The sequence below is a fragment of the Ascaphus truei genome, chromosome 17 (assembly GCF_040206685.1).
Source record: "Ascaphus truei isolate aAscTru1 chromosome 17, aAscTru1.hap1, whole genome shotgun sequence".
Classification (NCBI taxonomy): Eukaryota; Metazoa; Chordata; class Amphibia; order Anura; family Ascaphidae; genus Ascaphus; species Ascaphus truei.
The window spans coordinates 17107793-17251971 of NC_134499.1; the positions used below are offsets into that span (position 1 = coordinate 17107793).

General features: G+C 47.9%; 5 protein-coding genes across 13 annotated transcripts; 1 reads left to right on the forward strand and 4 right to left on the reverse strand.

Moving 5' to 3' along the window:
• Positions 1-4061: 4061 nt before the first annotated feature.
• On the forward strand, positions 4062-9535 carry C17H3orf62 (chromosome 17 C3orf62 homolog). 2 transcript variants are annotated; one of them, XM_075574067.1, is made up of 4 exons: positions 4062-4093; positions 5806-6167; positions 7780-7871; positions 8750-9535. In XM_075574067.1, exons 1-4 carry the CDS (start codon positions 4085-4087, stop codon positions 9049-9051), a joined length of 765 nt encoding a protein of 254 aa, XP_075430182.1. In that variant the 5' UTR covers positions 4062-4084; the 3' UTR covers positions 9052-9535. The 2 variants fall into 2 exon arrangements, with proteins under 2 accessions (XP_075430182.1, XP_075430183.1); XM_075574068.1 differs by lacking the exon at positions 4062-4093 and adding an exon at positions 4100-4252.
• Positions 9536-15829: 6294 nt separating this feature from the next.
• On the reverse strand, positions 15830-18213 carry GPX1 (glutathione peroxidase 1). Its single transcript, XM_075574069.1, has 2 exons — positions 17857-18213; positions 15830-17304 (listed from the first exon to the last, which is right to left on the reverse strand). The coding sequence occupies exons 1-2, from the start codon at positions 18076-18078 to the stop codon at positions 16954-16956; spliced, it is 573 nt and encodes a 190-aa protein (XP_075430184.1). The 5' UTR covers positions 18079-18213; the 3' UTR covers positions 15830-16953.
• Positions 18214-26588: 8375 nt separating this feature from the next.
• On the reverse strand, positions 26589-58288 carry LOC142467779 (transforming protein RhoA-like). The gene is made up of 6 exons (XM_075573641.1): positions 58276-58288; positions 57300-57398; positions 55617-55774; positions 55041-55161; positions 39394-39494; positions 26589-29524 (listed from the first exon to the last, which is right to left on the reverse strand). Exons 1-6 carry the CDS (start codon positions 58286-58288, stop codon positions 29360-29362), a joined length of 657 nt encoding a protein of 218 aa, XP_075429756.1. The 3' UTR covers positions 26589-29359.
• Positions 58289-61096: 2808 nt separating this feature from the next.
• LOC142468017 (rho-related GTP-binding protein RhoA-A-like) lies at positions 61097-101046 on the reverse strand. 5 transcript variants are annotated; one of them, XR_012788567.1, is made up of 5 exons: positions 100815-100977; positions 99203-99360; positions 95486-95606; positions 94005-94525; positions 63246-63365 (listed from the first exon to the last, which is right to left on the reverse strand). XR_012788567.1 is itself a non-coding variant. In XM_075574071.1 (4 exons), exons 1-4 carry the CDS (start codon positions 101025-101027, stop codon positions 94305-94307), a joined length of 537 nt encoding a protein of 178 aa, XP_075430186.1. In that variant the 5' UTR covers positions 101028-101046; the 3' UTR covers positions 93902-94304. The 5 variants fall into 5 exon arrangements, 3 of the variants coding, with proteins under 3 accessions (XP_075430187.1, XP_075430186.1, XP_075430185.1); XM_075574071.1 differs by lacking the exons at positions 63246-63365; positions 100815-100977 and adding an exon at positions 100991-101046 and having other exon boundaries at positions 93902-94525; XM_075574070.1 differs by lacking the exon at positions 63246-63365 and having other exon boundaries at positions 93902-94525.
• Positions 101047-134068: 33022 nt separating this feature from the next.
• LOC142468020 (transforming protein RhoA-like) lies at positions 134069-141400 on the reverse strand. 4 transcript variants are annotated; one of them, XM_075574075.1, is made up of 5 exons: positions 141261-141399; positions 140554-140711; positions 139643-139763; positions 135703-135803; positions 134069-134390 (listed from the first exon to the last, which is right to left on the reverse strand). In XM_075574075.1, the coding sequence occupies exons 1-5, from the start codon at positions 141295-141297 to the stop codon at positions 134217-134219; spliced, it is 591 nt and encodes a 196-aa protein (XP_075430190.1). In that variant the 5' UTR covers positions 141298-141399; the 3' UTR covers positions 134069-134216. The 4 variants fall into 4 exon arrangements, with proteins under 4 accessions (XP_075430190.1, XP_075430193.1, XP_075430192.1 ...); XM_075574078.1 differs by lacking the exon at positions 141261-141399 and adding an exon at positions 141094-141214; XM_075574076.1 differs by lacking the exon at positions 134069-134390 and adding an exon at positions 134480-135010.
• Positions 141401-144179: the final 2779 nt, after the last annotated feature.

A 144179-nucleotide genomic window follows, 5' to 3' on the forward strand; every position in this document is an offset into this window, starting at 1 on the left:
GCGTGTGCGTGTTCTGGTTCTAAATTGGAGATTTTTTTTAAGTGCCCGTCCCTAAAGGATTGCAACACCTTCATTTGCAATTTCAGCACAGGATAAGTTGGGAAGTGCCTATGTATCCCTGATCCTGAATCTAACAAGCTGAACATTAAATACAACCGTATATACCTGGGGTTCTCAACTCCAGTCCTCCTCTGCCAGGTCAGGTTTTAAGGATAACCCTGCTTCAGCACATGTGGATCAGTCAAAGAGCCTGTTTCAGCACAAGTGGCGCAATTGAGCCACTGAGTCGCCTGTGCTGAAGCAGGGATATCCTGAAAACCTGACCTGTGGGGGCGATCTTAAGGCTGGAGTTGGGAACCCCTGGTATATACTACTGAGAGCTTGTATCTAACCGACTCCTATTACATTTTGCTCCCCATATATCTGGGTATATTGTGTGTGTGTGTCCCAATATATTTGCAAATTAAATAGAAAAAAAAATTACTGCTTGATTTCCCAGTGTTTTTTTGTAGAAGAAAAAATGCTGTTTTGGCGCTTGGCGAATGCGGAGTAATAATACTTTGGTCACTAACCCAGCACCACCACTCCATATTTTTTATTATTATTATTGACCGAGGATATTGCCTGTCAAGTAGACAGACTGAGGAAAAACGCTGCTGTGATTTAAACAAAAGTACTGAAGTGATGCCTTTTAATGGCTAACTGATGATTAAAAAGAGTGCAAGCTCTTGAGACCATTCAGATTCCTTCCTCGGGTATGTCCCAACTGAAGCTGGTAACCGTGATATCGCACCAATGTCACCCCTTGTGGGTGTGTGATACGAGGGGAGACTGAGCACCAGGTGAAAATAAAGAGTAGAAGTGATTCTAAGAAAATAAATAGAGATGAAGGGGAAAGTGAAACTGTCCCCTTCTGTCAAACACATAGTTACATAGTAGATGAGGTTGAAAAAAAACGACATATATCCATCAAGTTCAACCTATGCTAAAAAAATTTTAAAGATATAATAGATATCTGCCATCACAGTCTCCATGGGTAGCAAATTGCACATTTTAACTGTAAAGACCCCTTTCCTTTTGTTGCTGGTGAAATTTCTTTTCCTCCAACCTTATGGAATGACCCTGTGTCTTTTGTACTGCCCTTGGGATGAATAATTATTTTGAAAGCTCCTTGTACTGTCCCCGAATATATTTGTATATAGTTATCATACCTCTTAGCCGCCTCTTTTCTAATGTAAACAAATCTAATTTAGCTACCCTCTCCTCATGTTAGAGTGTCCATTCCCTTTATTTATTTGGTGGCTCTTCTCTGCACTTTCTCTAGTTCCATAATGTCTTTTCTAAGGCATGGTGCCCAAAACTGTACTCCGTATTCAAGGTCTGGTCTTACTAATGCTTTGTAAAGGGGCATAATTATGTTCACTTCCTTTCCAGCCATTGCCCGTTTAATGCAAGATAAGATCTTGTTTGCCTTTGCAGCTACTGCATGACATTGGGCACTATAGCTAAGCCTGCTGTCTGCAAGCACTCCTAAATCCTTCTCCATCAAGGAACAGCCCAGTACTGGGATGTTCACACATCGCCCGGGAGGCGGACGCACACATTCTACGTCTCAACGCCGGCACCCTGGCTATGTAACATCCTGGCAATAGGGTGGGGCAGGCTTGCAAAGCCGCAGTACCGTGTGTGATCACATGTCGTAAATAGAGAATATAAAACTTCTCTAACCATGGCCAAGGGACATCGTACTCGCCAATTCCTGGGGCGTTTTGGAGTAACCGGGTCATTGCTTTATAACCACTTGTTTACCATATCACCAACTTAGATTGTAAGCTCTGCGGGGCAGGGACACCTTTTCCTAGTGTTACCTTTTATGTCTGAAGCGCGTATTCCCATTACGTGTTATATTATTATGTCACGTGTGATACTGCTGTGGCGCGCTATGTACATGAATGGCGCTATACATACATACATGGTGAAGAACTGAATACAGCAGGGCTCCGCTTTTCGGCGATCGGCTGATACGGCGGCACCGAGGAGGCCGCCATGTTAAATCCAAAGTCGCGCATGCGCAGAACGGGCGGGTGCGCCCGGTGCACATGCGCATACCACAGTTTGCGCGCGCAGAGCATAGGTTGCACATGCGCAGAACGGCGAAAATGCCGGTTTGCCCAAGCGCAGAACTGAAAATAGGCGGATCCGCTTTCTGGCGATTTTCACTATACGGCGGGCCTCTGCAATGGAACCCGCCGTATACCCGGGGCCCTCCTGTACCTGTGTGTGGCGAATACACTCATTTAAAACTTAGAGGAGCTCAATGAGTAACTCATAACAGCCTCACAAATTGTTCTTTTGACCATGTCATGCTTTGAGGTTACTGATTCCTGTTCTATAAATGATATTTTTATACATTCTGATGTCACATTCTCTGTGTCCGACTCCCACATCTCTCCGCGTGGGATCCACCAGGGCTCGGCCTCTCACTGGTGGTTGCAGACAGCCGGAGGAGACGGCCATCTTCAACCCACCCGCTTTCTTATCCTCCAACCAAGACAGTAAGACATATTTATACAGAGCACAATACATCAACGAACTGAAAACGCAGATGTGAAACCATGTGCAAGGGAGGAATACAGTTCAGTGGAGGTGTGAGGTGTCTGAGCATTCACTGCAGAAAAGCCTCATAGATTGAAAATAAAAAAAAGTATTACGTTACACAGCTCTAAAAAAAAATAAAAACAATAAAGTGGGAGAACACATTGGGATCTATATTTACTAATGTCTCCCGGCTGCAAGACAAGTGGGAAATTACTGCACTAGAACTAAGAAAACTAAAGTAAGTTTCATTGGGAACGATTTTCCTTAATACATTTTTTGCCTCCTTTTGTAGCTGGGAAAAATGAATCAATCATGCCATTTCTCTTTCCTGGAGAATAATGGGACATTAACCCTGGGGTGCTCAACTCCAGTCCTCAAGACACCCCCAACAGGTCAGGTTTTCAGGAAATCCCTGCTTCAGCACAGGGGCCTCAGTCTTCGACTGTGAAATTTTACGCCACCTCTGACCTGGTGCATTTTTTGGGGACGCAAATGCAAGATAATAAAGTGAGTCTCGGAGACACAGACGGCTACATCTCATTATAATCTGAGCGTCGTGCAACTCCTCCCACTGACACTCCCCAAGCCATAAACTGACACACACATGGCGCAAAACTTCATGCAAAGACCTTGATACACTGACGCAAGATGAAAATTATATAATTTGTGTGCATTTTGCTCCTGATTTGAAGAATCCCCTGAAGTTTCTGTTTAATACTCTCCTCAAGCAGTGAGGGCTGCAGCATCTTTCTCCCATTGCGTTTTATTCTTGGGGATGTTGGGGGCGACGCATTTTCACCCTTTGTCTCAGAAACAGACGGACACAGCAGTGCAAGCACACATTTTACTCCTGGCTTTTTTTCCACTCTGCTAATTATTATTATTATTATTATTATTATTATTATTATTATTATTATACACTTTGTTCCACTTTCTTGTCAAATACATGGAGGTTTATTATAAAAACTCTGCATTTAGTTTTTACAGAATCAATCTTGTATAATGTGTTTCTAATAAGTGCTTTGCTCACAATATTTCACATATTTCTTCTTCTTTTTTTGTAATCGGACACAGTACCGCTGTTTATTTAAAAAAAAAAAAAACTAATTAAAAGCCACATTCACTGCTGGAGACAAGAATCGGATGCAGAGCCGGCGGCCATGCAGCACTCTGATTGGCTCAGGCAGTTGTCATGGCTACACCGTCACCCACATTCACCTGTTCAAACAGCCCTTTGGAATGTTCCATTCCTTCTCAATTCATGGGGGGAGTGCTTACATTGCATTTTAATCTCAACCGCACATGTGGTGTCTCAGATTATTGTCTGGCAATCTCTTGATTTGACATGAATTAATTGGGTCGGTGGTACCCACCCAGTTTGTCATATGTCGCCTCACGCATGTGAGTCCCGGAAGTGACACGTTCTCCCCCCCCCCCCTCCCCTCACTGTAGGGACCCCCCCACACCTGATTTGTCTTTGTATCAGATGAGTGGGGTAGGTGAGCACACCTGACACACACACATTATCCAGCACAGGTGTAGACGCTGTTACAATGTAACCATCTTACACATCATCGCCATTAAACGTCCGCTACCGAACGCCTCTTCAATCGGATCAGAAAGGAGTTTGGAGCGGAGGGGTCGCACACTGATTGTAATTCAATTTGATACATGAAATAGGATTCTAGTTTAATGCCCCGTCTGTACCGTACACATTAACATGAACCTGAATTACGATTTCAGTGCAAAAAAAACCACACATATTTTTAAGCAACAAGTATAAAATTAACAAGGACAGGAAGTCAAAGACCCACATCGAGATCCTTCGTGCCCAAGGGCCACATCGAGATCCTTCGTGCCCAAGGGCCACATCGAGGTCCTTCGTGCCCAAGGGCCACATCGAGATCCTTCGTGCCCAAGGGCCGCATCGAGGTCCGGCGTGGGCCGTATTTGGCCCTTTAGGCTGCTGGGAGATCACTGCTGTACATTCGGACGTACAGCTCTTCACGGGGATTTTCAGGCCCCTCTGGCCGTGAAAGGGTTAAGTAGATTATGCCCTCCCCATCGCTTGTTCACTTTATTGATGTGTGATGTTTCTCCCCATCGCGTGTTCACTTTATTGATGTGTGATGTTTCTCCCCATCGCGTGTTCACTTTATTGATGTGTGATGTTTTATAGCGCTAGGAATATGGAATGTGATGAAAAATGGCCAATATTAATCACCCTGCAGCCATTCCCAAGATGCAAATCTAATAATTATATGGATGTGTCAAATCCAATTATTAATTACTCACTCCTTCATTTACGCTTCTAATAACCGTATTCTTGTTAATGTTTGGGGGGGGGGGGGGCGGTATTTCACTAAAGCCTCACCCTCTGGCCCCGATTTACTAAACAATGCTAAGCCGTAGCGCACTTCATGGGCCATTCAAAAATGACGTCCTGTGCTTCATTGCCAGTTACTGGCTGTAATAATTAGGACTGTGCCTTTTTTTAAGTGTCTTCGAGGTAATTAATGATGTGAGCTTGCAGGTGTTGTGTGTGTTAATTCATTCATCAGTGGCCTGCAGGTAAAGATCCCTCCTTAGCCCCATTATAATTGTCCTACATGTGATTATACTGTGCCACATTTAATCCAGGTGTAAATCTATGTCGCCAACCCATAGCCATGTAGTTCCCAATGTTTTCGAACGGAGCCCCTCCCCCCCTAAATTATTTAATTTCAGTTAAGGGTCCCCATTCTGAACTGGGCACACTTTTCGTCTCAATGCGAATTACTGATTACATTTGTGGGAATATTCACAAAGCAGCGCTGCAAATCCCTAATATTGTCATGCATTCAAGTTTAACCCCAACACTACAAAAACATATATAAGATAACAATATGTATCTATAACACAACATTAATGTAAGTCAACCATAAGACCTAAACAATAATAATATTAGATATCAATAAATATGTATAAGATAATTATATAACAACAACTATTTATAAAATAACAGACTATACAGTGATAGGTATCAATAACGTAATAATAATAGAAGATAAGAGATACTTATTTTTAACAATAATTATAATATTTCCCTGAGATATTACACACTCTTCTTCTGACTACTGTTACTGTTTAATTTTTCTTCCCCAGTCGTTTGAATTATTTTTGGGGTAGATTCCAATCCTATATTCACCCCTTTGAGGTTTTTTCTAGTTGAGGGCCATGTCTGAGAAACTGAGAAGATGCAGGAAGGAGCTCTCAGCTGCCATCGATCGGGCCCTGGAATGTACTGTGCTCCCAACTCTCGTCCAAGTGCAGAATGCCTCCGGCTCTTTACGGCACACGTGGCAAAGGTCCCCGACAAACCTGAGGCACGTAGGGTACAGGAGGATCCCGTTTGGAGACTCGTCCTCTCTGAACCAGCCTATGGAAAACATTCAACCGGCTCCCGTAACGGGGCATGGTCCGGAAAATAACCGGAGCAGGACCTCGTTTAAGAGGAGACCCTTCTCCAGCAGGGAGAACCTTCTGAAACGGCCTTACAACTCAAACCACACAGGAAAAAGTGCCCGCAGGTAAATCACAGTACGAGTCGCATGGCGTGTCACCACCTTCACTACCAGGGGGGCCCAATGACGAAATATGCAGTGAAGGGGTTACATTTGGGTAGCTGAGACCTTTAACATTTTGAGAGCCAGAAGATAGTCGACACCCGAGTTCGACCGGTCTTCTGGGACTCAGCCAACGTGATCGTTTGGTGTAGGGTCTGTCCCGCCTAAGTGTACTAATGGCAGGGACCAGGGCCGCAGGCAGCTGTCCCAGGCTCTGGTGAGGTTAGAGCCTGGCTCTCTTCCGACGAGGTGGATGAAGGGAGAGAGATAGAGGGATGGATGGAAAGGTTGAGGCATGGAGAGGTGGTTTGTTGGACTGGAGTATCAATGGCCCACAGGGATAAACAGATTCTAGGGGCCCATTACAGGGTAGTAATGGGAAAAAAAATCTAATATAACTTCCATTCATGCATATAGATACACATATGCATAAATAAAAACAAAAATGTAGAGTTAGACCAGCACTCATGAGTAGATAAAAAGGAAAACAAACTCACTTTATCATTTAGATCCACTTGAAAGGGTTCTGTTTAATTCAAATGTTACATAGAAAAAAAGAGGCTTAAGCATATTCTCACAAAAAGCAGTATTTAGACACAAAATTGCTAAAAGAGCAATGTTTCAGGGCCCCTTCCAGCCATGAAGTGGATCTAAAGGATAAAGTGAGTTTGTTTTCATCTACTTTTGAGTGCCGGTCTAACTCTCTAGATTTTTCTTGAATTAAAGTGCCCTGCGTTGAGGGCACAGAACCAGAGCACCAATAAACCGCATCTGTGGAAAAAGGCTTGGTGAGTTCTGTTTTCCTTTTTAACATGCATGCAAACATGCATACATATATACATATATACAAACATGCATATATACACATAGAGCAAGGCTAGCTCTACAGACTGCAGACACAGACTGCCATGGCAGATTCCTCCAAATATACCCAAGACATTCGGCAGTTTGGACATTACTCAACGGTCCACCCGAGTCTAGAGGTGGATAGGTGAAGGGATGGAGAAATGATGGAAGGGTGGGAGAGATGATAGAGGGATGGAAAGATGGAGAGATGATAGAAGGGTGGAGAGATGATTGATAGAGAGGTGGGAGAGATGATAGAGGGATGGAAAGATGGAGAGATGACAGAAGGGTGGGAGAGATGATAGAGGAGTGGGAGAGATGATAGAGGGTTGGAAAGATGGAGAGATGATAGAAGGGTGGGAGAGATGATAGAGGAGTGGGAGAGATGATAGAGGAGTGGGAGAGATGATAGAGGGTTGGAAAGATGGAGAGATGATAGAAGGGTGGAGAGATGATAGAGGAACGGAGAGAAATGATAGAGGAGTGGAGAGATGATAGAAGGGTGGGTGAGATGATAGAGGGGTGGGAGAGATGATAAAGGGGTGGAAGAGATGGGAGAGATGATAGAGGGGTGGAAGAGATGGGAGAGATGATAGAGGGGTGGGAGAGGAGGAGAGATGATAGATGGGTGGAGAGATGATCGAGGAACGGAAAGAGATGATAGAGGAGTGAAGAGATAGAGGATGGAGCGATAAGCTGCTTATTTAACACATTGCTTACTTGCACACAGCTTGGATACTGAGGCCATCGCTAAATCTGACGACAATTTGTACACAGACCCCTGCGGACAGGAAATTACCAGGGACCTTCTAGATATAATTGGTGAGTAACATGGTGGAATTATGGAACACATACTAACACACATTGTGTTTCCCCCTAAATACAACCCACGACTAACACTTTCTATTAAACGCCCCATCTATTAACGGGAACTAGAAGCCTCCGTAACGATTCTACAGCACTGAGGTGATATATTCACTACGCAGAGCAAAACTTTCCTCACATTGCCTCCCATTCACTACGACGAGTGAATGATCGATAACCAATATATTCATTATTTGCCTGCTTCAGATCTCCATCAAATGGATCAATACCTTTTAATTCTCTGTGGGAAACCGGTTGATATAAATCCCTAATATTTCTCCAAAATACCACCAATATTATATTCAAAAATATAACTAGGGTGAAGCAGCTGAGGGCATTGGAGGCACCCTGGTAGTTACGTTGGCATTTAAGTAATATGTGAATATCTCTTGTGATAAAGACAGTGGTCAAAGTGGCATATGTCCATCATGGAGTGGTACTGTGTATGACGAAAAAAATGGCATCGGTAAAAAAGCTATTGGGACCATGTTTTCGAACGATTAATACATTATCTATGTGTAGAAAGAAGAACGGGAGAGAGACTTCCCAAAATAAACCAGTTTTTTCTTTAAACAAAGCGAAACTAGAAGTTTGACAATAAAATAAGTAGTGTTGTCGTGGTTGCTCCGTAGTATGTAGGTCCGGGGCGGGCGGCTCCAGTCCTCAAAGGCCACCAACAGGTCAGAGACTGAGCCACTGATTGAGCCACCTGTGCTGAAGCAGGGATATCCTGAAAAGCTGACCAGTTGGTGGCCCTTAAGTAGTGGAGTTGAGTTGCCCAGCCCTGACGCAGATGACACCCATAAATAAGTAAACCTGCTCTGTCCAACACGTAGAAAGCACGAGTCTCCACACGCTAGAGGAGCTGACGCGGACGCTGGATTGCGAAGCGGAGCTGAGCGGCGGAAGCTCCCCGTCCCCGAAAACTCCCCACCCGGGGGACGTCATGTCTCTACTCCTGGGCGACGGAGACCCAGCCAACGAGGCGGTGCCGGGGCACCCGTCACCCAGCGAGGACGACACGATCATCGAGACGGTTTTGGATCTAGAGCAGGATTACGATCTGCCGAGCTGCGTGGACCTCAGCCCCACGGCTCCGTGGATGTTATGGGACCACGAAAAGCAACTCTGGTTTTGAGCGAGGCCGGGTTCCATTAACGACTCCTTATTGATGCGTTAACCGTCGGCAATACCAACTTTGCAACTCGAATATGCGCAAGATTTTGTTTTTAACCGTTTACCTGCTAGCGACATTTTTAGACCACCCGGTATTATTTATATAGTGCATGCTTTAATAAGATATATATTTATATAAGATTGATACATATTTTAACTGTTTTTATAGAGTTTTCATGGGTTATCAGAAATTATTTGGAATAGTCATATTCTTAGCACAAGAAATATATTTTTCTGGATTGCTTTTAAACTACATTATCTAACAAAATATAATATGTTGCTCTGTATTTTTATAATATATTGTTATATAAATCCTGCACATAGCGTTCACTTAAGTTTAATTCTAGGAACGGCTTATTCCCACGAACCCTTTCTCTGGCCGCGAGTGGTTACAAACGATGCAGATATGTGAAAGAGCAATAAAACGCGGCTTATTTTCGCTTTTATGGCGTTGTTGGGAAGGTTTTCTGAAATCCAAGGAGAGAAGCAACGTGTATTATTTACCGCGTTTAATCAAACCACAAGGGAACGTGAACACGAACAAACAGGAAGCAGAGAGTTTAGGGCAGGGGTGGGCAACTCCGGTCTTCAAGGGCCTCCAGCAGGTCATGTTTTCAGGATACCCCTGCTTCAGCACAGGTGGCTCAATCAGTTGACTGCACCACCTGTGCTGAAGCAGGGATATCCTTAAAACCTGTTGGTGGCCTATGAGGACAGGAGTTGGCCACCCGTGGGGTAGGTTGGCACAGGTCTGAATCCGGGAACGTACGAGATTAAGGCAAGTTTTGATAGGCACAAGATAAACACGACACGAGTCGGTAATCTTAGGACACAATCCGTGGGCGGGTGCCACGTCCACTTAACCTCTTTCCTGCCATAGCGCCCAGCAATGCACTGCGCAGCTAGAAAGGGGATCCGTGTAAAAGATGGGGGAATTGGCTGATATGATGTGACTGGCCTGGTACCCCAGGATGTGGTAAGGGAATGAAACGCATCGCAGAGGGGAAGAGAAAGCAGATGTTCCGTACGCGAGGGAACCATGTGACACTGAATCAGACCACTTATTATTTTTCCACTTCTGGAAAATGTTACTTATTGTTCTGCGTGTAACATCTGTGCCCGGAAAGGTCCCGGTAAAATGCAGCTTTAAATAATTAATTCAGTCACCTTACAAACAAGACTCGAATGCAGAGAGAACTCGAGCTGTATTCTGATGCTGGTTGAATAATAATATATATATTATGTGTGTGGGGGGGGGGGGGTTTATGTATATATTTGTATAGCCAAGCCAGGCACGCAGTTCTTTACAATTTTGACAAACATTACAGTACAGGGAATATAATAATAATACATCAACATAAATGTAACAATAAAGGAAGGTGCCCCTGTTCCAAAGAGCTAGCAATCTAATCTGCATGTTGGGAGACTAATAGAAACAGTAGGATATAAATGTATGTGTGTATATATATATATACACACACTGGGATCATAATATATATTTTTATAGCATTTTCCGGACTTCCCATTCATGTCCCGTAGCCACCTCAGGGGTGCAATCCTGCTATGTATTGACGCGTACTCAGTTACCCCCAGAGAGAGCTGCTGTCTCGTTCTCGGCCTGGTCACCTCCCGGCTTATAAAAAGCGAACGCAACGAGTAACCTCCATGTCATTGTGAAAAACGGTAACAAACTATATCACGTGATACCAACAGAATCGAAAACGCTTGCGTCAGATTTGCATACAAGCATGTCCTTGTGCAGCGCCTTCCGTGCGTAACACTGCGCCACGTCCAAGCGTTTGTTGGTGTCTCAAGTCACGGCCCCGCGGTCCACTGGAGTAGATGACTATCTCGCTTATCCCATCCCAACGCATTTCAAGAAACAAAGTTTCTCTCCATCAGGGGTACAGACACCAGCACACGCTCGGACGTGGAGTTACCACCGGAAGACATAAGCACAGGGACAAGCTTGTTGTATGGACATCAGATGCAAGCGTTTGTGAATAGTTTAGCATCGCTTTATAGATTTGATCGATTTTACACAATAACTGCAGTATGGAGGTTTGTTTGTGCTGTTTCATTTCTATAGCGGCAATGCTATATAGTCTGAAGCAGCCTTGGGTTCGCTGTTTTTGCCCTAAAAGCCCCATTGACTCCAATAGGGATTTTTGTCCAAACAGGTTGGCTTCAGAATTACCCACGATGTCCTTGGAACGAGAGTGGTCTCCTCATTACTCAGAGCTGTACAGGACCTCCTGACCCATTGTACTCATTACTCAGAGCTGTACAGGACCTCCTGACCCATTGTATCACTGATTGGGACTATTTTTTCTGGGGTATCCTGGACTCTGAGAATCCCAATATATACACAGGGGGCACACCCATGCTGAACTGATTCCCAGGAACACCAGTGTATACATTTTAACATTTTAGAATGTAGAATGTAACATTTTAAGCACACATTTTCCCGCAGTTACCTCACTTCTCCCGACACAGAGCTCTGCCAGGACTTGTCTGTCTACAGCTCAGGAGTCTGGAGACAACTACAGTAACTGAAGGAGCAGTGCTGCCCATGCCAGGCCTCGGTAACCTTGCACAGTCACTTTCCAAGGTCAATATGAAGCGCTATGTACATTAATGGCGCTATATAAATAAAGACATACAATACAATACAATATGCAAAACAAACCAAATCTTCGCTGTGGACGGTTCCGTGTGAGGGGCGAGTAAATGGCAGGGCTGTTAGAGCGCCAGTGTTGGGAGGTTCTTTATAACTTTATGTATTTGAAGATATAACTGTAAAAAAAAAAAGTGTAAAAAAACCCCCAAAAACTAAAACCGCAATAAATGACTGCATTAACCAGTTCACTGCCTGTAACATGTCAGCATGAGTCTGCTTTCTGACAGTGACACAGACTTCCCGCCCACTGCAGCTGGAATTTCCCGAGCGCTGGCTGCTTCCTGGAGGTTTTGTCTCACAGGAGGCCCAACCCTGGCATGGACCGGGGTGGGAGGGGGAGGGGGGTGGAGGGGGTGACGGTGACACGGAACAGGCAATCTCAGCAACCTGTGGACTTTGACAGCTGCACCACAGGGACTGCCGGCTCCTTTACCTAAAAGCACTCGGCCACACAACACCTCCTCTCCCCTGTGTAACACGTGTTTTATTCGCTCAGTTGCAACACGTTGCAGGTTGCACAGCTATTAGAGAGGGGGGGAAGATGCAGGGCAGAAAGTATCCGAGGCCGCCCGGGGAGGTCCCGATAGCATGCACTCAATGCTCGCTAGTGATACATAGGTGGGAAGATTACCGGTTAAAAAAAGGTGGCCGAACCATGAGGTGTGGGAATTGGATTTATTAAAAACAGTTTAATGATCATATATAAAATAAAAATGAGGGACAAATGTTTTATAGCGGACCTTGTTAAATCCTTGCATGTCAACCCTGGTAACTGCAGGCAGTGCAGGGGTTAATTCCTCACCAGGTCTCGGGTGACGTGAATTAGTCACAAGGTTGTATTCTTTCCTAAATCTGTCTCAGCGTCTCCCCTGCTGAAATCCCTCTCCTGGCTTCCTATCAAATCCCGCATCTCGCACTCAATTCTCTTTCTCACTTTTAAAGCTTTACATTCTTCTGCTCCTCCTTACATCTCAGCCCTAATTTCTCGCTATGCACCATCCCGACTCTTGTGTTCTTCTCAATGATGTCTTCTCTCTACCCCCTTTGTATCCAAAGCCCTCTCCCGCCTTAAACCCTTCTCACTGACTGCCCCACACCTCTGGAATGCCCTTCCCCCTCAATACCTGCCTAGCACTCTCTCTATCCACCTTAAAACACACCTGCTTAACGAAGCATACTGTATGAGTAGCTCCGTGGCTAACACTATACACGATACATAAAGCTTGGCCCCCTGCAGACGCACTTACCTAAATTCCCTCCTACTGTATCTTCCTCCTACCAATTAGATTGTAAGCTCTTCAGATCAGGGACTCCTTTTCCTAAATGTTACTTTTATGTCTGAAGTACTTATTCCCTTTATGTGTTATTATGTAATTTGGTATTTGTATCATTGTCACGTGTATTACTACTGTGAAGCGCTGTGTACATTAATGGCGCTATATAAATAAAGACATACATACTGTGCATACATGATGCATTTTCATTAAAAATGCAGAAAAGGGAAGGTACCATAATTTCTATGCCTCCTCTGGCCCTTGGTCCGATAAAAAACCTCAGGGGCAAATAAGGTCTTCCAACAGGATAAAGTAGCCACACACGGTACTGCAGTCCAGTCTAAAGAGGTCACAATCCACCCGTGTGTTGGCGCTGTGAATGTTAACTGTCTGTCCAAGTATATAAATGAAACAGCAAAGAAGTGGGTGACCACTAGTCAGATGCATGACAGTAACACAAGGCTGCCTCCTGAGTACAATAGCCATACAGGGTACTACAGTCCAGTCTGAAGAGGTCCAAATCGCCCCACAAGGCTGTCTGAGCAGCAACAGGGAGCACGAGATGCCTGGAAATTACCAAAGTAGCTGATGAAATAGCCTATGGAATATGATGTACAGCAGCAGTAAGCCACACTGACAATGATAGAAATAACCCCCAATAGCGGAAGCATAAAACCTCACCATACATACATAACCCTGCACAGGGGGGGGGGAAGCCAAGAGGGGAACCCCTAATCGTTACGGCTAGGGCTGGGATTATAGTAAACGCCATCTCACTTGCATGCGCACCAATAAATTGCCTGTCTTCCTATGACAGTGCATCTAGTGTAGGCGCACGCGCACACGGCAGAGCGCGATGGCGCGGCCACAAATTGAAAAGACAAAAATTTTGTCTTTTCAAGCGTCCGCGTCATGTGAGCGGTTCAGCCAATGAGGGCGAGCTTCGTGACGCCTGCCACAATCTCCTGCAGCTATAATCACTTATCGCTGGGGCTACAGGAGTGCGCCAACGCCGGCACTAGAGTCCCAGCCTGCGCGGTGCCTGCGGTCAATGAAAAAACCTAAAGGGGCCGAGACACTCTCGAGTCGCTGTAGTTTTAACAATCTGTGGAGAAATGACCTCAGAAGCGAAACGCGCGTCAGAAGTCAAGCGTCATCTATGACGTACCACGCGACCATCTATTAAATGTACCGGCGGCACCAGGAACGATGTTTCAGGGACTGAGCTCCAACTGATTACTACTGCCCAATCGGGGCACCTCCCGCCGGGATCCCCTTGGCAGATTCTCAAGCTTACAGCAACTCCAGTGTCTCGTCACCTACAGGTTTATTCAGACCTTATTTGCCCCTGAGGTTGTGAATCAGACAAAGGGCCAGAGGAGGTATAGAAATGAGGGTACCTTCCCTTTTCTGCATTTCTTATACCCTCCCCCCGTTCCTCTGTGTGCAGGGGTGTGTTTTCAGGGTCAGTTATTTCACTGTCCGATTCCCATCCTATATTCCATTGGATACACATGCACGTTGGTCGGTGAGCTACCATTACTGTACAGTCATTTATGCTGCTTCCACTGAGCTGGACATAAATGGCTCTTTAGCTTTAACATTTGTCCCTCATTTTTTTATTTTATATATGATCATTACACTGTTTTTTATATATCCAATTCACATGCCTGTTTTTGGGACTTGTTTTTTGGTTGTATTACCTGTGGATCTTCACGGTTCAGCCACCCTTTTCAGCAGGTAATCTTCCCACCTACATACCAGTAGCGCGCATTGAGTGCATGCTATCGGGACCTCCCGGGCATCCTCGGATACTTTCTGCCTTGTATCCCACCCCACCTCTCTCATAGCATTGCCTTTCCCTAGTGCACCCGCTTGCTCCGCAATATTTACCCTAGGTTGAGCAGGTATCTTCCCTGTTCCTTTCAGGTTACACCGCTTTTCAAATTCCCAGGAGCTCCTGCTACAATACTGGCAAGATAATGTATCTACTTTGCAGTGTTAGTATTTGTTTTTAAACATGTTGTGGTTATGTGTGTGTTATATATAAGTATTACTGCAGCAGATTGGCTCTGTGTGATGTCTTATAGGTGAAGATATAGGAGAGGGTTAATTAGAGGTTGTGTTACCTTAGACCCTTATGATCTCATTATCTATCTGGTGTGTTGAACATCTGATTCAACCATTTACACCCAATAGAGATCCTTGTCCCCCTATATGAACGTCACTGGAGGCAATGCCAGTTATTCTTTTGACAAAGTCTCCAACGAGACGAAACGCGTCAAGAAGTTCTTTGTAGCAGATTGTCTCGTGTTGTCATGCACTCATTAAACATAGACTTTTAGATTCATAGCGTGTGGACTCCCTGATTCATATCCTGACGGCAGCTGTGCACCGCCTGATCACCCGCTTTTTACTGAGCAGGTATCTTCCCTGTTCCTTTCAGGTTACACCGCTTTTCAAATTCCCAGGAGGAAAGCAAACCCACTGTTCTTTCACCAACGCTCACATTAACACTGCAGCAGGGCCGGCAGTCACATCTAAGCTGGCTGCTATCTCCCCCCCATAAACTCACCACATTCATCACTGCATCAACAATAAACCGTTCCCAACCTGCATGAACTTTGAAGTGGGAGATGGATTGGAATCTTCGTCTCTGATCCTTCTGACGGTGATAGTAATAATTTATGTCGCTCATTACTTTAGGACATATTTATACCATTCATTTGTGGGAATGGACCCTGGACATCCAAGGAACAGTTTCTAAACAAAATTAGCAACGCAGATTTTCTTAATTATTTTTTTTATTAAGACACTAAGTGCTTATCAGTCCCTCGGCCTCTCCACTGACTTACTAAACATCCACAGACTCGTTACAAGATACATCAGCTCTCCCTCTGCACATGGTTTAAAAGGAGAACATCATAAGTAAGGTCTGCAGGGTTTTAGCAGCCCGCTCAGGAAACACAAGGGGTTAAACACCATCACAGTGCCCAGGCAAAGAAGGCTCTTCCAGAAATTAGAAACGCAGACATGATTACACACAGCCCCCTGTGTACTGGCACTGTACCTCTTAAAGTACCAGCCCAGCCTGGGAGCAAAGTGAGCTAATCTCAATGATTTGTAGAACAGGTTAAATCAATATGATTTACTCAAACTTTAATACAGCTAGTGTTTGTTTGGTAACCAGACTATGGGGAGGAGGAATGAGATTTTTATCTTTTCGGTCAGGCGTGGCAAATAACAATCTAAAGGGTCCCCAACAAGTCAGGTTTTCAGGATATCACTGCTTCAGCACAGGTAGTGCAGTCAAAGACTGAGCTGCTGCACCAAGGATGTCCTTAAAACCTGACCTGTTCATGGCCCTTGAGGACTGGAGTTGGCCACTCCTGGCTTAGGTGATGAATTACTGCAGTTGTGTTTTGGTTGCTCGTAAAGTAACCCTGCAGCCGTCATAAGACCGCGCTTATAGCGCCGGCGCCACGCTGAAAAAAAAAATCAAATTGAATTTAATTGACTTTTAGCGATCAAGCCGCCGTGCCGCTCCTACTATAAGCTCACGTGACAGATTCAATGCATTTGTTTACACACGACGTTGCTGGCACGAAGTGCGGCCTAAGGCTACGCTTATAGTGCTGGTGACGTCAGACTGCGGTCGCTTGGAGAAAAAAAATATAAAAAAAAATTGAGATGATTTCCAGCGATCGCGACCAAGCCGCCGCTCCGTCCTTACTATAAGCGCACGTGACGGGCACTATAAGCGCAGCCTTAGATGGCTAAAGTTTGAGGCCAATAAAATAAAGTTGACTGTTCCAAAATCTACTGTTCCGTGGAAGTTACATTTGCGTGGTACCGCAGGGGCCGTGTGTATACCAGAACTTTGCTGCGCTCCTGCAGCTAGTCAGCCCAATTAGCAGGCGGTTTTCAGCAGCTTCTCTATGTCCTCCTTGATCTTGATGGTCTCGTAGCACTTCCCGTAGCGCTTGTACGGGACGCCGTCTGGGCCGATCAGGAACTTCTCGAAGTTCCAGGAGATGTCACTCCTCCGCACGGGGGCCCAGATGATGCCCTTGGGGTCTGTCATGAGCGACACGGGATCGTCGCTGGGATACGGCAGCTGCTCCTTCAGGAAGGTGAACAGGGGGTGCTCCTTCTCACCGTTAACATCGCACTTCTCCAATAGGGTGAAGTTCGGCTGGAAGCCTCCCCCGGGGCGGATGTGCTTCAGGGAGCTGAGGATCTCCTGATTGCCACCGTTTTCCTGAGGGAAGGAGTTATAGGGGAGAGGTTATATGGGGTAATAGGAGTTCTAGAAAACAGGGCACCACAAGTCCCGCTGCCAGACTCCTGCAGGCAATCAGCGCTCTGGTTCATGCAGAGCATCGCACGCAGAGCTGCCCCCCCACCCCACAGAGCATCGCAATCCGAGCTGCCCCCCCACCAGCAGCCCCCTGCAGAACATCGCACCCCGAGCTGCCCCCCCCCTAGCAGCCCACTGCAAAGCATCACACCCCCACAGCATTGCACCCCGAGCTACCCACCAGACCCCTGCAGAACATCGCACCCCGAGCTGCCCCCCCCCTAGCAGCCCACTGCAAAGCATCACACCCCCACAGCATTGCACCCCGAGCTACCCACCAGACCCCTGCAGAACATCACACCCCGAGCTGCCCCCCCCCCCTAGCAGCACACTGCAGAGCATCACACCCCCACAGCATTGCACCCCGAGCTACCCACCAGACCCCTGTAGAACATCGCACCCCGTGCTGCCCCCCCAGCCCCACCCACATCGCACCGGGAGGAGTAAAATTACCTGGTGCCCGAACTGGTTGCAGGGAAAGCCGAGTACGTGCAGCCCCCGGGGCCCGTGGGTGCTCTGGAGCTGGTTCATCTGGGTGTAATCCCGCACCGTGGTCCCTCAGAGCGAAGCCACGTTCTCAATCAGCACCACCCGGCCACGGAACCGGGCGAAGCTGAGCGGCTCGCCCGAGCCCAACAGGCGGGCAGAGAACTCGAAGAAGCGCGAGGAAGACATGGCACGAGCGGCAGGGGGACACTGCGCGAGGAGGCGCGAGCGGCGCCTTTTATGTAACACCTGGGCGGGGGCGGAGACAAGGCCCACAGAGGACGGGGCGAGCTCACCAACAGGAAGGCTGGTCCAGGGAGGGCGTGCCGAGAAAGAGACACGCCCTCCTATAGAACGCTCACATTTCGCGGGAGACACGCCCACTTGTAGAACGTACAAAGGCCCAAGGGCAGGGCGGAGCGAAAGTGTGGGATTGTCCAATCGGAGAGCAGGGCGAGGCTGTGACTGATACAATGTGCAAAGGGGCTTTGCTGCATGAATGAGTTTGCAATGATGAACCACAAGTTCAAGTCCCACAACGAGCAGCTACTTCAAGCTGCAGCCCGAGCAATATCCTACAGGTGTGATCTTTAAATGAATCACTTCTGACCTATGAGAAAATACTTGTAACATTTTTTTTTTTAGAAACAACTCTGAATGACATTTTTAATGCATTATAATGTAACAAGCCTTTTTTTTTTCTATAGCAACCATTTACATAGTCACAGATACTGAGTCAATACTACTCTGCAGCAATTTAGTGAACCCGATAGCCGAATCTTCGCCAATCGATCACAGGAGAAAAGATCGATTGGCAACTTAGCTAATTACTTATTGTGTGGCTTGTATTTATCCACATATTAAAGGGGAAATAAATAAATAACTTTAAAAAAAACGACCGCTGCTTTAACTTTTGTCAAAGAAATAGTGATATGCTGCACACCATTAAATAAATATACAAACAGTATTACCGGTGCTGCTGGTTCAAAAGGGATACCTGTAGTGATTATCCAAGCATGAACAATGATAAGGAAAGATCCAGATGGGGGGGAGGGGGGAGAAGAGCAGGCAGGGGGGCACAGGGGGAAAAGTTTGCGCATCCCTGATTTACACAATAAAAACACATCTACGCTACATCACCATCAGTGTCTCCCTTTGTCTGCCGATCAGCTGTCCTGTTAGAGGCCGGTAATACACTGTGCTTTCAGTGGAACGCGCCCTGCGAGGAGGTCGGGACGTTTCCAGCCAGACACTGTGCGTTTTGTGATGTTTTCAGCCGATGTATCTTTCACTTGATGGGAGTTTTTAATATATTGCTATACTGCTATTTACGATTATAGTACATAGTACATAGAAAAGAAACTCAGTTTCTGCAAGACTCTGTTTACAATGGTATAGCGCCACCTAGTGATCCAACTAGTTTCGCTTTCCATTTTTATGGTAGGCAGCTCCCCCTATATATTTCAACCTTTAGCGATTCAGGGGCTGTCTTATCCTTGATTGTAATCAGCAGAGTTTAATTAAAAGGAAGAGAGCTGTAGGGTATTTAAACGCGTCGCCTCCAGAGTGCTAGCATAACCCCAGAAGCCGACAGACTGGCAAAACGCGTTGGGCTTTTTGGATCTTGTAGGCCACCGTACTACCCGACCGGAACTCCAACTTGCTGACATCAGAGGTCCTGATCGATCTGCCGGTGAGAGCAGCAAACGGAGGCTACTACACACGCAGGACGAGACAGGCAAGCAGCTGTTTATACCGGGGAAGGGTTGGAGTGCGCCCCAAGTCACTCCATGCTTTCTACCATCGGGGTGATTGTGAGTTGGCAGTTTCCCCCTTTGTGTTGTTTGTTTATGGAGTAAATACGTTAATGCACCATCCATTCTGTATTTGTGTTTCTTCCCTACATGTATTTGTGTTTCTTCCCTACCGTGGAGAGTTAAATCCAGATGCCTGGTTCAACGGAGTACTGTGTGACTTTTGAATTAAGTGTTGTTATCAAACCTCATTTTGAACTCACTTTATGGTTATTCACGGTATATATTAATTATCAGTTTGCACCACGACACCATATTTTCAGTACTTTCCATTATAAATTACTTTTTTATTTATTGGTTCCTTCGTTGCGCTCCTTGTTTCTCCATCAATAGGGTCAGAGGTCTACCCCTTGTATATTTGATGAAAAAGCAGTTGCTTCCGTCAACTATCAAGTCAAGCGACAAAGTATTTTCTCTGTAACTCCTTACGGTACCTTAAATCACGTGATTGGCTTCTCTCAAATGCCACGGACAGTACCCAAGAGGCATCATTGTTGAGAGCGACTGAATTCAGCCAGCTTAAGTCACATGACTAGGAGGAATCTGTGCCATGTATTGTATTGTATGTCTTTATTTATATAGCGTCAAAAATGTACTCAGCGCTTCACAAAGAATACAGTACAGGGAATTATAATAATACAATAAGAGGAGCAAAATCAGACAATAGGAAAGGAAATCCCTGCCCCGAAGATCTTACAATCTAAGTGGTATGATGGAAACTTACAGAGACAGCAGGTGAGGGAATAAGTGCATGGACAGTACATGTTAATATTGGAGTGAAACGACAGTCTGCATCCTCAAGAAGCACAATCTGATAATGCATCACAAACATAACGTCTCACTGGTATATATCAGATGCACCAGCTGGTTATAGCGTATAAAAACATCTAACCCTTGCTCAGTGCCTGGTAAGAGTTAAAATGTGCACTCTTTCACTCAAGACAACAAACGGTAAGCTATTCAGATCACACTATGATCCCATGCTTGCTAACCTGCCTATTTCAACCCCCCCACCCCTTTACAACTTACTCACTGCAGTCTCTCCCAAAACTGACTGCACAATACACTGAAACCCTGAACTGACTCTAGCATTGCAATACAGCTAAACATCTGAAAAGGAACAGGCACACCTGCTGCTTAGTCTGCACACACTCACTCTGCTCACAACAGCTCCTTGCAGCACTGCCTACCTCTGGCATCATGAACCTGCTATGTATTTTAACTTTTTTCTTTCTCCTGGCCTCATGGAAATGTTACTCCCTCTACCCACTACAAACTCTTCCATCCTGGCCCACACCCAACATCTCCATACACCCTGGACTACTCAAAAGCCTTGCACTATCTACTGAATGTTGGTGGAGAACTCTAAAAACCAGCACACCAACCACTGCTCTAATGGCAAACACCACGAAATTACAACTTGCAAACAACTACCCAAATTTCTACTCATACTATTACTCTCTTTAGCAGGTGATATTGAACCTAACCCAGGTCCTCCCATTTCAGCTCTGTTCCATACCCCTGAGAATTCCACCTTTAAATTCCAAAAAGGGCTATCTGTCGCCCATATAAACATCCGGAGCCTGCTGCCCAAACTGGACGAACTAAGGGCATGGTGCCTTATGCATAAACCCAAAGCCATTGTTCTTACAGAAACATGGCTATCCCCTAAAACCCCTGATGCAAATATCGCCATACAGGGATACTCCGTTTCTAGGAAAGATAGGTCAAAGAGAGGAGGTGGGGTGTTATTTTATATTGCAGACACATTACAATTTACACTGTTAAATTGCCCCCCAAGCCCACCCTCTTTTGAAATTCAAGTTGGCAAAATCTGCCTCCCCTTTTCTAAGCCCATCTTGCTTGCTGGCATCTACCGCCCCCCTAAAGCCCCTCTACAATCCCTGACTGATATCACCCAATTTCTTGGCTCCATTTCCTCTCTGAATGAGAAGAGTGAGCTGCTAGATCTTGGGGATTTCAACTTCAATTGGCTTGACCCTAAAAACCACAAAATCCAGATACAACTCAAGTCACTTAGCCTATCGCAACTCATTTCCCAACCCACACGGATAAACCTGAAATCGCATTACCATTCCTTGCTAGACTGGATTCTCTCCTCAAACCCCAGCAGAATCCAATCCTCTGGCATCCTTCCTGATATTTTCAGTGACCATGCAATAGTGTACTGTGTAAGGAAAATTAAACCGCCCCATTCAAGCCCTAAAGTTCTCCTCACTAGAACATTTAAAAACTTTAACCCACAACAGTTTCTGGATGACCTTACCAACTGCCCATGGCACAGAATCGATTTAATTCCCGACCCTGATTCTGCGCTCGACTATTTCCAATCTGAGTTCTTAAAACTCTGCGATACCCATGCTCCATTACGCAAAATAAGGGTACTGGGGGCCCACCTTCCATGGGTTACACCTGACCTTATAGCACTCTACCAGTTCAGGGATGCCTTGTGGAAAAGCTACAAAGTAACTGCCACTACCAAGGCTCTCAATCACTACAGATGCATGAGGAACATGTGCACAAGGCAAACAAGGCATGCAAAAGCCCAATATTACTCTGACAATCTCCACCAGAATACATCAAACCCAGCTAACTTCTGGAAGGTTATCAACAATATATTCCAGCCTCCTAACCATCAACAACCAAGTAATATCACTAAGGGGGATATTACTCTGACAAACCCCACTGACATTGCAAATGCATTCAATGATTACTTTGTGGGGTGTGCCACTAACTGATTAGCGAAACGCAGCCCAAACCACAAACCTGAATCTCATCCTGGGAGAACCCCTATAGTCCCACCCCCTCCCAACACTGCCCACAATTTTCAATTTGGCCCAGTATCTGAAGAGGAGATTATACAAGCGCTCCTCAAACTAAAACTAAGCAGCCAATGTGGACCCGACTTACTACAATCTAGGTTCCTACGACTTGGTGCCCCAGCCATTGCCAAACCAATTGCGTCCATAGTCAACTCTATCCTGTCTGCAGGCCATATCCCTAAGACCTGGAAAACTGCCAGAGTTGTCCCAATCTTCAAACGTGGGGACAAAAACACTGTCTCAAACTACAGGCCAATCTCACTTCTCCCAATTCTATCCAAAGTCATGGAAAAATGTGTCCACTCCCAATTAAGCGATTTCTATACCAAGACAAATTTCCCTAGCCAATTCCAATCTGGCTTTCATCCCAAACACTCCACCGTAACTACCCTGCTAAAAGTTTGCAATGGAATCCAGTGTGGAATGGAACGGGGACAACTCACTGGTGCAATATTCCTAGATTTTGCAAGGCTTTTGACACAGTTGATCATGCTATCCTGCTTAACAAACTCCAGAGCTCTGGAATAGGGAAGCATGCTTTAAACTGGTTTCAGTCCTACCTATCAGGAAGATCCCAACATGTGTCCATCTCAGGCTCTAACTCCAACCCCCTGGATATCACCTGTGGTGTCCCGCAAGGCTCTGTTCTGGGGCCCCTACTCTTCTCAGTGTTCATTAATGATCTTCCCCCAGCTTGTAAGGAAGCCTCAATACACATGTATGCAGATGACACAATCCTATATGCACACAGCCATAGCCTCTCTGACCTTCAACACACACTTCAGTCTGACTTTTTGAGACTCGAAAACTAGATTTCCCAAAACAAACTGTTTTTAAACACTGACAAGACTGTAACAATGGTATTTGGGACCAAGTCTAAATTTGTAAAGCTTCCAGTGACTGAGCTCCTGATTAGAACCAATGCCAACACCACCCTAACACCTGTCACTAGTTTTAAATACCTGGGCTTATGGCTCGACTCCCACTTAACATTCGGGATGCACATTGATACCCTGACAACCAAGACCTATGCCAAACTAGGGGTACTTTACAGGAACAAATCCTCCCTAAGTCTCCTGGTCAGAAAGCATATTGCACAGCAGATGCTAATGCCAATTATTGACTATGGAGACATAGTATATGGCTCGGCACCTCAAACCCACCTTAGCAAACTTGACACCCTCTACAATTCAATTTGTCGTTTTTTTCTCCAATGCAACTACAACACACATCACTGCGAAATGCTCAAAGAACTAGATTGGTCAACACTAGAGTCTAGGCGCAAAGTTCACCTTTCCTGTCTTGCCTTTAAATTCTTCATGGGCAAGCTACCCAGCTATCTGAACAAGCTCCTCACCCCTACCACTTGCAGCACCTATCACCTGAGATCAGACTCCAAAAGACAGTTCATGGTCCCAAGGCTCAACAAAGTATCCGGACGTTCCTCCTTCTCTTACCGTGCACCCCAAAACTGGAACAACCTACCAGAGACTCTCATATCCACCACCAGCTTAAGTTCTTTCAAATCTAAGGCTGTCTCACACTTTAATCTGGTCTGTAACTGTTTCATACGCTCATAATATATATTTTCTTTAACTGTGCATGCAATGTCTTGTATATAATGTATACCCTGTTCATTTATGTAACTGTATTTGTAACCATGTGTTATTTGTTTTACTCTGTGCCCAGGACATACTTGAAAATGAGAGGTAACTCTAAATGTATTACTTCCTGGTAAAATATTTTATTAATAAATAAAATAAATAAATATAACATCCAATATCATGTGCAGAACTTACAAGATGTTAATGAGGATTCATTACAGGACAAAAATAAGCAAATAAAATCGTGGAAACATGAATAACTTTACAGCAAGAATATTCTTCAAATTGCGACCGAGAGGCAACAAATATCCTTCATCAATTGCTACATGTATGGTCCTTCACTTTGAGAGGGAGTAATTGTTTTGAGCGCATTGAAGTTGGATACAAGTATTCAGAGAGTCTTTTCGGGTTCCACGAGTCCCCACAATGCAGCGCGTGCTCCACGGGAAACCAAAATGGTGAAGGGCTGCAACCGAACCGGGTAGTTTGCGCGTTCCATGCAAGGTTTTGGAGCCACCTCTCGCCCTCTCACCGGCTGCGAGAAGCGACAGCAAGAGGAGTTCCCGGCGCTGTCTCCTGCGCGGCGGTTAATTTGTTTTATGAGGCGCTTCGCACCACTGCCGTGACCGAATGAGGTGAGCGCGGTGCTGCCAGTGCCAAGCCACCAACTGCGCACTTCAACTGTAAGGTATGTATATACAACTTTGTTTTCACTTTGGGGGCTGTGGAAAAATTCTGATCGCCTTTGGGAGCCTTGAACCGAAAAAGTTTGGGAACCACTGACTTACAGAGTGTCTATTCTTAATATTCATTCGCTTGTTTGTGGACTAGGTGTACTTTCACTATTGACCACTGGGGAGAACTGTGTAAATCAGGCCTGCACAACTTGTAAAGCGAGAGGGGCCGAGCTGCTCCAAGGAAAACAGATTTGGGCCGCACGGGTAAAATCATCATATCTCCCCCAGCACCTCTCATCATCCTCATATCTCCTCCAGCACCCCTCATCAATCTCTCCCAGCACCCCTCATCATCCTCATATCTGCCACAGCACCCCTCATCATCCTCATATCTGCCCCAGCACCCCTCATCATCCTCATATCTCCCCAAGCACCCCTCATCATCCTCATATCTCCCCCAGCACTCCTCATCTTCATATCTCCCCCAGCACCCCTCATCCTCATATCCCCCCTTCACCCCTCATCATCAACCTTTGCGAGACTCACCCACTATCTCACACCCCCATCTCTCCCCCTCATCTATACCCAAAATTCACCCTCCACATAACACACAGTACCCCCCTACAGCCCACACACATCCCACCCCCTGCACCTCACCCCCTCACACCACCCCCCTGCACCTAACCTCACCTCCCATCACCCCCTGCACCTCTCACCCCCCTGCACCTCTCCTCACATCACCCCCCCTACACATCTCCTCACATCACCCCCCTGCACCTCTCCTCACTCTCCCCCCCTGCACCTCACGGCGGAAGAGCAGGCATGACTAACGCACTCGCAAACAGGAAGTGCCACACGCATACAGCGCGCAGTCCTGAGAGCAGGCTCGAGGAGGAGGGGGAGAGCGGACTCACGCGCAGGGTGAAAGCGGACTCGCGGGGGAGAGCGGTCTCGCTCGCGGGGGGGAAAGCGGGCTCGCAGGGGGGAAAGCGGGCTCGAGAGGGAGGACAGGGGAAGCCGCCTCGGGCCGCTCAATGAGTGTAGGCAGGCCGCATGCGGCCCGCGTGTTGTGCAGGCCTGGTGTAAATCATTTCTAATAGGTCTATTCTACAATAAACATGTCTGAATAGATCTTGATATATCTACTGCTAATAAAGAAGCAGATGTTTAAATTCCTAGCTGTAAAACATCATCTACACTGTCTAGCCCCAGATATAAATCTGAAATATAGTTTATAAATCAGAAAAATGTTCTTCAGGTCACCGACATGACCGAAGACACACCAATTGAGGTAAGGCCTAGATGAACACAATAAGAGACCTTGATAAGGGACCATCCTATAGCTGTCCAAAACACATAATGGAGTCCAATAGAGAGCCAGTGGGAAAAAAAATATTGAGTTTGTATATGAAATTTGGATGTATATAGATCAAGCAGTATGTATCCCATACCCAAACTCCTGTCTATAGAAAGTGTTTCAATTCCCAGTCTAGGTTGATCCCAGCTAGATGTAATGCATCCATAGTAAATATCCAGAACATCTCGCGTTTATTGGGCACGTTCAATCTATCACCCCCACGAAAAAGGGCATGAACGTGTTCAATACTCGAGAAGGAGAAGTTCCCAATACCCTCCCTGACACAGTTTGTAAAGTGTCTAGGCACTGGGTGTAAAGATCCCCCTTCTTGATGGAACGGATGTGTTCCATGAACCTTATTTTTAAGGATCAAATGGTACGTCCAATATAATATTTACCAAAGCCACACTTTAAAATATATATTACATGGCTGGTGTAACAGTTTATAAATGTTTGGATCTTTTTTTTTTTTTTTGTAGGTTTTAGACAATTGTCTTCATGGGTTTAGTATACTGACACATACAGTGTCCACATGTGAAAAGTCCATTTGGAATATTTCTAATTCCACCTGTTTGGATTGGAAATAAAAAGACTTGGGGATGGGAAGGTCGACAAAGATTTGGCCTTCCTAAACACAAATTGGGGTCCTTCTTTTATGGTTCAACTAAGTGCATTGTCTAGTTTTAAAGTATCCCAATGTTTGGAGACAACATTACGTAGGGAATCCGCCTGTCTACTCTGTTGTGTAATAAATAAAGGAGTATAAGAATGTCTATGAAACTGTTGTTTTTGTTTGTCTCTATTTATTGACAAGATATCAACCATAAGCAATATAAAGATAATGGTGACTATAATCCACCCATAATGCCCAATCACGTGTGTGTGTGTGTGTGTATGTATAATACCCAGCTCACCTGATGTACCAACGGAACCAAGCCGACATATAGGAGACCGAAGCAGAGCAACCTAAGGATAAGTCCCTAACCACAGAAGTTACCCTGCAAAGCTGCCCAGATCTCTTCCCGTCGGTCCCTGTAGCGGTGAGCGTGGGCGTTTGAACACACTGGCTGTCGGAGGAAAGTCCCGTTGCAGTCGGGGGAAGTAGAAAAACTCACAATTGTATGGTCTGTCTGGGTCCCGGCCATGGCGTGCTTCAGTCCAAGAGGGCAAACAGCAAAAATTCGGATAGAGGCTGAGCACAGCAATAGAAATAGGGCTGGAGGCAGGTACAAGTAAAAAGTATTATTTATTGTGCATAATAGCAGTAATAGACCAAAAGGGCCTCTGACGCGTTTCTCGCCTAGTGGCGCTTTCTCAGAGAGTGACCAGTGTTCTAACCCACCCCCCCAAATAGCCGCTTCCGCGTCAGAGTAGACTCGCGCCAAAACACACCTTTGGGTCTAATGATGAGACCAGGTAGAGAAATGACCAAGTATGAGGATATACAATACACAAAATAGAAAAGTGAAAAATAAAAGAACCATATTGATTGCTAGTTAGATGCCAAACCAGAATCAAATGAAATCAGGGTGGCCACAAAGTATCTAAATAAAGAAACAAAAAACACAAAAAATAAATATAATAACAAATATTGCACTTAGAACACATCAAAGCAATCAATTAGAAACTGAAACAAATGAAAAAATGCATACGTTACTTTTAAACATCAGCAAAATGTAAATAAATATATGAAAAAATATAAAAAATAAATATAAAACCCAACCGGACCAATCAGATTCACCACATCTAGCACCAACCATACAAATTTCAATTTTATTATATATAGATACAGGACTTCAACACGGAAAAGAACAGGTACAGGAACTGAAGCATAGGCATAAGGAGTCAGACACAAAACAAAAAGGCAAGGGAGGAACAGGAAACAGGAAACTATAAGGACAGAGGACAACCCCAGAGCAGACAGAAAACAGCAGCACACCCGGTGGACAGAGAAAGGAACTATGGCTGGGAGCCGGATGTCTAGGAGACCCTGACACTAACACAGTGAAGAGATGAGATAGAGATGAGATATACTGTAGATATAAACCGAAAGTTTATTCTGCCACGCTAGCAAACATACAAATCACACAATCACAGTGTACATTCACGGACTGGGGCCTGAGGGGGAAGAAACCAGCCTCAACTGGGTGAAGGGGCCTGCTTCCGTAGGCTTGCCCTGAACGCTTCTTCTCCGTCTCTTCTAAGTACTATTCTACCAATTGCACTTTCGAATCACCCGCCAGTCGTAACGTCACACTCTCCGTTCCAACTCTAAAACTCATCTGGTACTCTGATCGGCTGCTCCCCTTATATAGCCCTCGGTTGGAGCAGAGGCCACCGACCAATCAGAGCACAGATCGTGATGGTGCACTAATCAGAGGACAAGGGCTCGTCCGGCTGCAGCAATCAGAGAAGGGGGCTGGCCCAAGGACTCTGGACTGCCCACCGGGCATGAACTACGGGCTAGTGAGAAATTCAAACTGGCCAATGGAAATCATGCCTACAGGGCTGAGACCCAGCAACGGTTCCCCTGGCCAGCCCCATACCCCCTGCAGGGTAGGCGCCTCACTGTCTAGGGGGAACAAAGACTCTGCACTGCCGAGAACCAGTTCCCAGATCCGAGTCACAGCCCTTCCCCCACTCACCATTGTCCAGGTATTTAACCCGCTCCCAAGCTCTGTCACGGACCAGTATTTCTCTGTCTGTAGTCCAGCTAAGTGAATTACTGGCTCCTAAGAGAAATACTAAAAACACAAAATACAGTGCTGACTTGCTAACTGTGCGGGGAACACACTAACACAAGTAATAAAGTGCTTTTACAAACCCAGCCCCCAAGACACACAATTTCCCCCCTTCCAGCTTTCACACAGTGATAAAGCTCTTTGCTGGAAGAGGTTACACCAAACACTTAACATTCAGGCCAGAATAAGCCTCACAGAGGTGGCCATTTACACACGGTTTAGGGACAACCAGCCGGACTTCACCTTTATTATGTGAGGCTGGCTGTCCTTACCGTCACAGTATCAAAGGAAAAACGTTAGAATTTAAATACTGGTAGCAAGATGATTTTTTTCTTTTCTTTTTTTCTATTAACTCATTACAGAATAAATAAAAGCCAAAAAAAAGCCAAAAAATATAAATAAAGGGCGTTAAAAAAACTAATGATTAATAACCATCACTTCAAAGATTTCTTCTTCCCGCGCTTAGATTGCAGGGCTGCCCGCATGGCCATCTCGAACACTTCCCTCACTCCGTCTTTCGTCTTCGCAGAGCACTCCATGTACCCGAAGGCTCCGATCTGGTTAGCCACGTCCCGGCCTTCTTCCGGCTTCACCAGCTCCTGCGGGACGGAATGAACAGCGGAACGATTAACATGGCGAGCTGCTCTCCAGAGAACGGTGTAATAATACATGTCCTGGAACAGGTTTATTATTTCTGTCCCCTCTCCCCCTCCACTTTCTCTTGCAGCTTCTGCCCGTCAGCTTTATTCAGTTGTATGCCTATCTGCTCTGAAGACTGGCAGTGTCTGTGTTATAGACACAGTGTATCTATTCCTGCAATATTCACACAGTCTGTGGGTTGTTATAGCAACCTCTCAGCCCTCTTATGTTAGAATGGGCTATTCTGTCTGTCACGTTAGCTAGTGATAGGTTTTAATAATACACACCAAAATATCTGGGTTGAATTGAACACGACTTAGATATAATAAATATAGTTTATTCCTTAAAGAAGGTGAACACACAAGAGATACAAATCACAGACAAGAATTAGCACTTACTTAAGGTTGGACAAGAAATACAATTCATTCTTTAATACCTTCACATATTAAAATAATCCGTTCTGTTGGCCCAAGCGGGCTGAAACTTGCCAGTCCCTCATGCCGGAGGTGACTCTCCATGGTGGCCAAGTTTCAGCTCTCTGCGACCCCCAGAACCAGAGATACAAAAAACAAGTTAAAATCCCCCATAAACTTTAATGCAGGATTCTCCAACATAGCTCAAATAAATCTCTACTTTTCACTCTTTCCCATTGAAATCAACAGGCTCCGCCGCTATAGGCTTTCAATGGAGCAACTCCGCCATTGAAGTCTATGGGCTCTGCCGCTATAGTCTTTCAGTGGAGCAACTCCGCCATTGAAGTCTATAGGAAAACCACAATTTTTTTCACCGTTGCCCATACTCCGTTTGGTTGTTCGGAAAGGGCTGGAAATGGCCATGCAGTCATGCCGGAACAGTGACTATATGCGACCCAAATCCTAGCACTCTGGTCCTCACAGAACCGGAGCTATGGGCTTACACATTTTACACTTTTGGACTTAGCCGTTTTAACGCCAAGCAGCTTTTCCCCCATTGGAATCAATGGCCGGCGCCGCCATAAAAAACGCATGGGCGAGCGCAGCCATGGGATTCAATGGAACCTCCGCTCCGCCATTAGAGTCAATGGCACGACCCTCGTGGCGGCCGCGACCCTTTACGGGGGTCCCTCATTCTCGAACCTGATGGTGGTCTTGTGTGGGGGTTCCTAGGGTCTAGAGGCAAAAAGAACTTTATTCCTGGGTGCCCTAGAACCTAAGGTTCCCACGCCAATTGTGATTGAACTTGACCGGGTAGTGATCAAAGCTCTTTTTCAGATAATGTTTCCGCTCTTGCGGTCTGGATGGCTGCCAACCCGTTCCTGGAGGTCGGCGTCGAGGAATCCCCATTGAAATGGATGACTCCATTGACTTTCAATGGGGAACCGCCGCTCCTCCTCTCGGGCGCCACCTGCAGGTCTTCTACCGAAACGGGCCCGGAATCTCCATAAGGTTGCATTGGGTTGAAATGGCAACCTATGGAGAGCTGCAAAATGGAGCCTGAAAAGGCGGGAAAATGGAACAAAGGCCTATAAACACTAAATTAACATTAACCCTTTCCCTCCCACACCAATCCCAGTGTATGTGTTGGTGCAAATACTGGAATGGGAACAATACACATTTACAGGGGAATATACATTTGGTTGCTGAAGCAGGGTAAAAACACATTACTGGACCGCAGTCCAGTTAACCCCTTGCTTCCCAAGTGAGAGAAGGGGGTGGCCAAATGGGGTGTAACCCCTTTAATGCCGGGCCAAACCCCCTCTCCCATGACACTGTCCTCCCCTCCTGTCTTGCTGACAGTTAGTTTAGTCCCATCACCTTTCTTGTGTGACACTTGCTCCTCGCTTCCTTTTCCACCCAGGACACTGAGTGAGTACCTGCCATGCTAATACCCCTGCCAAGGCCTTTCCGTTTTTACCACAAGTCATTCCCTTGATACAAGCACTCCTCATAGAGAAGCACTCTCTACTACACCACTACACCTACAAGAACCCGTTGTTTCTCTACTTCTGCAATAAAGATAGAAAAGACAAAAGGACTTGTGCTTTGGAAGAGGGAAGGCATGAGTTAAGCTATCTGGGTCCATTCACATCCCACGTGACCCTGGTTCCAGAATACTACACTATGAGCCAATACATCACAGACCGACAGGTACAATGAATTGCAATGCAAGGGTTAGTGCCTTTGAAGTAGGTGAGGTCAGTTTGAATCCCAGTATGAGCCTCTTTTCTCAGGAACTGAAGTTTGGGTGCAGGGGACGTCATTCAGGCAGCGCTGTATGTCCAATTTTATTTCCCAACTACCAGCACTTACATAGGAAACACATTACAGGTCTAAATCAGTCCCCTTCCCTAACAGAGGCGCCAGTAACTGTGCAGAGCAATGTGTTGCAGACCCTCTGGCAGCCGAATGGTTAAACAAACCTGAAGCCACATGTAATAAACAATAACTAGATAAATAACTAGAGAAGTGTACGTAAGGCAAGGTACACAAAGGATCCCAAATAATGGCGCACTGCAGACCTATTTATGTAATAATGTGGTCAGAAGCAGCTGAAATTCCTAAATTTAAAATCATTTTATTATAGTACATTAGTGGTTAAAATAGATATACATCCAAGAGAAGGGCATATACCTAGAAACAAAGTCCCTCTGGGTAGTATTCCATATAGGTAAGTCCTGCTTAGTGTGGTGAAGGCACAAGAAAAATATCAATATCAGAATGGTAGCCTATTGAGATACTGTAAAGGCTCTCATATCTACAGGTAGGATATCCCTAGTCATACCAGGTAATCTAATAAGTGTTAGAGGTACTAAATTATACCTCTATCTACTATATATTTGTGAAAGTGACCTATGTGTCCGTGTCTGTATGTGTCTCCCTGTGCCCCTCCCCGTGTCCCTAGCGGCAATCCCATTGGACCTTGGTCCGCCCGCCCCCGCACACCTTTCATTGGCCTCACACACTCACACCACCCCCTTGGCCCGCCCCCCACACCTCTCATTGGCCTGAGGCGGAGTGACAAGCCAAAGGTCCAAAAAAAAAAAAAAACCACACACACACACCTCTATGTCCTCTCCCCCCCCCCCATCACACTCACCTCCCCCCCTCCCCGGTGCTCCACTCACCTCCCTCCCGCTCCACTCCCTCCCGCTCCACTCACCTCCCTCCCGCTCCACTCCCTCCCGCTCCACTCCACTCCCTCCCGCTCCACTCACCTCCCGCTCCACTCACCTCCCTCCCGCTCCACTCCCTCCCTGGTGGGGGCACACGCGGCCACCTAATAGGCGCCCGGAAGCCGCTCCACTCCCTCCCGCTCCACTCCCTCCCGCTCTCACCTCCCTCCCACTCCACTCCCTCCCGCTCTCACCTCCCTCTCTCACCTCCCTCCCGCACTCACCTCCCTCCCACTCCACTCCCTCCCGATCCACTCCCTCCCGATCCACTCCCTCCCCGGCGGGGGGACACGCGGCCACCTAAGAGGCGCCCGGAAGCCGCTCCACTCCCTCCCGCTCCACTCCCTCCCGCTCCACTCACTCCCGATCCACTCCCTCCCTGGCGGGGGGACACGCGGCCACCTAAGAGGCGCCCGGAAGCCGCTCCACTCCCTCCCGCTCTCACCTCCCTCCCGCTCTCACCTCCCTCCCGCTCCACTCCCTCCCGCACTCACCTCCCTCCCGCACTCACCTCCCTCCCCGGCGGGGGGACACGCGGCACGCCTAAGATGGCGGCACCCCCTTCCTCCCTCGCGGACTAACTAAGATGGCGGCGTACGGAAGGAGTGTGTGTGTCTCACTGTGTGTGTGTGTGTGTGTCTCACTGTGTGTGTGTGTGTCTCTGTGTGTGTCTCACTGTGTGTGTCTCTCACTGTGTGTGTCTCACTGTGTGTGTGTCTCACTGTGTGTGTGTGTGTGTGTGTCTCTCACTGTGTTTGTGTGTGTGTCACTGTGTGTGTGTCTCTCACTGTGTGTGTCACTGTGTGTCTGTGTCACATGGGGGGGGCAGGAGGGGAGAGAGAGGGGGGAGCGGAGAAACATAGAGGGGGAGCGGAGAAACATACAGGGGGAGTGGAGAGGAGAGACCCGGAAATTTTAACCAACCCACCCCACTCCTGTCCACTCTCCCCCCTCCTCCTCCCGTCCGCTCTCCCCCCCCCCTCCTCTCGTCCGCTCTCCCCCCCCTCCTCCTCCCGTCCGCTCCCCCCCCCTCCTCTCGTCCGCTCCCCCCCCTCCTCCTCCCGTCCGCTCCCCCCCCTCCTCCTCCCGTCCGCTCCCCCCCCTCCTCCTCCCGTCCGCTCCCCCCCCTCCTCCTCCCGTCCGCTCCTCCTCCCGTCCGCTCCCCCCTCCTCCTCCTCCCGTCCGCTCCCCCCCTCCTCCTCCCGTTCGCTCTCCCCCCCCTCCTCCTCCCGTCCGCTCTCCCCCCCCTCCTCCTCCCGTCCGCTCTCCCCCCCTCCTCCTCCCGTCCGCTCTCCCCCCCTCCTCCTCCCGTCCGCTCTCCCCCCCTCCTCCTCCCGTCCGCTCTCCCCCCTCCTCCTCCCGTCCGCTCTCCCCCCCTCCTCCTCCCGTCCGCTCTCCCCCCCCTCCTCCTCCCGTCCGCTCTCCCCCCCCCTCCTCCTCCCGTCCGCTCTCCCCCCCTCCTCCTCCCGTCCGCTCTACCCCCCGCCCTCCTCCCGTCCGCTCTCCCCCCCCTCCTCCTCTCGTCCGCTCTCCCCCCCCTCCCGTCCGCTCTCCCCCCCCTCCCGTCCGCTCTCCCCCCCCTCCCGTCCGCTCTCCCCCCCCTCCTCCTCCCTTCCGCTCTCCCCCCCTCCTCCTCCCGTCCGCTCTCCCCCCCTCCTCCTCCCGTCCGCTCTCCCTCCCTCCTCCTCCCGTCCGCTCTCCCCCCCTCCTCCTCCCGTCCGCTCTCCCCCCCTCCTCCTCCCGTCCGCTCTCCCCCCCTCCTCCTCCCGTCCGCTCTCCCCCCCTCCTCCTCCCGTCCGCTCTCCCCCTCCTCCTCCCGTCCGCTCTCCCCCCTCCTCCTCCCGTCCGCTCTCCCCCCTCCTCCTCCCGTCCGCTCTCCCCCCATCCTCCTCCCGTCCGCTCTCCCCCCTTCCTCCTCCCGTCCGCTCTCCCCCCCTCCTCCTCCCGTCCGCTCTCCCCCCCTCCTCCTCCCGTCCGCTCTCCCCCCCTCCTCCTCCCGTCCGCTCTCCCCCCCTCCTCCTCCCGTCCGCTCTCCCCCCCTCCTCCTCCCGTCCGCTCTCCCCCCTCCTCCTCCCGTCCGCTCTCCCCCCCCTCCTCCACCCCTCCGCTCTCCCCCCCCTCCTCCTCCCCTCCGCTCTCCCCCCCCTCGTCCCCCCGCCCTCCCCTCCGCTCTCCCCCCGCCCTCCCCTCTGCTCTCCCCCCGCCCTCCCTTCCGCCCTCCCCTCCGCCCTCCCGTCCGCTCTCCCCCTCCTCCTAGCGGGAAATTTAACTCACGGGCAACGCCGGGTCTCTCAGCTAGTATGTAAATATAGAGTAATGTGATGGTGCCTATCAACTTAATACAAAGGTGCTTTCAGTGTATTAAACGTATGTTATACAGACATACAAGGTGCAGTGTGCCGGACTGCGCATGCGCCACAGTCCGTGTAAAATATAGTACAGTAGCGGTCTCTAATTAAAGGGTAAGTGTGGAGGGGATTAGGGACTTCTCTAAGATATTAATAGCTGGTTGTAAAATAGCCGTGGTAGTGGCTACTGAATTGTAGAAGCCTTCATTTCAAAATCTGTTGGGATCAATTTGCGCATGCGTGCGACAATCAGTATGCAGTGCCTGATGTCGAGTCCTGTAGTAATTATCAAGGTAAGTATACATACACCAAGTGCGTCAGGACTTAAACTAAATGGATGTCGCATATATTGTAGTTTCTTAAACCCTATATTAGGGGATTATTGAAAGCTGAACACTTCATTTCCATATAGTGTCCCATATGCGGAACAAACCAGCCTATAAAGATGTATATTGCGTGTTCGTAGTTGTATTCATAGACTGATGGATATATTTATGGCGTGGTGAACGCTTTCAAAGTGCCGTAATCGTGTCTATTTAGACCCGATTTCATATATATGCGCATTCAAAGTTACACTAGTAGAATAATGGAGTTATATATATTTAATTGACGAGGTGAACTTTAGCAAAGTGACACAGTTCTGTCGGCAAAGATCCGACGTACGTTTCGTCGCTCTAGGCGACTTCTCCCGGGCTTTACAACCAGCTATTAATATCTTAGAGAAGTCCCTAATCCCCTCCACGCTTACCCTTCAATTGGAGACCGCTACTGTACTATATTTTACACGGACTGTGGCGCATGCGCAGTCCGGCACACTGCACCTTGTATGTCTGTATAACATACATTTAATACACTGAAAGCACCTTTGTATTAAGTTGATAGGCACCATCACATTACTCTATATTTACATATAGAGGTATAATTTAGTACCTCTAACACTTATTAGATTACCTGGTATGACTAGGGATATCCTACCTGTAGATATGAGAGCCTTTACAGTATCTCAATGGGCTACCATTCTGATATTGATATTTTTCTTGTGCCTTCACCACACTAAGCAGGACTTACCTATATGGAATACTACCCAGAGGGACTTTGTTTCTAGGTATATGCCCTTCTCTTGGATGTATATCTATTTTAACCACTAATGTACTATAATAAAATGATTTTAAATTTAGGAATTTCAGCTGCTTCTGACCACATTATTACATAAATAGGTCTGCAGTGCGCCATTATTTGGGATCCTTTATGTACCTTGCCTTAGGTACACTTCTCTAGTTATTATTGCATTCTCTCCAAGGCGGCACGCAATTACCTTGCAAGGGGTTTTGAGCGAGGTTTCTCCATATTTTCCACATGTAATAAACACGCTGAAAACACATAACAAAAGCAACTAAACACAAACCCTTCTAAATCTAACTTCTGTGGTTACATACGGGCTCAGCCTTAACGCGGGACCTTCACGTAACTACGTCATGTTTGCAGTTCGGCTGCTGTGGTTTTATCTCTTGCAGCCATTTTTTTTGTAACAATTTTTTTATTGGTCACAGTCACAGATAAATTTACATACAGTAGTGTCGTGGGCCCACAACATTTGTGCTCATTATTTCTAGAGAAGGACCAATAACAGTTTTCCTTTTTCAGTAGGAAAGAGAGTACGGGGAAGAGGAGGGGGGGGGGGGAGGAGACAAACATGGGAGGGGGGGGGAAGAGGGGGGGGGGGAAGAGGGGGAGGGGGGTATGTGGGCTTGCCTAGAGGTGTCCCGGTGTAGCTCTCCAATTGTTTGGGGGGTGGCTGCTAGACCTAGGTGCTTTGACTTTTTGGGGGTTTATCTCTCGATCCAGGGGTCCCATGTGTTCCAGAACTGGGGCATTTTCTTTTGGAGCATGGACGTAAGCTTCTCCATAGTCATGACCTCATTAACCCTTCTCACTACTGTGGTTCTCGAGGGGGCCTTAATCTGTTTCCAGGCTGCCGCTATAGAGCATCTGGCCGCTGTCAGCATGGCCCTGATCAGCCGGGACATTGGTGAGGGGAGGTCGTCTATGGGTTTGCTCAGCACCATGGTCAGGGGGTCCAGGGGGAGAGGGATTCCCGTGATCTCGTAGATAAGTGTCTGGATCTTGGTCCTGAACTTCTGGATCTCTGGACATGACCACCAAATGTGGGCCATGTCTCCCTGTTGACCACAGGGGATCGGAGAGGGGGTGGGAGACAGTGGTGGTGGCGGAGGGGCGGGGGGGGTAGGAGTAGACTGGCGGCATATCGGGGTCAGGGGGAAAAAAGTGGATCCAACCTGATTGTTGCTGAACCCTCTTGGGTTAGGGATGTAGTCTGCATAGTCCTCTTCAGTAGCCAGGGTTTTCTCTCTCTGGGGGGCTGCACCACGATCGCCGGGGTCGGAGGCCCCAGGTTGGGGTCGCCACCCTCCGACTCCATCTCCCCCGGCTCTGGTAGGTGGCGGTAGGAAAGACAGGGGGGGCAGGTAGGGAGGAGGGGGGGGGATTAAGGGGGGGTGGGTGTAGGGGGGGAGGGGTTGGGGGGAAAGGGTTGGGGGGGGTAGGGGAAGGGGCGGGGGGGGAATGAGGGGAGGAAAGGGTTATGGTGGGGGGGGAATGAGGGTTAGTGGAGGGGGGTCTTGGCTGAGTTCTAGGCGGCAGTGTGCTGGGGGGTCTGTCGCTGATTGTCTCGGCGTTTCTCCACTGGGAATGCTGTGCTACGGCGCCAGTTGCCGAGATTGGAGGTAGCAGGAACATCAGGTAGATGGATGGGCTTAGCCTCTCTTCGGGGGGGGGGTTCCCTCTGGTTGTCTTCCTCAAGTCCTCGGCGGGTCTGTCGCGGCAGTATGGGCTTTAGGCAGGTTTCGGTGGGGAGCTGGCGCTCCCGGCCCATAGCGGGAGATGAGGTTAGTTGGCTCTAGTGTTGCTTCTGGCTCGCCAGCCGTTCCGAAGCACGGGGGGTCTCAGAGGAGGCGGGTTTGTTGGCCGCTCTTGGGGGAGGCTGTTGGGGTTGTGGAGAGGGTATTCCGAGTGCCTTAAGGAAGACCTGGATATCCTCTGGGTCCACAATGGTTAGAAAGCGTCCATTTCTGGGGACCACCAGTTTGAAGGGGAATCCCATCTATAGCGGATACCTTGAGCCCTCAGTATAGTAGTTAAGGGTTTCATGTCTTTGCGCTTGTTGATTGTGAAAGCGGACAGGTCAGCAAAGATCTGCAGGGTGTCTTCTCCAATTTGGATGTCACCCACCCCTCTGCTAGCCGCCATGATTCGCTCCTTTGCGGTGTAGGTATGCATTTTGACTATGATGTCTCTGCGGCGGTTGGGGTCTGGGGATTTGGGACCCAGGGCACGATGGGCGCGGTCCATCAGTAGCTCATGCTCCTGCAGATCCGGGACAAGCTTCAGGAAAATCTTGTTCAGGTAAGCTTGTATGGCGTCCGGCAGGATTGTTTCTGGCACATTTCTGATGCAGATGTTTTGTCTCCTCTGTCTATTTTCCTGGTCATCGAGGGCGTCCCTTAGCTCGTTCACGAGGTTACCAAGCCTGTTCACCTCGTCCTCTGTTGTCGATTGAGTGTGGCAGACCTCCTCTACCTTTGCTTCTAGTGTGTCAGACCGTGCGGTCAGGCTATCTACGTCGGATCTGAGGCCTTCTATGGCTGAAGCCAAATCTTCCTGGAACCCCCGTCTGATTTTATTAAATAGGGCCTCAAAGAAGTCTTTGTGCAGTCCATGTTCGGGCAGTTCAAATTGGATCTGCTCCGCACTTGTCCCGGCGTGGTCGGGGTCCGCGACGCCCTCTTGGGACTCGCGGCCGGCTCCATCTGGCGTTGCGCGGGTGCAAAGAACTTAGTGACCGTATTTTGGGTCCGCTTGTTCTTTGGCAGCATTGCGCCTTCTTTGGGGGGCGTCTCCGAAAGTCTGATAGTCCCCTCTTTTTATATATTATTGCAACTTTCTATTGGCTGCCAGAGACTCCGACACTGTGGCCATTTTGTGTAACTTGTCACCGGGAGGACCATGGATCGGCTCCCTTTAAGGCGTCATGTTTCGGCAGACTTTGCAGTTGTCCCAGTTAAGTAGCTGGGGGTCTCCAGAAAGACGTTCATTTCAGCTCTGGAAAGCTCTTGTTTCCCCTGATCCTTACCTCTGAAGTGACTGCCGATAATCGCTCTGGCTGGGCACTAAATATGGCCGTTTAAAAGTCTCACAGGCCAATAGGAAGCTGCGATGTCATGCCTTGCGGGATTGAGATTGCGGCAGCAGCACCTTTAGAAGTACGTACCCTGGGAACCAGGGAGAAGAGAAACGCAGGAGGGGTACAGACCTGCTCATCGTTACGCAGGTCTTTCTTGTTCCCCACCAGGATGATCGGTATATCGGGGCATAAATCTTTCAACTCCGGGGTCCACTTCTCAGTGATGTTTCCTGTCGTAAAAAATAAATCAAACCTCACTGTCTGTGCACAGGAGAGAGGGGCGGAGGAGATCTCACACACTAACATCAGTGTCTGTGCACAGAAGAGAGGGACGGAGGAGATCTCACACACTAACATCAGTGTCTGTGCACAGGAGAGAGGGACGGAGGAGATCTCACACACTAACATCAGTGTCTGTGCACAGGAGAGGGACGGAGGAGATCTCACACACACTAACATCAGTGTCTGTGCACAGGAGAGAGGGACAGAGGAGATCTCACACACTAACATCAGTGTCTGTGCACAGGAGAGAGGGACGGAGGAGATCTCACACACACTAACATTAGTGTCTGTGCACAGGAGAGAGGGACGGAGGAGATCTCTCACACTAACATCAGTGTCTGTGCACAGGAGAGAGGGACGGAGGAGATCTCACACACACTAACATCAGTGTCTGTGCACAGGAGAGAGAGACGGAGGAGATCTCACACACTAACATCAGTGTCTGTGCACAGGAGAGAGGGACGGAGGAGATCTCAAACACTAACAGCAGTGTCTGTGCACAGGAGAGAGGGACGGAGGAGATCTCACACACTAACATCAATGTCTGTGCACAGGAGAGAGGGACAGAAGAAATCTCACACACTAACATCAGTGTCTGTGCACAGGAGAGAGGGACGGAGGAGATCTCACACACTAACATCAGTGTCTGTGCACAGGAGAGAGGGACGGAGGAGAACTCACACACTAACATCAGTGTCTGTGCACAGGAGAGAGGGACGGAGGAGATCTCACACACTAACATCAGTGTCTGTGCACAGGAGAGAGAGACGGAGGAGATCTCACACACTAACATCAGTGTCTGAGCGCAGGAGAGAGGGACGGAGGAGATCACACACAAACTAACATCAGTGTCTGTGCACAGGAGAGAGGGACGGAGGAGATCTCACACACTAACATCAATGTCTGTGCACAGGAGAGAGGGACAGAGGAGATCTCACACACACTAACATCAGTGTCTGTGCACAGGAGAGAGGGACGGAGGAGATCTCACACACTAACATCAGTGTCTGTGCACAAGAGAGAGGGACGGAGGAGATGTCACACACTAACATCAGTGTCTGTGCACAGGAGAGAGGGACGGAGGAGAACTCACACACTAACATCAGTGTCTGTGCACAGGAGAGAGGGACGGAGGAGATCTCACACACACTAACATCAGTGTCTGTGCACAGGAGAGAGGGACGGAGGAGATCTCACACACTAACATCAGTGTCTGTGCACAGGAGAGAGGGACAGATGAGATCTCTCACACTAACATCAGTGTCTGTGCACAGGAGAGAGGGACAGAGGAGATCTCTCACACTAACATCAGTGTCTGTGCACAGGAGAGAGGGACGGAGGAGATCTCACACACACTAACATCAGTGTCTGTGCACAGGAGAGAGGGACGGAGGAGATCTCGCACACACTAACATCAGTGTCTGTGCACAGGAGAGAGGGACGGAGGAGATCTCACACACACTAACATCAGTGCCTGTGCACAGGAGAGAGGGACGGAGGAGATCTCACACGCACTAACATCAGTGTCTGTGCACAGGAGAGAGGGGCGGATGAGATCTCACACACTAACATCAGTGTCTGTGCACAGGAGAGAGGGGCGGATGAGATCTCACACACTAACATCAGTGTCTGAGCACAGGAGAGAGGGACGGAGGAGATCTCACACACTAACATCAGTGTCTGTGCACAGGAGAGAGGGACGGAGGAGATCTCACACACTAACATCAGTGTCTGAGCACAGGAGAGAGGGACGGAGGAGATCTCACACACTAACATCAGTGTCTGAGCACAGGAGAGAGGGGCGGAGGAGATCTCACACACTAACAGCAGTGTCTGTGCACAGGAGAGAGGGACGGAGGAGATCTCACACACTAACATCAGTGTCTGTGCACAGGAGAGAGGGACGGAGGAGATCTCACACACTAACATCAATGTCTGTGCACAGGAGAGAGGGACGGAGGAGATCTCACACACACTAACATCAGCGTCTGTGCACAGGAGAGAGGGACGGAGGAGATCTCACACACACTAACATCAGTGTCTGTGCACAGGAGAGAGGGACGGAGGAGATCTCACACACACACTAACATCAGTGTCTGTGCACAGGAGAGAGAGACGGAGGAGATCTCACACACTAACAGCAGTGTCTGTGCACAGGAGAGAGGGACGGAGGAGATCTCACACACACTAACAGCAGTGTCTGTGCACAGGAGAGAGGGACGGAGGAGATCTCACACACTAACATCAGTGTCTGTGCACAGGAGAGAGGGACGGAGGAGATGTCACACACTAACATCAGTGTCTGTGCACAGGAGAGAGGGACGGAGGAGAACTCACACACTAACATCAGTGTCTGTGCACAGGAGAGAGGGACGGAGGAGATCTCACACACTAACATCAGTGTCTGTGCACAGGAGAGAGGGACGGAGGAGATCTCACACACTAACATCAGTGTCTGTGCACAGGAGAGAGGGACGGAGGAGATCTCACACACTAACATCAGTGTCTGTGCACAGGAGAGAGGGACGGAGGAGATCTCACACACTAACATCAGTGTCTGTGCACAGGAGAGAGGGACGGAGGAGATCTCTCACACTAACATCAGTGTCTGTGCACAGGAGAGAGGGACGGAGGAGATCACACACACTAACATCAGTGTCTGTACACAGGAGAGAGGGACGGAGGAGATCTCACACACTAACATCAGTGTCTGTGCACAGGAGAGAGGAACGGAGGAGATCTCACACACTAACATCAGTGTCTGTGCACAGGAGAGAGGGAAGGAGGAGATCTCTCACACACTAACATCAGTGTCTGTGCACAGGAGAGAGGGACAGAGGAGATCTCTCACACTAACATCAGTGTCTGTGCACAGGAGAGAGGGACGGAGGAGATCTCACACACTAACATCAGTGTCTGTGCACAGGAGAGAGGGGCGGATGAGATCTCACACACTAACATCAGTGTCTGAGCACAGGAGAGAGGGACGGAGGAGATCTCACACACTAACATCCGTGTCTGTGCACAGGAGAGAGGGGCGGAGGAGATCTCACACACTAACATCAGTGTCTGTGCACAGGAGAGAGGAACGGAGGAGATCTCACACACTAACATCAGTGTCTGTGCACAGGAGAGAGGGACGGAGGAGATCTCACACACTAACATCAATGTCTGTGCACAGGAGAGAGGGACAGAGGAGATCTCACACACACTAACATCAGCGTCTGTGCACAGGAGAGAGGGACGGAGGAGATCTCACACACTAACAGCAGTGTCTGTGCACAGGAGAGAGGGACGGAGGAGATCTCACACACACTAACAGCAGTGTCTGTGCACAGGAGAGAGGGACGGAGGAGATCTCACACACTAACATCAATGTCTGTGCACAGGAGAGAGGGACAGAGGAGATCTCACACACACTAACATCAGTGTCTGTGCACAGGAGAGAGGGACGGAGGAGATCTCACACACTAACATCAGTGTCTGTGCACAGGAGAGAGGGACGGAGGAGATCTCACACACTAACATCAGTGTCTGTGCACATGAGAGAGGGACGGAGGAGATCTCACACACACTAACATCAGTGTCTGTGCACAGGAGAGAGGGACGGAGGAGATCTCACACACTAACATCAGTGTCTGTGCACAGGAGAGAGGGACGGAGGAGATCTCGCACACACTAACATCAGTGTCTGTGCACAGGAGAGAGGGACGGAGGAGATCTCACACACTAACATCAATGTCTGTGCACAGGAGAGAGGGACAGAGGAGATCTCACACACACTAACATCAGTGTCTGTGCACAGGAGAGAGGGACGGAGGAGATCTCACACACTAACATCAGTGTCTGTGCACAGGAGAGAGGGACGGAGGAGATCTCACACACTAACATCAGTGTCTGTGCACATGAGAGAGGGACGGAGGAGATCTCACACACACTAACATCAGTGTCTGTGCACAGGAGAGAGGGACGGAGGAGATCTCACACACTAACATCAGTGTCTGTGCACAGGAGAGAGGGACGGAGGAGATCTCACACACACACTAACATCAGTGTCTGTGCACAGGAGAGAGAGACGGAGGAGATCTCACACACTAACAGCAGTGTCTGTGCACAGGAGAGAGGGACGGAGGAGATCTCACACACACTAACAGCAGTGTCTGTGCACAGGAGAGAGGGACGGAGGAGATCTCACACACTAACATCAGTGTCTGTGCACAGGAGAGAGGGACGGAGGAGATGTCACACACTAACATCAGTGTCTGTGCACAGGAGAGAGGGACGGAGGAGAACTCACACACTAACATCAGTGTCTGTGCACAGGAGAGAGGGACGGAGGAGATCTCACACACTAACATCAGTGTCTGTGCACAGGAGAGAGGGACGGAGGAGATCTCACACACTAACATCAGTGTCTGTGCACAGGAGAGAGGGACGGAGGAGATCTCACACACTAACATCAGTGTCTGTGCACAGGAGAGAGGGACGGAGGAGATCTCTCACACTAACATCAGTGTCTGTGCACAGGAGAGAGGGACGGAGGAGTTCACACACACTAACATCAGTGTCTGTACACAGGAGAGAGGGACGGAGGAGATCTCACACACTAACATCAGTGTCTGTGCACAGGAGAGAGGAACGGAGGAGATCTCACACACTAACATCAGTGTCTGTGCACAGGAGAGAGGGAAGGAGGAGATCTCTCACACACTAACATCAGTGTCTGTGCACAGGAGAGAGGGACAGAGGAGATCTCTCACACTAACATCAGTGTCTGTGCACAGGAGAGAGGGACGGATGAGATCTCACACACTAACATCAGTGTCTGAGCACAGGAGAGAGGGACGGAGGAGATCTCACACACTAACATCCGTGTCTGTGCACAGGAGAGAGGGGCGGAGGAGATCTCACACACTAACATCAGTGTCTGTGCACAGGAGAGAGGAACGGAGGAGATCTCACACACTAACATCAGTGTCTGTGCACAGGAGAGAGGGACGGAGGAGATCTCACACACTAACATCAATGTCTGTGCACAGGAGAGAGGGACAGAGGAGATCTCACACACACTAACATCAGCGTCTGTGCACAGGAGAGAGGGACGGAGGAGATCTCACACACTAACAGCAGTGTCTGTGCACAGGAGAGAGGGACGGAGGAGATCTCACACACACTAACAGCAGTGTCTGTGCACAGGAGAGAGGGACGGAGGAGATCTCACACACTAACATCAATGTCTGTGCACAGGAGAGAGGGACAGAGGAGATCTCACACACACTAACATCAGTGTCTGTGCACAGGAGAGAGGGACGGAGGAGATCTCACACACTAACATCAGTGTCTGTGCACAGGAGAGAGGGACGGAGGAGATCTCACACACTAACATCAATGTCTGTGCACAGGAGAGAGGGACAGAGGAGATCTCACACACACTAACATCAGCGTCTGTGCACAGGAGAGAGGGACGGAGGAGATCTCACGCACTAACATCAATGTCTGTGCACAGGAGAGAGGGACAGAGGAGATCTCACACACACTAACATCAGTGTCTGTGCACAGGAGAGAGGGACAGAGGAGATCTCACACACTAACAGCAGTGTCTGTGCACAGGAGAGAGGGACGGAGGAGATCTCACACACACTAACAGCAGTGTCTGTGCACAGGAGAGAGGGACGGAGGAGATCTCACACACTAACATCAATGTCTGTGCACAGGAGAGAGGGCGGAGGAGATCTCACACACTAACATCAGTGTCTGTGCACAGGAGAGAGGGACGGAGGAGATCTCACACACTAACATCAGTGTCTGTGCACAGGAGAGAGGGACAGAGGAGATCTCACACACTAACATCAGTGTCTGTGCACAGGAGAGAGGGACGGAGGAGATCTCACACACACTAACATCAGTGTCTGTGCACAGGAGAGAGGGACGGAGGAGATCTCACACACTAACATCAGTGTCTGTGCACAGGAGAGAGGGACGGAGGAGATCTCACACACTAACATCAGTGTCTGTGCACAGGAGAGAGGGACGGAGGAGATCTCACACACTAACATCAGTGTCTGTGCACAGGAGAGAGGGACGGAGGAGATCTCTCACACTAACATCAGTGTCTGTGCACAGGAGAGAGGGACGGAGGAGATCACACACACTAACATCAGTGTCTGTACACAGGAGAGAGGGACGGAGGAGATCTCACACACTAACATCAGTGTCTGTGCACAGGAGAGAGGAACGGAGGAGATCTCACACACTAACATCAGTGTCTGTGCACAGGAGAGAGGGAAGGAGGAGATCTCTCACACACTAACATCAGTGTCTGTGCACAGGAGAGAGGGACAGAGGAGATCTCTCACACTAACATCAGTGTCTGTGCACAGGAGAGAGGGACGGAGGAGATCTCACACACTAACATCAGTGTCTGTGCACAGGAGAGAGGGGCGGATGAGATCTCACACACTAACATCAGTGTCTGAGCACAGGAGAGAGGGACGGAGGAGATCTCACACACTAACATCAGTGTCTGTGCACAGGAGAGAGGGACGGAGGAGATCTCACACACTAACATCCGTGTCTGTGCACAGGAGAGAGGGGCGGAGGAGATCTCACACACTAACATCAGTGTCTGTGCACAGGAGAGAGGAACGGAGGAGATCTCACACACTAACATCAGTGTCTGTGCACAGGAGAGAGGGACGGAGGAGATCTCACACACTAACATCAATGTCTGTGCACAGGAGAGAGGGATGGAGGAGATCTCACACACACTAACATCAGCGTCTGTGCACAGGAGAGAGGGACGGAGGAGATCTCACACACTAACAGCAGTGTCTGTGCACAGGAGAGAGGGACGGAGGAGATCTCACACACACTAACAGCAGTGTCTGTGCACAGGAGAGAGGGACGGAGGAGATCTCACACACACTAACATCAGTGTCTGTGCACAGGAGAGAGGGACGGAGGAGATCTCACACACTAACATCAGTGTCTGTGCACAGGAGAGAGGGACGGAGGAGATCTCACACACTAACATCAGTGTCTGTGCACAGGAGAGAGGGACGGAGGAGATCTCACACACTAACATCAGTGTCTGTGCACATGAGAGAGGGACGGAGGAGATCTCACACACACTAACATCAGTGTCTGTGCACAGGAGAGAGGGACGGAGGAGATCTCACACACTAACATCAGTGTCTGTGCACAGGAGAGAGGGACGGAGGAGATCTCGCACACACTAACATCAGTGTCTGTGCACAGGAGAGAGGGACGGAGGAGATAACACACAAACTAACATCAGTGTCTGTGCACAGGAGAGAGGGACGGAGGAGATCTCACACACTAACATCAATGTCTGTGCACAGGAGAGAGGGACAGAGGAGATCTCACACACTAACATCAGTGTCTGTGCACAGGAGAGAGGGACGGAGGAGATCTCACACACTAACATCAGTGTCTGTGCACAGGAGAGAGGGACGGAGGAGATGTCACACACTAACATCAGTGTCTGTGCACAGGAGAGAGGGGCGGAGGAGATCTCACACACTAACATCAGTGTCTGTGCACAGGAGAGAGGGACGGAGGAGAACTCACACACTAACATCAGTGTCTGTGCACAGGAGAGAGGGACGGAGGAGATCTCACACACTAAACAGTGTCTGTGCACAGGAGAGAGGGACGGAGGAGATCTCTCACACACTAACATCAGTGTCTGTGCACAGGAGAGAGGGACAGAGGAGATCTCTCACACTAACATCAGTGTCTGTGCACAGGAGAGAGGGACGGAGGAGATCTCCCACACTAACATCAATGTCTGTGCACAGGAGAGAGGGGCGGATGAGATCTCACACACTAACATCAGTGTCTGAGCACAGGAGAGAGGGACGGAGGAGATCTCACACACTAACATCAGTGTCTGTGCAAAGGAGAGAGGGACGGAGGAGATCTCACACACTAACATCCGTGTCTGTGCACAGGAGAGAGGGGCGGAGGAGATCTCACACACTAACATCAGTGTCTGTGCACAGGAGAGAGGGACGGAGGAGATCTCACACACTAACATCAGTGTCTGTGCACAGGAGAGAGGGACGGAGGAGATCTCACACACTAACATCAATGTCTGTGCACAGGAGAGAGGGACGGAGGAGATCTCACACACACTAACAGCAGTGTCTGTGCACAGGAGAGAGGGACGGAGGAGATCTCACACACTAACATCAATGTCTGTGCACAGGAGAGAGGGACAGAGGAGATCTCACACACACTAACATCAGTGTCTGTGCACAGGAGAGAGGGACGGAGGAGATCTCACACACTAACATCAGTGTCTGTGCACAGGAGAGAGGGACGGAGGAGATCTCACACACTAACATCAGTGTCTGTGCACAGGAGAGAGGGACGGAGGAGATCTCGCACACACTAACATCAGTGTCTGTGCACAGGAGAGAGGGACGGAGGAGATCACACACAAACTAACATCAGTGTCTGTGCACAGGAGAGAGGGCGGAGGAGATCTCACACACTAACATCAATGTCTGTGCACAGGAGAGAGGGACAGAGGAGATCTCACACACACTAACATCAGTGTCTGTGCACAGGAGAGAGGGACGGAGGAGATCTCACACACTAACATCAGTGTCTGTGCACAGGAGAGAGGGACGGAGGAGATCTCACACACTAACATCAGTGTCTGTGCACAGGAGAGAGGGGCGGAGGAGATCTCACACACTAACATCAGTGTCTGTGCACAGGAGAGAGGGACGGAGGAGAACTCACACACTAACATCAGTGTCTGTGCACAGAAGAGAGGGACAGAGGAGATCTCACACACACTAACATCAGTGTCTGTGCACAGGAGAGAGGGACGGAGGAGATCTCACACACTAACATCAGTGTCTGTGCACAGGAGAGAGGGACAGAGGAGATCTCTCACACTAACATCAGTGTCTGTGCACAGGAGAGAGGGACGGAGGAGATCTCACACACACTAACATCAGTGTCTGTGCACAGGAGAGAGGGACGGAGGAGATCTCGCACACACTAACATCAGTGTCTGTGCACAGGAGAGAGGGACGGAGGAGATCTCACACACACTAACATCAGTGTCTGTGCACAGGAGAGAGGGACGGAGGAGATCTCACACACACTAACATCAGTGCCTGTGCACAGGAGAGAGGGACGGAGGAGATCTCACACGCACTAACATCAGTGTCTGTGCACAGGAGAGAGGGGCGGATGAGATCTCACACACTAACATCAGTGCCTGTGCACAGGAGAGAGGGACGGAGGAGATCTCACACACACTAACATCAGTGTCTGTGCACAGGAGAGAGGGACGGAGGAGATCTCACACACACTAACATCAGTGTCTGTGCACAGGAGAGAGGGACGGAGGAGATCTCACACGCATTAACATCAGTGTCTGTGCACAGGAGAGGGGGGCGGATGAGATCTCACACACTAACATCAGTGTCTGAGCACAGGAGAGAGGGACGGAGGAGATCTCACACACTAACATCAGTGTCTGTGCACAGGAGAGAGGGACAGAGGAGATCTCTCACACTAACATCAGTGTCTGTGCACAGGAGAGAGGGACGGAGGAGATCTTACACACTAACATCAGTGTCTGTGCACAGGAGAGAGGGGCGGATGAGATCTCACACACTAACATCAGTGTCTGAGCACAGGAGAGAGGGATGGAGGAGATCTCACACACTAACATCAGTGTCTGTGCACAGAAGAGAGGGACGGAGGAGATCTCACACACTAACATCCGTGTCTGTGCACAGGAGAGAGGGGCGGAGGAGATCTCACACACTAACATCAGTGTCTGTGCACAGGAGAGAGGAACGGAGGAGATCTCACACACTAACATCAGTGTCTGTGCACAGGAGAGAGGGACGGAGGAGATCTCACACACACTTATATCAGTGTCTGTGCACAGGAGAGAGGGACAGAGGAGATCTCACACACACTAACATCAGTGTCTGTGCACAGGAGAGAGGGACGGAGGAGATCTCACACACTAACATCAGTGTCTGTGCACAGGAGAGAGGGACAGAGGAGATCTCACACACTAACATCAGTGTCTGTGCACAGGAGAGAGGGGCGGATGAGATCTCACACACTAACATCAGTGTCTGAGCACAGGAGAGAGGGACGGAGGAGATCTCACACACTAACATCAGTGTCTGTGCACAGGAGAGAGGGACGGAGGAGATCTCACACACTAACATCCGTGTCTGTGCACAGGAGAGAGGGGCGGAGGAGATCTCACACACTAACATCAGTGTCTGTGCACAGGAGAGAGGAACGGAGGAGATCTCACACACACTAACATCAGTGTCTGTGCACAGGAGAGAGGGACGGAGGAGATCTCACACGCATTAACATCAGTGTCTGTGCACAGGAGAGGGGGGCGGATGAGATCTCACACACTAACATCAGTGTCTGAGCACAGGAGAGAGGGACGGAGGAGATCTCACACACTAACATCAGTGTCTGTGCACAGGAGAGAGGGACAGAGGAGATCTCTCACACTAACATCAGTGTCTGTGCACAGGAGAGAGGGACGGAGGAGATCTTACACACTAACATCAGTGTCTGTGCACAGGAGAGAGGGGCGGATGAGATCTCACACACTAACATCAGTGTCTGAGCACAGGAGAGAGGGACGGAGGAGATCTCACACACTAACATCAGTGTCTGTGCACAGGAGAGAGGGACGGAGGAGATCTCACACACTAACATCCGTGTCTGTGCACAGGAGAGAGGGGCGGAGGAGATCTCACACACTAACATCAGTGTCTGTGCACAGGAGAGAGGAACGGAGGAGATCTCACACACTAACATCAGTGTCTGTGCACAGGAGAGAGGGACGGAGGAGATCTCACACACACTTATATCAGTGTCTGTGCACAGGAGAGAGGGACAGAGGAGATCTCACACACACTAACATCAGTGTCTGTGCACAGGAGAGAGGGACGGAGGAGATCTCACACACTAACATCAGTGTCTGTGCACAGGAGAGAGGGACAGAGGAGATCTCACACACTAACATCAGTGTCTGTGCACAGGAGAGAGGGGCGGATGAGATCTCACACACTAACATCAGTGTCTGAGCACAGGAGAGAGGGACGGAGGAGATCTCGCACACACTAACATCAGTGTCTGTGCACAGGAGAGAGGGACGGAGGAGATCACACACAAACTAACATCAGTGTCTGTGCACAGGAGAGAGGGCGGAGGAGATCTCACACACTAACATCAATGTCTGTGCACAGGAGAGAGGGACAGAGGAGATCTCACACACACTAACATCAGTGTCTGTGCACAGGAGAGAGGGACGGAGGAGATCTCACACACTAACATCAGTGTCTGTGCACAGGAGAGAGGGACGGAGGAGATCTCACACACTAACATCAGTGTCTGTGCACAGGAGAGAGGGGCGGAGGAGATCTCACACACTAACATCAGTGTCTGTGCACAGGAGAGAGGGACGGAGGAGAACTCACACACTAACATCAGTGTCTGTGCACAGAAGAGAGGGACAGAGGAGATCTCACACACACTAACATCAGTGTCTGTGCACAGGAGAGAGGGACGGAGGAGATCTCACACACTAACATCAGTGTCTGTGCACAGGAGAGAGGGACAGAGGAGATCTCTCACACTAACATCAGTGTCTGTGCACAGGAGAGAGGGACGGAGGAAATCTCACACACACTAACATCAGTGTCTGTGCACAGGAGAGAGGGACGGAGGAGATCTCGCACACACTAACATCAGTGTCTGTGCACAGGAGAGAGGGACGGAGGAGATCTCACACACACTAACATCAGTGTCTGTGCACAGGAGAGAGGGACGGAGGAGATCTCACACACACTAACATCAGTGCCTGTGCACAGGAGAGAGGGACGGAGGAGATCTCACACGCACTAACATCAGTGTCTGTGCACAGGAGAGAGGGGCGGATGAGATCTCACACACTAACATCAGTGCCTGTGCACAGGAGAGAGGGACGGAGGAGATCTCACACACACTAACATCAGTGTCTGTGCACAGGAGAGAGGGACGGAGGAGATCTCACACACACTAACATCAGTGTCTGTGCACAGGAGAGAGGGACGGAGGAGATCTCACACGCATTAACATCAGTGTCTGTGCACAGGAGAGGGGGGCGGATGAGATCTCACACACTAACATCAGTGTCTGAGCACAGGAGAGAGGGACGGAGGAGATCTCACACACTAACATCAGTGTCTGTGCACAGGAGAGAGGGACAGAGGAGATCTCTCACACTAACATCAGTGTCTGTGCACAGGAGAGAGGGACGGAGGAGATCTTACACACTAACATCAGTGTCTGTGCACAGGAGAGAGGGGCGGATGAGATCTCACACACTAACATCAGTGTCTGAGCACAGGAGAGAGGGACGGAGGAGATCTCACACACTAACATCAGTGTCTGTGCACAGAAGAGAGGGACGGAGGAGATCTCACACACTAACATCCGTGTCTGTGCACAGGAGAGAGGGGCGGAGGAGATCTCACACACTAACATCAGTGTCTGTGCACAGGAGAGAGGAACGGAGGAGATCTCACACACTAACATCAGTGTCTGTGCACAGGAGAGAGGGACGGAGGAGATCTCACACACACTTATATCAGTGTCTGTGCACAGGAGAGAGGGACAGAGGAGATCTCACACACACTAACATCAGTGTCTGTGCACAGGAGAGAGGGACGGAGGAGATCTCACACACTAACATCAGTGTCTGTGCACAGGAGAGAGGGACAGAGGAGATCTCACACACTAACATCAGTGTCTGTGCACAGGAGAGAGGGGCGGATGAGATCTCACACACTAACATCAGTGTCTGAGCACAGGAGAGAGGGACGGAGGAGATCTCACACACTAACATCAGTGTCTGTGCACAGGAGAGAGGGACGGAGGAGATCTCACACACTAACATCCGTGTCTGTGCACAGGAGAGAGGGGCGGAGGAGATCTCACACACTAACATCAGTGTCTGTGCACAGGAGAGAGGAACGGAGGAGATCTCACACACACTAACATCAGTGTCTGTGCACAGGAGAGAGGGACGGAGGAGATCTCACACGCATTAACATCAGTGTCTGTGCACAGGAGAGGGGGGCGGATGAGATCTCACACACTAACATCAGTGTCTGAGCACAGGAGAGAGGGACGGAGGAGATCTCACACACTAACATCAGTGTCTGTGCACAGGAGAGAGGGACAGAGGAGATCTCTCACACTAACATCAGTGTCTGTGCACAGGAGAGAGGGACGGAGGAGATCTTACACACTAACATCAGTGTCTGTGCACAGGAGAGAGGGGCGGATGAGATCTCACACACTAACATCAGTGTCTGAGCACAGGAGAGAGGGACGGAGGAGATCTCACACACTAACATCAGTGTCTGTGCACAGGAGAGAGGGACGGAGGAGATCTCACACACTAACATCCGTGTCTGTGCACAGGAGAGAGGGGCGGAGGAGATCTCACACACTAACATCAGTGTCTGTGCACAGGAGAGAGGAACGGAGGAGATCTCACACACTAACATCAGTGTCTGTGCACAGGAGAGAGGGACGGAGGAGATCTCACACACACTTATATCAGTGTCTGTGCACAGGAGAGAGGGACAGAGGAGATCTCACACACACTAACATCAGTGTCTGTGCACAGGAGAGAGGGACGGAGGAGATCTCACACACTAACATCAGTGTCTGTGCACAGGAGAGAGGGACAGAGGAGATCTCACACACTAACATCAGTGTCTGTGCACAGGAGAGAGGGGCGGATGAGATCTCACACACTAACATCAGTGTCTGAGCACAGGAGAGAGGGACGGAGGAGATCTCACACACTAACATCAGTGTCTGTGCACAGGAGAGAGGGACGGAGGAGATCTCACACACTAACATCCGTGTCTGTGCACAGGAGAGAGGGGCGGAGGAGATCTCACACACTAACATCAGTGTCTGTGCACAGGAGAGAGGAACGGAGGAGATCTCACACACTAACATCAGTGTCTGTGCACAGGAGAGAGGGACGGAGGAGATCTCACACACTAACATCAGTGTCTGTGCACAGGAGAGAGGGGCGGAGGAGATCTCACACACTAACATCAGTGTCTGTGCACAGGAGAGAGGAACGGAGGAGATCTCACACACTAACATCAGTGTCTGTGCACAGGAGAGAGGGACGGAGGAGATCTCACACACACTTATATCAGTGTCTGTGCACAGGAGAGAGGGACAGAGGAGATCTCACACACACTAACATCAGTGTCTGTGCACAGGAGAGGGACGGAGGAGATCTCACACACTAACATCAGTGTCTGTGCACAGGAGAGAGGGACGGAGGAGATCTCACACACTAACATCAGTGTCTGTGCACAGGAGAGAGGAACGGAGGAGATCTCACACACACACTAACATCAGTGTCTGTGCACAGGAGAGAGGGACAGAGGAGATCTCACACACACACTAACATCAGTGTCTGTGCACAGGAGAGAGGGACGGAGGAGATCTCACACACACACTAACATCAGTGTGTGCACAGGAGAGAGGGACGGAGGAGATCTCACACACTAACATCAGTGTCTGTGCACAGGAGGGACGGAGATCTCTCACACTAACATCAGTGTCTGTGCACAGGAGAGAGGGACGGAGGAGATCTCACACACTAACATCCGTGTCTGTGCACAGGAGAGAGGGGCGGAGGAGATCTCACACACTAACATCAGTGTCTGTGCACAGGAGAGAGGAACGGAGGAGATCTCACACACTAACATCAGTGTCTGTGCACAGGAGAGAGGGACGGAGGAGATCTCACACACACTAACATCAGTGTCTGTGCACAGGAGAGAGGGACGGAGGAGATCTCACACACACTAACATCAGTGTCTGTGCACAGGAGAGAGGGACGGAGGAGATCTCACACACTAACATCAGTGTCTGTGCACAGGAGAGAGGGACGGAGAAGATCTCACACACGATAGTGAGACAGAGGGGATCTCATACACAGTAACGTCAGCGACAACACAGGGTCGGAGAATAAATGCAGATACAGCGAGTGTTTAAGGAAAGACGGCAAATCTAGGAGAGAAATGTGCTCAGGGACAAGGGGAACAGGTTAACCCTTTCCCTGCAACTCATGGGGCACAATATTTTAGCTTGGACAAAAAGGTGTCCTAACTGGACACCAGCACAAATGCCTCGGGTGCACGTCCATCACCGGTGAGGGCGCTATGAATATTAGAGTAAAATCTCCTTCAGCTGAAGAATAAACAGCGGCTCTCCAGAGGTCTATCTCAAAAAGTATCTTCTGGAGAGCCGCTGTTTGTTCTTCAACTGAAGGAGATTGTACTCTAGTATTTTATATGCCTACATTAACATAACCAAGTACGGATCGGATGGAGAGCGTTCAAGTGCAGTGATGTGTCAGCGATTCAATCGATCTTTCCTACCTAAACTGGCCGGGCTAGCGATGGAAAAGCACATTACTATAACGTCGGTGTGCGGATAGGACAGAGGCCGCAGCCGGTCGTAATCTTCCTGCCCGGCAGTGTCCCACAACATCAGCTCCACCTAGTGGCAGAGGAAGGAAGAGAAGCGTCCATATATAGCAATGCACAACATTAAGCATGTAATATAGTGAGTGCGCGTGCACTATCGTGCGCGTCAATTACAATTGGCTGTGGGAGGCTGATGTTATTACCTTGGAGACGCGCGCACGGCCGTGAGCGGTGGCGCGGCAGATCTCAGCAAATACATGAGAATGTATATGTTCGCGCCGCTGCCGCTCCTCCTGACACTGCCAAGCCAATCACAGCGCGGCTATCACTGTGACGTCTATAGCCACGCCCCCTAGCCGTGCACGCCACCGCTTACAACATATAAACGAAACGCATGCGCAACGCCGAACGGGCGCCCGCATGTGCACCAGCGCCTACTATATAACAAGCCTTAGGCTTTGACAGATTGCACCCTTCAGATGGACCGCCACGTGCCCAGGACCTGGTAACTGCCCCCCGGGTTCCTACCCGTTTGCCATCCACCTCGATGTCCGCTACGTAGTTCTCAAGTATGGTTGGTACGTAAAGTTCCGGGAACACGTCCCCATTGAACACGATTAGGAGGCAGGTCTTTCCGCACGCTCCATCTCCCACAACCACAAGATTCTTTCGAATGGCTTCTGTGTCTGCAAAAGAACAGGCGAGATGTCACACACAGGACAGCCGCTCACCCTATCTCGCCGCCAGAGGGTTCCGGACGGCTCACGACAGCCGCTCACCCCATCTCTTACCATGCACCCCAAAACTGGAACAATCTACCGGAGACTCTCACAGCCGCCACCAGTCTAAGTTATTTCAAAACTGAAGCTGTCTCCCATTTTAATCTTGTCTGTAACGGTCACATACGCCTATAATATATATTATCTCTTTTGGCCCGGGTTCCTTAGCCCACGTGGATGCGTGCGGAGGCTGTGGAAAAGTGGGTGCTTTCCGTGGCCATGGTCGACGGGCCGGGGCGTGCTAGGGAGGTGTGTCTAGGGGCGTCACTGAGCTGGTTCGCCCTCATTGAGTGAACCGCTCACGTGACCGGCCTATCGCGCCAGGAAATCAGTTTCAATTGATTTCTTGCGCAAAGCGCGCCCCCTCCCGCATCCGCGCACAAGCTCCCGCACGGCGCATGCACGCGAACACTGCGTTAAGGCAGTCTTATCGCTCAGCTTGCGGACGCATCTGCAGTCTGCGGTACCGTGGCCCCAGCCTAAGTGTGCACGCTATGTCTTGTATATAATATACAGTATACCCTCCTCGCTTATGTAACTGTATTTGTAAACATGTATTATTTGCCTTAATTCTATGCCCAGGACATACTTGAAAACGAGAGGTAACTCTCAATGTATTACTTCCTGGTAAAATTTTATACATAAATAATTCTGCCAGAGGGGCCCGTACAGGACAGCAGACACCCCTCTCCCCCTCATCCCATCTCTCTGCCAGAGGGTCCAATGCAGTGTGTGTGCAGCTCACAGCAGGAAAAATGAAAGAGAAGCAGGTCTGGAAAAAACATACTCTTTAATGGGAAGCCATAAAATAGAGGGATGCAACCCTTCTACGCGTTTCGTGCTTTGTACTTCTTGATAAAGTGCATAACCTGCACGAAACGCGTAGAAGGGTTGCATCCCTATATTTTATGGCTTCCCATTAAAGAGTATGTTTTTTCCAGACCTGCTTCTCTTTCATTTTTCCTGCTGTGCGCTGCACATACACTGCATTGGATTCTCCTGACCTGGATACAGCTGCAAGCTTTGGGGAGAGCTGCTGGGGATCCGTGAGTACTCATACCCGGGGCCAACCCAATAAGGAGGTGGAAAGTGTCTCTGTATACTGACCCCCACCTTCAGGGTGTACTAGAGCCCCTTTTATAGGTTTAGTACATTGATCATTATTTATCAGTTATTACCCAGTTTTTGCTCTTTTCCTTTCAATGTATGGATATATTTCAATATAGGTTCTAGTATTTTGAGCACCATCCTCCAAACACATCTCTGCCAGAGAGGCCTGCACAGGATAGCCCCTCATCCCATCTCCCTGCCAGAGGGGCCTGCACAGGACAGCCCCTCACCCCATCTCCCTGCCAGAGGGGCCTGCACAGGACCCCAGCACTGCTTTGCTTGCCCCTTGCGAACAGACTCCTACAAACCTCTCAGTAATTACATAAATCTGGCCAAGTCCCATAATCTTTGCCTCCCGTGGTCACATAGTAGCAGTTATTATCAACGCATGCGCAGACTGCGCTTCTAATGGCCGCGCATGCTTAGAACAGACCGCACATACCCCGAGTAGCACAGCAATGCACGCATGCGCACAACAGATCGAGAATGAAGGAACATACGCCCATCAGGACATAATATTCAGCGCGCATGCGCCGCCTCCGGACAAGCAACACATAAGCCAGTATACGCATGCGCTGAATAGATCACCATTCCGTCACAAACGCCCATCAGGCGCGCATGCGCAGACCAGGCACAACGATTACATTTTATCAGCCAACACATGCGCAAAGGCTGCCAGTACAAAAAGCGCATCCGCAATAACAAACACTCACCCCATGAGTTCCGTCACCTACATGCACAGCACAACCGCACCTCTGCGCACCATAACCCTTCCCATGTCACTGGGACTCCCTCACAGCCCAGTACACAGGATCAACACGCAGAGCAAGATGGTGGCACTATTCTCAAGTTCAATTCCAACACACCTTCAATTCCAACACATACCATCCTGTAACACTCTCTCCAACACACACCTTCCTGTAACACTCTCCAACACATACCTTCCTGTAACACTCTCTCCAACACATACCGTCCTGTAACACTCTCTCCAACACACACCTTCCTGTAACACTCCAACACACACCGTCCTGTAACACTCCAACACACACCTTCCTGTAACTCTCCAACACACACCTTCCTGTAACACTCTCCAACACACACCATCCTGTAACACTCTCCAACACACACCTTCCTGTAACACTCTCCAACACACACCGTCCTGTAACACTCTCTCCAGCACACACCTTCCTGTAACACTCTCTCCAACACACACCTTCCTCTAACACTCTCTCCAACACATACCTTCCTGTAACATTCTCCAACACACACCTTCCTGTAACACTCTCTCTAACACATACCTTCCTGTAACATTCTCCAACACATATCTTCCTGTAACACTCTCTCCAACACACACCTTCCTGTAACACTCTCTCCAACACATACCTTCCTGTAACACTCTTTCCAACACATACCGTCCTGTAACTCTACAACACATACGTTCCTGTAACACTCTCTCCAACACACACCGTCCTGTAACATTCTCTAACACATACCTTCCTGTAACACTCTCCAACACATACCTTCCTGTAACTCTCTCTCCAGCACACACCTTCCTGTAACACCCTCTCCAACACATACCTTCCTGTAACACTCTCTCCAACACATACCATCCTGTAACACTCTCTACAACACATCTAGTCCTGTAACACTCTCCCCAACACATACCTTCCTGTAACACACTCTCCAACACATACCTTCCTGTAACACTCTGTCATGGGAGAGGGGATTTGGGCCGGGATTAAAGGGGTTACACCCCATTTGGCCACCCCCTACTCTCACCTGGGAAGCAAGGGGTTAACTGGACTGGGGTCCAGTAATGTGTTTTAACTTGCTTCAGCCTTCTAATGTATATTCCCCGGTTCAAATGTATTGTTTCTGTTCCCGTGTTTGCACCAACACATACACTGGGATTGATGTGGGAGGGAAAGGGTTAAGGTTAACTTAGTGTTTATAGCTCTTTGTTCCATGTTCCCGCCTTTTTCAGGCACCATTTTTCAGAGTCCCATAGGTCGCCATTGGGGCTCCATGTATTCCAATGGCAGAAGTAGCGGTTTTGGACCTGTTTCCAGCGACGACCAGCAGGTGGCGTCCGAGAGGAGGAGCGGCGGTTTCCCATTTTAAGTCAATGGGGCCATTGACTTCAATGGGGATTCCTCGACATCCGCCTCCAGGAACAGGTTGGCAGCCATCCAAACCACAAAACCGCAGAAGCGAATACAATGTCATTGAAAAGAGCTTTTATCACTTGGGTCAAGTTCAATGACAATTGGCGTGGGAATTTTAGGTTCTAGGGCACCTGGGAATAAAATTCTTGTTGCCCCTAGCCCCTAGGAACCCCCACACACGACCCCCACCGGGTCCAGGGATGAGGGACCCCCGTAAAAGGTCAAGCGGAGAAGGAGGGTCGCGCTATTTACTTTAATGGCGGAGCGGAGGTCCCATTGAATCCAATGGCGGCCTGCGCCCATGCATTGGCTATGGCGGCACCGGCCATGGATTCCAATGGGGAAAAGCCGCGCGGCGTGAATACGGCTAAGTGCGAAATGGTGAAAAATGTAAGTCCATATCTCCGGTTCTGGAATGACCAGAGGGCTGGGATTTGGGTGGCATGTAGCCAAGGTTCCGGCATTAATGCATGGCCATTCCCAGCCCTCTCCGATCAACCAGACGGAGTGTGGGCAAATGTAAAGATTTTTGGTTTTTCCATAGACTTTCAATGGCGGCGCCTCTCCATTGAAAGTCTATGGCGGGGAACCCCATTGACGGCAACGGCAGAGCCCCGCCATTCAACGCTATGGCGGCGGAGCCTGTTGATTTCAATGGGGAAAAAGTGAAAAGCAGAGATTCATTTTTAAAGGGACGAATCCTGTATTTTAAAAAGTGTTTTAAAGTGCATTTATGTATCTCCGATTCTGGGGGTCGCAGAGAGCTGAAACTTGGCCAATATGTAGAGTCACTGTCGGCATAAAAAACTGGCAGGTTTCGACCCACTGGGCCCTACAGAACGGAACCTATTAAAATGTGAAGATATTAAGCTGTGAATAGTATTTTGGATCTGATATGAGGATGCAGACCACATCTGCTATGTTAATAGGTCAGGAGGACAGACAGATAGTCTAGCATAAGTCCTCTGATCAAAGGTTGACCACCCTGATTGTTTACAGTAGGGCAGAAGAACAAAGGGTCTGAGTGGTCCTTAAGTGTCATAGTTCACACTTGCAGGGAAGGGAGAATCTATTTCAAAAAGACTCCACTAGCCAGTTAGGCGCCTTAAGGTTAAGGTATAGGATTGAAAATTGTATTTATACCAGGCTTAGCCTATGCCTATTGTCTGTGTGATTTTCAAGATTGCTGCATGAACTGCTAGTCAAGATGTCTGACTACAGTATTTCATCATTCCAACTTTAAGTAAGTGCATATTTTGTCTGTTATTTGTATATCTCGTGTGTTCACCTTTCTCAAGGAATAAATTATATTTTATCATATCTAGTCGTGTTCAGTTCAACCCAGGTATTTTTGGTGTAAATTATATCTTGTCATAAGTTACCGTGACACCCTCTCTCCAACACATCTAGTCCTGTAACACTCTCCCCAACACATACCGTCCTGTAACACTCTCTCCAACACATACCTTCCTGTAACACTCTCCAACACACACCGTCCTGTAACATTCTCTCCAACACATACCGTCCTGTAACACTCTCTCCAACACATACCGTCCTGTAACACTCTCTCCAACACATACCTTCCTGTAACAATCTCCAACACACATCGTCCTGTAACACTCTCTCCAACACATACCGTCCTGTAACACTCTCCCCAACACATACCGTCCTGTAACACTCTCTCCAACACATACCTTCCTGTAACACTCTCCAACACACACCGTCCTGTAACACTCTCTCCAACACATACCGTCCTGTAACACTCTCTCCAACACATACCTTCCTGTAACACTCTCCAACACACACCGTCCTGTAACACTCTCTCCAACACATACCGTCCTGTAACACTCTCTCCAACACATACCGTCCTTTAACACTCTCTCCAACACATACCGTCTTGTAACACTCTCTCCAACATACAATAAAGTCAAGCATATCAACCCGGATCACAAGAGACATGTCAATCAAAAAATGTATATAGAAACAATATAAAGACACTTCTATAAAAAAAATAATGGATTAATTCCCAATCCTGATCGATACCGGCAGGTTGTGAGGTGTCCATACTGAAAATCCAAAACATTTGGATATCCAAAACATAATGATATTCAAATGTGTTGAATATTATAAGTATAAGTGAATAAGAGATTCTAATCATTAAGAGTGTTTATATAAAGAGTGTTTATTGACCTCAGGGTGGCATCCGGAACTTCATGTTCTCGGCTATTGAGTATGTTCCCGCGCCCATTCGAGGGGGTGACAGGTTGAACATGCTCAATAGACGAGAAATGTTTTGGCTCTTCGGTATGGACACCCTAACAACAGAAATGTTATGCACAACAGGGAGACAGGCGATAGGAGAGCTGACCTTTCGGTATGAGACCTTAGCATCAGTTACAGAAATATCATAGACGGCAGGGAAACCCATAGACAGAAACTTGCAGTTACATCTGAAACTTTTAGAATCAGGCATATAAACATAACACATTGAGAGGAATCACAGCATACAATAACAGGAAGGCAGGAGCAGGACAGGGAAGCAGGAACTGAGACTAGGGAGCAGGGAACAAACAGGGACAGGCCAGAATACCAGCAAGGGCCTTTAATAAATATACAGGACTTCAACACGGAACAGAACAGGTACAGGAACTGAAGCATAGGCATAAGGAGTCAGACACAAAACAAAAAGGCAAGGGAGGAACAGGAAACAGGAAACTATAAGGGCAGAGGACAGGAGCAACAAGGTGACAGACAGACGAACCCCAGAGCAGACAGAAAACAGCAGCACACCCGCTGGACAGAGAAAGGAACTATGGCTGGGAGCCGGATGTCTAGGACACCCTGACACTAACACAGTGAAGAGATGAGATAGAGATGAGATATACTGTAGATATAAACCGAAAGTTTATTCTGCCAACCAGCAAACATACAAATCACACAATCACAGTGTACACTCACGGACTGGGGCCTGAGGGGGAAAAAAACAGCCTTAACTGGGTGAAGGGGCCTGCTTCAGTAACCTTGCCCTGAACGCTACTTCTCCGTCTCTTCTAAGTGCTATTCTACCAATTGCACTTTCGAAATGCCTGCCAGTCGTAACGTCACACTCTCCGTTCCAACTCTAAAACGCATCTGGTACTCTGATCGGCTGCTCCACTTATATAGCCCTCGGTTGGAGCAGAGGCCACAGACCAATCAGAGCACAGATCGTGATGGTGCACTAATCAGAGGACAAGGGCTCATCCGGCTGCAGCAATCAGAGAAGGGGGCTGGCCCAAGGACTCTGGACTGCCCACCGGGCATGAACTACGGGCTAGTGAGAAATTCAAACTGGCCAATGGAAATCATGCCTACAGGGCTGAGACCCAGCAACGGTTCCCCTGTCCAGCCCCATGCCCCCTGCGGCGTAGGCGCCTCACTGTCTAGGGAGAACAAAGACTCTGCACTGCCGAGAACCAGTTCCCAGATCTGAGTCACAGCCCTTCCCCCACTCACCATTGCCCAGGTGTTTAACCCTCTCCCAAGCTCTGTCACGAACCGGTATTTCTCTGTTTGTAGCCCAGCTAAGTGAATTATTGGCTCCACACACCGAGAAATACTAAAACAAAAACTACATTGCTGACTTGCTATCTGTGCGGGAACACACTAACACAAGTAATAAAGTGCTTTTACAAACCCAGCCCCCAAGACACACAGTTTCCCCCTTCCAGCTATCACACAGTGATAAAGCTCTTTGCTGGAAGAGGTTACACCAAACACTTAACATTCAGGCCAGAATGAGTCTCACAGAGGTGGCCATTTACACACGGTTTAGGGACAACCAGCCGGACTTCACCTTCATTATGTGAGGCTGGCTGCCCCCTACCGTCACAATATCAAAGGAAAAAAACGTTAGATTTTAAATACTGGTAGCAAGATGATTTTTTTCCCTTTTTTCCCTTAACTCATTACAGAATAAATGAAAAACAAAAAAAAAGAAATAAAGGCCGGTAAGAACACTAAGGAGTGTGGGGATGGGTTTTTGTCGTGTGTTATGTAGCGTTTTTCCGTTAGATGAGATGGCCCGAGGATTTTTTTTTTCCGCGCCTGGATTGCAGGGCTGCCCGCATGGCCATTTCGAACACTTCTATCACTCCGTCCTTCGTCTTAGCAGAGCACTCCATGTATCCGAAGGCTCCGATCTGGTTAGCCATGTCCCGGCCTTCTTCCGGCTTCACTGACTCCTGCGGGACGGAAAGAACGGCGGAACGATTAACATGGCGAGCTGCTCTCCAGAGAACGGTGTAATAATACATGTCCTGGAACAGGTTTATTATTTCTGTCCCCCCTCCCCCTCCACTTTCTCTTGCAGCTTCAGCCCATCAGCTTTATTCAGTTGTATGCCTATCTGCTCTGAAGACTGGCAGTGTCTGTGTTATAGACACAGTGTATCTATTCCTGCAATATTCACACAGTCTGTGGGTTGTTATAGCAACCTCTCAGCCCTCTTATGTTAGAATGGGCTATTCTGTCCTCCCCTCCTTTCTTGCTGACAGTTAGTTTAGTCCCATCACCTTTCTTGTGTGACACTTGCTCCTCACTTCCTTTTCCACCCAGGACACTGAGTGAGTACCTGCCATGCTAATACCCCTGGCAAGGCCTTTCCGTTTTTACCACACGTCATTCCCTTGATACAAGCACTCCTCATAGAGAAGCACTCTCTACTACACCACTACACCTACAAGGACCCGTTGGTTCTCTACTTCTGCAATAAAGATAGAAAAGACAAAAGGACTTGTGCTTTGGAAGAGGGAAGGCATGAGTTAAGCTATCTGGGTACATTCACATCCCACATGTGACCCTGGTTCCAGAATACTACATTATGAGCCAATACATCACAGACCGACAGGTACAATGACTTGCAATGCATGTGTTAGTGCCTTTGAAGTAGGTGAGGCCAGTTTGAATCCCAGAATTAGCCTCTTTTCTCAGGAACTGAAGTTTGGGTGCAGGGGACGTCATTCAGGCAGCGCTGTATGTCCAATTTTATTCCCAACTACCAGCACTTACATAGGAAACACATTACAGGTATAAAACAGTCCCCTTCTGTTAGGACCAGTAGGTCAGGCAAGAATCTACACTTGTGTTAAGCATCCATTTTGTCTGATCATAACTAGTTAAGATTCTGTAGTCAGCTTTTTGCTGAAATATAATTCCTAATGCACTCAGTTTCTGCCAAATTACATTTCCTTTCTTCCTGCTCAAGATATTGCTAAGATACTTTTTGTATTGTCAGTCTCCTGCTCTTTTAGTTAGAACTAGCTGATATACCGGGCGTTGCCCGGGCGTGGAAGGGCAGGGGGCATGGAGTGGAAGGGTGGGGGGGGGCCAAGGGGCGTGGAAGGGCGGGGAGGGCAAAGGGCAGGGGGGCAAAGGGCACGGAGGGGCGGGGGGGAAAAGGGCAGGGAGGGGCGGGGGGGGCAAAGGGCAGGGAGGGGCAGGGGGGGGCAAAGGGCAGGGAGGGGTGGGGGGGCAAAGGGCAGGGAGGGGTGGGGGGCAAAGGGCAGGGAGGGGTGGGGGGGCAAAGGGCAGGGAGGGGCAAAGGGCATGGAGGGGCAAAGGGCAGGGAGGGGCGGGGGGGCTAAGGACAGGGAGGTGCAAGAGGGCAGGGAGGGGCAAGAGGGCAGGGGGGCAAGAGGGCAGGGGGGCAAGAGGGCAGGGAGGGAGGGAGGGGGGCAAAGGGCAGGGGGGGCAAGAGGGGAGGGAGGGGGGCAAAGGGCAGGGGGGGCAAGAGGGCAGGGAGGGCAAAGGGCAGGGGGGCAAAGGGCAGGGGGGTCAAGAGGGTAGGGAGGGGTGGGGGGTCAAGAGGGCCGGGGGGGGCCAAAGGGCAGGGAGGGGCGGGGGGGCTAAGGACAGGGAGGGGCGGGGGTGCCAAAGGGCAGGGAGGGGCAGGGGTGCCAAAGGGCAGGGAGGGGCGGGGGTGCCAAAGGGCAGGGAGGGGTGGGGGTGCCAAAGGGCAGGGAGGGGCGGGGGGGCCAAAGGGCAGGGAGGGGCAGGGGGGCCAAAGGGCAGGGAGGGGCGGGGGGCCAAAGGGCAGGGCGGGGCGGCCAAAGGGCAGGGAGGGGCGGGGGGGCCAAAGGGCAGGGAGGGCAGAGGGGCAGGGAGGGCAGGGGGGCAGGGAGAGAGGGAGGCAGGGAGGGAGGGAGGGGGGCAAAGGGCAGGGGGGGCAAGAGGGCAGGGGAGGCAAGAGGGCAGGGAGGGAGGGGGGCAAGAGGGCAGGGAGGGAGGGGGGCAAAGGGCAGGGGGGGCAAGAGGGCAGGGAGGGAGGGGTTCAAGAGGCCAAAGGGCAGGGAGGGGCGGGGAGGCCAAAGGGCAGGGAGGGGCGAGGGGGCCAAAGGGCAGGGAGGGGATGGGGGGCCAAAGGGCAGGGATGGGCGGGGGGCGGCGGGGGGGCCAAAGGGCAGGGAGGGACAGGGGGGCCAAAGGGCAGGGAGGGGCGGGGGGGGCAAAGGGCAGGGAGGGGTGGGGGGGCCAAAGGGCAGGGAGGGGTGGGGGGGCCAAAGGGCAGGGATGGGCGGGGGGCCAAAGGGCAGGGTGGGGCGGGGGGGCCAAAGGGCAGGGAGGGGCAGGGGGGCCAAAGGGCAGGGAGGGGCGGGGGGGCTAAGGGAAGGGAGGGGCAGGGGGACTAAGGGCATCTAAGGGCAGGGAGGGGCAAGAGGGCAGGGGGGCAAGAGGGCAGGGAGGGGGGCAAGAGGGCAGGGAGAGAGGGGGGCAAGAGGCCAAAGGGCAGAGGGGCAAGGGGGAAAAGGGCAGGGGCAAAGGGCAGGGGGAGGGAGGGTAGGGGGCAAAGGGCAGGGGGCAAAGGGCAGGGGAGGGAGGGCAGGGGGCAAATGGCAGGGGAGGGAGGGCAGGGGGCAAAGGGCAGGGGGAGGGAGGGCAGGGGCAAAGGTCAGGGGGAGGGAGGGCAGGGGGCAAAGGTCAGGGGGAGGGAGGGCAGGGGGGGCAAAGGGCATTGTGAGGGAGGGCAGGGGGGGCAAAGGGCATTGTGAGGGAGGGCAGGGGGGGCAAAGGGCATTGTGAGGGAGGGCAGGGGGGGCAAAGGGCATTGGGAGGGAGGGAAGGGGGGGCAAAGGGCATTGGGAGGGAGGGCAGGGGGGGCAAAGGGCAGGGGGAGGGAGGGCAGGGGGGGCAAAGGGCAGGGAGGGCTAAGGGGGGCAAAGGGCAGGGTGGGCAAAGGGCAGGGGGGCAGAGAGGGTAGGGGGGGGCAAAGGGCAGGGGGAGTGAGTCTTGGACGCGTTAAATAACCCATTCCCCTGTGTTTCCTCACCTTGCACACGGCCGCCCTCCTCCTCCACCTCGGGCTCCTCAGCGGAGAGGCTGAGACGCTCCGGTGAGGAGGTGCTGCACCTCCCGCGGGGAGAGGCGGAGACAGCCGGAGGAGCGGCCTCTGGGACGGGGAGCGGCCTGTGTGAGGGGAGAGCCGCGTGCTCTGTGTGTGTGGGGGGAGGGGGTGAGGAGGGGGGGGGGTGAGCGGGGGGGGGGGTGAGCGCCGGGTGAGGGAGTGGCCTATGGATGGTGAGAGCCGTGGGGAGGTGAGAGTCCCCCGCTGTGTCCCGGGCGCTCGCTCCGCTCCCCCGCTGACTGTAGCGGCGCCGGGGGGGGGGAGGAAAAAGCGCGGGAAAGCGGGAGACCCGGGGAGAGGAGGTGCGCGCGGGTCCCGATGAGCGCCGCGCAGTGTGTGTGTGTGTGTGTTTTTTTTGGACCTTTGGCCCGTCACTCCGCCTCAGGCCAATGAGAGGTGTGGGGGCGGGCCAAGGGGGTGGTGTGAGTGTGTGAGGCCAATGAGAGGTGTGCGGGGGTGGGCGGGCCAAGGGACCACTGAGATTGCCGCTAGGGACAGGGAACACAGTGAAACATACATACATACAATGCTTTCAGAAATATATAGTAGATATAATAGACTGATTCTCTGAAAGATGCAAAATAGTATAATTAGTTGCTAAAGATTCAAGGTCTCTTTTGATAACAGACAATGAATAAGCTATGTATTCAGACATTGCCTGTATTGGGAGAAACACGTCCAAAAATCATGCCACTAATATGTCCTGCCCCTAAACCACGCCCCTAACCAATGCTACGCCAAAGACACACCCAGGTTACGCCTATGTTACGCCTCTAACCAATATCTTCTTTTTCTGGTATAAAAGTCATTACCCTATGAGTAATAAATTGAGACAAAGGATTTGAAACCTGGCTTGCGTTACGTTTCATTTCTTTCGTATTCCCTGTAAGTTCAACAAAAATCGGGAAGTCTGCTGCAAACGGTGCAGATTGTGTATCCAGTCACAAGGCCTTCAGCTTTTGGCAGAGGAAAGGTTCCTCTCAGTTCTGAAGCCTAGGCGAGGAATAACGGTTTTCCTTCAGCTTTGGTGTCAGAGTTGGGGATTCACAGAGGCGGCAAGTGAGTATATGTGATTTTTACATTGTCTCACCCCCCGTCTGGGAATTTAAAAGACCTAAATTGTGACTGAAGATTGGGTTAGAGGCCCTTTAACAACATTTTTGGTTAGATTCCAGAAAATTTTGTGCACGACTGGACTGTTATCTCTGAGCTAGTTGAACGACCATTGTATATTGTGTAAAGTATAAGAATTGTATTATTATTTATCTGCAATTATTTGTCATAATTTAGCTGTTTTTCTTTAAGCTACTAATGGGTTCTTACATGAGTAAGAATAACTCTGGAGGGAAGCCTAGGAATGTACAAGTTTTTAAATGCGAGTGTAAATCTGGTCGGACTCCTGAGGAATTTGTTGCTCAGACAGCTAGTGATTATTATTGTGACCCGTTTGTATGCAGAAGGTTGTTCTCGACATGAAAATAAGGCAATGTATTTACAAGGCAGAGGGCAGAATAGACAGAGATCTTATGCTGGTCCCAGAAATCAATCAGGAAGAATAGCTCAGAATCAGCTTGCCTGTACTGATTGATCTGTGTGGTTGATTGAAGTGCTGGTTGGTTAACGTGTGTGCAGTTAGAACCAGAAGGAAAGGGAAGTATGGGTATACTAGCAGGGGTGGCTGTTTTTGGGGAGTGTGCAGTGGGTTCATCTATTTTTTTTTTCAACAAAAAGGTTTTTATTGGGTTATGATACAGATCAAACATTGTCTAACAACCCACTGTCTTCCCTTAGTGTCCACATTCCCAAATTTTCCTTTTTTCCTACTCCAAACAGTTAAAGACATACAGGACAAACCGACTCACAGACAAGACGAACAGCACAAACAAGTGAGGGGGGGTAGGGGAGGGGGGGGGAAGCACAGAGCATACCGAGCATTCCCATCTTCTGCCAATGTCACGCCATTCCAGCGCGGACCTACCCTAAGGAGCGCTACCTCTGTAGGCCGTCATCCCTACCTGTGCCCCGTCAGATTATTGTCAGTACTGTTACTTCGGAGGAGAATGCATCTCAATTTATTAGGGCAGTATGGTGGCGGCATTCACCCCGGGGATGTCTGATTGGTCTAGCCACGGGGCCCAGACTTTTAGGAAGTTTGTGCCGGTGTCATTGACCAGACTCGTCAATTGTTCCATCCGGCAAATATACCAAATTCTGTTTCGAATTTTCGTAATTGTGGGCAAATCTGCTAGCTTCCACAATGCTGTGATTTCGCACCTCATGGCTGTTGCAAAATGTGCAATCAATTTCTGCGCTGGTCTGCCCAGCCCCCGGATGCGCCTGCCCAGCAGGAACAACCAGGGGTCCAGGGGGACCGCCAGTCCGAGAATTCTCTGTAGCCAATCTTGGATTTCCTCCCACAAAGGAGCCACTCTGGTGCAGCCCCACAGCATGTGAAGTAAGTCTGCATGTTCCCCACATTGTTTAGGGCACAATGGGGGGTAATCCTTTACAAACTTTGCCAATCTCATTGGGGTAAGGTACCACCTCATTAGGACCTTATATGCATTCTCCTTCAACGTGGTGCATATAGAGCTCTTAGCTGCTGCCAGTACTATTGTGGACCAGTCCTCGTCACCTATCGTTTCCTCTAAGTCCGATTCCCATTTGTTCCTGTAACTAAGTTTGGTATCGTCGTCAGTTCTCGGACAGACCACCTCCCTGTAAATCCTAGACGTAAGTCCCGTGGTGTCCGTACCTCTGGAACACAGCTGCTCAAAATTTGTTCGCCGGGGGCGTTTTGGGATCTTTGTGTAGAATGCTCTTATCTGGAGGTATCTAAAAAATTCAGAGTTTGGCATCTCTGCTTCTGATTTAATTTGGTCAAAGGATTTTATTGATTGGCATCCCTCCAGATGTAGTAGCCTCGTGAGGCCCTTTGTTTTCCATGTGACTAGGTTCTTGCTCAGCAGGCCCAGAGCGAAATCAGGGTTCCCCACAAACGGGGTCATGAGGGTGTGCTGGGTCGTAAGGGCACACCTATATCTAGTGTTCTCCCAAGTTGTCAACGAGCTACTCAGAGCGGCCAGCGGCTCTCCCATGGTCCCATGTACCTTTTTTGGTAGCCAAATTAGATCTTGTAGATCTACTGGGACGCAGCATGTTGTTTCTAGCTCCACCCATCTACGCAAGCTAGGGTGCATATGCCACTGAATAATTTAGGTTAATTGTGCCGCTCTGAAATACGATATCAAGCAAGGTACCCCCAGTCCTCCTTTAACTGTTGGCCTGGTTGGAATGCTAAATTTGATGCGTGGTTTTTTATTACCCCAAACGAATTTCACCATGGAGGACTGTAAACGGAGGATATCATCTTTGGTCACTTGTATTGGAAGGGTCTGAAAGAGATACAAGATTCTGGGAAGAAAATTCATCTTGAGGCTCTGGATCCTGCCGATCCATGAAATTGCGTAGCCTGACCAAATCCGAAGATCCTCCTTCAGAGTCCTAACCAGTTTGGGGTAATTGGCTTAATATAGGGCGTTATAATCTTTGGTGATATTAACCCCTAGGTATTTAATGGAGGAGGCTTGCCATTTGAAGTTAAAATTTAGATCAATTAGTTTTTCGGTGACCTTTGGCAGGTTTGTATTTAGAGCTTCTGATTTGGTTTGGTTAATCTTGAATCCCGAGATCTTGTTAAATTCGCCGAGCAGGCTGAAAACATTCGGCAGGGAGGTAAGGGGCTTTGATAACATTAGGATAATGTCATACGCATACAGGGCCACCTTGTGTGACTGTTCTTTAATTTGTATACCTGCTATGTCGGGACTATTATGGATATGTGCCGCCAAGGGCTCTATACATAATGCGAAAATAAGTGGGGACAGGGGACATCCCTGCCTGGTGCCACTTTTTATCGGGAAGTCTTCCGAAGGGAAGCCCTGGTGTCTGACCCTCACCCTCGGTTCCCGATAAAGAGCTAGAATGGCGCCCAACATTCTCCCCCCTATGCCGAACTCCCCAAGCGTCTCTGTGAGGTAGGGTTAATCGATTCGGTCAAAGGCCTTCTCGGCATCCAGACTCAATGCCATAGACGGGATGTGTTTTCATTGTGCCAAATTAATTAGGTCTATGATCCGTCTAGTATTGTCTGCCGCCTGCCTCCCGCATATGAACCCTACTTGATCGGGGTGGACCAGCTTTGGCATAACTGTGTTTAGGCGGTTAGCCAACAATTTGGAGAAAATGTTGGTGTCCGAGTTGATAAGGGATATCGGACGGTAGCTTTTGCAGTCAGATGGGTCCTTCCCAGGTTTGGGGATCACTGATATAGACGCTTGGAGCATTTGGCCAGGTATAGGGGCACCTTCTAGGAATGAGTTAAACAGTCTTACCTGGTGAGGCACTAGAATTTTTCGGATTTTTTTGTAGTAAAGATTAGAGAAGCCATCCGGGCCTGGGGCTTTGGATGGCTTCAGTGCTTTGATTACCTCCGTTATTTCCTCACCTGAGAAATCTTCCTGTATTGCCTCCCTTTCCTTCCTGCCAAGTCTGGGTAATTTTGCTCCCTTTAAAAATGTCTTCAGCTGCCTATGAGTGTTCTCACAATGGGAGACCTTAGCCCCATCATAGAGGGTCTCATAGTAGTTTTTAAATTCGTCTACGATTTGTTTGGGATCAGAAGTGATCTCCTTTTTTGGTTCGAATTGCCTGGATGTGAAAGTTACGGTTAATGTTCCTAAGTTTATTGGCAAGAGGGGTATCTAGCTTGTTCGCTTTTTCATAGAATTTACGCCTGGACCAGGTCATCTCCTTCTCAGCTCGGGAGGACATCAGTAAATTTAATTTCGTTTTGGTATCACGCCAGGCCTTAAGGGTCTGTGCTTGTTTGTTATTTTTATGGAGGGCAGATAGGGCTGTCAATTCGGATTGTAGGGTCTTAATCTTATGTTCCCTTTCTTTTTTCCGCCTGCTCGCTATCCCTATGAGCTCACCACGTAGAGTCGCCTTATGGGCCTCCCATAAGGTGGATTGAGATGCCACGCTACCAACATTCTCATTGAAATAGTCCCTGATTTTATCCCCTACCGTTGTTTCAATCTCTGGGATTTTTAATAGTAACTCATTGAGTTTCCATGTCGCTCCTGGCCTGTCTAGTCTGAAGTCAGTGCACCGCAGCTCTACAGGTGCATGATCAGACCATGAAATATCATGGATACCCGTATGGGAGATCTGCGAAACCATTCTGTTGGACACAAAGAGGTAGTATATCCTGCTGTATCGGTCGTGTGGTGTGATAAAATGTGTACTCTTTGTCTCCGGGGTGCTGCTCGCGCCATATGTCCACTAATCTATTTGCTTTAAGGCCGCAGGTCCACGCTGCTCTGCTTTGTGGGTGTTTAGCCCCGCTGGGCGTGCATCGATCGGCCTGAGGGTCCAGCGTTAGGTTAAAGTCCCCTCCTAGCACTATACCGCCCTGCGCCACTTTGTGTAGGGTCGTGAAGAATCTATCAAAAAAGGTGTCAGCACGCTCGTTAGGCGCGTAAACGTTTGCTAAGGTGAGAAATTGCCCTCGGATGACACCCACCACTATTATGAATCGCCCATTTTTATCTCGTATCGTGAGTTTAATGTCTAACGCAAGGCGGTTATGCACCAGGATCGCGACCCCTCTTTCCTTTTTGTTAGCCGCTGCAGAGACCCAAGTTTGGTATCTGCCGTCAATGTATTTTGGGGAGTTAGATTTAGAGAAATGTGTCTCCTGTAGTAGGATGATGTCAGGGTCATGTTTTCTGTAATCAGTCATAGCTAACTGTCTTTTCAGGGGGCTGTTGAATCCTTTCACATTGTGTGAAATTACGGTGAGATCCCTACCCATCGGTGATGTCAGGATATTGCCCTGCGATGTAGGCTGGCGCGTTGGCCAGAGGTCTCTGGGGCCCCTGGATCCAGGATGCGTCTCGTGTTCCTCCAATCTGTGCGGGGGGGAAACAGAGGGGTACACACACCACGAACAAAGGGAGAATGACACAAAGACAAATATAACCTTCGGTGAGCCATAGGGACTGAGTCCCCAAGGTCACCTGAATTGCCCCGTCTGGGGGTCCGGCCTGGGCGAGTCCGCTTCTGATCTTGCTGAAGCGCTCCTGGCCCATGGCTTCCGGCCCAGTGGGGTCTTGCATGGGTCCCTTGGGGGTTGCCCCCCAAGTACCCATGTGGAGTCTCATGACGACGATGGGCGTGTAGCCATTATAAACAATTACAACCATTTTAACCGTTGAAAATCACATAGTTCGTGAAGAAAAACAAAAAGCCGCTCCTGAGCGCATGTTGAAATCTGTTCAGTCCCCCTACTCTGTTGCATGTTACTTCTGCATACCCCATGTGCGTGGCCTGCTCACTAATCACCTCCTTCCCCTTTTATGTGTGCAGCGTATATTTGGTGTGAGTGTATCTTCTTGATGGTGTGGGTACAAAGGAGTCCCCTTATGACACTCTGTGGCCTTAGCTGCCTCTCCGGTGGAGCTTCCGCCAATGTAACCCCAGAACCCATCTATCTGCTTCCTCCCTGTAAGTGGGCTTCCCTGATCTGTGTCAAGTCCGGGAAAGGTGCTGTTTTTATTCCAAAGGCTAGGGGTGTTACCCGTTGTCGCGTGAGGCCTATGTGGGGCTAGTCTGGGTGCTGGTCCTTGTCTAGGTTCTTTGTTCCCTCTCCACCCTGTAGCACCTGGCGCTATACCCCTGTGTGTGGTCTGAGGCTATTTGTTTATGCTACGTTCTTCTTTATTGGTGTGGGAGAGAACCCCTGCTGGCTCCGCAGGCCTCAGGTTGCTTCCGCTGCACACCGGTTGTGTACTTCCGGTCCCGGCTATGGCGTGCCCCATCCAAGATGGCCGCGCGGCCATATCCGGTGATGTCTGTCCGGTTCCTGTCCTTTGGCTGCCGGATATCCTCGGAGGTGGACGTCTTCCCGCGCTGGGTCCTTCTTCATCCGGTGATGTGCCGTTTAGCCCGCCAAGACCAGGAGCGCCTTCATCTTCATGGGCGTGCGTTCCACGGCCCTCTTCCGGGTTGTAGTCTGCCACGCACCACCGGGATTTCTGGTAAGTACTTTGTCCTTGTGGTTTAGCAGGGTATCGTGTCGTTTGGTGGTCGTACGCAACATCAGTAAGATGATGTAGTGGCTTTGTGGGGCTTCTTCCTAGGGGTCAACCTCGCGTCTTTGAGCAGTTTATTAGAGGTTATCTGCGCCCATTAAACTGTAACTTGTGCATCAACTTAGGCAACAGAACCATGAAAAGTGTCTTTATTTCCCCCCTTATTTGTTCATTCTTTCTCTGATTCACTTGTTGTGCGAGACTTCTTGGAGGCGTTGGCCTGACACCATTCTGTATCGGGCTCCGGTTTCCGCCGGGGCCCCGGCGCCTCACCCTCCTTCACCCCCAACTTGCGGAGGAAGTCGTCGCCTTCTTCTGGGTTTTTCATGGAGATGGCCTTCCCGTTTCTAATGACCAGCAGGCCAAACGGGAAGGTCCATCTATAGCGTATGGCTCTGTCCCGGAGTACCTTTGTGACTGGCTGAAGCTTCATGCGCCGGGCCAGAGTTATGAAGGACAAGTCCTGGAACAGCTGGAGGGCGGCCCCCTCAAACCGACAGGCTCCCTCCAGTCTTGCCTTTTGGAAAATCGCTTCACGGGTACGAAAATAATGCATGCGGGCGATGACATCCCGCGGCTGGGCGTTTGCCACCGGTTTACTCCTTAGGGCTCGGTGACACCTGTCCATCATTAGCTCCGCCGCAGGGGTGTCCGGGAGCAGGGTCGCCATCCATCGGGTAACGAACTCCTCAACCTCTGTTATTTCTTCGGGGATGCCGCGTATTCTAACATTGCTGGGGCGGTCCCGGTTCTCGGAGTCCTCTTGTCGGTCCGCCAGGTCCGAGATCTGGGCTTGGAGATAGGAGGTCCGTTTCTCCGATTTTTTGATGGTTGCGGAGACGGTCGCCATTTTATCTTCCAGGGCCCCCGTTCTTTCACCGAGGCCCTGAACCTCCTTCTTGAGCTCCTGGATTTCCGCACGGAAGAGCGTCTTCATTCTGTTATACAAGCGATCGAAATCGCAGCGCCGTACTGGTTGCTGCTCCGGTGCCTCGTCCATATCTTCTTCGCGGTCGGAACCCGAGCCCACGGCGGAACTGGGCGCCATTTCTGTCTCGGCATGTCTGGCTGCAGACCGACTGAGATACTTCCGTAAATCGCCTGTATTTTTCTTTTTTGTCGATTGCGGAGCCATCCCTGCTATCTCCCTAACTAGCGTGGGGGAACGTTGGTTGTGAAATTCGTTTTTTTTTGGCTGTAATTGTGTTAAATCATTAGCGGGGGTAGGAGCTCCTGGCTTAAGCAGCTAGTCCCCTCACCATCGCGCATGCGCCTTCGACTCCCGGGTTCATCTATTTTTAAAGTGTGCTGTAATTTGAAGCCTGTAACTTTTTTTTTTCCCTTTCTCCTGCCTGAGGCAGAGTGGGTGTGGTTGGTTAATTGGCTGGCCTAACACACCTGCAGTGGGTGGGGTTAGTTAATTGATAACCTATCTCACCTGGTGGGTGTCCCTATTTAAACAGAGGCTTCTAACGAATCCTGAGCTTGCGTGTACTGATTGATCTGTGTGGTTGATTGAAGTGCTGGTTGGTTAAAGTGTGTGCAGTTAGAACCAGAAGCAGTTTGAACAAGGAAGCAGTTAAACAAGGTATAGTTTATTGAAGTACAGTTTACTGTTAGTACTTCTAAACTTCATAGTTGCTAGAATGAGCAGGATTGAAAAGGCCACTCAATGCACATCTTGCCACATGTATGTGCACTTGGAGCAGCTGTTCCAAGGAGCATACCGCTGTGAGAAGTGTGAGCAGGGGGTCTCTTTGGAATCAGAGATTGCTGATCTGAAGAGGCAACTTGCAATATTGAGGGACACTGGCAATCTTGAAAGGGAATTAGAGCTCACTGAGCAGGCCCTTGCTTCGACTAGTGGTGCAGATGGTGGCGCTTTTAGTGAGGAGCAGGTAGGTAGCTTAGTTGCTGTTAGTGAGGAGCAGGTAGGTAGCTGGGTGACAGTTAGAAGGGGAAGCAGGGGCAATAGGGAGAGGCAGGTAATTTCTGAGCTGACAAATCCCAATAGATTTGCCATGTTGAGTGAAGATATTGGGAATGTTGGGGCAGAAATGGCAAGGCTGGGGGAGACTAATTCCTCTAGCAGCCAGGGGAATAGTTCCTCCAGCACAGTGGGGACTCAGGATGCTCAGATGTAAAGAAAGATTGTGGTGGTAGGGGACTCCATTATTAGGAAGGTAGATAGGGCTATCTGTTGCCGGGATCGCATGAACCGAACAGTTTGTTGTCTCCCGGGTGCTCGGATTCGGCTAATTGCGGATCGGGTAGACAGATTGTTGGGGGGGGGCTGGGATTGACCCGGCGGTCTTGGTACATGTTGGCACCAATGACAAAGTTAGAGAAAGATGGAGGGTCCTAAAAAATGATTACAGGGATCTAGGCCAAAAGCTTAAGGCAAGGACCTCCAAGGTAGTATTTTCTGAAATACTACCAGTGCCATGCGCTACCGCAGGGAGACAGAGATCAGGGAGGTTAATGCATGGCTGAGAAAGTGGTGTAGGAAGGAGGGGTTTGGGTTTTTAGAGCACTGGGACTCCTTTTCTGAGAGGTGCCATCTATATTCTAGGGACGGATTGCACCTCAATGAAGAGGGATCTTCTGTGCTAGGGGGGAGAATGCTAAAAAGGTTGGAGGAGATTTTAAACTAGGATGGAGGGGGGAGGGAAATTAAACAGATAATGAACTAAATGGAATAGATGAGGACACAAGGGGGTATGGAGGTAGAATGGGGGCAAGTGCAAGTTTGATAAGCAGTGAGATACCCATAGTAAATAAAGATAATACTAGAAAACTTCTAAAGACTAAACCAAGTGGGAGCAGAAAGGAAGGAGCAGATAAGATAATAGTTCAGGCTGAAAAAAAACTTAAATGCATGCTTGCTCATGCAAGAAGCCTGACAGATAAAATGGGGGAGCTTGAATTAATAGCTACAAGGGAGCAGTATGATATCATAGACATTACTGAAACCTGGTGGGATGAAACTCATGACTGGACAGTTAATTTAAAGGGGTATTCTCTTTTTCGGAAGGATCGAACAAATAGAAGGGGAGGTGGAGTATGTCTATATGTTAAACCAGATCTAAAACCTATTATAAGGGATGATGTCTATCAAGGGAATGATGAAAATGTAGAGACCTTGTGGATAGAAATTAGCAGTGGAGGTAAAAGTATAAAGAAAATGTTTGTGGGAATATGCTATAAACCACCAAATATCTGTGAGATTGAGGAAGCTAAAATACATTTGCAAATGGAGAAGGCATCAAAACTGGGTCATGTTTGCATAATGGGGGATTTTAATTATCCAGACATAGACTGGGGCAATGAGATTAGCGTTACAACAAAAGGAAACAGGTTTTTGGGGGTGCTTAAAGATAATTATATGACCCAAATTATTGAGGAACCAACCAGGAGAGGGGCAGTTCTGGATTTGGTCATATCAAACAATGTAGAAGTAATAACAAATATTCAAGTCCTGGAACATTTGGGTAACAGTGATCATAACATGGTCTCATTTGAAATAAATTATCAAAAAACAGATTACTTGGGTTCAACAAAGACTTTAAACTTTAGAAAGGCAGATTTTAATAAACTGAGGTCTAATCTAGTAGTAATACAATGGGATGATGTTTTTGCAGGGAAAAATGTAGAAGATAAATGGGCAGTATTTAAAACATTGTTAGAAAAGCACACTTATCAGTGTATACCCTTGGGTAATAAGTATAAAAGAAATAAGTCAAAACCAATGTGGCTAAATAAACAGGTAGGGGAGGAAATGGACAAGAAGAGGAAGGCGTTTAGATTCTTTAAGTCATAAGGGACAGAGACATCGTATCAGAATTATAAGGAATGTAACAAAAATTGCAAAAGGGCAATTAAATGAGCAAAAATGGATAATGAAAAAAGGATTGCAATAGAAAGTAAGGTCAACCCTAAAAAGTTCTTTAAGTACCTTAATAACAAAAAAATGAGAAATGAAAATATAGGACCCTTTCAGTGTGAGATGGGTAGGCAGATTATTGGAGATAAGAAAAAAGCAGAGGTATTAAACAAATTATTTGCCTCTGTGTTTACCAGGGAAGAATCAAGTTCAATAGTAGCGCCACAGGAGGAAGCCACAACCTCCATATTAATGACCAATTGGTTAACTGAGGAAGAAGTTCATAAGCGACTTGACAAAATTAAAGTAAATAAGGCACCTGGCCCCGATGGCATACATCCAAGAGTTCTCAAGGAGTTAAGCTCAGTAATAGCAAAACCATTATATTTAATATTCAAGGACTCCATTTCCACAGGCTCAGTACCACAAGATTGGCGTAAAGCAGATGTGGTGCCTATATTTAAAAAGGGAGCTAGATTACACCTGGGGAATTACAGACCTGTAAGCCTGACTTCAATAGTAGGGAAACTACTTGAAGGTTTAATACGGGATAATATTCAGGAATACCTAATGGAAAACAAAATTATTAGTAATAGTCAGCATGGATTTATGAAGGATAGATCTTGCCAAACTAACCTTATTTGTTTCTTTGAGGAGGTAAGTTGGAATTTAGACCAGGGTAATGCAGTTGATGTGGTCTACTTAGATTTTGCAAAGGCCTTTGATACGGTTTCACACAAGAGGTTGGTGTACAAAATAAAGAAAATTGGACTCAGTAATGATATATGCACCTGGATTGAAAACTGGTTAAAGGACAGACAACAGAGGGTTGTCATAAATGGAACTTTTTCAGGTTGGGCTAAAGTCGTGAGTGGAGTACCTCAAGGATTGGTACTGGGACCCCTGCTTTTTAACTTGTTTATTAATGACCTTGAGGTTGGGATCGAGAGCAAAGTCTCCATCTTTGCTGATGATACTAAATTGTGTAAGGTAATAGAATCAGAGCAGGATGTCATTTCTCTTCAGAAGGACTTGGAGAGACTGGAAACGTGGGCAGGTAAATGGCAAATGAGGTTTAATACAGATAAATGTAAGGTTATGCATTTGGGATGCAAGAATAAAAAGGCGACTTCAAATTAAATGGAGATATATTGGAGGAATCCTTGATGGAGAAGGATTTAGGAGTGCTTGTAGACAGCAGGCTTAGCAATAGTGCCCAATGTCGTGCAGTAGCTGCAAAGGCAAACAAGATCTTATCTTGCATCAAACGGGCAATGGATGGAAGGGAAGTAAACATAATTATGCCCCTTTACAAAGCATTAGTAAGACCACACCGTGAATATGGAGTACAATTTTGGGCACCAATCTTAAGAAAAGACATTATGGAACTAGAGAGAGTGCAGAGAAGAGCCACCAAATTAATAAAGGGGATGGACATTCTAACTTATGAGGAGAGGCTAGCTAAATTATATTTATTTACATTAGAAAAGAGGCGTCTAAGAGGGGATATGATAACTATATACAAATATATTCAGGGACAATACAAGGAGCTTTCAAAAGAACTATTCATCCCACGGGCAGTACAAAGGACTCGGGTCATCCCTTAAGGTTGGAGGAAAGGAAATTTCACCAGCAACAAAGGAAAGGGTTCTTTACAGTAAGGGCAGTTAAAATGTGGAATTCATTACCCATGGAGACTGTGATGGCATATACAATAGATTTGTTCAAAAAAAGGTTGGACATCTTTTTAGATGGGAAAGGTATACAGGGATATACCAAATAAGTATACATGGGAAGGATGTTGATCCAGGGATTAATCCGATTGCCAATTCTTGGAGTCAGGATGGAATTAATTTTTCCCCTTAATGGGGTTTTTTGTTTGCCTTCCTCTGGATCAATAAGTAAGTATAGATATAGAATAAAGTATCTGTTGTCTAAATTTAGCATAGGTTGAACTTGATGGACGTACGTCTTTTTTCAACCTCATCTACTATGTAACTATGGTGCCTGTTTCAACTGTGGTAATACTGGTCATTGGCAGAGAGAGTGCCCATATCAGAGTCAGAAGCAGGGAAGTGTAGCTTCGCCCGTGGGGGCTCAGAGTGCAAGTCTCTGTAAAAAAAAAAAAAAAAAAAACACCGCTACCTTATGTAAAAGAGTTTGTTTGTAACCCTGATTAATTTTTTCCTGAATGATTTCTTGTGTGAAAGATACTGTGGGTCATGCTGATTATCATGTGTGTATAGGTCGCCATCCATGCATTTGCAGATAATTACAAAAAAAATATGAATATTAGTTGCTCATGATGAAATCTAAATTTTAAAAAGGTGTACACCGAATATAGGAGAGAAATACCTCACAACAAAAGGGGAGAATATTCAGCTCTGTCCCTGGTTATAGTTTGAAAGGTTTATTCGTCCTAGCCAGGCGGATGGATACTTTTTAAACCGGACACATTGCTTTTCGTTTGCGGTATTTCTATCTTAAGGAAAGGAGGGGCACAGCCTCTCCCTTACAGTTTAAAGAATGTGAAGCATTCACATTAAAATTAACTAGCTCTGTGCTTAAGCAGTTTATTTGTGAGAACAAGGTAATGTAGAACTGTTTTGTTATCTGTTTATTTCTGTGAAGCTGGCTGTGTATGAGAGACGTTTTTGTGTTGAGTGTCCTGTATTGTGTGTAACCCGTAAGATAACACATTTCAATTTTATTTCTACAGGATTAAGATATGTTTGGGAATGTTTTTGTTTAAAAATGCTGGTAAAAGCTCACAAGCACTGTTTGAATTAATATATTGTATTATATATGTATATAACGCCATTAATGTGCATAGCGCTTCAAAGGAGGGTGTCCGTGGTGGCAAATGCTGCAGAGAGGTTGAGTAATATGAGCAGAGTGTAATGATATCTGTCTTTAGCAGCATGGAGGTCATCAGTTATTTTAGTGAGAATTGTCTCCGTTAAATAAGCAGTATAGAAGCCATATAAGACAGGTAGAGTCAAGCTTGCTGTTTTTTTAGTCATGGTATAACTGTTGCATGTTTGAAGATATTTTGTTTAGTTTAAGAGAGGGCAGAGTTGAAACGGGATAGCATAAAATTGTATTGATGGAAGTTTGCAGGAATATGAGATTTCTTTCAGAAGGCATTCAGGTGAATTAGTGGAAGAATATTGCATGCTCTTGTTGGCATAGATTTGGTGTTTATAAGTAATTTGAAATATTCCCGTTATTTAATATTTGAAAGGCCATACAAAATGCAGTTTTAGGACAGCGTGGAAAGCTTCATATTTAACATTAAACTAATGTTACAATCCCCTGCGCGAGGGATTAATAAGACAGTGAAACCCGTTATCTGCTATCCGTACTTTAAGGTTTCTTTCGAAAAGCCTGGAACAACTGGCTGTTTGCCCAGAAAGAAAAAAGCGCTTTGAAAATTATTTTTTTTCCTTTTTAAAGTCAGAGTGTCTTTAAAAGTTAATGCTGGCCGTGTGCTCAGCACTTTGCAAAGAGTTCAAAATTATTTGTCTATTTTAAAAGGAAATCTCTTGTTCAGGATTTTTATTATATTTACAGGTTCCCTATTGTTAATGCCACAGCTGTTAAAAGACCTACTGCAGGCTTTATCTTTTAACACAAGCAGTAAATATTTTTAGAGTTGCTACACATACAAATCTATTGACCAGTTTAATTTTGCTATATATCAAGCAACCTGTTTTCATAACTATTTTTGTATTTTTGTTCATATAGATAATATATGAAAAAAAGAGGGGAGATACATAGGTTATTGAAGGACTCTCTGAGATCCCTATAGAGGAGCCAGAACTTGATATGTTGTAAATAATACACAATGCACAACAGGTTCAGAATTTATTTGAAGTAATGTTAACTCCAATGGCTATTGCAGTAATAAAGGTTGCTGCCATACTAACAGGGCTGACAGGCCCCTGGTAAAAAATAATAATACCTTTGCAGATGTCACAGCAAAGCAGGTAGCAACTGCAGTGAAAAGAGAAACTAAACTACAACCAAGCGCTCAACCTATTGTGAATTGTGTGTATAGTGAATTAGTATATACAACAAGTGAAATATAAATAATAATAAAATATAAATGAAATAATGTGACAATAATAAGTGTGTTAAACGTATTGAGGATAACCACTATATAATATATACCCCACACCATCAGATTAGGGGAGGGTATGGGATTGGGCTGCCCAGGACTATAAACAAGCTATTCCATATAGCTGTAAAACCGAAATGTTAGTACAGAGAGCAAAGTCCTTGGCGCACTATCAAGTGCATAACCTGATAAATTAGTCCTGTTTGTTGAAAAACTGGTAGGAAAATGTCCACAGTCTGACTTCCTGGTTTTCTTCTGAAGTTTGTTGATCTGCAATCAAAGAGAACAGGAAACCATTGCGCAGTATCTCATATGTATTGAAGCCTCATTCACACAGCTGCTAGATACTTACATCTAGATGGGTGAATGCAGGCCTTGAAAGGTATCTTTAAACCGGAGAATAGTATCTGTCACCGGGTCCCCACTGATGTTGCTCCCGCTCCACAGATGGCCGGTCCGCCCAATGATACACAAAAGATAAAAGGCCCAATAGTGTGGTACAGTACAATTTAATAAAACAATAAAAAGACCAACATATAATGCACTCACATGCTAGATGATCTAACTGCACGATTTACAATGTGCCGTCCGCAAGCATGAGGGGCTGAACCGTGATGTGCGTGGAGGCTGGATCCTGCGTGTATCTCCTCCTCGCGGCCGCAAATCGGAGCGCCAGGTCCACCTCAGATGTCGTCACCTCAAACAGCAACCTCCTCAGCTGGTACTAGCACGTAGCAATGCGTGCAGCTATGCTCCACCCTACGCGCGTTTCGTGACCTCTGACGTCACTTCCTCAGGGGTAATGGAGCATGGATGTTGTATGGTGCTATTTAAGCACAGCTAATTGGCCCTAAACTCGCCCTGATAGGATAATTATTCCCAGAGGGATATTGGGCTAATTGGTGTTATAAGGTGCTGCTTAAGCACAACTAGATAGCCCTAGACTTGCCCTGATAGGATATTTATTCCCAGAGGGGTGTTGGGCTGATTGACTGGTGTAATGATGTTTTCATTACAGAATCCTGTCATATATCGTAAATGTATCACAAACTTGTTATAATAAGACTGTAACACAACATTTCTAAAATACAATTCACATACAGTATTACATATGATATTAAAAAACAACAACAGATAATACAATTGATATTTCTAATGCATGAAAATAAATATATATAAACATTCATGTCTGAATTCATTTAATACAGTACTAATTGATTATATACTTAAAATGAGCTTATATAAAAATGGAACTTCAAATTGGTATCCATATAGTGTGTATGGGACAGATTGAACAGAGGACTCATAGGAATTAAATGATGCTGGCTGACTGATTTTGCATGTTTGATATTGATCAACTATCAATTTGATATCAATTAGCTATCTCTCAAAAAGGATGCCAGGTCAAACTCTATGTTTAGACCTTTTGGGGTTAATGTTTTTAGGGTGTATATCCAATAGCTTTCACGCCGCGATATTAGATTGATTTTATCTCCCCCTCTCCAGTTTTGTTTGGGGCAATCTATACCCTTGCAGACCAATCCCTCGGGGTTTTGGTTATGTTTTATTTTGAAGTGATTCGAGACACTATGTGTCTCGAGACCCCTTTTAATATTGTAAATGTGTTCCGCAAAGCGTCTCTTTAATGGTCTACCTGTTCGCCCTACATATTGTAGCCCACAGGGGCATTCTAACAGGTAGACCGTAAAGGAGCTTTTACAATTTATGAAGGATTTAATTGGAAATACAACACCTGTTATATTGGATTTAAATTCCCTACATTTGGTACTGTATTTGCAGCCAATGCATTTCCCACATGTAAAGAACCCATTTAGTTCCCTAAGCCATGTGGTATTGGATTTTTTTGCCACGTCAAATGGACAGCTTGGGGAGAGTTGTAGTTTAAGATTATCTGCCCTTTTAAACACTATTTGGGGAATTTTTGGTAAAATGGTGTTTAATGTTTGGTCTCCCTGTAAGATGCCCCAATGTTTTTTAATTATTTGTGTAATTTTCGGGGCCATGGCATTATATTTGATAATGAATGGAATAAATTCCCCTTCTTTGGATTTCTTTTTATTTGGATTCATTACTATTAGATCTTCCCTTGGGATATTTTTTACTGATTCTAGTGCCCTTATTACCTTAGTGTGCTTGTATTCCCTATCCATAAATTTATTTGTTAGTTCTTCTGCCTGTATATCGAATATCTCAGTTCTGGAACAATTTCTTTTTGTTCTGAGAAATTGCCCCTTGGGTATATTGTTTATCCATCTTTGATTATGATGACTTGATGCCAACAAGTAAGTGTTGGCATCCACCTTTTTATAAAAGGTTTTTGTCTCGATGGACCCTTCTTCTATATATAAGGTTAGATCTAAGAAATCTATGGTTTGGGGACTATTGCTAAAGGTAAATTTTAAATTTAATTTGTTTTGATTAAGGTACTCTTGGAATTTAAGTAAATCCTCGTTACTTCCCCCCCAGATACACAGCACATCATCAATGTAGCGTTTCCATAGCACCAGGTCCTCCCCATATGGGTTGTGGGATAGGATATTGTCCTCTTCCCACATACCCATAAATATGTTGGCATAGCTGGGGGCGAACCTGGTGCCCATTGCGGTACCGCATATCTGGAGGTAGAAGCTGTCGTCATGATGGAAGAAGTTGTGTTTTAGAATGAATTTTATTCCATCTATTATAAAGTTTTTAAATTTTATCTCCAAGCTGTCATCACGATCCAAAACTCTTCTGATCGCCGCGACACCTAATTATATTTTTTATATTATTATATTTCACTTGTTGTATATACTAATTCACTATACACACAATTCACAATAGGTTGAGCGCTTGGTTGTAGTTTAGTTTCTCTTTTCACTGCAGTTGGTTCCATTTTTCTACACTAGCAGCCAACCATTTAAAATTTAGAATGTCACTGTTTTCTAACCGTGCACTACGGAGTAGTCATATTGACACCATCTTTGCTGATGAGTCAGGGGTGGAGAATATAGATATAGACACTGAAAATTTGGACACATTATTTAATAAAGTAGAGAAATCACTCACATTAGAAATGAGACAAATTTGGGAAGTAGTAACACTAAAGAAATACATGGAGTATCATAGGATACCACGGGGATTGAGGGTTCTCAAGCCACCCACACTGGAAACTGACAATGAGGTGTTTTTGAAAGAATGGAATCACATTCTGGATACATGCTCATATGATCTGATGAGATTATCAATTCAGTATAGAACTAAGTCTCTCGATGTCCTGGATAAGGAAATCGCTGAGACTCAAGAAAAATTGGCGGTTTTCTCAGAGTCCAAAGAATATAAAACTTTGGATGAGAAAATAACCAAAAGAATTGAAAAACTAGAAAAGGAAGTGATCAATACCAAACAAAAAAAGTTTATTAGGGACAGAAAGGATTATGAACAAAATAAACAGAGGGACTGGAAGACAGAGAAAAAAGTCATAATCTCTGAAGAACCTCCATGTTCGGAGGGAACACCTGTCCCCAAAGAGACACCCAAAATAGACAAAAAAGACATACAGAAAGGAACTAAAATGTCTGGTAAAAATAAAAAACCATCGGGTCAATTACGCCCTTTCTTTGGCACTAGACCACAAGTACCATTCAAAGATGGTTACCAAAGATATCAGGGCCCACCATATAGGGGCTATCATGATGATCGTGAGAACTATGGTCATCGTGACTACTATCATGATAGACATAGGGACCACGATTTCAATGCATATAGACCCAACAATACATTTAGACCCTATGATGTACCACGAAGGGATTTTGTACCTAACCAATCCCCGGTGTCTTTTTTAGATCACGACAGGGAGCAGGACTTCCCTACAAGGAGGGACAGCGAAACAAAAAATCCAGTGGGGAGACAAGACACTCCTCGCTCCACAAGGCGGAAAAGAACAGAGGACTCAGAGGAAAAAGAGGAGGGAGGAAATAGAAAAAAACAAGAACTCGGGAACCTAAGGTAGGAGCCACGAATGTGTTCAACATCAGTGGACACCAGACCACTGCGGTTGAGGACAGGGTCCTATCAAAGGGTCTAAATTTTGCTCCATCACAGGGACCTAATATGTTCAACCTCTATGTTGACACTCACAAATTTGTGAGAAGGCTGACTTTGAAAAAATATTTTTTAAAGGATGCTGTAACTAGAAGCATTACACATACAGAGAGCTCTCCAACTGTAACAGAACCCATTATAAGAAAGCAATTCAAAAACCCATCAGTCTTTTATCCAAGACATATAAAGGGCAATTTCTTGGATACTTTTACTGAGTTGGTAATTAAGGATATGGAGAAGGCAGCTAATGAATTCACCATTAAAAATCACAATCTTAGCTTATTGGAAAAGCAAGCCATTAAGGGGTTAGAAAGTAACCCTAACATAGTGATTAAGGCCGCGGATAAGGGCGGGGGAATCGTCATCATGGATTCATCCTATTATAGGAAAGAGTCCATGAGGATACTAAGCGACCAGGATACATATATTAAATTAGATCACAATCCATCAGTAGTTTTTAAAGAAACAATAAAGGACTACATACAAAAAGGTTTTAATGATGGAGTTATCTCAAAGGGAGAATTGGAATTCTTGGACATCACACAGCCAAGAGTTCCAGTTTTCTACTTCATTCCCAAGATCCATAAGGATCTTTGGAATCCGCCAGGCAGCCCAATAATATCGGGCATAAAATCCATGTCGTCCAACCTTTCCCAGTTCATAGACTCAGTACTCCAAAAATATGTCCTGAATATGCCCTCCTATCTCCGCGACACCACTCATGTTCTGAACATCTTAAAGGATATACAGTGGGCTAGTCACTACACATGGGTCACGTGTGACGTGACCTCACTGTACACTGTCATTGACCATGAGTTAGGTGTCGCGGCGATCAGAAGAGTTTTGGATCGTGATGACAGCTTGGAGATAAAATTTAAAAACTTTATAATAGATGGAATAAAATTCATTCTAAAACACAACTTCTTCCATCATGACGACAGCTTCTACCTCCAGATATGCGGCACCGCAATGGGCACCAGGTTCGCCCCCAGCTATGCCAACATATTTATGGGTATGTGGGAAGAGGACAATATCCTATCCCACAACCCATATGGGGAGGACCTGGTGCTATGGAAACGCTACATTGATGATGTGCTGTGTATCTGGGGGGGAAGTAACGAGGATTTACTTAAATTCCAAGAGTACCTTAATCAAAACAAATTAAATTTAAAATTTACCTTTAGCAATAGTCCCCAAACCATAGATTTCTTAGATCTAACCTTATATATAGAAGAAGGGTCCATCGAGACAAAAACCTTTTATAAAAAGGTGGATGCCAACACTTACTTGTTGGCATCAAGTCATCATAATCAAAGATGGATAAACAATATACCCAAGGGGCAATTTCTCAGAACAAAAAGAAATTGTTCCAGAACTGAGATATTCGATATACAGGCAGAAGAACTAACAAATAAATTTATGGATAGGGAATACAAGCACACTAAGGTAATAAGGGCACTAGAATCAGTAAAAAATATCCCAAGGGAAGATCTAATAGTAATGAATCCAAATAAAAAGAAATCCAAAGAAGGGGAATTTATTCCATTCATTACCAAATATAATGCCATGGCCCCGAAAATTACACAAATAATTAAAAAACATTGGGGCATCTTACAGGGAGACCAAACATTAAACACCATTTTACCAAAAATTCCCCAAATAGTGTTTAAAAAGGCAGATAATCTTAAACTACAACTCTCCCCAAGCTGTCCATTTGACGTGGCAAAAAAATCCAATACCACATGGCTTAGGGAACTAAATGGGTTCTTTACATGTGGGAAATGCATTGGCTGCAAATACAGTACCAAATGTAGGGAATTTAAATCCAATATAACAGGTGTTGTATTTCCAATTAAATCCTTCATAAATTGTAAAAGCTCCTTTACGGTCTACCTGTTAGAATGCCCCTGTGGGCTACAATATGTAGGGCGAACAGGTAGACCATTAAAGAGACGCTTTGCGGAACACATTTACAATATTAAAAGGGGTCTCGAGACACATAGTGTCTCGAATCACTTCAAAATAAAACATAACCAAAACCCCGAGGGATTGGTCTGCAAGGGTATAGATTGCCCCAAACAAAACTGGAGAGGGGGAGATAAAATCAATCTAATATCGCGGCGTGAAAGCTATTGGATATACACCCTAAAAACATTAACCCCAAAAGGTCTAAACATAGAGTTTGACCTGGCATCCTTTTTGAGAGATAGCTAATTGATATCAAATTGATAGTTGATCAATATCAAACATGCAAAATCAGTCAGCCAGCATCATTTAATTCCTATGAGTCCTCTGTTCAATCTGTCCCATACACACTATATGGATACCAATTTGAAGTTCCATTTTTATATAAGCTCATTTTAAGTATATAATCAATTAGTACTGTATTAAATGAATTCAGACATTAATGTTTATATATATTTATTTTCATGCATTAGAAATATCAATTGTATTATCTGTTGTTGTTTTTTAATATCATATGTAATACTGTATGTGAATTGTATTTTAGAAATGTTGTGTTACAGTCTTATTATAACAAGTTTGTGATACATTTACGATATATGACAGGATTCTGTAATGAAAACATCATTACACCAGTCAATCAGCCCAACACCCCTCTGGGAATAAATATCCTATCAGGGCAAGTCTAGGGCTATCTAGTTGTGCTTAAGCAGCACCTTATAACACCAATTAGCCCAATATCCCTCTGGGAATAATTATCCTATCAGGGCGAGTTTAGGGCCAATTAGCTGTGCTTAAATAGCACCATACAACATCCATGCTCCATTACCCCTGAGGAAGTGACGTCAGAGGTCACGAAACGCGCGTAGGGTGGAGCATAGCTGCACGCATTGCTACGTGCTAGTACCAGCTGAGGAGGTTGCTGTTTGAGGTGACGACATCTGAGGTGGACCTGGCGCTCCGATTTGCGGCCGCGAGGAGGAGATACACGCAGGATCCAGCCTCCACGCACATCACGGTTCAGCCCCTCATGCTTGCGGACGGCACATTGTAAATCGTGCAGTTAGATCATCTAGCATGTGAGTGCATTATATGTTGGTCTTTTTATTGTTTTATTAAATTGTACTGTACCACACTATTGGGCCTTTTATCTTTTGTGTATCATTGGGCGGACCGGCCATCTGTGGAGCGGGAGCAACACCAGTGGGGACCCGGTGACAGATACTATTCTCCGGTTTAAAGATACCTTTCAAGGCCTGCATTCACCCATCTAGATGTAAGTATCTAGCAGCTGTGTGAATGAGGCTTCAATACATATGAGATACTGCGCAATGGTTTCCTGTTCTCTTTGATTGCAGATCAACAAACTTCAGAAGAAAACCAGGAAGTCAGACTGTGGACATTTTCCTACCAGTTTTTCAACAAACAGGACTAATTTATCAGGTTATGCACTTGATAGTGCGCCAAGGACTTTGCTCTCTGTACTAACAAAGCAGGTAGCAAGCCGTCCCTATGTTGAGGGATATATCATATCTGCAAAATTTATAATTTTGTAACCATTTATTCGTTTTTGGGTATGTCCTGGACATAGAGTTAAAGGACAGGGGATATATAATTGCAAGTGCAGTTGCATAAGTGAACAGGGTATAAATTATATACAGGGCATTTCACATTTTGTTTAGCAGAATAGTTACAGTGGAGTGTTTGAGGTGAAAGCCAGGAGTGACTGTGGGTGTGGGACAATAGCCATGAGTGCAGGCTGTTGGGATGCTTGATTTGTGGGGTGAGTTTTAAGGCTATTTAGTAATAAATGATTAAAAGGTTGACACCATTTGCATCAGAGAAAATGGCAGATGGCAGTTAGGTATGAATGAGAGTAAGTGTGTATTGGGAGAAGAGAGATTGATCTGTAGTTCGAGACAGTGTTTTTGTCCCCATTTTTGAAGATTTTGAAGTTTTCCAGGTCTTAGGGATATGGCCTGCAGACAGAATAGAGTTGATTATGGAAGCAATTGGTTTGGCACAGGCTGAGGTACCAAGTTTTAGGAACTTGGATTGTAGCAAAGTCAAGTCCACGTTGGTTGCTTAGTTTAAAATTTGAGGAGCATTAATAGGGGATATCTCTGTTTATATGCGGATGCTAATAATAGTAGTAACCATATTAATACAAGAATTTATTTCTAGGTATAAATTCTCTCCCTATGAGACACTTATGGGATGAGTTATGACCATCAGTAGTTCAAAGTAACGAATTAAGGACCATGTTATTGGTAATAAAACAATTAATAAGTATTGCATGCAACTAATATATATTTTTTAGTCTTTCTAGGCAAAGGTTAAAGCTGAAAGTGCACCTACGCGAGACGGGTTAATGGTCAAGCATTTTCTACGCAAGCACGCTCTTCATCCCAGATGGAAAGGCCATTTAAATACTACTCATAACCAGCATTGCAGTAAAAAAAAAATCTTATCATCATGGATACACATCACGCACGTCAACATAGTGCCAGCCTAGGCACAAACAGCTAATAAAGACAAAGACATAGCGCCTGCAAATTAGTTTTGATGGACACAATACTCTCTGACCACTAATCATCAAGGGAGAAAGGTCATAGGCAAAAAAGTCCAGGCCTCAACACACGAACTTTGAACTTTTTATTTTTACAGGTTTTTATTATTTTTCAGGTACAATGTATGCTCCATTATGTTTGTGTAAGTGGCGTCCCATAAGGATGACAAAATAGTATAAGGTATTATTTGTTTAACTCTGTTTATTTTGTTTGGATTTATAGGTTAATAGAATCTCCCTGCAGAATGATATCCCGGTGGGAGAATGTTTTATCAGTCAAACACACGGTTATGTTAATTGCTCACAGGTAGAGTTAGAAACAAAAGAGAGACACCCAACACACAAGTGCTATAAAGTACTCTATGGGAAGAATAAGTTTTGGGGAATTTATTCCCAAATGTAGGAGTTGGGTTACTGTATGACAGGTTTACAGGGATATCCTCAATCATACAACCACAGACATTTACTCACTTAACCAAGAATAGGGTTAGTTTAAATTAATGGCTCTACAGAATAAAATAGCTCTAGACTATATTTTAGCCTCATAGGGAGGGGCATGTATGCGCCCTAGTTAAAGCGCAATGTTGTGTATTTATCCAGGATTCAGGGACCATGGGGACTTGGTGGTTGGATTGATTTGCTTTGAGCGAAGCTAGCGAATGTTTTTGTATGTGTATGTTTGTCCTACTCATTGCTCTCTATGTGTTAAGTACAGCAAAACTCTGATCCAGAAGTGCGTTGCAACCCCCACCGACGCTATGCCTCTTTGCGGTGATGATGTCGCCAGTCCCCCAGAAGAAGAGACCGAAGAAGAAATCAACTGGGCTGATATAATGGCCAGAAAAGAAAGGAATGAAGTTATGCACAACTTGGACATCTTGGTCCATCAGGACTATGAAATGGTTAACTGTTCTGTTCTTTAAATAGACTGTCTCTTAAGGATATGGGGGGACTGAGAAGACTGGATATGAGGAAGGTATGAGGTCACCAAGGGCCGTGAGTCAACCACAAGGAAAGGATCACAAGTGCCATTTTGACCATAGCAGCCATCTTGGTTCGTTTTGCCATTCTGAGTAAATGCAGTATGAAGAATTTTTGTGCAGTCGCTCTTAGCAGAAATTAGTCCCCACCAATTCTCACAAATAGCTGACCCTTGAATTATGTGACATGTTGAGATTTAAGCCATTTTCTAATCTATAGAAATATTTAATGTTATATATATGTCTCTATTGGTCACTACAAGGCCATAGTCATAAAGAAGAGTACCAAGTAAGGGTATTTGTTCTTTTAGAGAACAAAAAGGAGGGAATTGTTAGGACCAGTAGGTCAGGCAAGAATCTACACTTGTGTTAAGCATCCATTTTGTCTGATCATAACTAGTTAAGATTCTGTAGTCAGCTTTTTGCTGAAATATAATTCCTAATGCACTCAGTTTCTGCCAAATTACATTTCCTTTCTTCCTGCTCAGGATATTGCTAAGATACTTTTTGTATTGTCAGTCTCCTGCTCTTTTAGTTAGAATATAATAGACTGATTCTCTGAAAGAGGCAAAATAGTATAATTAGTTGCTAAAGATTCAAGGTCTCTTTTGATAACAGACAATGAATAAGCTATGTATTCAGACATTGCCTGTATTGGGAGAAACACGTCCCAAAATCATGCCACTAATATGTCCTGCCCCTAAATCAAGCCTCTAATCAATGCTACGCCCAAGACACACCCAGGTTACGCCTATGTTACGCCTCTAACCAATATCTTCTTTTTCTGGTATAAAAGTCATTACCCTATGAGTAATAAATTGAGACAAAGGATTTGAAACCTGGCTTGCGTTACGTTTAATTTCTTTCGTATTCCCGGGCCTGTAAGTTCAACAAAAATCGGAGATGACAAGTCGCAGGGCGTGAAAGCTTCTCGGGAAGTCTGCTGCAAACGGTGCAGATTGTGTATCCAGTCACAAGGCCTTCAGCCTTTTGTCAGAGGAAAGGTTCCTCTCAGTTCTGAAGCCTAGGCGAGGAATAACGTTTTTCCTTCAGCTTCCCTAACAGAGGCGCCAGTAACTGTGCAGAGCAATGTGTTGCAGACCCTCTGGCAGCCAAATGGTTAAACAAACCTGAAGCCACATGTAATAAATATGCTGAAAACACGTAACCAAAGTAACTAAAGACAAACCCTTCTAAATCTAACTTCTGTGGTTACATACGGGCTCAGCCTTAACGCGGGACCTTCACGTAACTACGTCATGTTTGCAGTGCGGCTGCTGTGGTTTGGAAGTTTATCTTTTGCCGCCATTTTAATCAGTCCGTGGTGGCCTGCTGCTCAGGGCTTGGTATCTCTGAAGTGGGAATATTGCCAGTTTCAGAGAATAGCGAGAGAGACTCTATATTTAAGTGGAACACAGCAAATTGCCGCTATAAAGGTTCAGCCCCTTTTGTGACGTCAGCCTCTGCTGAGGAGAAGCGTATATCCATATCCACACTGACAGGGGCCTGGTGGGCCAAGGTTACAGGAAGCACCTCATTAATAAAAAGCGGCCCCCATTAATTCAGAGCCCACACTAAAAAGAAATTCCCCCCGGGGAACCTGTGTCCTGATATATTTAGTTTTTTTGTGCCATGTCTGCCGGATCACAAATAAAAAGGCTGCAACACAACCCCCGATGACATTGCAACTTTCTATTGGCTGCCAGAGACTCCGACACTGTAGCCATTTTGTGTCACCAGTCACTTGAGAACTGGTAGGCCATGGATCGGCTCCCTTTAAAGTGTCAGGTTTGTGTAGATTTTGCTGTTCTCCCAGGTAAGAAGCTGGTGGTCTCCAGAAAGACGTTCATTTCAGCTCTGGTAAGCCCTTGCTCCTGAGATCCTTACCTATGAAGGGACTGCCGATAATCGCTCTGGCTGGGCACTAAATATGGCAGCTTAAAGGTCTCACGGGCCAATAGGAAGCTGCGATGTCATGCCTTGAGGGATTGAGATTGCAGCAGCAGCACCTTTAGAGGTACGTACCCTGGGAAGCAGGGAGAAGAGAAACGCAGGAGGGGTACCGACCTGCTCATCGTTACGCAGGTCTTTCTTGTTCCCCACCAGGATGATCGGTACATTGGGGTAGAAATGTTTCACCTCCGGGGTCCACTTCTAAGGGATGTTTCCTTAACGCGGGACCTTCACGTAACTACGTCATGTTTGCAGTGCGGCTGCTGTGGTTTGGAAGTTTATCTTTTGCCACCATTTTAATCAGCCCGTGGTGGCCTTCTGCCCCCCGATGACATTGCAACTTTCTATTGGCTGCCAGAGACTCCGACACTGTGGCCATTTTGTGTCACCAGTCACCGGGGGGACCAAGGATCGACTCCCTTAAAAGCATCATGTTTCGGCAGACATTGCAGTTGTCCCAGTTAAGAGGGGGTCTCTAAAAATATGTTCATTTCAGCTCTGGAAAGCTCTTGTTTCCTGAGATCCTTACCTCTGAAGGGACTGCCGGTAATCGCTCTGGCTGGGCACTAAATATGGCCATTAAAAGATCTCACAGGCCAATAGGAAGCTGCGACGTCATGGAAACAAAAAACAGTGCAAAACGCAAATGGTGAAGTAAATCAAGGTATTATTACATAAAACGTAGGGATAAATATTCTGCATACATCAAAAAGCTAGAACATAAGCATTGAGTGTGCGAAGCACACAAGTTACCAATCGACAGGTTGGGATTCAGGAATCAGGAACACGTCTCTCTGGTAGGCGTCTCAGATTGTATCTGTGTGATTCCTCCTCTGGAAGAGTAACCGGAAATGGTAAATCCGCCTCAGTAGGAACCCTCCCATTGGTCGGCTGGTCTCAGGAGTGTCCAAAATTCATTCAAAGGTTTTGGCATGGCAGCGGTAATTGAACAGTGAGGGGGACCCAGACATTTAGAGTGTGCTTCTGAAACCGGCACAGCAACAGCCGGGAGCGGTCACTCTCACAGCAGTGTGATATGGCCGTTTAAAGGTCTCACAGGCCAATAGGAAGCTGCGATGTCATGCCTTGCAGGATTGAGATAGCGGCAGCAGCACCTTTAGAAGTACGTACCCTGGGAAGCAAGGAGAAGAGAAACGCAGGAGGGGTACAGACCTGCTCATCGTTACGCAGGTCTTTCTTGTTCCCCACCAGGATGAAAGGTACGTTGGGGCAGAAATGTTTCACCTCCGGGGTCCACTTCTCAGTGATGTTTACTGTCGTAAAAAAAATAATCAATCCTCAGTGTCTGTGCACAGGAGAGAGGGACGGAGGAGATCTCACACACTAACATCAGTGTCTGTGCACAGGAGAGAGGGACGGAGGGGATTTCACACACACTAACATCAGTGTGTGCACAGGAGAGAGGGACGGAGGAGATCTCACACACACTAACATCAGTGTCTGTGCACAGGAGAGAGGGACAAAGGAGATCTCGCACACACTAACATCAGTGTCTGTGCACAGGAGAGAGGAACGGAGGAGATCTCACACACACTAACATCAGTGTCTGTGCACAGGAGAGAGGGACGGAGGAGATCTCACACACTAACAGCAGCGTCTGTGCACAGGAGAGAGGGACGGAGGAGATCTCACACACGAACATCAGTGTCTGTGCACAGGAGAGAGGGACGGAGGAGATTTCACACACTAACATCAGTGTCTGTGCACAGGAGAGATAAACGGAGCTCAATCACATACATGATAGTGAGACAGAGCGGGATCTCACACAGAGTAACGTCAGCGAAAACACAGGGTCGGAGAATAAATGCAGATACAGCGGGTGTTTAAGGAAAGACGACAAATCTAGGAGAGAAATGTGCTCAGGGACAAGGGGAACAAGTTAACCCTTGCCCTGCAACTCATGGGACACAATATTCTAGCTTGGAGAAAAAGGTGCCCTCACAGGACTCCAGCACAAATGCCTCGGGTGCACGTCCATCACCGGTAAGGGCGCTATGAATATTAGGGTAAAATCTCCTTCAGCTGAAGAATAAACAGCGGCTCTCCAGAGGTCTATCTCAAAAAGTATCTTCTGGAGACCCGCTGTTTGTTCTTCAACTGAAGGAGATTGTACTCTAGTATTTTATATGCCTACATTAACATAACCAAGTACGGATCGGATGGAGAGCGTTCAAGTGCAGTGATGTGTCAGCGATTCAATCGTTCTTTCCTACCTAAACTGTCCGGGCTAGCGATGGAAAAGCACATTACTATAACGTCAGTGCGCGGATAGGACAGAGGCCGCAGCCGGTCGTAATCTTCCTGCCCGGCAGTGTCCCACAAGATCAGCTCCACCTAGTGGCAGAGGAAGGAAGAGAAGCGTCCATATATAACAATGCACAACATTAGGCATGTAATATAGTGAGTGCGCGTGCACTATCGTGCGCGTCAATTACAATTGGCTGTGGGAGGCTGATGTTATTACCTTGGAGACGCGCGCACGGCCGTGAGCAGTGGCGCGGCAGATCTCAGCAAATACATGAGAATGTATATGTTCGCGCTGCTGCCGCTCCTCCTGACGCTGCCAAGCCAATCACAGCGCGGCTATCACTGTGACGTCTATAGCCACGCCCCCTACCCGTGCACGCCACCGCTTACAACATATAAACGAAACGCATGCGCAACGCCGAACGGGCGCCCGCATGTGCACCAGCGCCTTTGCTGTGTGTATTATATAGTACTAGCTGAGAGACCCGGCGTTGCCCGTGAGTGAAATTTCCCGCTAGGAAAAGGTGGGGGGAGGGACAGTGGACAGGAGATGGGGAGGGACAGTGGACAGGAGATGGGGAGGGACGGGGACAGTGGACAGGAGGGGACGGGGACAGTGGACAGGAGGGGGGGACAGTGGACAGGAGGGGGGGGCAGTGGACAGGAGGGGGGGGGGGACAGTGGACAGGAGGGGGGGGGGGGCAGTGGACAGGAGGGGGGGCAGTGGACATGAGGGGGGGGCGGGGGACAGTGGACAGGAGGGGGGGACAGTGGACAGAAGGGGGGTGACAGTGGACAGAAGGGGGAGGATAGTGGACAGGAGGGGGAGGATAGTGGACAGGAGGGGGGGGAGAGTGGACAGGGGGGGGTGACAGTGGACAGGAGGGGGGTGACAGTGGACAGGAGGGGGGGGAGAGTGGACAGGAGGGGGGGTGAGAGTGGACAGGAGGGGACGGGGACAGTGGACAGGGACAGTGGACGGGGACAGTGGACAGGGACAGTGGACAGGAGGGGACGGGGACAGTGGACAAGAGGGGATGGGGACAGTGGACAGGAGGGGTCGGGGACAGAGGACAGGAGGGGACGGGACAGTGGACAGGAGGGGACGGGACAGTGGACAGGAGGGGACGGGACAGTGGACAGGGGGGGACGGGACAGTGGACAGGAGGGGACGGGACAGTGGACAGGAGGGGACGGGACAGTGGACAGGAGGGGACGGGCAGTGGACAGGAGGGGACAGGACAGTGGACAGGAGGGGACGGGACAGTGGACAGGAGGGGACGGGACAGTGGACAGGAGGGGACGGGGACAGTGGACAGGAGGGGGACAGTGGACAGGAGGGGGACAGTGGACAGGAAGGGGACAGTGGACAGGAGGGGGAAAGTGGACAGGAGGGGGACAGTGGACAGGAGTGGGACAGTGGACAGGAGGGGGGGGACAGTGGATAGGAGGGGGGGGGACAGTGGACAGGAGGGGGGTGACAGTGGACAGGAGGGGGGTGACAGTGGACAGGAGGGGGAGGAGAGTGGACAGGAGTGGGGGGAGAGTGGACAGGGGGGGAGAGTGGACAGGGGGGGAGAGTGGACAGGGGGGATGACAGTGGACAGGAAGGGGGTGAGAGTGGACAGGAGGGGGGTGACAGTGGACAGGAGGGGGTGAGAGTGGACAGGAGGGGGGTGACAGTGGACAGGAGGGGGGGAGAGTGGACAGAAGGGGTGGGACAGTGGACAGAAGGGGTGGGACAGTGGACAGGGGGGGGTGGGACAGTGGACAGGGGGGGGTGGGACAGTGGACAGGAGACAGGAGGGGGGACAGTGGACAGGAGGGGGGTGAGAGTGGACAGGAGGGGGGTGAGAGTGGACAGGAGGGGGGTGACAGTGGACAGGAGGGGGGAGAGTGGACAGGAGGGGGGGGGAGTGGACAGGAAGGGGGGGAGAGTGGACAGGAGGGGGGGAGTGGACAGGAGGGGGGGAGAGTGGACAGGAGGGGGGGTGAGAGTGGACAGGAGGGGGGTGAGAGTGGACAGGAGGGGGGGTGAGAGTGGACAGGAGGGGGGGTGAGAGTGGACAGGAGGGGGGGTGAGAGTGGACAGGAGGGGGGTGAGAGTGGACAGGAGGGGGGGACAGTGAACAGGAGGGGGGGCATTGGACAGGAGGGGGGGAAGTGGACAGGAGGGGGGGGACAGTGGACAGAAGGGGTGGGACAGTGGACAGGGGGGGGTGGGACAGTGGACAGGAGACAGGAGGGGGGACAGTGGACAGGAGGGGGGACAGTGGACAGGAGGGGGGTGGGTTTCTTAAAATTTACGGGTCCCTCCTCTCCACTCCCCCTGTATGTTTCTCCGCTCCCCCCTCTCTCTCCGCTCCCCCCCACCCCCCCATGCGTAGCTCCGGTCCCCACCCTAGAGTGTCTGACACACACAGTGTCACACACACACACACACACACACACACACACACACACACACACACACACACACACACACACACACACACACACACACACACACACACACTGTGTCCCACACACACACACACTGTGTCCCACACACACACAGTGTCCCACACACACACAGTGTCCCACACACACACAGTGTCCCACACACACACAGTGTCACACACACACACACACACACACTCACACACACACACACACACACACACTGTGTCACACACACACACACACACACACACACACACTGTGACACACACACACACACACACACACACACAGTGTCACACACACACACACACAGTTTCTGAATGTCTCTCTGCTATATCATCCTGGATGGCCCTCCGTCGCCTTAAACTCAACATGGCTAAAACAGAGCTCCTCATACTTCCTCCCAAACCTGGCCCTACTACCTCCTTCCACATTACTGTTGGAACTACGATCATCCACCCAGTAGCCCAAGCACGCTGCCTAGGGGTCACACTCGACTCCTCTCTCACATTCGCCCCTTACATTCAAAACATTTCTAAAACTTGTCGCTTTTTCCTCCGCAATATAACAAAGATACGCCCTTTCCTCTGTTGCTCGACTGCTAAAACTCTGACTCAGGCCCTCATTCTCTCCCGTCTTGATTACTGATTTCTCGCTATGCACCACCCCGACTCTTGCGTTCTGCTCAAGGATGTCTTCTTTCTACCCCCTTTTTATCTAAAGCCCTCTCCCGCCTTAAACCTTTTTCACTGACTGCCCCACACCTCTGGAATGCCCTTCCCCTCAGTACCCGACTAGCACCCTCTCTATCCACCTTTAAGACCCTCCTTAAGACACACTTGCTTAAAGAAGCATATGAATAGCACTGTGAATATTCTGAACACATGATACATAAAGCTTGGCCCCCTGCAGACGCACTTACCAGAACTCCCTCCTACTGTCTCTGTACGTTCTCCCTACCTACCAATTAGATTGTAAGCTCCTCGGGGCAGGAACTCCTCTTCCTTAATGTTATGTTTGTCTAAAGCAATTATTCCCATGATCTGTTATTTATATTATCTATTATTTATTCGATTACCACATGTATTACTACTGTGAAGCGCTATGTACATTAATGGCGCTATATAAATAAAGACATACAATACAATACAATATAACAAGCCTTAGGCTTTGACAGATTGCACCCTTCAGATGGACCGCCACGTGCCCAGCAACCAGGTAACTGCCCCCCGGGTTCCTACCTGTTTGTCATCCACCTCGATGTCCGCTACGTAGTTCTCAAGTATGGTTGGTACGTAAAGTTCTGGGAACACGTCCCCATTGAACACGATTAGGAGGCAGGTTTTTCCGCACGCTCCATCTCCCACAACCACAAGATTCTTCCGAATGGCTTCTGTGTCTGCAAAAGAACAGGCGAGATGTCACACACAGGACAACCGCTCACCCCATCTCGCCGCCAGAGGGTTCCGGACAGCTCAGGACAGCCGCTCACCCCATCTCTTACTGTGAACCCCAAAACTGGAACAATCTACCGGAGACTCTCACAGCCGCCACCAGTCTAAGTTCTTTCAAAACTAAAGCTGTCTCACATTTTAATCTTGTCTGTAACGGTCACATACGCCTATAATATAAATTATCTCTAAGGCCCGGGCGCCTTCGCCCACGTGGATGCGTGCGGAGGCTGTGGAAAAGTGGGTGCTTTCCGTGGCCATGGTCGACGGGCCGGGGCGTGCTAGGGAGGTGTGTCTAGGGGCGTCACTGAGCTGGTTCGCCCTCATTGAGTGAACCGCTCACGTGACCGGCCTATCGCGCCAGGAAATCAGTTTCAATTGATTTCTTGCGCAAAGCGCGCCCCCTCCCGCATCCGCGCACAAGCTCCCGCACGGCGCATGCACGCGAACACTGCGTTAAGGCAGTCTTATCGCTCAGCTTGCGGACGCATCTGCAGTCTGCGGTACCGTGGCCCCAGCCTAAGTGTGCACGCTATGTCTTGTATATAATATACAGTATACCCTCCTCGCTTATGTAACTGTATTTGTAAACATGTATTATTTGCCTTAATTCTATGCCCAGGACATACTTGAAAACGAGAGGTAACTCTCAATGTATTACTTCCTGGTAAAATTTTATACATAAATAATTCTGCCAGAGGGGCCCGTACAGGACAGCAGACACCCCTCACCCCCTCATCCCATCTCTCTGCCAGAGGGTCCAATGCAGTGTGTGTGCAGCTCACAGCAGGAAAAATGAAAGAGAAGCAGGTCTGGAAAAAACATACTCTTTAATGGGAAGCCATAAAATAGAGGGATGCAACCCTTCTACGCGTTTTGTGCTTTGTACTTCTTGATAAAGTGCATAACCTGCACGAAACGCGTAGAAGGGTTGCATCCCTATATTTTATGGCTTCCCATTAAAGAGTATGTTTTTTCCAGACCTGCTTCTCTTTCATTTTTCCTGCTGTGCGCTGCACATACACTGCATTGGATTCTCCTGACCTGGATACAGCTGCAAGCTTTGGGGAGAGCTGCTGGGGATCCGTGAGTACTCATACCCGGGGCCAACCCAATAAGGAGGTGGAAAGTGTCTCTGTATACTGACCCCCACCTTCAGGGTGTACTAGAGCCCCTTTTATAGGTTTAGTACATTGATCATTATTTATCAGTTATTACCCAGTTTTTGCTCTTTTTCCTTTCAATGTATGGATATATTTCAATATAGGTTCTAGTATTTTGAGCACCATCCTCCAAACATATCTCTGCCAGAGGGGTCTGCGCAGGACAGCCCCTCACCCCATCTCCCAGTCAGAGGGGCCTGCACAGGACCCCAGCACTGCTTTGCTTGCCCCTTGCTTACAGACTTCTGCAAACTTCTCAGTAATTACATAAATCGAGTCCAGTCCCATAATCTTTGCCTCCCGCTGTCACATAGTACCCGTTACTATCAACGCATGCGCAGACTGCACTTCTAATGGTCGCGCATGCCCTGAAAAGAACGCCTGTCTACACATGCGTACAACAGACCGCACGTACCCCGAGTTGGAACGCAACCCACGCATGCGCGGAACATCGCAAATTACATAATATTCCTCCGGACAAGCGTCGCATCACGGCAGTACACGCATGCGCAGAACAGATCACCAACCCGTCACAAACGCCCATCAGGACGTTATATTCGGCGCACATCAGACCAGGCACAACGATTACATTTTATCAGCCAACACATGCGCAAAGGCTGCCAGTACAAAAAGCGCATCCGCAATAACAAACACTCACCCCATGAGTTCCTTCACCTACATGCACAGCACAACCGCACCTCTGCACACCATAACCCTTCCCATGTCACTGGGACTCCCCCACAGCCCAGTACACAGGATCAACACGCAGAGCAAGATGGTGGCACTATTCTCAAGTTCAATTCCAACACACACCTTCCTGTAACACTCTCCAACACACACCTTCCTGTAACACTCCAACACACACCCTTCCTGTAACACTCTCTCCAACACACACCTTCCTGTAACACTCTCCAACACACACCTTCCTGTAACACTCTCCAACACATACCTTCCTGTAACACTCTCCAACACATACCGTCCTGTAACACTCTCTCCAACACACACCTTCCTGTAACACTCTCCAACACATACCTTCCTGTAACACTCTCTCCAACACACACCTTCCTGTAACACTCTCTCCAACACATACCTTCCTGTAACACTCTCTCCAACACATACCTTCCTGTAACACTCTCTCCAACACACACCTTCCTGTAACACTCTCTCCAACACATACCTTCCTGTAACACTCTCCAACACATACCTTCCTGTAACACTCTCTCCAACACACACCTTCCTGTAACACTCTCTCCAACACATACCTTCCTGTAACACTCTCTCCAACACACACCTTCCTGTAACACTCTCTCCAACACACACCTTCCTGTAACACTCTCCAACACATACCTTCCTGTAACACTCTCCAACACACACCTTCCTGTAACACTCTCCAACACACATCTTCCTGTAACACTCCAACACATACCTTCCTGTAACACTCTCCAACACATACCGTCCTGTAACACTCTCTCCAACACACACCTTCCTGTAACACTCTCCAACACACACCTTCCTGTAACACTCTCCAACACACACCTTCCTGTAACATTCTCCAACACACACCTTCCTGTAACATTCTCCAACACACACCTTCCTGTAACACTCTCACACACACCTTCCCGTAACACTCTCTCCAACACACCTTCCTGTAACACTCTCCAACACACACCTTCCTGTAACAGCCTCTCCAACACACACCTTCCTGTAACACTCTCTCCAACACACACCTTCCTTTAACACTCTCCAACACATACCTTCCTGTAACACTCTCCAACACATAACGTCCTGTAACACTCTCTCCAACACATACCGTCCTGTAACACTCTCTCCAACACATACCTTCCTGTAACACTCCAACACATACCTTCCCATAACACTCTCCAACACATACCGTCCTGTAACACTCTCCAACACACACCTTCCTGTAACACTCTCTCCAACACACACCGTCCTGTAACATTCTCTCCAACACACACCTTCCTGTAACACTCTCCAACACACACCTTCCTGTAACACTCTCCAACACACACCTTCCTGTAACACTCTCTCCAACACATACCTTCCAGTAACACTCTCTCCAACACATACCTTCCAGTAACACTCTCTCCAACACATACCGTCCTGTAACACTCTCTCCAACACATACCTTCCTGTAACACTCTCTCCAACACATACTCCTGTAAGACTCTCTCCAACACATACCTTCCTGTAACACTCTCTCCAACACACCGTCCTGTAACACTCTCTCCAACACACACCGTCCTGTAACACTCTCTAACACACACCTTCCTATTACACTCTCTCCAACACACACCTTCCTGTAACACTCTCTCCAACACATACCTTCCTGTAACACTCTCTCCAACACACACCTTCCTGTAACACTCTCTCCAACACACACCTTCCTGTAACACTCTCTCCAACACATACCTTCCTGTAACACTTTCTCCAACACATACCGTCCCTTAACACTCTCTCCAACACACACCGTCCTTTAACACTCTCCAACACATGCTGTCCTGTAACACTCTCTCCAACACATACCGTCCTGTAACACTTTCCAACACATACCTTCCTGTAACACTCTCTCCAACACATACCTTCCTTTAACACTCTCTCCAACACATACCTTCCTGTAACACTCCAACACATACCGTCCTGTAACACTCTCTCCAACACATACCGTCCTGTAAACAGGGGTGAGCAAACTTTTTAGGTCGCGCCCCCTTTTCATCCATGACATTTCTCGGGCACCCCTGCCTGATGTAATTGTAATTTGCCTTTTTATTCTCCCTGCTCTTTGGCTTGATGTCCCCAGGGTTATCCACACTCATACCTACCAGTACTAGATTTCTTCTTTGGGGGGAGGAGCGCTGAATATATCCAATAATATGTGAAATGAAAGAAAACAAAATAGTGCAGATGGTATATGCCAGTGGTTAAATAAATAGTAAGGCTCCGATGAGATTGCACTCTCAAAACTTCCAGGTAAAGAAGGTATGTCAGAGATACTTCTCTCTCTGACTGGAGCCCTTTTGTAGAGAGATGGTGTGGTCACAGGATATCCCTCAGTGTGTATGGTTTGTAGTCGTCAGATATACAATGAGAGAAAGATGCCACAAATAGTGTGTAATGTTTCACCAGATATATTCAAAGATTTAGGATAAAAGGTAACAAACTCACATTTTCCATATTACAAAATGAATTGGAGAGAACCGCCGATATAGTGGAGCACTGCGCCGGTGGAACAGCTGTATGTCCCGCTCACGTCTCAGCAAGCCCTTCCGCATGCGTCACTTCCGGACGACGTCACAAGTGAGGGCGGAAGGATACCTTGCCTGTGGGTACAGCTCCGAATGCCTGTGCTTCCAAATTTCATTTCTCCCAAGCAGACACTCTGACTCTACGTGTTTCACTCGTTTGCTTCCTTAGGAGTCATCATGACTACAGCTGTTTCCACCAGTTTACATCTGTACATCTGACTACAAACCATACATACTGAGGGATATCCTGTGACCACACCATCTCTCTACAAAAGGGCTCCAGTCAGAGAGAGAAGTATCTCTGACATACCTTCTGTACCTGGAAGTTTTGTGAGTGCAATCTCATCAGAGCCTTACTATTTATTTAACCACTGGCATCTGCACTATTTTGTTTTCTTTCATTCCACATATTATTGGATATATCCAGCGCTCCTCCCCCAAAGAAGAAATCTGTTACCATTGGGACAAAGAACAGTCCCACCTGGATGTTGAGCAGCTTCATTTTACACTGTATATATTGTTCCATTATTATATTTTTCACTATGGGTTGGTGAAAGACATTGGTTGATCACGTATTTAAAGTTTATTCACTTTGCATTTTTAAATGTATTAATTATCACTTTTTTTATCACTTTAGAAGCGCCCAGTCCACTCCCCCTTTTCCCTACCTGTATTAGGCCTGTAATACAGTGCGCGTGAGGGACAGGGTAGAATGCTGGGGGGCGGGGAACGGTTTGGTTGCCTGCACAATATAAAAAGGTATTTTTAACGAGTACTGGCATATTTTGCTTGAGGACCCTGACCTGAGCCAGGTTCTACAGCAGAAACCTAGTATGGGCTGTAGGAGGTCGAGAAATATTAAAGATTGACTTGTTAGAAGTCACTTTCAAATTCCATCAACTCGGACATGGCTGGGGCAGAAACCTCGTGGGTCTTTTCCTTGTGCAAGGCGTGCAAATTCATGAAAGTCACTAAAGACTTCATGGATTCCACAGGCTCTAACTCGTTTAAGGTCAATGATTATATTAATTGTCTGACCACAGGTGTCATTTATTTGATTACCTGTGTGTGCGGAAAATTATATGTAGGTAAAACCCACGCCAATTAAAAACAAGGGTTTTGGAGCATATTGGAGCTGTCAGAAATAACATTGACACCACGGTGGCACGACATGTTGTAGAGGCCCATGTTACACTTTGCAGGTATCGAGCATGTCCCTTTGGGTCAACGCAGGGGCAACTGGGACAAACTTCTACTCCAGAAGGAATGCTGATGGATATTTAAATTGCAAACCCAGAGCCCACAAGGCCTGAATGAAGGATTTCTGTACTCTTCATTTTTGTAACAACTGAGATTTATTTAATGGCTGATACTTCTTAACTAAATGGGATCCAGGTATATAGTCTTTAATTATGTTAAGATCTGTTTTGACCACTTTGGGCAGATTACCTTAAAGGGCTCACACAGCTACATAATCACATACCATCATGTTCTAAACAATGTGGCATTGTTCTATTTCTATTCATCTGTGTCATGATAATGTCATGAGTTAATAGCTATTTTAAGCCCTCTGGTGCTTAAGGGGTTAATGAGCTACAGTTTGAGTAAAATACAAATATGTGTGGTGTCTTTTCAGAAATCTCGGGGCTTCAAAAGATTGATTGAAGTTGGGTGTGAAAAGTACAGAGGGGGTTTGGTGTATGTTAACACCTAATTTGCAGGCCAAGTGTATATTGCTGGTAGAGACAGCTAGGCCCATGTCTGGAGCATTGGGTGTGAAATATAGCACCTGTGACAAACGTTCTCTACACAGGAGGCCCAGCTTTAAAGCATTTCTTGTCAAGAGGTTTATGGGGGCCAGGGGCTACAGAAGGTATCAGAATGAGTGACCTTATTAAAGGTCCCTTGGGAGAAGGAGTGGCTCAGTGAGTAAAGACACTGACTGACACTGAGATTGCTGCAGGGGAGCCTGGTGTCAGCTCCTTGTGACCTTGGGCAAGTCACTTTATCTCCCTGTGCCTCAGGCACCAAAAACATAGATTGTAAGCTCTACGGGGCAGGGACTGTGCCTGCAAAATGTCTCTGTAAAGCGCTGCGTACAATTAGCAGCGCTATACAAGAACATGCTAAAAAAAATAAAAAATATGAGAATATCATGAGACGTCCTCTGCTGAACATGCTAAAAGTTACATGTGTGTATCCGTGGTAATGATTACAGACACGTGACGTCTAGCAGGTACTAAGAGAAAGATATTAATATCTCTCTTAATTTTAGGATTAAGAGAATGGAAGGATTGAAAAAACCTCCCATAGTAGAGCTCCAGAGGAAATGAAGAAAACGTCAATCACTATTAAACCATATGCATATCAAATCCACGATAATCCATCCAGTGAAAGATCCTATATAAGATCATATTAGGGGTGTAAACCAAAAGTGAATGGGTTAATCTAGGAAGACCATATGATAGACCAGAGGGAAAAAAGGGGGAAAGTTTGCGCCAAAAAAGAAAGGATTAGCCTACTGTTCAATTTGTGGTTCCAGTCCTTTCCACAGAGTGATTTCGCTGCCTGAGTCTTTCAGAGGTTATTCACCAACCTCTGTATGGATTTGAATGGAGAAAAGGGGTTGAATGTCCTCGGGCGCGTCACTCTGCTTACGGCTCCACAGCGTGTATTATATGCAAGGCAAAAGAGAGAGAGAAGGGCCACAGTGAAAAAAGACAGCTCAAAGTTTTGCACACTTTTTCATCAGGGTGGAGGGAAGGGGGGGGGGGTGGTTGCGAGGGGTGAGAAATAAAGACAAGGGATGGCTATTGTTAATTCAAATTTGTTGACTGGGGACACACTCACATTAAAACTCTCAAAACTTGAATTGGTATTTCTTTCTCTTTTTGTAGTAGGTGTCTTCAACAGATGTCTTCTCTTCTATGTGTAGGTAGATGGGTTGAGGCCGAGGAGATGCCTTCTAAAATCTTCCTTAGTAAAAAATAAAGGGAAAAAATAGTGCAATACAATTTATTAACGAATAAAAACTTGAGATTTAAAACTTACAAGCGACCGATCAATTCGAGCATAGGAAGGAGATGCCGACAGGTTCCACAATTAATCCCTTTCTGGGCAGTGATGTCCTGTATCGGCTGGTTCCCACTTGGCAGATGTATGCTGTCTGTGGCTTGGGTTGCAGGTAGCCGCAGTGCGGATGTCCAGAGCCCGTGCACAGGCTATGTCCTCCCCCTCCGGCTGCCTATCTTCCCCGTGCAGACAATTCCAGGCTTCTCTGCTCCGCTGTGCATGCGCATGCGCAGATGGCGAGACGCTGGGCCAGGGAAATCAGACCTCCTCACTATGGTGGCTTGTAGAGACCAAAAAACGTCAGACGCGTTTCGCCAATGCTTCCTCAGTGACGTCACTGAGGAAGCATTGGCGAAACGCGTCTGACGTTTTGTGCGCATGCACAGCGGAGCAGAGAAGCCTGGAATTGTCTGCACGGGGAAGATAGGCAGCCGGAGGGGGAGGACATAGCCTGTGCACGGGCTCTGGACATCCGCACTGCGGCTACCTGCAACCCAAGCCACAGACAGCATACATCTGCCAAGTGGGAACCAGCCGATACAGGACATCACTGCCCAGAAAGGGATTAATTGTGGAACCTGTCGGCATCTCCTTCCTATGCTCGAATTGATCGGTCGCTTGTAAGTTTTAAATCTCAAGTTTTTATTCGTTAATAAATTGTATTGCACTATTTTTTCCCTTTATTTTTTACTAAGGAAGATTTTAGAAGGCATCTCCTCGGCCTCAACCCATCTACCTACACATAGAAGAGAAGACATCTGTTGAAGACACCTACTACAAAAAGAGAAAGAAATACCAATTCAAGTTTTGAGAGTTTTAATGTGAGTGTGTCCCCAGTCAACAAATTTGAATTAACAATAGCCATCCCTTGTCTTTATTTCTCACCCCTCGCAACCACCCCCCCCCCTTCCCTCCACCCTGATGAAAAAGTGTGCAAAACTTTGAGCTGTCTTTTTTCACTGTGGCCCTTCTCTCTCTCTTTTGCCTTGCATATAATACACGCTGTGGAGCCGCAAGCAGAGTGACGCGCCCGAGGACATTCAACCCCTTTTCTCCATATGATAGACCAACCTGACTCCCAGCTAAATGGATAAACAGCACCCTGGAGCTGGATCCAATATATATGGTGAAGAATAACGCTGTAGTACTCACTGAGACTTGATTGAAGAGGTCTGGATGGCCATGCACCAGCTCAACAATCAATGCAGGTAAGGAGGAATCCCAGCCAAGGGGAAAAGCGCCGTGCACTGCTGCCATGGAGTCGCCGAAAGACAAGCTGATGCTGCTGGGTCACTTAAAACTTGTTTATTGGATCATCAGTACATACAAAAATAGAAAAGTTCCTCGCGGAGGAACACTGACGCGTTTCGTGCCCTTAAGGCACTTTGTCAAAGAGTGCCTTAAGGGTGCCTTTAACAAAGTGCCTTAAAGCTGCAGTTCAGTCTTTTTTTTTTTTTTTTTTTTACATTTATTTTTTTACTTCAATAGTTTCATGTGTGCAATCTCTAATTAGCTAAAGAACAGTATAGCTGCAGCTCAATTCGTTTTCCATGTATTGATAGGTCGAAATTTGGTGACATATTAAAAGCTGGCATTTGTTTATAATCTGCTTGACTGGCAGTGGAAGCTCATGAATATTCATGAGCATTCCTGCACTGACAAGTGCTAGAGGGAGGGCAGGGCTGACAAAGGGGTGTGCCAGGGCTTGTGACAGGACATGAAGGGGCAGTGCCTTAGCAAATGGCTGTTAAAATAGAATACAAGAAAATTGGTCTTTCAAAGTTGTTTTTTTAAAAACAGAAAATGCTAAAAGTATTTTTTCTTACTACAGAACTGATTTATTAAAACAAACAAACATGCAGGATATTGACTGAACTGCAGCTTTAAGGGCACGAAACGCGTCAGTGTTCCTCCACGAGGAACTTTTCTATTTTTGTATGTACTGATGATCCAATAAACAAGTTTTAAGTGACCCAGCAGCATCTGCTTGTCTTTCGGCGACTCCACGGTAGAAGTGCACGGCGCTTTTCCCCTTGGCTGGGATTCCACCTTACCTAATTTTAGGATTACACGGTTTTCTTTAGTCTCATTGGGACTGTCATGCGTGCCGGAATGTTTTATATATATATATAAAAATACAGTGCTTGGATTACAGAAAAAGTATTACAAAATAAACATACAGTTACAATAGAAGGCAGAACAGCTTAAAATAAAATGATAAACAGAAAAGAAAATCTATACTTTACCAAATGACATAGATTTTTCCCCGGGGAGGTCGCTGGTAAGAAACATTCAGAAATCCCGTATCTGGTCTCAAAAATACTCCTCTGTGGATATGTCATGCCTGTATGCCTGCATACCTGGCGAGACCCCAATACTGAGGTGGGAACGGTATTACCACACACCCACAGCAGTGGGGGCAAGCCCGGAGTGTGGTATGGCGTTGCTGGGCCTGTTGGAAGATAGTTAGTATACTCGCAACGCCTTGGTGGTGTAGCGTAAGAATAGTGGTGTCCGTGCGCCAGAGTCCAGGGATCCAAAAAGGAGAGTAGTCGAGTTCGTAAGCCATGTCCAGGGGTTACAGAGGTCAGCAAGGTAGAGTTCGTAAGCAGGGTTCAAGGGCAACAGAGAGCAGGGTAGTCCAGGATGAGCAGGGGTCAAAACCAGGGAAATCCAATGATAAGTAGGAGCAGAAACAGGCTGGAACACAGAGAGAGAGAAAAGCATAGGACTGCACACACAAGGATAACAGAAGCTATGCAGGGCAATGATAGAAAGGACAGACAGGGGTTATAAAGGAGGGAACACCAATGGGAGAGAGAGGAGGAGCAGAGAGTGAAGTGGGAGACAGCAGCGATAGGTGAGGAGGAGAAGAGGAGGAGACCGGGGAACCAATGAGGGAGATTGCCTGCAGGGTATGAGAGGAGGAGTCAAGACATCGGGAATCCCTAGAAGAGGAGCGTGTGCACGCACCCTCTGTAATCTGAGGGTGCGCGCGCACATGCTCTGTCACGAGGCGCGCGGAGCGCCGCGCCACGGGGACACCCATAGAGGCGAACGGGAGAACAGAGGGCACAGTCACCGGAGGTAAGGGAATGGGAGTAGACACCGAGGGGGACTGGGAGTGTGGAGCGCTACAGCAGGGGCTCGGGAACCGCGCGGGTGCGCGAGGCCTGCGGGACGCGTGCCGTGACAACGGAACGGCTTCAGAGGCTGCTGGGGAAGGACAGGAGCGGTCAGGGGTAAAAGAAGGGGAAGGAATCCACTGAACCGTCACATTATCCCCCCCTTGAGGATCGATCTCCGAGCGATCCAGCCACGGTTTTTGCGGAAATTTTTGATGAAATTGTTGGAGTAATCTTGGGGCATGGATATGACGTGCTGATACCCACGAACACTCCTCCGGACCATAGCCCTTCCAGTGGACGAGGAACTGGAGCTTATTTTTAGACCAGCGAGAATCGATGAGGGATTGAACCTCGTACTCTTGTTGTCCTACGGTTGACACTGGATTGGGTTTACGGGAAGGATCGGGGAAATGCGAGCTATGTACAAAGGGTTTAAGTAGGGAGACGTGAAACACGGAAGGAATCCTCATGTTAGAGGGTAGATCAAGATGATAAGCGACTGGGTTGATTTTCTCTATTATTTTAAATGGACCCAGAAATCTTGGTGCTAGTTTAGGCGATGGAGTCTTGAGCCTGATATTCCTCGAGGACAACCACACCCTGTCACCAGGCTTGAAAGAAGGACCAGGTTGGCGATGCCAATCCGCCTTGGTCTTTTGTTTGGTAACAGCAGATTGTAGAGATTTGAGGATCCTTTTCCAAGAGTTCTGTAGGGTTGTAACATGAGAGTCGGCTGCAGGAACACCAGAAGGGGGAGAAGAGAGAGGGAGACTACTGGGGTGGAAGCCGAAGTTAATAAAAAAGGGAGATTCCTGGGTGGACTCATTTTTGAGAGAGTTGATTGGCAAAAGATCCACCCAGTTGTCCTGTGAGTCCGATATGAAACATCTTAGATATTGCTCTAGGGTTTGATTCATCCTTTCGGTCTGACCATTGGTCTGAGGATGGTATCCAGAGGAGAAAAGGAGGGAAATACCGAGTCTCTGGGAGAACGCCCGCCAGAACTTAGAAATGAATTGAGATCCTCGGTCCGAGACAATAGAAATGGGAACGCCATGTAATCTGAATATCTCCTTCGAAAACACATCGGCCAGAGTAGCAGAATTAGGAAGGCCCTTGAGGGAGATGAAGTGTGAATGTTTAGAGAATCTGTCTACTACGACCAAAATGGTGTTCATTCCTTTGGAATTGGGCAGTTCGACAATGAAATCCATCGAGATGTGTTTCCAGGGTTGTTCAGGAATGGGAAGAGGCAAGAGGAGGCCAGAAGGTTTGTGGTGGAGCGTTTTACACTGGGCACATACAGGACAGGCACTAGTAAAGTCAAGAATGTCTTAATTCATCTTCGGCCACCAAAATGTCCGTTTAATAAGATCCGCAGTCCTTTTGAAGCCTGGATGTCCGGCAGATCTAGAGGAGTGACCCCAAAGTAGGATTTTGTGCCGAAAGTGTGGAGCAGCGTATAAGCGTCCTTCTGGTACCTTGAACCTGCTAGGAATGTGAGCTTGGGCTTTGTTGATTTCGTCCAACACATTGAAATTGTTAGCGGAGATTATACATTTGGCAGGAAGGATAGGCTCCGTGATTTCATTAGCTTCGGTTTCCGTGGCGAACTGGCGAGAGAGAGCGTCTGCTTTGACATTTTTGGTACCAGGAATGTATGAAATGGTATAGTTAAAGCGGGAGAAGATGAGAGACCACCGAGCTTGGCGGGATCCCAGACGTCGAGCCTCCTAGATATACAGCAAATTTTTGTGGTCGGTGAGGATAGCAACAGGTTCCTTGGTACCTTCTAAAAGATGTATCCTGAAACTAGGGTCACGTATTGAGGTATGAATAGCTTCAGTTAGCTTTAACTCATGTCTTCCCTCTTCCAAAGCATGACAAGTCCTTAATGTCTTTCTTAACTTTATTGCAGCAGTAGAAAACAACAGGAACTTGTCGGTGTAGTGTAGGCAGTGAGTGCATCTCTATGTGGAATGCTTCTATGAGGTTAGACTACGGTAAGACAGAAAGGCCTTACCAGGGGTGGATGCAGACAGGTCTGTACTCACTGTTATCTTAGGTGGAAAAGGAAGTGAGGGGCAAGGGTCACAATAAAAGTGAAGTGAGACTGCACTAACTGTCAGCAAGGACAGGGGGGAATGGGAAAGCCCATTAACTTGGAGGACTAGAGATGTTGCCAGAGCAACCGGGGGTGTGACAGACTGGAAGGAAAAAGGGCAACATAATGTACCCATTCCATCTGCACTGAGAGTAAAACTGCAAGGAAAGTAACATCCAAGTACAGCTAGCAGGCAGAACTGCCAAGGAAAGGGGGGGCTGAAACAGAGAAGGCAGACATGGGTATTTCTGTTCCATGACACTCCCCGTCTGGTATCTGAAGATACCACTATATAACAATATGTGGAACATATGTGCAATGCAAACATAACAATGCAAAAGTCCATGTCCACATAGCGAGGTGATACTGGCCGGTACCATTGGCGTCAAAGTCCTTTGGCCAAAACCTTCTGGTAAGGGATGCCAGGTGGATGCACAGCTCCAGGTTAGCTGGTTGCACCACAATGTCTTTGTGTAAAGGTCTCTTGCGCTGTTTTCTCTCGACTTTGTGAAAGAACAGTCCCTTTGATTCTGTAGTTTTCTCTACAGAGTGCATCACCTCGTGGATGTGCTAGTCGTGGTAGTTTGTCACCCTATCACCTGGCGTTTGGCGGAAGGAGAGGACCTTTGACTCGTTGCAGAAGCGGATCAATGCCCCTGGAAGACCGGTTGTCAAGTCTGGTCCAGTGAGTAGTGCACCGTTTGGAGAGGCTTCCTGGTGCTGAGCATTGGAGCTGAACGTTACCCAGATCTGGCTGGGTTTCTGACGGTGGTGAACACCAGATGATGGGAGGTGTCTGCATTTTTTACCTTCCTTCAGTGAAGGCACTGGCTCTGCGTGTCCGCTAAGCAATCTCTTCCGCGTGAAGACCACAATTTGATTCTTGGTCTCCGGCTCCCTTTGTGGGTTGCGGCGGAGCGAAGTGAGCCTAGAGATGGCAGGTTCTCTATTGTTCGGGAGGCGTCCTTTTGGTGAATGGGATGGTAGCGGAGTCACCCAACTGCCTGGTCCATCTTTGGAGAGCTCCTTGACTGTTAACCTCGGGAATCCTCTATCTTCCCTCGATGGTGTTTGCTTGTCGTCGTCCCTTGTTGTCTGGAACGCTGTGCACCGTAGGTCATCGGTGCATTCCTCTTGCACGAGAACATCTCCACGTAATTTGGTGAAACGCTTTTGTGTCTCTTTGTTAACTGCCATCAGGGGGTTATTTACTCCCTGGACGTAACGAAGAACAGTCTCTTTTGCCCTAGTAAATCCCTTTATTAGATGTCTCTGTGATTGTCTCTTTTTAGACGTGTGAGAGGACAGTCTTTTTTACACTGTGGCGTCACCTGTAGGGCGCAATTTTTTGCGGCTATGCCAGCCATGACAGCTGGCTGCTTTGTCGCTTGATACTCTGTGGAGAGGAACACCTGTACGTCTTAGCCGTGCCATTGCTCGCGGGAGGAGCGTCCGATTGTTTATTGTCTTTTGGACGATCCCTTTGTCGGTCACCTTTGGGAGGTTACTTTCTTCCTTTAGTGGAGTCGACTCTTCATCCTTGGTTATCTGAATCGCTAAGCATCCTAGGCCATTGTCACATCCCCCGATGTGAGGATGTTTTTGTTGATCTCAGGGGTATGACCTTGTCTTTTCTCTTCACTTGGCCCTTCTGTCACTTGGAGATGGCCAAGACATGGTTCAGAGAGAGATGTGTGCCCACATTCTGTTACCACCGTTCTGCGGGCGTCAACATAGTCTTGTCCGTGCTCTTTGTCAGTGCACGCGTTGTCCACTATCACCCATCCTAGGTCAAGTCTTTGAACGCATGGCGCGTTGTGGGGTCCATTATGCTGTTTACGGACTTTATGTACCCTCATGATGTCCCTACCGAGCAGCAGCAAGATCTTGGCGCCTTGTTCTACCGGCAGGATGTAGTTGGCTATTCCTCTGAGGTGCGGGTAATGGCGTGCCACGTCTGGTGTGGTAATCTCGTCCCTGTTTGTGGCAATGTGGTTGCACTCGATGAGTGTGGGGAGAGCTATCTTCACTCTGTTATCCACTGAACATATGACGTAACCGCTTGCTCTTCTCCCTGTTGACTCAGTTGACCCTGCACAGGTTCTGAGGGTGTAGGGTGAGGCATTGTCTTGTAAGTTGAACAAGTTGAAGAACTCCGTCTTCGCCAATGATCTGTTGCTTTGGTCGTCGAGGATCGCATACATCCGAAAAGCCTTCTCAGGTTGTCCCTGGGGGTGCACTGCGACAAGGCATATTTTGGAGCAGGACATTTTGTCGCTTTCTTTTCCGCAAACCTCGGTGCGCTGAGATGTGACGGATGTTGGCTCTCCTTCTCCTTCCTCCCCGCCATGCTCGCTGCGGAGGATGGGTTGTTGAGTTGGTGGAGTGTCAGCGCCTCTGGGTGTAATGATGTCACGTGCTTGTCACTTTCGACAACGGTACATTTGATTTCTTCTTTACAGTCTCTGGCTAGGTGAGTCGTGGAACTGCAGCACCTGAAGCAAACTCTGAATTCTCCAAGTAACCTCTTGCGTTCCTCTAGGGACTTTATCCTGAACCCAAAGCACTTGTTAAGTGGGTGTGGCTTCTTGTGTATGGGACATTCCCTGTTTGGGTCCCTCGGTTCCTCGTCTCCGGCGACCGACTGATCGGGAGTAGTTTGGGTCGTGGGAGGCACGTCCGTCCTGTGGACCGAGATGGGTGTTTGAGTGTTACCGTATCTCGCCACTGGTCTCTCATTCCTCAGGCTGCTTGCACTGTGTGTGGTTTGCGCACCTAAGATGAAACTGGGATCGTTCCTTGTCCTTGCCGCTTCGCGGATGAAGCTCAAGAAGAATGAGAATGGGGGGAAGGCGACTTGCTTCTCCCTTTTGTATTTGGAGCCTTGTGAAATCCATCTTTTTTGGAGGTTGTAGGGTAGCTTCTCCAAGATGTGTCTCACTCCACGAGCTGAGTCCAAGACGTTGAGACCTGTTAAGGAATGGTCTTTCCTTGCAAATGCTCTTGTAGCAGGTCCCCAAGCTCTCGTAACTTCGAGTAGTCTTTAGTTGTGATCTTGGGAAAGCTGTCGACTCTTTTGAAGAGCGAATCCTTGACTGCTTCGGGGCTACCGTAGCACTCTTCTAGCCTTTCCCACACTAAGTCAAGACCTACTTGGGGTTGGTTCGCGTTTGCCGCCCGAAGTCTCTTCGCGTGCTCCCTGGATTCGTTCCCCAGGAACTTGAATAGCAGGTTGAGCTCTTCCCTTGCTGAGAAGTCCAAGCTGTTGATTGCGTCTTTGAACGTGAACTTCCACGTCCGGTAGTTCTCAGGGCGGTCGTCGAAGCTGATGAGTCCTGCTTGCACCAGGTCACGCCGGATCATGTACTTGGCTATGTCTGTCAGGCCTGAGGCATCAGCGTGTTGGTCGCGTTCTGAGGTAGTTGCTGGGAGGGTCCGTGCGGTCGCCTCTTCCTTGGCGTGGACGCGTGATGGCTGCTGGCCAGTGTGAGGGGCTGTGTTCTCCCGTGTGGGTGTACCTGGATTGCGAGCCTGTTGTGGTGCATCCGTGTGCGCACTGGCGTGTGGATCACTGTTGCGGCTGTGGCTATCCCAGGCAGGATGTCCCACTGAAGGAACAGCACCTTCTCCTCGTGGAGCTAGCAAGTCTTCGGTGTCTGTGGAGTCACTCCGTCCGTGTTGAGATGGCGCGCTGGTGTTTACACTGAAGAGGCTCCTTACGTAGTCTTCAGTGCGTTGGATTGGGTCCTCTGAGGCTATCCGTCTGTACGGTTGCTCCCCGCCGTCCTGTCTCGCAGCTGCTTTTAAGACTTCGGCTTGGGCTATGGCGGCAGCAGCGTCCTCCTCTTTGCTTAGAGCTTCTAGGTCCGCGTCCAATTCGGCCTTTCTACACGCAGCGGCGGCATTGGCAGCGGCGGCAGTAGCAGCGGCGGCGGCGTTGGCAGCAATGGCGTCAGCAGCGGCGGCAGCGTTGGCAGCGATGGCGTTCTGCTCCTCCTCTTCTATGCGCGCTCTTTCTGCCCTTACGGCTGCCTCTCTCCGACTATATTCGGCCCTGGCACATGCGGCCTCTGCGGGTGGCTCGCGCCTTGGTAGCGTTTGTGCTTGTGCTGGACGCGTTAGATTGCTCTGATCTTGCTGACCTTGATGAGTGTCTGGATGTGCTTGAGCGCTGCGATGCGGTCTCCAGGAGGAGCTCTTTTCTATCGCTTGGGCGTCTGCGATGGCGGTCTGCACGATGTCATCGCGCTCCAGGTCAATCGCCTTTTGCAGGTCGCGTTCCCGCGTGCTGTCTTCTGTGTTAGTTCTTGTCAGATAGGTGAAATATGCCTGTGACAGCGTTACGTAACGTCTATGGCTTGACTTAATCTGAGTAATAGCTTGTTTGATCTGGGTTTCTTGATCGCTAGCACTTGCGACATTACTTATTTCACGATCAGTGTCCTCCCAGGCCTTCTCTAATTTTTCGCGGTGTGCGTCAATGTCAGCCTCATATTTTTCACGGCCCTTTTGTGTCAGTGTGACTGTCCATTTAGGCCTTGCGTCTGCCTGCGCCTGTTGCAGTTGCGCAGCGGTCTCTGTGTCTGAGTGATCACTCTCCTGCGTGATATCTGGTGAGGCTCTGAGTTCTGCCATGCTGTAGGTACAGTATGTGTAGACCTTTAGCCAGTGCGTGTGGCGTGTGGTCTTTTACCTGTGTCAGCGATGGGCGACTGTCTCAGATGATGCCGAGCGGTCTCCTGCAGCATTCAGCGTAGGGGTAGCTGTACTCACAGGTGTCCGGTGGCTCTGACCCGTGTCCTGGCTGGTGTCCGTTGGCGTGGCCCATGGTGGCGCTAGCCGTGGGGACGTGCGCAGGGTAAGGTGAGATGGTAATCCCTCACTATGAAGCTGTGCAGAGGGTGAACTCAGACAGAGAAAGGCAATCAAGTTTTGTGTAAGCTGCACTGTCTGTTTGCAAAGCTGCTGCCTTGTGTGCAAGGTTGTTTGCTGGCTGTGTGCAGTGTAAGGCTGCTTGCTGTTTGTAAGGCTTTTTGCTGCAGAAAGTCTGTGCTCTTATTAGCAATGTAAAGCTGCTCGCTTGTCTTGCATAAAGTAGTAGTTGTTTGCTGTATAGAGGCTGGTGGCTCTGTGTAGCAAGGTGGAGCAGTATGCTTGTACAGTGATGGTGAGAGACTGCTGTTTGTCAGTCTGCAGAGACTGCTCTGTGTTGAATTCAAGGTGTATAGAATCCGTTTTTACTGTGCTGTTTAAACTGCTGCTTGTTTTTGCAGAAAGCTGTAGCTGTTTGCTGTATAGCTGTGTAGAGCTGCACTTTGTAGCATGAAGGCTGTGAGTGATAGCTTCTGCGTAGACCTCTAGTACATGGTCTCTGTCTTACTATCCTGAAACTAGGGTCACGTATTGAGGTATGAATAGCTTCAGTTAGCTTTAACTCATGTCTTCCCTCTTCCAAAGCATGACAAGTCCTTAATGTCTTTCTTAACTTTATTGCAGAAGTAGAAAACAACAGGATTGTAAGTGTAGTATAGGCAGAGAGTGCTTCTCTATGTAGAATGCTTCTATGAGGTTAGACTACGGTAAGACAGAAAGGCCTTACCAGGAATGGATGCAGACAGGTCTGTACTCACTGTGATCTTAGGTGGAAAAGGAAGTGAGGGGCAAGGGTCACACTAAAAGTGAAGTGAGACTGCACTAACTGTCAGCAAGGACAGGGGGGTAATGGGAAAGTCCATTAACTTTGAGGACTGGAGATGTTGCCAGAGCAACCGGGGGTGTGACAGACTGGAAGGAAAAAGGGCAACATAATGTATCCATTCCGTAATTCCTCTGGCCGGACCATATCAGGTCGGACCAGGATCACTGCAGCTCCTGAATCCAGCAAGCCGACTGCTGCCGGTTACCGACTGTGACTGGGGTGAGATGTCTGCTCCGTCCGTCCGTCTGCTGCAGGTCCGCGCTGAGATGTCCTCCGCTCCTGGCTGTAGGCACCGATGAAACCGGGACAGGTGTGGTATGGGACGTCTCGCTGGGAGTTGGTTCCATGACCGGTCCGGAATCTGTGGTGGGCTACCGGCTTCGCAGCTGGGGTGCGCTGCCCCTGATGGGGTCTGCCGGAACGCAGGAGTTCCGGGCAATCTGGTCTGATGTGACCAGGGCGGTTGCAGTTGTAGCACCGGCGCTCGTGCCGGAGCTCCCCCGCCTTCGGTGGACTGCTGCCCGCAGGCGGCCTCTGAGTCCATTGGGGGGTATTGGCAGACTTTCTGGCCGGTGCCTCCGCCGCCACCGCCGCCTTGGCTACTGCTTTGGCAGTCATCAGGGCTCGGCTGGCCACATAGTCGTCTGCAAGCCTCGCCGCCTCCTGGTAAGTCTTGGGCTTCTTGTCGTACACCCAAGCCCTCTCCGCCGGCGGGCACTGCTGCATGAGCTGCTCCTGAAAGATGAGGTCCAGCAGGTGTTGGTAAGTCTGTGCCTCATAGCCCTCCACCCAGCGTATCCCGTACAAATATATAAATATATTATATCATATATAAATTTTTTTATTTTTTTATTTTATTATTATTATTTTTAAACACACTGTTGAAAATTAGGGTATTGTGGCGCCTATGCAAATCATTTAAGTATACTGTATCCCGTACAAAGCCATGAGGGTCACGTAGGTAACATAATACTCCTGGGGCTGCCTCTCTTCCTGACGGAATTTACCCCGGTAGGCTTCAGGGGTAAAACCGTACTGAAACAATAACAGTTCTTTCAGGTGGTCATAGTCATAAGCATACTCATCTGGAAGTGCCATCATCGTCTGCTTAGCCAAGCCGGACAGTAAGGGGTCCAAACGTGCAACCCTATGCTGGGGAAGCACTTTGTACCGCCGGCACTGTGTCTCAAAGTTCTTTAGAAAACTGTCTATCTGATCAGTACCTTCCACGAACTTGGTGAGACTGTGCTGATCCAGGTTGAGTTCATCTGTGTTGGGTTGGACAGGGGGGCAATAAGCGGGTCTGTTTACTGCCATAGTGATAAACTGCAGCCGCTCCTCCGGTATCCCTCTGTCACCCCACGCAGTAATCAGTGCCAACATTTCAGGGGTGAACGGACTGGTAGCCGCAGCAACCAGTACCCCTCCTGTTGCACTGCTCCCGGGAGGTGCACTCGTTCCCTCCCCGAGATTCCGCCGCCCAGCACTGGGTTCCTTCCCTGATCTCCGGGTGGCTGTATAAGGGCAAGCTGAGCTATATCCTGAGGCTCTGCAAGCCGGGCTTCATAGTCACCGATTGCGTCAACCATGTCTGCGACCTCCTGGTTCTCATAGGGCAGTCCATATTCACGGCACTTGTCTTTCAGCTGAGCTCGGGTCCTCATGTTGGATGAGCCTTCAGCCTCGCTCATGGTTCACGGTCGCAGTAGTGAGGTGGTGTTACAACTTGTGTTAACTGTTGCACTACTGTGTGTTCAATATCTTTAGTCCCAGGAACTCGCAATTCCCTTCGAGTTCCCACTATATTACAGGGTCCTACAGATCACTGTAATATAGGTTCAGTTCAATCCCGCCGCTGCCACCAGTTAATTATAGAGCTTGTCACGGTAGCTTATGACAAGATATAATGAACACCAAATATCTGGGTTGAACTGAACGAGGCTTAGATATAATAAAATATCATTTATTCCTTAAAAAGGTGAACATAGCAATATAGTACAATTAACAGGCAAGAAGGTAACACTTACTTAGGGTTGGGGGATGGAGAAGTATCAGCTAGCAATTCTCCAGCAATCCGGTGACATTTCAGGTGGAATCAGAAGCACAACTCAAAACTGTAGGGTTGACACAGTTTATATACCTGTGTAACCCTATTCTTAACATTGAATACAGACTATTGGTGAACAATTATCTGTATCCAATCCCTAACGTGGAGACACAGATTAACCCATGCCCCCAGCTAATTAGCCCATGTGTACTGGGACTCTATGGGTAGCACCATAATTAAATCAGGGGCGACGACCAGTCTATCAAATGAAGTATCTGCATTGTTTGTAGGTGTAGACATAACACTTACAAACCACTCCAGTTTGATGATTCTCCACCCTCAGGTAACAATTAGATAGGCAGAGTCTGTTGATTAGTACTTGATCTGTTGATTACAGTAGTTAACTTTTGATCACAGTGCTTAGGCTCAATCAGCCGGCTGCCCTTCATGACCTATTAGCATAGCAGATGGAGTCTGCATTTTCAGGGCAGATCCAAAATACCATACATATACACTTTAATATCTACACATATTAATAAGTTCCATTCTGGTGGGTTCAATGGGTCGAAATTTGCCAGTTCTTAATGCCTACAGTGACTCCACATATTGGCCAAATATCAACTCTCTGCGACCTCCAGAACTGGAGATACAGAAATGCACTTTAAAACATCTTTAAAATACAGGATTATAATGAAACATGGGAACAGGGGAACATACATTTTCATGACATGACAAGGTGTAAACCACCTTCCTGGACCGCAGTCCAGTTAACCCCTTGCCTACCTGGTGAGGTCATGGGGTGGCCATATGGGTGCAACCCTTTTAATACCGGGCCAACCCCCTCTCCCTCTACAGTGATCCATCCTTCTTCTTCACAAAGAAGAAGCCAGCCCAGGCAGGGGAGGTAGAGTTGCGGATTAATCCTTTTTCCAAATTTTCTTGAATGTAGGACGTCATGGCCTCAGTCTCCGAAACGGACAGAGGATACAACTTAGACTTCGGCAGGATGGTCCCAGGAATCAAATCGATAGGACAATCATACGGGCGATGGGGAGGTAGAACCTCAGCTTGTACCTTGTTGAACACATCCAAGTACTCATGATACACGGTTGGCAGGATCGTTAGATTAGAAGGAACGGGATCTGGGCCGGCAAGCACCGCAACAGGAGAAACAGCAGGAGCAGAGTCCGCGGACGAAGGCCACTGGATGGGCAGAGTACCGGTCTAATCAATGCGTGGATTGTGGAGTTGAAGCGAAGGCAATCCTAAAATTAGTTGGAGAGTAGGAGATTGAAAAATATCGGAAATTATTACCTACTTATGACCGTCGGCCAAGGTCAGAGTGAGAGGGATAGACACCCAAATGATAAACGCTGGCTGGAGTGGTCGGCCGTCGATGGCCTCGAGACCTATTGGAGTATTCCTCCTGACCATAGGGATTTGATTCTCAGAATCGAAGTTCTGGTCCACGAAGTTACCACCAGATCCAAAATCAATGAAAGCTTTTACCTGCAGGAAAAGGTTAGGACCCTCCAGAGTGGCAGGAAGCAAAAACTTCTTTGGGAGGTTCTCGGGGGGAGAGGGGCAAGGAGAGACAGTACCCAGTAGAAGCCCCTCTACCATTACTGTGTGTTCCCATTTCCCAGCTTCAGGGGACAATTCTGGAGATGATGTTAAGTAGAAGCACAGTAGAAGCAGAGTCTATTCCGACGGCGTCGCATTCTCTTTGTGGCCGAAGTTGCTGACTGCTGACTTGCATCGGCTCCGGAGCCTCCAGTGCCAGGAGAGGTGTTGTAGGCGATCTGTGAGAGACAACAGAGGAAGAAAGGGAGCGAGAACAGTGCCTCTCGTGACGTCGCTCCTGAGTACGCTGGTCCATGCGTACGCACAGGGTAATCAACTCCTCCAGGGAGGAAGGCCGAGCATGAGTAGCAAGATCGTCTTTCAAGGTGTCTGAGAGTCCGTGCCAATATGCGGCGGCGAGTGCCTCATCATTCCATTGAGTCTCTGCGGCAAGAGTACGGAACTCGATTGCGTACTTGGCAGCAGATCTTCGGGCATGTGAAATATGGAAGAGAGAGAATGCGGCTGTCTCGCGCCGTGCAGGAGTATCAAACACTTGCTGAAATTCGCATCTGAACAGAGGATAATCTTGGGTTAATTCTTTTTACATTCCCAGAGGGGGGAGGCCCCGGTGAGGGCGTCTCCGGTAAGCAAGGTGTAGATGTACGCCACCTTAGAACGACCAGTGGGGAACAGGGAGGGGGACATCTCGAATTGCACATTGCATTGGTTTAGGAAACCACGGCAGGCAAAGGGGTCCCCATCATAGCGATTAGGTGATGGAATACGGGGTCCAGAGCTGGCATAGGTTGTGGCAACCGGGGGTGCTGGAGCCATGGGAGTCTCATGAAGGGAGAGTTTAGCCAATTGCTGGGAGACTGTGGACAGTTGATTGCTCACAAATTGTAAGGCCTCTATTGAAAGACCTGTACCCACCTCATGGGGGTCTGCGTTTGTTGGGCTCTGCATAATGTCACGCCTGTATGCCCGCAGACCTGGCGAGACCCCAATACTGAGGTGGGAACGGTATTACCACAGACCCACAGCAGTGGGGGCAAGCCCGGAGTGCGGTATGGCGTTGCTGGGCCTGTTGGAAGATAGTTAGTATATTTACAACGCCTTGGTGGTGTAGCGTAAGAATAGTGGTGTCCGTGTGCGCCAGAGTCCAGGGATCCAGAAAGGAGAGTAGTCGAGTTCGTAAGCCAAGTCCAGGGGTTACAGAGGTCAGCAAGGTAGAGTTCGTAAGCAGGGTTCAAGGGCAACAGAGAGCAGGGTAGTCCAGGACGAGCAGGGGTCAAACCAGGGAAATCCAGAGATAAGCAGGAGCAGGAACAGGCTGGAACAGAGAGAGAGCAAAGCATAGGACTGCACACACAGGGATAACAGAAGCTATGCAGAGCAATGGTAGAAAAGACAGACAGGGGTTATAAAGGAGGGAACACCAATAGGAGAGACAGGAGGAGCAGAGAGTGAAGTGGGAGACAGCAGGGATAGGTGAGGAGGAGAAGAGGAGACCGGGGAACCAGTGAGGGAGATTGCCTGCAGGGTATGAGAGGAGGAGTCAGGAGACTGAAAACCCCTATAAGAGGAGCGTGTGTGCGCGCCCTCTGTAATCTGAGAGTGCGCGCGCACAGGCTGCGTCACGAGGCGCGCGGAGCGCCGCGGGGACACCCGTAGAGGAGAATGGGAGAAAGGAGGGCACAGTCACCGGAGGTAAGGGAATGGGAGTAGACACTGAGGGGGACTGAGAGTGGGGAGCGCTACAGCAGGGGCTCGGGTACCACGCGGGTGCGCGAGGCCTGCAAGACGCGTGCCGTAGCAACGGAACGGCTTCAGAGGCTGCCAGGGAAGGACAGGAGCGGTCACAAGAGGAGAGGTTGTCAGGAGAAGGGACAGAGAGGGTGACGTCAGGGGTACAAGCAGGGGAAGGATTCCCCTGAACCGTCACAGGATATCTGCCTTCATAAAAATTGCTCAGCCTTAAATACAATTCTTTCCCATTGAACACAACCTAAACCCAGCCCCTGTCGTAAATCAGTGGTGAGGTTGACAGTTTTACTCCAGAGTAAAACTCCTCCTACCCTATAGTTTTTCTTATAATAAACAGGGACCTGGGGCCCTAGCGGATATTTTAGTCTAAGATCTTTTATCATATTTGCATACCCTCAGGTGGTGACAGTGGGTAGTTATGATGTGCAATTGAGCAGGGGTTAATATTAACTCGCTGGTTCCTTGCAGAGGAGAAAGCGGGGTTTGCTAGAGTAGCCTTGTGTATTAACCCTGGTTTCACGCCTAAGTCACGTGCTCGTGTGTGGTGTTCGTGGCGGTGGTATATTGGGACGGCTTGAGGAGAGATACAACTCATTTGAGGGACCCTTGAGGGGGTGAAGATTGGGGCAGCTTGCGGGTTGTGTATTGATCCTTGATCCTGCAAGAGGGGATATTGCCCATTTGACAGACCTTTGCGGAGGTGAAGAGTGGGTGCGCTTGCGAGCGTCGGTATTAACCCTTGTCCCGTATGCAGGTCGCGTGCTAGCAGGGGCTCGTACGTGACAATCTGTATATATTTTAATGTAGGATACCTGTGTATTGATTCGTATTGTCTGTTTCCCAAATGCTATATATCGTGGCTATTTTGCATACACGATTGGCATCTACATTTGATTGGCTAGTTCACGGACGCCCTGTAACCATAGTCTAAAAGGGTGTAGCGCTTTCAATTTGGCTGTGTAGTTAACAGCATCTACTAACCAGCATACTAACCTCCTCCTCCCTGAAGAAGTGCGGTCTACGCACAAAACGTACGTCGGCGTGAAGCGTCACTGCAGTGGTGTGGCGACATCTCTGGCACGGAGTGTATCTGACGGCTTGTATATGAGCTTGCTGTTCTGTTTGTTTATACGGCGGTCCGCTGTGAATGACTCACGATGCACTAACGTGTTTGTTTGTTTGTCCGTGGGGTGGTCCGTCGTGACCCGCGTGTCTCATCGGCATTTTCTAGATAGGGCATTTTGTACATTATATTACCACCTCCGTGAGAAGCTGGAGGATGCATGTCCAGTCGTGCAGCAAGACTATCTACAGCGTTGTTATCCATAGATAGCCCTCTGTTGGGCCACTGGAACCCTTACACAGCGGGTAACTGACATCTCCGCCAGTTACACTTACAGTTGTATCTACCTGTCATTATTTGCAGTCTGTATGACACTATTGCATTTAGCATCACTTGTTTGGATACAGCTGTATCAGTTATACTCAGGAGACCTATCTTGGTGACTATTAGGAGGGTATGTGTACCAGAGTTGATGATTAAGGGATTTAACCCTTGGTTTAACATTATTTCTGATACAATTGTTCACACTTACCACTCTTGAGTTTATGAGATGTTTTGGGTGTTATTAAGATTTACTTTGATTTATACATTAGGAATATCATGTTTCCTAAAAAGCCACATCACTGAGGATTTTATTGTTACATTTATTATATTTTCTATGTATATACTTCAGTTGTGTTGATTGTAATTAGAATATATTAAAACTTTTTTATTTTTGGTGTTTTAACAGCTGGTTACAACAGTCAATAGACTGTCTCACCCCATAATGATGGGGAGGACTATCATAGTCCATTCACACTGCTCATTTAATATGTATTGAGTGCTTCACTTTGGAGATTCTTTTGATCCCTCTTGGGTCATTTCTGTCTCTGTATTCGTGACACATTGCTAATCTGCAAAGAACTGTGTCGTAAAGCAGGCAATGGCGATCCTGATGACACATGCGCCACTGACTGACATCAGTTAGTTACTAGATTACAACACTTTTATGAACATCCTGAAAGTGCTATGAATGCAGATTTAAAACTCGCCACACTAAAACTTGGTGCAATTACTAAGCGCAGGGAAAATGTACTGCCTAAGGAGGAATTCTGTAAACTTATGCAAATGGCAAACGCCAAACAGAAAGGTCTATTGCTGCATGTAATTTGGAGCCTGCAACCTACACTCAATGAACCACAAAAAAAAGATGGATCAAACCGCACACCAGTGTGTATACAGAGGATTGAGAACGAGGGGCATACAGTAGGAGGAGAATATAATGTACACAGCACTGATCTCTATACCATCCTGGATACTCTGCTTGGCAGTTATACAGTACTGTAAGTCTAACATATTCTATTACCCCAGCTTCCAAGCTACTCCGCACTCCACTACAGGGATTTAATTTTATTAGATTTGTTACTGTATATAGTTATTTTCACTGTGTCACTGTAACAGGGGACTTATCCCTGTTCACAAATGTGCCTCTAATCCAGCAGTATGGTGGTTAACTGCTGGTAGCAAATTAACTAACACCACCTGCCTGATTAGAGGTGGTAGAAAAAGCCTGCCTTTGAGACAGGAAGGGGCTCCTTAGCTCACTTGTGGGCTGAACTATGGAGAATACAGATCTCTGGAGCTGACCGGTCTTGAGCTCTGTCAAGAAGAAACAGCAGAGCTGATTGCAAGACACCAAATAAGACTTCTAAACCTGGATGCTGATTTTCTGTGCATGCACGGGTGTGGTTCCAGGAGAGCAGAGAAGCTTACTCTACAGCAACTAACAGATAAGACTTTCATTCTAAAGAGACTTCTTATATCTGCTTATGTCATGCTATGTGTTTGGGGCTGGGAGACCTGCTTAACTAGGAGTTGTGAATTGCATGGGATTTCACTAGAAATACTCCCAAGGGAATTAAGCTTTGTTCCCCCCCACCCCCCTGTGTTTGGATGATTTCCTGATGAAAAGGAAAAGGCACAATAAAGCCTTATTATAAATTTCACCTTATAAAAGCCTCCAATTGTGTACCTCTGTGAACGTCCGTCTACAGTCACCTATTATTCATTGGATGTAATAATAATTACCATTATTATTGCCATTTCTGCTTTTGAGAAAGGCCTGTGTGGCCGAAACATTAAGTCTATTGGCAATAAATTAGTTTATTGAGGAAATCCGTGGAGCCCCGATTTTCTTCCCTTCGTGGTGCTGGTGGAGTTGCCATATACCAAAACACTGCGAATACTGCACGTTAGTACACCTCATGTAGACATAATACACCTTCAGATGACAGACTTACCAGTTACACTGGTTGGAGACAGATGCGCTCCTGAGTACGTGTTACCCAACGGGCAAGTTATCCTCTCAACCGTCATATACATTTCACCAATACACACCTCGGCAATATCATCAACTTCCTCCATTTCATTATGCTACCATACTCAATTGCCGGTGCAGTCTCATTGCACAAAGACTATCCTACAATAACCATCATTTTAAGTGGTGACTTTAACATCAACTTTCACTCAATTGAATCCCTGCTGCTCATTACATTCATGAAACAAACATTTAATTTAACTCTCAACACCAATCCGGCCATTGCAACTACAAGATCAGGTTCAACAATTGATGCAGTCTTTCAACACCATTTGTATACTTTACAATCAAAGATATGTCTCTTACTTTAGTTATCATAAATCAATAGTATGGTGTATGAAACAAGATACAATGGTAATGTCATGTCAGAAATAAAGTAACTGAATTACACTCATTACTGTCTTTGATTGTATAGCGACCATCAGTATGTCAACTTTATTTCATTTACAAAACAGAGAAGTTTTACTTACGCCCCCCCCTTTTTTTTTCAATGTACAATACAATGTCCAGAAACTCACTCTTGTTTACTGATTTTTCAAGTAATTTTCAGATTTAGATCGTTACCGTTTAGATATAAAATTAAATTATTCAAACATTCCATATTACCCCGCCATACAAACAAAACATCATCTATTTATCTACGCCAGAGGACCAGGTTGGCACCAAATGGATTGTTGGATCATATACGGTCCTCCACCCAAATGCCCCCATGGCGGTCCCACACAGCTGCAGAAAATTATTTTCAAACCAAAAGAAGTTGTAGTTGGTAGTTAGAGTGGAATCGTATAGGCAAACTGGGGCTCTCCCTCTTAATACAAACAATGATGAAACAACAAAAGATAAAAGACCAATGTGTAATACTGGCCCAAAGTGTGTTGTTGCTGCTTAACCCAAGGGAGGATCTTCCCACGATCCTCGTAATAGAATATGAAAAGGAGAGAACAGGGGGGGCGCAAAACAAATAGAAGTGCAGAGTAACTGTATTAAAGTTAAAAAGTGAGTAACAATTAACTCACATGGGTGACCGTCTCCAGTGAATGCAGCCAACTTCCGCACATCGATGCAGTACTCTCCTGATCCCGCGTCCGGTGGTCAGGACTGCAGTCACGGCGCTTGGGCAGACTACAATAGCCGTATGTGGTCAAAAAGATACAGGTCCTTGCATGAACAACGCGTTTCGCATGTGGTAATGCTTCGTAGGAAGTTCATGCAAGGACCTGGACCTTTTGGTGGAATGTCAGAGTTAGTCTGGTGTAGCTAACTCAGTGACGTTTGAGATTATATATATATATATATATATATATATATATATAGTGACAAACGCCCCTCTTTTGTAGTGCTGACGTCTGTCTGGGTTCTTCCCGACACAGTCTTCTAGGGTTAATTATACAACAAACAGGATCATGCAAAGTATTATGCTGCTTAACTCAGGCTTCTGCCTGCTTTATTTTCATCCAATTAAGGTACTGCAGCTTTAACATGTGTAGGTTAGAGGTACTCAGATACTTTCATTCAGCAGTTCACACATTTCAGTGTTACAATATTTCCCACACTGTTATTTCAAGAAATAAAACCAAAATCATATAAGCAAATCCTATCCCTTTCAGGGATCTAACTACACATCAGAATCAGTCTCTCTAACAGCTGCTGGCCAACTAAACTGGTTCCCCAGCTTAAAACAATGCTCTCTCATTTAGGGACACAAGATACAGCACAGTCTTTTAGCAACAGCAGTAATCATTTGTTTTGTCTTATCTGTTCGTGGTGTCCAGGCAAATCCTCTGGTACTGTCATACGTGGAGAGGCCGTCAACCTCGATACTGGATGCAGGAGAGTAGCGATACCCCCAGCCCCCAGGCTCTAAGGAGAGAGAGTGAAATGCAAAACCTCTCTGCTCTAAATACCTGTGCATGTGATTAGAAGAGCAGGTGAGGGAGAACTAGAGCCATTGTAATCTGTGGTCTGGATTTTCCATCCAGCTGCCTGAGTTAATGTGAAGCTGTGGAACGGATCATTTTTAGCTATTCCTGCACTTTCTGCTCTAAAATGGGGCAGAAAGCTGCCTAACATCTTTGGACTATGTCACATATCCCCCTCCCCAGCTCACACCTACTGGGGTGAGCGGCCATGGACCTCACTGGGGTGAGCGTCCTACCTGAAATACTTGAGCTAACTCCTCAGTACAACATTACGTATTCACATGATACGAATATGAACTTCATTATATATTTACCAACCGAAAGGGCCATCAACCCTGTATATTAATTTGTAGTTTAGCTACATTTTCAACACAGAGAACCAATATAACACTGTAACATTGACAAAATGCTTATTCTAGAGGCCTAATATACCTTAACTACAATAGCTTATTTGCATAGTTAAGTGTCCGTGACATAGTCCACACGTGTAATAACAAAAAAAATATCGGTCAATTCCCCAAACACATTTTTTTTTTTCTTTGACTTCCAGTCCATTACATTTCCTGACTTTATTTCATAGGCCGCTGCAAACTGCAAATGACTGGACTGTTTCTTTAGCTTCTGACGGAACTCTGGGGCCGGATAGTCTTTGTCTTTATATTGTGGCCCAGAGTGGCGAGATCCGGAAAAATTCAAGGCCAGCGTTGACCTTCGTCGCTTTTGATTTGCGACCTTTGAACCTTTATGGTACTTAGAAGATGAAGCACTGATTACCTGGAGCACCTTCACCTTGATGGGGCTCTCACTAACTCCGGCTGTACCCTGTGGTATTTTACCTTTGCAGCCGGCAGGCATGTAGTCTTGGACCTCTCTTTCCTGAGGTCTACATTTATTCAGGCGGAAGTACCGCTGGATAACCAGTGACGCATTTCTCAGGGTTTGATAGCGAATCCTGTTCTGTGTCATCTTAGTCAGAGACTGGATTTTTATAGTTGCTCCTTTCATAATGAGGAACCTGTTTCGTACCATGCGGGCACGGTAAAATGATTGAAGAACACAGGCTGCTTTATTCCGGTGATTGAACCGACGAATTTTCATCCCTCTGTAGGCAGCCTGTAGGATGATAGTTGCGGCGCGTTTACGCCGATAATTTTCTCTTTCCCTTCTTCCTTGGACAAGAGCTTTGCAGTGCTTCTGAATTATTCTAATGCTTTTCTCCTTTTTCAAAATGTTAAGTTCCTCCACGAGAGAATTCTGTTTTGTGCATACATGTCGCAATTCTGTTCTCAGAGCGTCCATTTCTTCCTGGTGCTGGCTCTGAGTGTGCATCAGTGCTTCCTGCACTTCTAATTTTTCCTGAGTCAACTGTTTCTTTACTTTTTCTGCTTGGTCAGTCAAATCTGAATTTTCCAATTTCAGAGTCTCATTTTCTTGCTTTACAGTCTCTAACTCACTTAGGGCATTCTCATGGGTTTGCTTCAACATTCCCAGCTCTGTGTTCAGACCGTGGCCCTCCAGGCGTAAGTGTTGCACCTCTGTGCTGAGCGCATGAACCTCTTGTAGAGCCTTCCCGTATTTCTGTTTTAGGATAGCAATCAATTTGTCAGACTTAATCTGTTTTCCATCCATGGTGGCAATTACGGTGTTGGCCTTTTCCAGATTAGTCGTCACCTCTTCCAGCTCACTCCGTAAGAGAGACTCTGTTTTCTTCAAAGCCTCGTGCTCTTGTAAAGCTGGGAGTATACACCTCTGTAACTCGGCGTTCGCTTCTCGCTCCTTGTTCCAACATTCTCGCACCTTATTGTTAGATTCTTTCTCCTTCTTCCAACATTCTCGCTCCTTCATCAATCCCTGCCGCAGGACTTCATAATCATGGCGGGCAGCTTGGAGTGCAGAAACCAAAGCCTCTTTATCCTGGTTCAAGGATTCAGCTTCCCTTTGCTCCTCCTTTTCCTTTGCCACTGTTCCCGTGACAATTCTGCTGGTCACTCCGGTATGCAGCACATCTTGGCGCCTTTCTGACGCATGTCCTGATAGCGCAGGTTCAAGTGGCTCGGTCACTTCCCCTGTGACTTGAGGAACAGTTTTCTTTTTCTTCTTTCTTTTTGCTTTATTAGCTCCAGAGATATCAGTGGTACTGGGCACAAGCTCACTGGTATCAGCTTCCACATCTTGCTTGCACTCATAGGGCGTTGCTTGTTTTTGCAGCTGTTTGTCTTTGAAAATTTTGGGGCACACATCTTCCATGTGACCTACTTTATGACAGGCCCAGCATACTAAATTCATCTGTGGGTACGGCTCTCCTCCAGGGGCCACATACGAGTCGCCATCATCATCATCATCGTATGGCCTGAAGGGACACTGCTTTTCATGATTATGTACATTACAAAACAAACATTTCACGTCGGCCATTTTAGAAACCCGGCAGGGACAATCTGCTAGCTGCAATTTCACTCACTTCAGCAAAAGGCATTAGCTTTACAAACAGCACTGGCAAGATGCAATTTTTTTTTTTTTCTTCAGCAAAACATTTTGGTTTTCTGTTTGGGTTCAAGTGCTATTGCATCCACACTTCGCACATTCTCTGTGTATGCTAGAAGCACAACTGATATACACAGTGGGACAGACTTCACTCATAGCATCTGTACTTTAGTTCAGCTGGGCGGCCATTTTAAACCCCCGCATTTATTTGCAAACCCACAGACTTTTTAGTGTCGACCCGCATTCTCCACCATATGTGACAAACGCCCCTCTTTTGTAGTGCTGACGTCTGTCTGGGTTCTTCCCGACACAGTCTTCTAGGGTTAATTATACAACAAACAGGATCATGCAAAGTATTATGCTGCTTAACTCAGGCTTCTGCCTGCTTTATTTTCATCCAATTAAGGTACTGCAGCTTTAACATGTGTAGGTTAGAGGTACTCAGATACTTTCATTCAGCAGTTCACACATTTCAGTGTTACAATATTTCCCACACTGTTATTTCAAGAAGAAAAACCAAAATCATATAAGCAAATCCTATCCCTTTCAGGGATCTAACTACACATCAGAATCAGTCTCTCTAACAGCTGCTGGCCAACTAAACTGGTTCCCCAGCTTAAAACAATGCTCTCTCATTTAGGGACACAAGATACAGCACAGTCTTTTAGCAACAGCAGTAATCATTTGTTTTGTCTTATCTGTTCGTGGTGTCCAGGCAAATCCTCTGGTACTGTCATACGTGGAGAGGCCGTCAACCTCGATACTGGATGCAGGAGAGTAGCGATACCCCCAGCCCCCAGGCTCTAAGGAGAGAGAGTGAAATGCAAAACCTCTCTGCTCTAAATACCTGTGCATGTGATTAGAAGAGCAGGTGAGGGAGAACTAGAGCCATTGTAATCTGTGGTCTGGATTTTCCATCCAGCTGCCTGAGTTAATGTGAAGCTGTGGAACGGATCATTTTTAGCTATTCCTGCACTTTCTGCTCTAAAATGGGGCAGAATGCTGCCTAACATCTTTGGACTATGTCACAATATACATACAAACACACAGATATAACCGCATCAAAAAACCTCAAAGAATCACTACTGATCAAAAAGCCAAAAATTCGCCAAAATGAAGGCAAATGGCGGTGCTATGGGAAAAAGTAATATAAACACACAGAAAAAGACAGAAATCCCAATGAAAAGCACTCAGATCACAAAAAATATAATATAAATGCAAAAGGGTTTATTCATCATGGACAAAAAGAACACATGAAACATACTAAAAATAACATACATCTAAAAAACAATACCAGACGGGGAGAACACAGTCAAACTCAAATCCCCAAAAAGCTAACTGTACAAAAAAACACCAAACAGGATGCCCAGATGACGGGGCATGGGAGGATGATCTATACAGACACAGAGGGAATCAGAAGATCCCACTGAGTAAAATGACCGTCCGGTCCTAAAAAAGATCCTATAAGGGGCCACAGGTATATCAAAAATCAGTAGAAATACATGGATATAAAGAAACCTGATATGCAGACATTTGTGAAAATCAGGAATGTCCCATTGAAATACAATGTTGTACAGAGCGAATGGAGTATATATCAAACAAATGGATACTCAGGTGAGGGCAGACATAGTCACCCAGAGGGTAATCAAAGCACTGAAAATAAGTGCAAACATGTGCTATCCCTCTAATGAAGTGTAACTAATAAGCTGCTCACACATAGGGATGAGAAAAACATCAGACCACACTCATATAGCAAGAATGGCACCAAAATGATTAGATAATCTAATTATGTGCAAACAGATGCTAAATAAACCAGATTGTTGTAAATGGAAAAAATGGAGGCTAGGTAAGGAGGACATCACCACACGTGTGTGGGAAATTAGCTGGCATAGGGAAAACCCTTGAAAAAGTGGAGGACAGTCATTGGTATGCAAATAATAGCTTAGAGAAAATATCACCATGTGTCATTCGCCTCCGTTTCGGGTATTAATCAGTCCTCCATGATCTGGCCACGAAGAGGTTAAAGCCGGCAAACCACCATCACCGAGCTGGATGGGCAAAATTGCTGCTGAGAGTGGAGAGAAAGGCCGAAATCAGCCAAACGACTGTGCCTCACGTCTGGCGAATGACATTCACATGGTGATATTTTCTCTAAGCTATTATTTGCATACCAATGACTGTCCTCCGCTTTTTCAAGGGTTTTCCCTATGCCAGCTAATATCCCACACACGTGTGGTGATGTCCTCCTTACCTAGCCTCCATTTTTTCCATTTACAACAATCTGGTTTATTTAGCATCTGTTTGCACATAATTAGATATTCTAATCATTTTGGTGCCATTCTTGCTATATGAGTGTGGTCTGATGTTTTTCTGCACCAATCAGAAAAGGAGGACGGCCTAAGGACTCTGGACTGCCCACCGGGCATGAACTACAGGCGAGTGGGAAATTCAATCTGGCCCATAGGAATAGTGTCTACAGGGCTGAGACCCAGCATCGGTTCCTCTGTCCAGCCCCATGCCCCCTGCGGGGTAGGCGCCTCAGTGTCTAACAGAGGAGAACAAAGACTCTGCACTGCCGAGAATCAGTTCCCAGATCTGGGTCACAGCCCTTCTCCCACTCACCATTGTCCAGGTATTTAACCCGCTTCCAAGCTCTGTCCCGAGCCGGTATTTCTCTGTCTGTAGCCCAGCTAAGTGAATGACTGTGTCTGCCCACCGAGAAATACTAAAACACAAAATACATTGCGGACTTGCGAACTGTGCGGGGAACACACTAACAAGTAATAAAGTGCTTTTACAAACCCAGTCCCCAAGACACACAGTTTCCCCCTTCCAGCTATCACACAGTGATAAAGCTCTTTGTTGGAAGAGGTTACTCCAAACACTTAACATTCAGGCCAGAACGAGCCTCACAGAGGTGGCCATTTACACACGGTTTAGGGACAACCAGCCGGACTTCACCTTCATTATGTGAGGCTGGCTGCCCCCTACCGTCACAATATCAAAGGAAAAAAACGTTAGATTTTAAATACTGGTAGCAAGATGATTTTTTTTTTTCCTTTTTTCTCTTAACTCATTACAGAATAAATAAAAAACAAAAAAAAGAAATAAAAGCCGGTAAGAACACTAAGGAGTGTGGGGATGGGTTTTTGTTGTGTGTTACGTGGCGTTTTTCTGTCAGATGAGATGGCCCGAGGATTTCTTTCTTCCGCGCCTGGATTGCAGGGCTGCCCGTGCGGCCATCTCGAACACTTCCCTTACTCCGTGTTTCGTCTTCGCAGAGCACTCCATGTATCCGAAGGCTCCGATCCGGTTGGCCATGTCCCGGCCTTCTTCCGGCTTCACCAGCTCCTGCGGGACAGAAAGAACGGCGGAACGATTAACATGGTGAGCGGCTCTCCGGAGAACGGTGTGATACTACATTATGAGCCAATACATCACAGACCGACAGGAACAATGAATTGCAATGCAAGGGTTAGTGCCTTTGAAGTAGGTGAGGTCAGTTTGAATCCCAGTATGAGCCTCTTTTCTCAGGAACTGAAGTTTGGGTGCAGGGGACATCATCCCGGCAGCGCTGTATGTCCAATTTTATTTCCCAACTACCAGCACTTACATAGGAAACACATTACAGGTCTAAAACAGTCCCCTTCCCTAACAGAGGCGCCAGTAACTGTGCAGAGCAATGTGTTGCAGACCACGCTGGCAGCCAAATGGTTAAACAAACCTGAAGCCACATGTAATAAACACGCTGAAAACATGTAACCAAAGAAACTAAAGACAAACCCTTCTAAATCTAACTTCTGTGGTTACATACGGGCTCAGCCTTAACGAGGGGATCTTAATGCAACAACGTCATGTTTGCAGTGCGGCTGCTGTGGTTTGGAAGTTTATCTCTTGCAGCCATTTTAATCAGCCCCTGGTGGCCTGCTGCTCAGGGCTTGGTATCTCTGAAGTGGGAATGTTGCCAGTCTCTGAGAATAGCGAGAGAGAATCTATATTTAAGTGGAACACAGCAAATTGCCGCTATAAAGGTTCAGTCCCTTTTGTGACGTCAGCCTCTGCTGAGGAGAAGCGAATATCCATATCCACTCTGACAGGGGCCTGGTGGGCCAAGGTTACAGGAAGCACCTCATTAATAAAAAGCGGCCCCCATTAATTCAGAGCCCACACTAATAAGAAATTCCCCCCCGGGGAACCTGTGTCTGATATATATTTTTTTTTATGCCATGTCTGCGGGATCACAAATAAAAAGGCTGCAACATAACCCCCGATGACATTGCAACTTTCTATTGGCTGCCAGAGAGACTCCGACACTGTGGCCATTTTGTGTCACCAGTCACTTGAGAACTGGTAGGCCATGGATCGGCTCCCTTTAAAGTGTCAGGTTTGTGTAGATTTTGCTGTTGTCCCAGGTAAGAAGCTGGTGGTCTCCAGAAAGACGTTCATTTCAGCTCTGGTAAGCCCTTGCTCCTGATATCCTTACCTCTGAAGTGACTGCCGGTAATCGCTCTGGCTGGGCACTAAATATGGCAGCTTAAAGGTCTCACAGGCCAATAGGAAGCTGCGATGTCATGCCTTGCGGGATTGAGATTGCGGCAGCAGCACCTTTAGAGGTACGTACCCTGGGAAGCAGGGAGAAGAGAAACGCAGGAGGGGTACAGACCTGCTCATCGTTACGCAGGTCTTTCTTGTTCCCCACCAGGATGATCGGTACATTGGGGTAGAAATGTTTCACCTCCGGGGTCCACTTCTCAGGGATGTTTCCTGTCGCAAAAATAAATCAATCCTCATTGTCTGTGCACAGGAGAGAGGGACAGAGGAGATCTCACACACTAACATCAGTGTCTGTGCACAGGAGAGAGGGACAGAGGAGATCTCACACACTAACATCAGTGTCTGTGCACAGGAGAGAGGGACAGAGGAGATCTCACACACTAACATCAGTGTCTGAGCACAGGAGAGAGGGACGGAGGAGATCTCACACACACTAACATCAGTGTCTGTGCACAGGAGAGAGGGACGGAGGAGATCTCACACACTAACATCAGTGTCTGCACAGGAGAGAGGGACGGAGGAGATCTCACACACTAACATCAGTGTCTGCACAGGAGAGAGGGACGGAGGAGATCTCTCACACTAACATCAGTGTCTGTGCACAGGAGAGAGGAACGGAGAAGCTCTCACACACACTAACATCAGTGTCTGTGCACAGGAGAGAGGGACGGAGGAGATCTCACACACTAGCATCAGTGTCTGTGCACAGGAGAGAGGGACGGAGGAGATCTCACACACTAACATCAGTGTCTGTGCACAGCAGAGAGGGACGGAGGAGATCTCACACACACTAACATCAGTGTCTGTGCACAGGAGAGAGGGACGGAGGAGATCTCACACACTAACATCAGTGTCTGCACAGGAGAGAGGGACGGAGGAGATCTCACACACTAACATCAGTGTCTGCACAGGAGAGAGGGACGGAGGAGATCTCTCACACTAACATCAGTGTCTGTGCACAGGAGAGAGGAACGGAGAAGCTCTCACACACACTAACATCAGTGTCTGTGCACAGGAGAGAGGGACGGAGGAGATCTCACACACTAGCATCAGTGTCTGTGCACAGGAGAGAGGGACGGAGGAGATCTCACACACTAACATCAGTGTCTGTGCACAGCAGAGAGGGACGGAGGAGATCTCACACACACTAACATCAGTGTCTGTGCACAGGAGAGAGGGACGGAGGAGATATCACACACTAACATCCGTGTCTGTGCACAGGAGAGAGGGACGGAGGATATCTCACACACTAACATCAGTGTCTGTGCACAGGAGAGAGGGACGGAGGAGATCTCACACACTAACATCAGTGTCTGTGCACAGGAGAGAGAGACGGAGGAGATCTCACGCACTAACATCAGTGTCTGTGCACAGGAGAGAGGGACGGAGGAGATCTCACACACTAACATCAGTGTCTGTGCACAGGAGAGAGGGACGGAGGAGATCTCACACACTAACATCAGTGTCTGTGCGCAGGAGAGAGGGACAGAGGAGATCTCACACACTAACATCAGTGTCTGTGCACAGGAGAGAGAGACGGAGGAGATCTCACGCACTAACATCAGTGTCTGTGCACAGGAGAGAGGGACGGAGGAGATCTCACACACTAACATCAGTGTCTGTGCACAGGAGAGAGGGACGGAGGAGATCTCACACACTAACATCAGTGTCTGTGCACAGGAGACAGGGACGGAGGAGATCTCACACACACTAACATCAGTGTCTGTGCACAGGAGAGAGGGACGGAGGAGATCTCACACACTAACATCAGTGTCTGTGCACAGGAGAGAGGGACAGAGGAGATCTCACACACACTAACATCAGTGTCTGTGCACAGCAGAGAGGGACGGAGGAGATCTCACACACACTAACATCAGTGTCTGCACAGGAGAGAGGGACGGAGGAGATCTCACACACTAACATCAGTGTCTGTGCACAGGAGAGAGGGACGGAGGAGATCTCACACACTAACATCAGTGTCTGTGCGCAGGAGAGAGGGACAGAGGAGATCTCACACACACTAACATCAGTGTCTGTGCACAGGAGAGAGAGACAGAGGAGATCTCACACACTAACATCAGTGTCTGTGCACAGGAGAGAGGGACGGAGGAGATCTCACACACTAACATCAGTGTCTGTGCACAGGAGAGAGGGACGGAGGAGATCTCACACACACTAACATCAGTGTCTGTGCACAGGAGAGAGGGACGGAGGAGATCTCACACACTAACATCAGTGTCTGTGCACAGGAGAGAGGGACGGAGGAGATCTCACACACTAACATCAGTGTCTGTGCACAGGAGACAGGGACGGAGGAGATCTCACACACACTAACATCAGTGTCTGTGCACAGGAGAGAGGGACGGAGGAGATCTCACACACTAACATCAGTGTCTGTGCACAGGAGAGAGGGACAGAGGAGATCTCACACACACTAACATCAGTGTCTGTGCACAGCAGAGAGGGACGGAGGAGATCTCACACACACTAACATCAGTGTCTGCACAGGAGAGAGGGACGGAGGAGATCTCACACACTAACATCAGTGTCTGTGCACAGGAGAGAGGGACGGAGGAGATCTCACACACTAACATCAGTGTCTGTGCGCAGGAGAGAGGGACAGAGGAGATCTCACACACACTAACATCAGTGTCTGTGCACAGGAGAGAGGGACAGAGGAGATCTCACACACTAACATCAGTGTCTGTGCACAGGAGAGAGGGACGGAGGAGATCTCACACACTAACATCAGTGTCTGTGCACAGGAGAGAGGGACGGAGGAGATCTCACACACACTAACATCAGTGTCTGTGCACAGGAGAGAGGGACGGAGGAGATTTCACACACTAACATCAGTGTCTGTGCACAGGAGAGAGGGACGGAGGAGATCTCACACACTAACATCAGTGTCTGTGCACAGGAGAGAGGGACGGTTGGAGATCTCACACACTAACATCAGTGTCTGTGCACAGGAGAGAGGGACGGAGGAGATCTCACACACTAACATCAGTGTCTGTGCACAGGAGAGAGGGACGGAGGAGATCTCTCACACTAACATCAGTGTCTGTGCACAGGAGAGAGGGACGGAGGAGATCTCACACACACTAACATCAGTGTCTGTGCACAGGAGAGAGGGACAGAGGAGATCTCACACACTAACATCAGTGTCTGTGCACAGGAGAGAGGGACGGAGGAGATCTCACACACTAACATCAGTGTCTGTGCACAGGAGAGAGGGACGGAGGAGATCTCACACACTAACATCAGTGTCTGTGCACAGGAGAGAGGGGCGGAGGAGATCTCACACACTAACATCAGTGTCTGTGCACAGGAGAGAGGGACGGAGGAGATCTCTCACACTAACATCAGTGTCTGTGCACAGGAGAGAGGGACGGAGGAGATCTCACACACACTAACATCAGTGTCTGTGCACAGGAGAGAGGGACGGAGGAGATCTCACACACTAACATCAGTGTCTGTGCACAGGAGAGAGGGACGGAGGAGATCTCACACACTAACATCAGTGTCTGTGCACAGGAGAGAGGGACGGAGGAGATCACACAAACACACACGATAGTGAGACAGAGGGGATCTCACACACAGTAACGTCAGCGACAACACAGGGTCGGAGAATAACAGCAGATACAGCGAGTGTTTAAGGAAAGACGACAAATCTAGGAGAGAAATATGCTCGGGGACAAGGGGAACAGGTTAACCCTTTCACTGCAACACATGCTGAAGTATTTCATATTCAAGCTTGGAGAAAAAGTGCTCTCACTGGACTCCCGCACAGATGCCTCGGGTGCACGTCCATCACTGGTAAGGGTGCTATCAATGTTAAAGTAAAATATCCTATAGCTGAAGAATAAACAGCGGCTCTCCAGAGGTCTATCTCAAAAAGTATCTTCTGGAGAGCCGCTGTTTGTTCTTCAACTGAAGGAGATTGTACTCTAGTATTTTATATGCCTACATTAACATAACCAACTACGGATCGGATGGAGAGCGTTCAAGTGCAGTGATGTGTCAGCGATTCAATCGATCGTTCTTACTTAAACTGTCCGGGCTAGCGATGGAAAAGCACATTAATATAACGTCGGTGTCTGAATAGGACATTGGCCGCAGCTGGTCGTAATCTTCCTGCCCGGCTGTGTCCCACAAGATCAGCTCCACCTAGTGGCAGAGGAAGGAAAAGAAGCGTCCATATATACCATATTTCCTCAATTCTAAGACACACGTTTTTTTCTGATTTTTATGTCTGAAATCAGGGTGCATCTTAGAATCGATGAATATAAAAAAGTGGCTACAGTACTAACCCCTCTTTTCACTTAACATGTTTCAGGAGAGGTCCCATGTCAGCGGAGGACGAAGCAGGCAGCGGCGGGAGAGGTGCCATGTCTGCAGATGGTTGAAGATGGACAGCTGAAGGGAGTGCGGTGGCAGGAGATCATAATAGCAGGAGAGCTGAGCAGGAGCAGAGCGGCATAGGGGAACAGCTTGTGAGGTGCACACAGTAACACCGGAAGTTGACCGGTGTCTGATATCCGCTTATAGTGCGCACCTCCCAAGCCGTTCCCCTATGCCGCTCTGCTTCTGCTCAGCACTCGTTATGATCTCCTGCCGCCACACTCCCTTCAGCTGTCTTATCTTCATTCACCTGCAGACTTGGGACCTGTCCTGCCGCTGCATCCGCACACCCACCGCACTCCCGCCTGCTGTCCATCTTCAAACATCTGCAGACGTGGGACCTCTCCTGCCGCCGCTGCCCGCTTCATCCTCTGCTGACAGGGGACCGCTCCTGAAACATGGTAAGTGAAAAAATAATTTTCCTCGATTGTAAGGGCCAAATCGATTATGCGTCTTACAACCGAGGAAATATGGTATTAATGCACAAGGACAGATTGCACCCTTCAGATGGACCTCCACGTGCCCAGCAGCCTGGAAACCGCCCCCGGGTTCCTACCTGTCTGTTATCCACCTCAATGTCTGCAACGTAGTTATCAAGTACGGTTGGGATGTAAGATTCCGGGAACTCGTCCCCACTGAACACAATTAGGAGGCAGGTCTTTCCGCACCCTCCATCTCCCACAGTCACAAGCTTCCTCCGAATGGCTGCCGTGTCTGCAAAAGAACAGGCGAGATGTCACACACAGGACAGCCCCTCACCCATCTCCCTGCCAGAGGGGGCCGGACAGGACAGCAGCCCCTCACCCCATCTCCCTGCCAGGGGGGCCTGCACAGGACAGCCCCTCACCCATCTCCCTGCCAGAGGGGCCTGCACAGGACAGACCCTCACCCCATCTCCCTGTCAGAGGGGTCTGCACAGGACAGCCCCTCACCCCATCTCCCTGCCAGAGGGGTTTGCACAGGACAGCCCCTCACCCCATCTCCCTGCCAGAGGGGCCTGCACAGGACAGCCCCTCACCCCATCTCCCTGCCAGAGGGGCCTGCACAGGACCCCAGCACTGCTTTGCTTGCCCCTTTCGAACAGACTCCTACAAACCTCTCAGTAATTACATAAACCGGCTCCAGTCTCATAATTATAATCTTTGCTGCCGCTGTCACATATTAGCAGTTACTATCAGCGCATGCGCAGACTGCGCTTCTAATGGCCGCGCATGCCCTGAAAAAAACGCTAGTCTACGCATGCGTAGAACAGACCGCACGTACCCGGAGTTCCACTGCAATCCACGCATGCGCTGAACATCGCGAATTACATAATATTCAGCGCGCATGCGCCGCCTCCGGAAAAGCAGCGCATCACGGCAGTACACGCATGGCAGAACAGATCACCAAGCCGTCACAAACGCTCAAGACGTTATATTAAGCGCGCATGCGCAGTCCAGGTACATCGCGATACATTACATCAGGCATGCGCAGACTGCCAGTACCCAAAGCGCATGCGCATTAAGAAATACCCCATGGATGTGTTACTTCACCTACGCACAGCTGCGCACACACCCCTTCCCAGTCACTGGGACTCCCCGACAGCCCAGCACTCAGTCTCAGCACGCAGAGCACGATGGTGGCACTTTACTCTAGTGCAATTCCACCACATACCTTCCTATAACACTCTCTCCAACACATACCTTCCTGTAACACTCTCTCCAACACACACCTTCCTGTAACACTCTCTCCAACACATACCTTCCTGTAACACTCTCTCCAACACACACCTTCCTGTAACACTCTCTCCAACACATACCTTCCTGTAACACTCTCTCCAACACATACCTTCCTGTAACACTCTCTCCAACACATACCTTCCTGTAACACTCTCTCCAACACATACCTTCCTGTAACACTCTCTCCAACACACACCTTCCTGTAACACTCTCTCCAACTCATACCTTCCTGTAACACTCTGTCCAACACACACCTTCCTGTAACACTCTCTCCAACACACACCTTCCTGTAACACTCTCTCCAACACACACCTTCCTGTAACACTCTCCAACACACACTGTCCTGTAACACTCTCTCCAACACACACCTTCCTGTAACACTCTCTCCAACACACACCTTCCTGTAACACTCTCTCCAACACATACAGTCCTGTAACACTCTCTCTAACACACCTTCCTGTAACACTCTCCAACACATACAGTCCTGTAACACTCTTCCAACACATACCTTCCTGTAACACTCTCTCCAACACATACCTTCCTGTAACACTCTCCAACACATACCGTCCTGTAACACGCTCTCCAACACACACTGTCCTGTAACACTCTCTCCAACACATCCCGTCCTGTTACACTCTCCAACACATACCTTCCTGTAACACTTTCTCCAACACATACCTTCCTGTAACACTCTCTCCAACAAACACCGTCCTGTAACTCTCCAACACACACCTTCCTGTACCACTCTCTCCAACACATACCTTCCTGTAACACTCTCCAACACACACCTTCCTGTAACACTCTCTCCAACACATACCTTCCTGTAACACTCTCTCCAACACATACCGTCCTGTAACACTCTCCAACACATACCGTCCTGTAACACTCTCTCCAACACATACCTTCCTGTAACACTCTCTCCAACACACACCTTCCTGTAACACTCACTCCAACACACACCTTCCTGTAATACTCTCTCCAACACACACCGTCCTGTAACACTGTCTCCAACATATACGCCTGTAACACTCTCTCCAACACACACCGTCCTGTAACACTTTCCAACACGTACTGTACCGTCCTGTTACACTCTCTCCAACACATACGGTCCTGTAACACTCTCTCCAACACACACCGTCCTGTAACACTCTCTCTAACACACCTTCCTGTAACACTCTCCAACACATACAGTCCTGTAACACTCTTCCAACACATACCTTCCTGTAACACTCTCTCCAACACATACCTTCCTGTAACACTCTCCAACACATACCGTCCTGTAACACGCTCTCCAACACACACTGTCCTGTAACACTCTCTCCAACACATCCCGTCCTGTTACACTCTCCAACACATACCTTCCTGTAACACTTTCTCCAACACATACCTTCCTGTAACACTCTCTCCAACAAACACCGTCCTGTAACTCTCCAACACACACCTTCCTGTACCACTCTCTCCAACACATACCTTCCTGTAACACTCTCCAACACACACCTTCCTGTAACACTCTCTCCAACACATACCTTCCTGTAACACTCTCTCCAACACATACCGTCCTGTAACACTCTCCAACACATACCGTCCTGTAACACTCTCTCCAACACATACCTTCCTGTAACACTCTCTCCAACACACACCTTCCTGTAACACTCACTCCAACACACACCTTCCTGTAATACTCTCTCCAACACACACCGTCCTGTAACACTGTCTCCAACATATACGCCTGTAACACTCTCTCCAACACACACCGTCCTGTAACACTTTCCAACACGTACTGTACCGTCCTGTTACACTCTCTCCAACACATACGGTCCTGTAACACTCTCTCCAACACGTAAAGTAAAAAGTAAAAAACGCTTTTGTGGCTTCATTCATTGTAACATCGGCGGAAGAAGAGATCAGTGTATCTCGAATACTCACACAAATAAAAGCATTTTGTTAGCCACAGAACGGCATCGTCTATTCATTTTTGATGTTTTATACATATATATATATATATATATATATATATATATATATATATATATATATATCAACAAGAAACAACAGCGCAGATATAAAACAATATGTTGAGTATGGTTAAAATATATTGAAAAACCACACTCTTAGCCAATCAATCAATAAAAGGTATATACCCTTACAATCTACACACCCTATAGACTTGCAGCCAGATTAGGTCTGCGGCTCCACAACGCCGCTGGGATTGTATAGCAAAGAATGACCTAGGCGCACATGTGCAGGGGAAGAGAAGAAAAAAAGAGGAAAAAAATCATAGGGCAGTATATCAAATCAAGCAGATATAAATCGGTGAGATATGCACTTACACTAGTATGATCAATTAAAGCCTTTAATCCACTTAGGGACTCCCGAACTCAGCTCCTGTAGTTCGTCTGTTTCTTGGCTCCTGGGTCTTTGGAGGAGTTTGTCCTTAAGGATCCTTGCAGCAATCGCGTTGTGT

Bases quoted from the DNA above. Each gene is read 5' to 3' on its own strand.
- C17H3orf62 (XM_075574067.1), top strand. The intron at 6,168-7,779 runs GTAAATCACAGT...ACTTGCACACAG, and splicing joins ACAGGAAAAAGTGCCCGCAG to CTTGGATACTGAGGCCATCG. The intron at 7,872-8,749 runs GTGAGTAACATG...TCCAACACGTAG, and splicing joins GGACCTTCTAGATATAATTG to AAAGCACGAGTCTCCACACG.
- LOC142467779 (XM_075573641.1), bottom strand. The intron at 55,162-55,616 runs GTAGGAACCCGG...CTCTGCCACTAG, and splicing joins TCGAGGTGGATGGCAAACGG to GTGGAGCTGATGTTGTGGGA. The intron at 39,495-55,040 runs GTAGGAAAGATC...TTTTTACGACAG, and splicing joins CGCTAGCCCGGCCAGTTTAG to GAAACATCACTGAGAAGTGG.
- LOC142468017 (XM_075574070.1), bottom strand. From the start codon at position 100,863: ATGGGACTGGACTCGATTTATGTAATTACTGAGAAGTTTGCAGAAGTC. The intron at 99,361-100,814 runs GTAAGCAAGGGG...GTTCTTTTGCAG, and splicing joins TGAGAAGTTTGCAGAAGTCT to ACACAGAAGCCATTCGGAAG. The intron at 94,526-95,485 runs GTAGGAAAGAAC...TTTTTACGACAG, and splicing joins CGCTAGCCCGGACAGTTTAG to TAAACATCACTGAGAAGTGG.
- LOC142468020 (XM_075574075.1), bottom strand. From the start codon at position 141,297: ATGTTCAGCGCATGCGTGGATTGCAGTGGAACTCCGG. The intron at 140,712-141,260 runs GTACGTGCGGTC...GTTCTTTTGCAG, and splicing joins GGATTGCAGTGGAACTCCGG to ACACGGCAGCCATTCGGAGG. The intron at 139,764-140,553 runs GTAGGAACCCGG...CTCTGCCACTAG, and splicing joins TTGAGGTGGATAACAGACAG to GTGGAGCTGATCTTGTGGGA.